Raw genomic sequence first — 144,179 nt, 5'->3', positions numbered from 1 at the left:
TCTCATACTGAATCCTGAGGGTTTGAAGTTTAGCACGCTTTACCTGTTCATCTCCTTCGTAGCTCAAGACAATCTTGTCCCATATTTCCTTTGCGGATTTATATTGCATAACCTTCACGAATTCTATTTGAGATAAGCATCCCAGCAGAGTATTAGCATTTGTTTCATATTTCTTCTTCTCGGCCGGATCTGTAGGAGTAGCTGAAGGAAAAGTGTAGCCTGTATCTATGATATCCCAAACTTCTGTACCAAGAGATTGAAGATAGGCAGTAACTCTTACCTTCCAATAATTGAAGTTTGTCCCATCAAAAATTGGTGGCCTGATTGATGCTTCCCTCTCGTAGTTGCTCATGATGAATGATCTTCCTTCAAGCGATCAAGCTTCTCTGAAGGACCTGCTCTGATACCAATTGTTGGAAATAATACTGAGAGGGGGGGTGAATCAGTATTATCAAGTTCTTTTTAATAAATCTTCCTTATTTATACTTTGAATTATTCTTGTATGTCAGTACCATAAAACAATGAGCATGAACAAGAAAAACAGATAGTCACACCAAAGAACACCAGATATAAGGTGGAAACCCAATGTGGGTGAAAACCACCTGCTGCAATATGTTTCTATCTTCTTTCAATTAGAAACTCCTTTTACAATGATTTTGTACTGGTGCAGTCCTTTACCAGTACGCAGGCTGCAACCTGCAGAGAGCTACAACTCTCTCATTTTCCAGTCTCTCCTGGAAGGGAGCTACAACCCCCTACTTCTTTTCTTTCAAGGACCACTTTTCATAAATTTTCAAACTGGATCCAAGAATATCAAATAAACATCAAGTACATGCAAATTACCCAAACTCCTTATACAATCAACCAAGAATTACCCAACTTCTCAGAATGTTGTAAACAGAAAGATAGTACCAGAAATATAAACCTAGAACTCTGCAGCAATAAATAGAGGATGATCAACAAATGTTTTAGGACATGTTAGAGTCGGTCTAGTAGCCCTCCATCAGCGATCAAAACTCTTTGCATTTGCATAAGTAGGTGTCTCATCAGTGTCAATTTTTGCATCCCATTAGGCATGCCATAACCCTGATGGAGGAGCTGGTGTCTTTGTCCCCCTCTTGGCATTGCTGGATCAAAGTCATTTCAGTCCTTAATCTCTTTCAGGCTTGTCTTGTCTTGTCTTGAGGTCAAATTCCTAGGTCTAGGGTTTTGGTCAAGTTTGTTTACAAGGTCATGTCTCTGAAGGTCAATAAGTGCTCAGCAAGCCAGAGGGATGATTTTCAAAATGTTTCTTCGCAAATTTCTATCTTGTACAGTTAATTTTCACCTTGGATTTAAAAACCCTGTTTTTAAAGCCAAGGTCATTTTTCAATTTTTTGTAAAAAGTGATGAAATTTCAAAAAGCTTCCAAGGACAGCATGTAACCCTGGCTCCCTTGCCAAGATCCCTCAGATGATATCCCTGCAAAAAGTATCGAGCAAAAGCATTAAATGAGTCAATTTCAGGACAAAGGAAACCAAAATGGTCAATTTTATAAAGTGTCAAAGAAAAACATTATAAAGTGGGTTTGGGCATGAAATTATTTCAAATCAAAGTTATAAAAGCCCAATCTCCCTCCATTTACCCTCATTGTGCATCTAACTCACTTGCAAGAGAGATTGGGCGAGGGTTGGAGCGAAATTGTGAGCAGACCAGGCGCGCGACCCGTCAGACCAGGCGCGCGACCCGTCAGACCAGGCGCGCGACCCGTCAGAGGCGCGCGACCCGTCAGAGGCGCGCGACCCGTCAAGCGCCTTCCAGCAGTGTTATTTTCTAACGGGCGTGACCCGTCAGTGGCGCGCGACCCGTTGGGTGAGGCGCGCCACCCGTCAGCGCCCTCCTTATCAAACTGCCTGCAAATTCATCCAAGGAGCCAACAAAATTGCTAAATTGCCTAAGGTAGGCCCTCCAACTTACAAATTGCTGCTTGTTATGGTTAAAGACATCATGAATACATGTTTTAAAGATCTCATTTTGCAAGAGAAAAAGCTCTATATGGTTGTTGTTTAAAATTGTAAAATATGCCTAGGGTTTTATGCTGTTTTAAGGTTTTTCCCTTGTAAATCATTTTTCCCATTTCCCATGTCATTTTCCTTGTCTTTCTATATAAATTTCCCTTTTAAATTTGTAAATAAAACCTAAACCCTACCCCTCTTCCCTAAAAAATAAAAAAAAGAATCAAGCCCTAACCCTACCTCTCATTATACCCATGTAAACAATGTATATAATGATGCATATGCAATGATTTTTGCAATGTTTTTTCCCTTAAATCCCTGTTTTATATATTTATTCCCATTTTCCCTTTAAAGGTGTCCCTCCCCTAACATTCCCCTCGTGCTCCTTGTCCCCTTGAAACAGCATATAAATCAGCATTTTACAAGGTAGAAACAGCAGTACATTTTGGCCACTCTGCTCCTTAAACAATGTCAGAAACCGAAACCTATGAGCAGAGTGATGACCAGGCATCAGCTTCAGAGATTGAGGTACAGAGGAGGCCTCATAAGGGTGGAAAGGGCGGTCATCATAGGTGAGAGGAGCCCACCTCTTTGACAGATTTACAAGCTTGTCCTATGGCAGTCTCATGTTTCCAGTACATGTCTTGCTATGAGTTTTGCGAGAGGATCTCTCGGATTCAGCACCACAGAGAGTTGGCTCGCCTATTTGTTTTACACTTGCATGATGGACATGTCAACCTTGCTGGGGTGGACTTTACATTGACACCCGAGATGATTGCACAGGCCACAGGGATACCTAATGTCGGAGAGGTATGGAATAAGCGCAAGGTGTTGGACAGTGTTCATTTTGAGCCTTTCGTTAGACCAGCACTCATGAGACACTTGACAGGAGTGTTTCCCTTCAGATTTCTCAGGAGTGAGTATGCTCCCATGATGAGGCTCATCATGCTCTATTTTACCTGTGAGGGCAGATTTTCACAGGTATATTCGTACCATATTCGCCTATTGATGCACTTCACACGGGTACGGATGATGAACATCCCTGTTTTCTTCTATCAGAACATTGAGAGGATGGTGTCCATGATGCAGAGGAAGAGCCCGGCACAGCAGTATAGGAGCCTTTACCATTATGGTTTGATTCAGCTTGTGGTGTTACATCAGTTGGCTCAGCAGGGCATCTCATGGGAGGAGTTCATCTCTCGTGAGCTTTTCACAGCACCACCACCGCCACATCCTGAGGTTATTCACGAGGAGGGAGGACCATCATAGCAGCATGACATCCCCGTCACTAGACATGTCAGCTCCTCACCTTTGGTTACTTATCAGAGAGGCCAGAGGGCCTTATTTGCAGCAGCTCAGCGAGTGTTATCTCCACAGCAGGTGGAAGGGGCCTCGCTTTCTTCAGCAGCACAGGCAGCACAGAGGGGCAAGCAGCCCAAGATTGATGAGGGGCCATCAGGTGTTCCAGCTATCGAGCTTATTGATCTTGATGTCAGTTCTCCTAGCCTAGAGTCGAAGGAGATCATTCAGCACCTTAGAGCTGAAAATGATGCATTGCAGAGGAGATTAGAGGGGGCACAATGGACAATCTCATATCTAGAGCAGCGCAACAAACAGTTGGAGGATGAGCAAGCTCTTGATGAGTTGTGGAGGATCCGTAGTGACCGCAACTTGAATCGAAGAAGACCCGGTGATCCATTGCCCGTTGAGCGAGAGTCCATGCTTATCCAGCTCAATGCTCACTTGGAGAGGTTGTTTGCTAAGGCCAACCAAGATAAAAAATTGTTGAGAAACATGAAGAACCATTATTGGGTGTGAATGCACGTGTGCAAGGCAAAGATGAAGATGTTCCAAAGGCGGTTGGCCAAGGCACAAAAAAGGAGAAAGAGGCCCGATCCCCTCCATATCTTGGTTGAGGCCTCACTGAAGGACCAAGGCACTAAATAGCCTAGCCACAGCACAAATCCCAAGAAATTTTGAGCATTTTTGGTAAATTTTGGTTTTTTCAGGCAATTTACAGGTTTTCTCCATTAACGGGTCTCACCCCCCGCGCGACCCTTCATCCTGGCAACTCCATTTTGCAAAAACTCAGCATTTCCAGATTTTTCATGAGAAGTTACATATGCTCATCCATGGCCAAGAGATTTTATGAAGTTTTGGGCCTCCAGAAAGTCAAAAAACAAGCAAAAAATGACTTTCTGCCACATTTTTGAGACACAGAAAGTAGTCTTGGGAGATTGCAATTTTGGAGGGGCAAATGACCACCAAATTCAGAAATTCCAGTTGGGTTGGAAAGTAGACTCACAGACCTTTCCAACAAGCCTACTCTTGCTCAATTTTGACACCTGTAAGTGCCCCAAAAGTGGTCCCAAAGGCGCGCGACCCGTCAGGCAGAGGCGCGCGACCCGTCAGGCAAATTTCTCCAAATTTCAGTGTACAGCTCAGAAAAACGCAGTTTGACCCTGTTTGACTTTTTGGGGTGGATTATTATCCTCTTTGATGTAATTAATGTACTTTTATGACACTTTTACACTTATGTACCTCTTCTAGAAGATTCATTCATGAAATAGGTGAAAATTAAATGAATGAATTGGTTTCCTAGCTTATAGAGGCAAGTTGTTTTGACTGCCTAGCTTTCAGTGCTTAGTTTAGAAGTGGTTGAAACAGCTCCTAGGATAGTGAGCTCGACCCATGGAGGCAGGGAAAGAGGTTAGATGATCTATATTATGTACTTTCTTGCTCATTTTCATGGTTGGACTCTTGAGGGAAAAGCTATCATTGTATTACTCACTGTATCTCTGCAATTTTTGGCTAAGGAAGACCAGGGTTTTGCAGTCTTTTTTGGGATTCTTGTGGTTACATGTATTGATGGTGTGTTTCTCTATGTACCTGTAAGTGTGTTATGTGAATCATTTCCTTTCTTTGCCTTTTGCACATTAAGCAAATGAAGTGTTAAAGTAAGAATTCATGACTGTCATGCTCTGCTTTTAAGTTTGTTTAATTTCAATGTTTTCTACTGTTTAAGGAGAATTCAAAGTTATTGTTTGCTCTCCTTAGCTCCTCACCTGTCATTCCTGACCATCCACCTCAATCAAAGGCATCAATATTGTCTCCTACCTCGCCCCAAAGAACCCCCTGCAGAAACTGTGTCCAATCCCCGCACCCAAAATTGCCATCCCCTCAATTTGCCACCAAAAACCCTAAAAACCCCAAATCAACCTTTTTGATCAGTTTACTAGCCTAAAATTAGTGTTACCCTATTGGTCATCTCATCCATTGAAGATTTCACCGAGATAGACCGGAGAGAGCCCTCTCCAGCCCCGTAGGGCTAGCTACGAGGCTAAGTGGTTTGATGTTGCCTTGAGGTTTACCTTTCTCAGCCTGAGGTGAAATTTCAAGCGCTAACAGGACAAATACGCAATTTTTCTTTATCTGGGCTGCGTGGCTTCGCACTTCACCTTCTGCGTCTCTGAGTATCCCCACAGAGAGCCTTCCACTGCACCGCGTACCCACGCACTGTTTCTTCAATCACGCCGCGTACTACTACTGTGGCCACGCACCCTCAGATGTTATCGCGCCGCGTATCTACGCACTTGCAGCTTCTGTAGCGCCGCGTACTTTCACTGTGCCTCCGCACCTGAACCTCTGCCACGCCGCGTACCTTTACTGTTCTTTCGCACCTGAACCTCTATCGCGCTGCGTACCCACGCACTACGCCTTCTTCTGTTGTGCGTACCCACGCACTGCGCCTTCTTCTGCTGTGCGTACCCCCGCACTTGCACAGTTAATTACCTGCGAACCTCTGATTAGGGCCAAATTGGCAGTCCACCAGTGTACCACAGATAGTCAGATGCCCAGATCTGATCATGCGCCCGAGAGATCACACTTCATAGATTCACTTTCAACTTCACTTTTATATAGATCAAGCTTTTAAACCGATAACCCAATATTTCAGATCTTAAGATATTCAATTTGCAAAAGATACATTAGCCAAGTGATCTCCTTCCCTATTTATAGTCAAGCCCTTATTCACACCATGGGACAAAACCATCAATAACCAATACAAGGGATCCAAACCGGGGCTAAATTAGATCCTATACCACGGGCCAAAACCATAGAATTAAGAACGGTGGGCTAAATACCACGGGCCAAACATAAGAAACCCCACGTGAGCGCGCTTCTCTGCCTTGAAGTGAGTGAACTGGGGATCCGCACCTCATGAACGGGTAACCTGCGGGTATGCACGCACTTTATCTATGATATTCCTGCGGGTCCGCAGCTTTTGTACGGTGTACCTGCGTACCTCTTATTTTCCAACATTTTGAGAGCCTGAACAGAGCATTTCCACTTAAGAGAGTTGCCATCAAGTACAACACCTGTAACATAGAGCCATACCATAATCATCATGCCAACAACCAATTCACCTTCCATATTTCAAGGTTTGATGAATTCCACATTCAAACCATTTCTTAGAAAAATTGTGTTAGTATTTTTTGATGATATACTAATGTACAACAAGTCTCGGAAAGATCATGTTCAACATGTTGAGAGGATGCTTAAACTATTGGAGGAGAAATAGTTGTATGAAAAACCCTCCAAATGTTTCTTTGGGGTATAGGAGGTGGAATATTTGGGTTATATTGTATCTCATGAGGGTGTTAAGGTAGACCGAAACAAAATTAAAGCTATCAAGGAATGGAAAATCCCCAAAACCGCATGTAGACCTTTGGTTGGATAGATATTTTGTTGGGATGCCTTGCTAGGCCTTGGTATTTTTAGTTAAGGTTTGTTATTGATGGTGGATGCCTAATCAGGGTTCAAAGGCAATGGAGAGATCTAGCTTTTTTATCAGCTTGAAGGACTATCTGATCTAGCTTTTTGATAATCTTGAAGGACTATCTTGTACCAACTTTTAATAAGTTGTTAATATGTAATTATAACTTCATTTATCATATATAAGAAGAGTAATTTGTTATCCAAACTTTGTGTATTTATGCTTTTCAAATTTTAATATTGTGATGAATGAGTAGCTTCCAAAGCTATTTGTGATCCCAACTTGTCATAAATGATTAGATGATTTTTTCAAGTGATCTAAAAAACCATCAATGCAATATAAATAGGCCTCCATCAAAACATCAATAGTCCTCCACACCTTTGTCCTTTCCAAAATGATTAGAAGTGTTTGGGAATGTAAGAGCAAGGTGGATGGCCTCTAGGTGTCTCCTACAACGTATAATTTCCACCAAAGTTATGTTATGCTAGTGAGATAAGGCTGGCCCATGAAAATGCAAAACGAACCATGCATTTTCAGGGCGTAATAATAGATTACATATGATGACTACACTCCATGGTGGGCTGAAAGAGAACTCTAAAATCATTGTCATACTTGTAATTTGAATTAAAGGATTGGTTATCCTTGATATGATGGATCCAAAAATTCACCTCTACCATACAATACAAATGTATTCAACCTCAACTTATTTTAAAAGACTTGAAATCTTTCATCTAAATTCCCATTCTCAAGTGGCACTACAAAAAAAAAAAGCATTAGCCCAAAGTGCTAAAGAGAAATCAAATATCCAATAAGAAGATGCAATACTTATTCTTCCTACCCTACTCTAAAATAATAAGTTAAATCAAATAGCCAATACAACAAATGTATCATGTCATCAACAACATTATATCTCCCCTTATTTTGGTAACAAACCAAAATGAGGGTACATCAAGCATCATCCAAGCATAGGCTAGATCCTTTATCACTGTATGATTGAAGATTAAGGCGAGCTACTAAAGGTGGAAGAAAACCCAAGTTCAGATCAAGGTTGGTATGTGGCAGTACATGCTTGACCTATATAATGTTGGATCCCTAATATAGTCATCACATACAAGATGTGCATTGGGCACCCCACACTAAGCTACAATCGTCTCCATGCTCTACAATATTCATCTCCAAAATTGATGTACATACTTCAACAATCATCATTTTGTTTTACCATGTAAATCACATGTCATATCCTCTAGCAACAACAATTTGGAAATAAAATCCAACATAAACCCACTAAAAATATGATTTTCTTCTCTACTACATTATATTCAAGTCCTCCCCCTAAATCATGTCACAACATTTCATATTTGGAAAAACAAATCATCTCACTATTTAGGGCTTGATGTCCTTGTCTAGAAGGATAAAAAATGCCACCATATGTCAGCGATTGTGTATGATGTTCTCCAAACATATTGCGGCCATAGAAATGCTTCACCTTGATTTTTCATGCATATAAAAAGTTACAAGGTAAAGATATATATCCCCGGAAAATTTATGCATATGTAATGCCATGACAATGCAACTCATTATGATGAAATAAATCTCCCTTGTTGAAAAGGAAACATGGGTTTTGATCGAAAGTAGAATACGCATCACATATCTCAACATCCTTTGGTTGTCCAAAATTGAAAAAAAATAATATCTAAATGTCCTCTTCACAATCCATGAAGTGGCTCCTAGTGTTGACTGTGAATGGAAAGTGAATTTCATAGTTTCCTCCATCAAACTCTCACGATATGTGCCATAGAATGGATTATATAAGAATAAACCAACAATCCACATCCCATCTATATCTCTTAAGAACAAAAATAATGTTGATGTCATCTTATTGGCGACCATCTTAGTGGAAGTATTTGATAATAATTGTTCCCCTAAGGATTTTCTAAAAGCTATATATTCTTCAAATCATCAAAGGATTCATCATCAAAATCAAAATTTTGAAAAGAAGCATAATTCACTAAATCCTTATCCTCCTCAGAATGTGTAATGATGGTCATTGGAATGTCCTCATAATAGATGTTTATTACAAAACAATATGGAATTCTTAATGTTCAATGGATTGTTCTTTTTCTCCATAACCAGCATTCTAATGCTTTTAAAATTCTCATATCAAACCCACAAGAGAAGATATTTCCTTTGGACTACACTCATAGAACCACTCCAAACAATTTCACCATGCCATTCTTCTATAAAGGCGATGCTCATTTTTTTCAAATCTTCAACATGACACATTGATATTAAATTTGAAAATACTATGACCATTACTATACAATTCCATATCAATGGAACTGCCAAGTGAGTTTTAAAATGCTTATAAATCAGCTAGTTGTCTTCACCTCTACAAACAAGTCACTTCAAATTATTTGGGAACACCACTTCTTTCCTTCAGGGAGTCACCACATGACAAGAACATCTTCAAAGATATTCTCTCATGAAATCACCATAGCCAGTCTACCAAGTATCAGGAATTGGAATTGGTCCACAAGTATGACTCCAATTTGTGACCTCCAAGACTTGCACTCAAATATATTCAATTCCTTAAACAAAGTACAATCCTAATGGCACTTAGGAATGTTGTCCATTATCACCATAATGACTCTTCCTCTCACTTTTAGGCCAATTATTTTCTAGCACAAGGAGGAAAACCCTAGAGAAAAGGATTAAGATGTTCATTATAATTTAAAGGATGGTAGATTGCTAGGACTAGTGCCTACCCATTAGGGAATTGAATCAAGGTCAACAATCAACATGGTTAAAATAGTATGGAAGGATACATAGTTATTCTATAATAAACATGCTCTAGTCAACCACATGGATTGCTTCAGTGTGTAAAAAAAAAAATTAAAGAAGGGCTCTCACAACAAGTATATAATAAAACAACTAATAGCATGTAACCATGAATAATTAAAGAATAACCACATGAAAAATCATAAATAAAGTAGAGAAAAGTATAAAGCCTTCTTTATTGAACAAATAACCAATAATGCGACATTCTTAAGATGTGATTTCACCAAAAGATCAATACAGCCTAAACATGCCACATTTAATCTTCAAGCCTAACTAAGGTGGCCCTCAAAATAAGAGCGATCAACCCTAATAGGAGATTACAATGACAAATATCCTTCAATAAATATATGATTACAACAAGAAAAAGTGAGGGTTTCACCTCAAGCCTAATGTCTTATTATTGGAGCAAACTTGTATTTCTTTAAAGATTATACCAACAAATTTGTACTAGTAATTTCCAACTATAAATCAACCCGAGAATAATAAAGAAATATGAAGAACCTCACATTGAAATTCTCCTCCTTCTTCCTCCAAAAAGACCTTCAAGTAATCATGGCGGTGAACTTCCACAATTCCAAATATGCCTTTTGAAAATGATTCTCTCATCCATTTATATCCTTCATATCAAGTAGTAATAAATAAAATAATAATAAATAAGAGCTAAATGATAGAAAAATCTCATATGAATTTATCATTAAGGGAATTCTGAGGTCTAAAGTGGCCTTCCTGAGGAAAATGAAAAAAAATAATAGTTAATAGTTGTGAAATTTTAAAGGAAAAGAGAAAAAAAATTACTTTTTATTCTATTTTCAACTTTCCTCCTTATAGGTTTACTCATTTTTCAAGTGTGGGAACTTAATGAATGAAAAATTAGATTCTACATATAATGAGTACCCACCTTTCATACTTTTGAGTAGACCTACACTAATAAAAATTGAAAATACATTAAATAAATTTTTAAAGGAAAAGAAAGAAATGCTCTTTTTTTTGTATTTTCCATTTATCTCCTTATATGTTTACTTAATTTTTAAGTGTAGGCACTCAATGGATGATGATTGCCCACACTTGGAAATTAAGTAAATCTATAAGGATATAAGTCGAAAATACAATTAAAACTTGAGTTTCCTTCTTTTTCCTCAAAAAATATTTACCCCTGAGGATGACAAAATCATCTTGAATTTTATTGGTTCTTTGAAACAAGTTGATTTGTTAGTACATTTTTCAATTTGAGGCAAATTGTTTACCTCAAAATTTGCCTAATGGAAATTTGATTTAATCACAAGATGACATCTGTCCACTTCCTCCTTGAATTAATTCCTCTAAGTATGTGGATCAAACCTCAGTCCATGTGAAATTCCCCATAATGATTGTTTATGTGAACCACACCTCAATCCATGTAAAATGACCAATAATGATTCTTTAACATATTTTAAATGCCCCTCTGTGGGAGATGTTCCTCTTCATAGCTTAGATTTATGATGAAATAGTCAAAAATATAATTATTATTATTTCTTTAACATGTTTTAAATGCCCCTTTCAGAAGGATGTCCCTCTTTGTAGCTTAGATTTATGATCAAACAATCCAAACATAATTATTTTACCTTAAAATTGGAACCCTCCTCATCAAGACTTAATATTTGATCACACAATCACTTTCACAACCACATGTCGTCATTTTAAGCTAGGGTGTTTCCTTTTTAACCTCTTTCTTGCCACATGTCATGCATTGGGCTCCTCCATGTGGGAAATTTTTGCTTATTTTGCCTTTAAATGCATAAAATGGGTCCATAATGTTGCTACTTATCACCTTCATAAGAAAAAATTATTTCCCTTTGGTGTTTGATCATGTCATCAATGCCACACAACATCTCCTCATGTAAAGAATTTTCCTCCAAACTTGCAAAAATTACCTCAAATAATGTGCTTTTATCCCAAATAAGGTGAAATACACCTCAAAATTTGTGGAATCTCCTCCATAAGGGTTCAAGCAACTTAAAAGTGTTAAAAAGTCAATGGATACAATCCACTTCAAGGAGAAACTGCATTTTACAATGAATTTGATACAAAAGACAAGAAGATGTGATCCTAAGACTCTATATCATTGGCATTACAATAGAAATATAATAACTCAATATGTAAGGCTTAATAAGGTGTTTTATGTGCTTAACAGCACTTATGTACAGCATGCTTTAAACACTTCCTTGAAGATAGTGTTCAATGTTGATGCTCATCAATGCCTTCACTTAGACCATGTCATGCTCTAAGTCCAAATAAGGTAGGGTATCCATCTCCCTATGTTGTGGTTTACCCTAATATTTCCATAAACCATGCCCTAAACATGCCCTGAAGTAGGGAATTCATCTTTTGTGGCTCATCAACTGTCATATCATCCATCAATGCAATCCCAAACAATTCCTCCATCTATCCATCAAAGATATTCCACTCCTTTCTCCTTGCACGAATGATGGGTAGTTCTTGATAAAGCTAGAAGGTACATGACCTACAAATGTCTCTTAAAACCTATAATTTCCACCAAGGGTTTATTGTTTCAGTGAGAGAATAAAGGCCCATGTAAAAGTGAAATGAAACACACTTTTTCAAGTGGCAATAGATTGTATGTATGTTCCTCATTTATCAATATTTTCAACATGAGAAACAATGGAGAGCATCACATGAGAGTATCAATGTGTTTTTTCAAGACAAAGAAAGTTTTTCTTTGAATTTATAGGTGCTTGCTTGCTCACAAAAATGTTGTTTAATCAATGAGAAATCAACCAGGTTCACTGAAGACTACTCTTGGACCTAAAAATTGGTTTAAGAACAAGGTTCCTATAAAAGTAAGCCCTGTTATGAAACAAGGAATATTGTTTCTCATTTCACCAAGAGAGGATGCCCTTGAAAATACAACGCAAATCTACATGGTGGGATGAAGCAAAGGATGAACATCAATTGATTAGTAAGAAATACAAATAGAATCTATTGCCAAATTAAGTGGTGCCAACCCCATCTCTACTAAGTTGGCTAGTTCCCCGTGAAAATCCCCTTCAGTAATGAGGAATTCCCCTTAAAATGGAAGGATAGTATATTGTCATTAACCAATAGACATTGATCCCTAGTCTAATTATCGACCTCGTCTGAACTAGAATGATCAAGGAGATGAGACAAAAGCAAAATTAAAGACCAAGGAACCCTATCTTGCACCATTAGATCAGGATAGAGAAAAATTGATGTTTACAATCATGCTTATTTAGTATTCAGAGGAATGGATGAAAATCATCTAGAAGAAAAATGCTCCAATGACATAACCATTGATGACAAGAAATCTACGCTATCATTTATTTTAGATATGTATTTTGTTAGATTACATAGCTTACTTATGTAGTAAAATCAACTTGTTAGGAATTAAGTTATTTTTGGTTGATGGTTCAGATAATCACTCAACCTCCTCCTCTCGATTAAAAAGTAGTTAGACCTTATAACCATTTGCAACCTCTATAAAATATACATATGCTATTGTAACAATTAACTAGAACTAATATTGAATATCTTATTGAGTTCCTATTGTTGGTCATTCTTCATTGCATTATCAATATGCCTCCTATTCGATTGAACTTATTCCTATATGGCATCTGTTGTAGCGCTACAACCACCCTCCAATATTTTGCCTTAGCTTCATTTTGGAGCCTCCAAAATAACTTTTCACAACAACTTGTCTTGCTTCGTCAAGTTCACAAGCTTCAGTGTTTTGCTTGCACAAAGGAAGCATGTCGATCACAGCTCGATGCAATCCCCTCACAGGTTGATCACCCGGACTTGGTCCAGCTGCAGGCTGAGCAGCTCCCCAGATAAATTGTGCAATTTTGGAGGGAAACCAGCCTTCCCTCTAGAAATTGCGCAATCCTGGTTGGCAGCCTGCTAGGCTCCAGAATTGCGCAATTCTGGCAATCAACACTCAGTGAAAATTGCAAAGTTTTCCCTAGCAGGGCTGCTCAGCCTAGAATTGGCGTAAATCTAGGTAGCAGTCAGCTGCTCTACTTAGAAATTGCGCAAATCTCTTGGGCAACTAGCCCAGCTCCCAGTCAGAAATGCACATTTTCTCCCAGCAGTTGAACAACCTCTTGCATGTGCAGCTGAGTTGACCGATTCCCTCCGGGACCGAGCAAAACAGACTTACATGCATGGGTTGCTTCTCCCAAGGTAGTATGCAAATGCATCCCTTGTTTCAGGGATCTATTTTTAGCATTTGGAGGTTACATGCAAGGATAATTTCAGAAACCTCCCACCAAGTGTCATTTTCCCTAGATTTTTGGCATGCGCGTCACAACCTCGATGTTATCAAAACTCATCAACCAGACGCCACAGAGCTCATTCCTCAACTTGTAGCTTTGACATCCCACATCACATCTAGGAGCTGTCAGCACACTCATCTCAGCTATTTTGGGGTAAGCCCACTTTCCATGACTTGTGTTGCATTTCTAGCGCTTTTTGTGATTCGTTTTGTATGAACGTTGTTTGCTTGGTTTCAGTAAGCGCTTGCTATCATTTTGATATATACTAGCTTGTACTGGCACCGTTTCATTTTATGTTGCTATCTCACTGATGTCGCATGCATGAAGTTGTTTTTCACGAACGTTCACTGATTCAGCGACTCGCCTCACCCACATGCATGTTGTTCCATTTTTTGAATCTGTCATTCACCGTTTTCATGCATGATCATTTACTTATGCTTACACCCAGTATCACCATGCATTCGCACTGACATTCACGTTTAGTTTCTTGTCAATGAGTCTGGGCAACCTTGGCCTAGACTCTGCCTTCACTGGGACAGCATTGCACAATTCGGGGAAGGAAGGCTATGTCTTCCTCTCCAGAAATGCGCATTTCTTCCTAGGCACTTTCCTCCAGGACTATTTTACGCATTTCTGAGGCACAGTGACTGCTGGCCCATAAAATTGCGCAATGCAGTCACTAAGCCTATAGCCATTGCTAGCTGAGATTGCGAATTGCACAATTCAAGTACTCAGTAGCAAGATTGGAATGTGCATTGTGCAGTTCCAGCAGTCAGTCACTCTCCCAGCAGCCCAGACTATGCCTTGCGCAGTCTTGGTAGTCAATCTCCCGACCTCCCAACCAAAATTGTGCAACCTTCATGATCAGTCACACAAGTATGTTGTAAGTTAGTTCTCAAGTTCATTTTGGTTTTCGGCTGACAAATTGCTTGTCATGACTGTTGCCATGTCTCCAGGTATTATAGGTGTTCATCTTCCTCTCAGCAGTGCAGGTACAATGGTTTCCAAGAGAGCAAAGTCGAAGACACCGTTCAGAGCACACCTGGAGATGCAGTCGATCAAATGTCTATGAGCTTGCCTACTCACGAAGATATCAAGTTGTTCGTAGACAAGGACATCAATATATGACAACAGCAACATCACAATGAGCAGCATCATGAACAGTAGTTGAAGGCATCATATCGAATGCACCGAATGCAACGAATACGAGAGGAAGGTTGTTGACAACATAGAGGCGGAACATAGTTGCAAGCTCAAGCAAATCCACTGATGATGAAAGAAACTTTGGAGACTCATGCTATGAGGTGGCGGCGTGACATGAAGATCGCGCGAAGACATAGAATGGAACAAAGAATGAGTTGCATGTGTTGAAGCAGCAATTCAAGAAGAACATGAAGTTGAACAGACAAACGAATGAGTTGCAGCAGGAATAGGAATAGCACTGAGTGCAACATGCACTCACAGATGAAACTGCACCCGTACAAATTATAGATCTATCCCATCAGCTAGCACGGAGCAAACTTGGTGAGCAGTGATGTTGATCACATGCAAGGGATTCAGCAGCATGCATGTCACTATGCGCACGCATGTGATCCAACTCATTCAGCACACTCACCAAGGCGAAGACAAGAAGCAAGTCCAACTAGAGTTGAACTTGTGCGTTGGCAAGTTGATGTGCACGACCACCAGAACACACTTGAAGATCAGCACGAACACTATGCATCAATGTGTTGCTGGTTCAGCTGCACCCAAGAATACCATGCACATGTTAGCAGACGACTTGGATGAAGGGGCCGAACCAATGCACCAGTTGCAATGGAGGCAAGAGTTTGCTTCAACAAGATGTCACCATGGGGTGCATGCACACCATCACAGATGACCAAGCTTGGCATCAGCTCACCACCTTCACCATCACAAGCATGTCAAAGAGTTGGTCTCATCACAACAGACCAAGTGTAAGTGATGTCTTGCATGGCTTGCTAAAGCCATGTTGTCTCACATGAGTACATGTGCATTGTAATGTAATGTCATGTCAAGTGTAAGTCAAGTGTCAATAGTTGGATGTAACAGTCATAGAGTAGATGAAGAGTCATGAGGGTAGATGAATTGTCACAAAGGGGAATGTCAAGGGTCACCCCACTCTTTGTTATAAATAGAACCTCATAACTCATTGTATAGGCTTTTGGTCAACCAAGCTTCCGATAAGACTATCTTGGAGAGAGCTTGGACAGTATTGTCACGCACCTTAGCTTCTCCACTACACAGAGCTTGTACATCTCTTTGGAGGAGCAAGCAGATGTTGCTGTAATGTTCCAATGTTGGGGCTAGCGGGTTTACATGGATGTATTGTATGACTAGAACTTACACTTCTTTTTATAATAATAGACGACACGTTTCATGCATATGTTGTATTGTATTCCAATTGTCTTGTTTATTATAAATAGCATATGTATTTGCTTTCTTACGCACGCATGTATGGACTGCTCCATTTGAGCATGTACGAATATTTTCTGAAATGTGTTGATTGCTTTAACCATCACTTTGGATTGTTAGCTGACTTGCTTTCCAGCTTGTGATGCATCTTCACTCGTGTGTTCCATTCCCATCCAAGTATTGTTACAGGTTGCTAAGGGGCGCACTCATCTCAACCCACTGTTGTTAGAACTTCTCTTGCACCTTCCTTGACTCACTGCAGTGGTCACACCCTTGCTACTGACAGAGTTATCTTACTTCCCTCTGTGCAAAATTGCGGTCAAGGCATTGCTATACGACCCACTGTTGGGACTCCTACACCAAACAGTTTGAGGTCTAATTGGGAATTCTTACCGAGGAGATCCCCTTGACATGTTGGCAAGTCTAACACCGTCAAAATTTCTAGCGCTACAAGGAGGGCCTGATGACAAGTTCTGTCCTCTCATCCATTTTTGAACCTTTGCATACCTTTCATGGATTCTTGCACTCTTCTTCCTCCGTAGTGTTTTTCGAATCGTGAAGATGTCTCCATCACGGGGGAGTTTTTGATCTCTTGTCCACTTACACGTATGATGGTGAAGGCGAAGTGGCCTGGCCTGACTACTTACATGACTTTATTTCCATGCTTCATGAGGAAGATGGATGTTCTGACGGACAGGCCAGCTTGCTGCTTACACACACACTTCGTGAATCTCCACGTCGATGGCTTCTCGACCTACTGGATGACAACGTGCACTCACTTGAGCACTTTTGTGATCTCATTGAAGATACTTTTTAACATTTTGATCCAAACTATCTTGACCGAAAACTGTTACAGCAACGAAAGGCTCCGCATGAATCGGTTATGGAATATTGGCAGCGCTTCTGTGACTTGCAGTTTCAAGCTCCGAGGAGCCAGATGAAATTTTCTTATATTTGGGACCGGTTCGAGTATTACCTTAAGAAATCTTCCAGTCCCAAGAAGAAGCTTTAGATCAAGCCTCGCTCAACATTCTTCAGTGAGGGAGCTTCACAATCTCATGTTGGTGCGGTCACTGTCTCGATTGACTATCCACCTTCCCTCATTCAACAGCTCCACCACTGCCGAGTGATGTTGAGGATCATGATCACACACTTGTTCAGCCTTCACATCCTCCGAACACCACTTCACTCAATGTTCGCCCAGATTTGGTTGTGAGCCCTTCGAGTTCTCATATGCACTATTTTCTACGACCTCCGTCTTCACACTCGAGTGTTCCTCCAGATGATACTCTCTTGTATTCATCCATTCCGGACTCTTCACTTGTTGTGAGCGAGGAACAACCCATTGACGGAGTTAGTGTTGCTCAACCAACAAGCGTTGTAATTCACGAAGAGTATGAGTGGGAGCTTGAGCATCAACACTCGGCGAAGGATGACTCCCTTCAATCCAAACCCCCTCCGTTCTTTCCTGATATCTTTGGTGAACCTTCCATTCATGATTTCGCATGTGTGTCTTCATCCACGGATGCAACCATTGTTGATCACTCGCTGGACTCGCCGAAGTTTGGTCCATCATTCGATAACGGAGAGGATAAGTTATTCATTGAAAATCCACTTGATCTTTCATCTGTATTTTCCAGAAACAGAGGATGAGTTTGTTCGCTTTTCATCTACCTGTTTATTTGATTCATCTGATCATGAGGACGTCGATGAAATCATTGATTTTTCTAATCATGGTGGTCGTGATCCATTTGTTTCCATATTTGATCACGATCATGACTCTATCGCAGTTGATTTTTCGAAGCCACCAGTTTATGATGATCTATCTGATGAAGAAGTTGAAACACCCAAGACTGTTGAGGCACTTCAGCCCAAGCTGATGGTTATGTCAGGCCCTCGCTCTCTTGGGGTTAGTCTCACTTCCGATCATGAAACTATTCAATCACCCAAGGCTCCTCATCACTCATCTGTATGCATTGAAGATACATCTCACACACAGACCACACTTCCTCCACTCAAACTGCACGATCCCATCACTCATGCATTGGAGGAATCTTACATTACAAGCACTCATTCGCGACGCAAGTTATCTTTGTTTCTTTCGTTTGCTTGCATGTCACAGTCAAGAGTGTGCTTATGCTTCAAAGTTGCACACAGTGTCACACAGCACTATGATAAGTTCGTGGACTACTCGTCATGCACTTGCACTCACTTATGTCCTATGGGCACTGTCAAACACAAAGTGTGGTTGCCTTCATTGTTATGTCTTTCTTGCTTGCTGGTTCGCACAACTGGGTTGCTCGCGGACCAAGTCTTCACCAACATGGGTCAACCGATGCATCGGTGCCTGCATTGGAAATATCACTTCACGTGATCAGGCCCATGCACTGTTAGTGTAGGAATAGGAGTAGTGTTTTCTTTCAGTCAGTTTACTTGCATGCTTGTTTTCTTACTCATTTTGTTTGTTTTTCTTCTTGCTTGTTTTCTTACTTGCTTTTCTTTCACTTCTTCTTCTTCTCTTGCTTTTCTTTTTTGTTTGTTAGTTCACTTGTTTCATTCATATAGTTCGCTTGTTTCACATGAAACCATGTATGACTCTTGAAATGAGCTGGGTGAAGTACAAGAGGGCTTGTACAGCTATGACTACTTGGTTATCTGTCATCTTGCCTCCATATGAAGAACTTGTTACTTTTATTCCATGATACGTCGAAGGAAAATATGTATTGTTCGAAGTGAAACTTGGTGAAAACACAACGCTTGCGCGCTAACTAGTGTCACCTTCTCTAGTCGGTTGTTTTTGTGTTAACCCTTGTCAGCTCAGTCAAGTAGAGTAAGATGAGGGGGGAAACCTTAATAGGCACGTTAGAGATACAATAAACTACTTCACTGATGGAAAAATCTCTTCTTCTCTCAATAAGTCGAGATACCTCTTCCGCCTCTAAAATGAATAAGTGCTATGCACAGGTGAAAAAATGAAAATGAAAAAAATGAAATAGTCAAAAAAATTCAAAATGAAAATGAATAAGGCAAAAGAAGAGAAAGGTTTCCTGCGCAGGGAGGTGATGCAAGTAAATCTGTTACGGTACTGACCAAGCTCACTGGCAGCGGAGCCATGCTTGTGTTCCTATGTGACTCCACCGGGGTACTATCCAGGCCTGTTGGCAGCAGAGCAACACCAGAGATGAAACTAAGACTCTGACGACTATATTGCTTGTGCACCAATATACCCCTCAACCCCAATTGAAACAATTGTGTTTCCTTGACTTGGAATGTGTGTAAATCGACCAAGAGCTTGACAGATGCTACATCTTAAAATCAAGCTAGTGTGAAGCCAAGATGAGTTGAGAACTGAACAATAATTTCGGAGGTGTTATACTTTCTTTTCACGAACAAGGTCCATTCAAAGAGCTGGAGTTCTACCAGTGTGTCACCAAGTGTTGTAGTAGCTAAAACCACCCTCCAAAATTTTTCCTTAGCTTCGTTTTGGAGCCTCCCAACCAACTTTTCACAGCAGCTTATCTTGCTTCATCAAGTTCACAAGCTTCATTGTTTTGCTTGCACAAATGCAGCCTATCAATAACAGCTTGATGCATTCCACTCACAGGCTGATCACCCGGACTTGGTCCAGCTACAGGCTGAGAAGTTCCCGCAAGAAATTGCGCAATTATGGAGGGAAACTAGTCTTCCCTCCAAAAATTGCGCAATCCTGACTAGCAGCCTGTTGTGCTCCATAACTGCGCAATTCTGGCAGTCAACACTCACAGTGAAAATTGCATAGTTTTCCCCAGCAGGGTTGCTCAACCCAGAATTTGTGCAAATCTGGGCAACAGTCAATTGCTCTACCGATAAATTATGCAAATCTCCTAGGAATCCAGCCCAGCTCCCAACCAGAAATGTGAATTTTCTCCCTGTAGTCGAACAACCTCTCGCATGTGCAGCTGAGTTAATTGGTTCCCTCTGGGACTGAGAAAAACAAACTTGCATGCATGGGTTGCTTCTCCCAAGGCAGCATGCAAAGACATCCCTTGTTTCAGGGATCTATTTTTAGCATTTGGAGGTTACATGCAAGGATCATTTCAGAAACCTCCCACCAAGTGTCGATTTCCCTAGATTTTTGGCATGCGCGTCACAACCTCGATGTTATCAAAACTCATCAATCGTACATTGCAGAGCTCATTCCTCACATCAAATTTACAGCTCTAACATCCCACATCACATCTAGGATCTGTTGGCACACTCATATCAGCTGTTTTGGGGTAAGCCCGCTTTCCATGACTTATGTTGCATTTCTCTCACTTTTTGTGTTTCGCTTCGTATGAATGATGTCTACTTGATTTCAGTGATCCCTTGCTGTCTTTTTGATACATACTAGCTTGTACTAGCACCGTTTCAATTTTCATTGCTATCTCACTACTGTCACATGCATGAAGTTGTTTTTCACGAACGGTCGTCGATTCGGCGACTCGCCTCACCCACATGCATTTTGTTTCATTTTCTGAATTTGTCATTCATCTTTTTCATGCATGATCATTCACTTATTCTTACACCCAATATCACCATGCATTCACACTCACATTCGCGTTCAGTTGCCTGTCGGCGAGTCTGGGCAACCTTGGCCCGGACTCTGCCTTTACTGAGACAGCATTGCGTCGGAGAAGGAAGGCTCTATCTTCCTCTCCATAAATGCTCATTTCTACCCAGGCACTATCCTCCAGGACTATTCTGCGCATTTTTGAGGGACAGTGAATGTTGGTCCAGAAAATTGCACAATGTAGTCACTAAAACTGCAACCATTGCCAGCTGAGATTGTGCATTGTGCAATTCCAACAGTCAGCAACCAGAATGGGCTGTGTATTGCACAGTTCCAGCAGTCAGTCACTCTCCCAGTAGCCCAGAGTATGCCTTGCGTAGTCTTGGTAGTCAGTCTCCCGACCTCCAGGCTGAAATTGCACAACCTTCATGATCAGTCACACAGGTATGTTGCAAGTCATTTCTCAAGTTCATTTTGGTCTTCGACTGACAAATTGCTTGCCATGTCTCCAAGTATTGCAGGTGTTCATCTACCTCTCAGCAGTGCAGGTACAATGGTTTCCAAGAGAGCAAAGTCGAAGGCACCATTCAGAGAACACTTGGAGATGAAGTCGATCAAATTTCTATGAGCTTGCCTACTCACGAAGATATCAAGTTGTTCGTAGACAAGGACATCAAGATATGACAGTAGCAACATCACAATGAGCAGAATCATGAACAGCAGTTGAAGGTAGCATACTGAATGTACCGAATGCAATGAATGTAAGAGGAAGGTTGTTGACAACACAGAGGTGGAGCAAAGTTGCAAGCTCAAGCAGATCCACTGATGATGAAAGCAACTTTGGAGACTCGGGCTATGAGGTGACGGCGCGACATGAAGATCGCACGAAGATAGAGAGTGGAACAAAGAAGGAGTTGCATGTGTTGAAGCAGCAATTCAAGAAGAACATGAAGCTGCACTGATAGACGAATGAGTTGCAGAAGGATCAAGAACAGTAGTGGGTGCAACATGCACTCACGGATGAAACTGCGCCCGTACAAGTTATAGATTTATCCCAACAGCTGGCACGGAGCAAACATAGTGAGTAGTGTTGTTGATCGCATGCAAGGGATTCAGCAGCATGCATGTCACTATGCGCATGCATGCGATCTAACTCATTCAGCACATTCACTTAGGCGAAGACAAGAAGCAAGTCCAACTGGAGTTGAACATGTACTTCAACAAATTGATGCGGATGACCACTAGCACACACTTGAAGATCAGCACAGACACTATGCATCAGTGTGTTTTTGGTTTAGCCGCACCCAAGAATACCATGCACATGTTAGCAGACAAGTTGGATGAAGGGGTTGAACCAATGCACCAGTTGCAACGGAGGCAAGAGTTCGCTTCAGCAATATGTTACCATGGGGTGCATGCACACCATCACAGAAAACCAAGCTTGGCATCAGCTCACCACCTTCACCATCACAAGCATGTCAAAGATTTGGTCTCATCACAACAAACCGAGTGTCAGTGATTTCTTGCATGGCTTGCTCAAGCCATGTTGTCTCACATGAGTACATGTGCATTGTAATGTAACATCATGTCAAGTGTAAGTCAAGTGTCAATAGTTGGATGTAACAGTCATAGAGTAGATGAAGAGTCATGAGGGTAGATGAACTGTCACAAAGGGGAATGTCAAGGGTCACCCCACCCTTTGCTATAAATAGAACCTCATAACTCATTGTATAGGCTTTTGGTCAGCCAAGCTTCCGATAAGACTATCTTGGAGAGAGCTTGAACAGTATTGTAACGCGCCTTGGCTTCTCCACTGCACGGAGCTAGTACATCTCTTTGGAGGAGGAGGCGGATGTGGCTGTAATGTTCCATTGTTGGGGCTAGCAGGTTTACATGGATGTACTGTATGAATGGAACTTACACTTCTTTATATAATAAGAGTCGTCACATTTCATGCATATGTTCTATTGTATTCCAGTTGTCTTGTTTACTCTAAATAGCATATGTATTTTCTTTCTTACGCACGCATGTATGGACTGCTCCGGATGACCATGTATGAATCTTTCTGAAATGTGTTGATTGTTTTAACCATCACTTTGGATTGCCAGCTGACTTGCTTTCCATCTTGTGATTCATCTTCGCTCGTGTGTTCCCTTCCCATCCAAGTACTGTTACAGGTTTCCAAGGGGTGCACTCATCTCAACCCACCGGTGTTAGAACCTCTCATGCACCTTCCTTGACTCACTACAATGGTCACACCCTTGCTACTGACGGAGTTATCTTACTTGCCTCTGTGAAAAATTACGGTCAAGGCATTGCTATACGACCCACTGTTGGGACTCCTACACCAAACAGTCTGAGGTCTAATTGGGACTTCTTACCAGGGAGATCCCCTTGACATGTTGGCAGGTCCATCACCATCAACAGCATCAAATTCATACTCCAATTTAAGAAACATGATATATTTGCATGTTGTCCTCCAAATGAAGGAATCTATTGCTAAGGAAATGGCACGCTATTGAGACTCAAGGTATTAAATTGTGTGGTGGGTAGATTGTCTCTATTACCAACTTAGATCCATCTTAACCTTGATGTCTGAAGCATTAAGAAACATGAAATTTCTCAAAATACAAACTTCTTTTAAAATACAAAACTATATATATATATATATATATATATATATATATATATAACTCCAAAATTTAAAATTATATTAAAATAAATCACAGAAGATTTACAATGCTAATGAATCTTTATAACACAAAAACCAAAAAAAAACAAAAAAGTTGAGAAAATTTCTTGACAATATTTTCAATCCTATATTTGATGTATATTCTTATAAGAAATTAATAAATTATTACACTTTTTAATATAATAAGATGGACTTCCTCTTAACACAAGAATTGGGACAACAAAAAATGAGGAAAAACACATAACTATATCGACGACTGATTCGTAGAATAGCAATTCATAAGAGTGACAATGTTCACTCCAATATTACATAATGCTACTTCATGACTTGAGTTAAACTAATTTCTAACCCTAATTTTACAATGTCTATTGCACATTTTCCCTCCACCATCTAAGTTCTTTAATCCTATCTAGTGAAATCTAATCCAGAACTGATGATGAATGCAGATCATACAAGTGCCTTTAATTAGAAGCACATTTTGAGATCATATTAAATATTCATAAGCCAATTGGAAAAGTCCATGATAAGTTGATCTTCATTCCTACACTTTTGCAAGGCAACCAATTGAATGAACACCTCAACAATGATATCTCCTTCATACTGGGGTAGAGTGCCTCTCAACACAATCAACCGAAGGATGGTCAACCTTCCATTGAAGTTGGTATTTTGAATTGAAGGCACATTGATTTCTTGAGCGTTGTATACGTTGAATGTGACAGCTAGAAGACATATGCTCTGAAAAGCATGCTCGACAATGAACATATCAACAAAGCTAGAGATGTAACCAGTCAAAGGTAGACTATTGAATAAGAAATTCATCATGTTAATCACTTGACTTAATGACCTTCGAATCATCAGTAAAAGAGGCAAGCACTGCATCATTTAATAGTTTTTTTGTGTTTTTTGTTGATCTAGATTGTCATATGAAGCCAAGGAGAAGTAAAGCATATCTGTGAAGTAACAAGAGCAAGAAGCCAAGGAGGAAAGCCATTGGAAGTCATATCGAAGCAAGAGAAACAAATCGAGAATTAAAGAGTAGCTATCGGAAGTCATAGAAGTGAAAAGATAAGAAAAAGCATATGCCCAAGAATAAGATCCATATCAGAGGAAATAAGGAGAAATATCAAAGGAAGGAATAAATTGTGGAAACCCTTTAAAAGTTCACAGCACATGGAATAAATCAAACTGGAGGAGTTAACATATCGGCATTTATAATATCGACGGGTTTTATTATTTGTCACCACTCGAAATCCCCAATTGCGATAAGGCTTGTGGACTTGATGGACTATCGATTGCGATAAACGTGTGGACTCGAACATTTATTAGAAACGGCTTATTGAATATTGCATCCGCTCCATCGGCAGTAGGGGTATCGAAAATTTCACATCGTAAAGCCAAAGGGTTGTGATTGCAGGATTTTCATGAAGTTGCGATTGCAGGATTTTCATGAAGTTGCGATTGCATGAGTCTTATGAAGTTGTGATTGCGGGATTTTCATGAAGTTGCGATTGAAGGAGTCTTATAAAGTTGCGATTGCGGGATTTTCATGAAGTTGCGATTGCAGGAGTCTTATAAAGTTGTGATTGTGATAGAGTGGTGGACCTCGGACCGCCGATTGCGATAGTGTGGTGGACCCAACGAAGTTATCAAAACAGTTTAATATAATATCACATCCAGTAGGAGCAATCATCAATCGGCTATGTTATTGAAAGTTGTGATTGCGATTGAGGTAATTACGTGGATGTGGGACCGCATGTGGGCACAGCCTCTCATATGAAATTTTCTATAAATAAACAAGTCTATGAATAATTGATGAATATTCATAAGTCAGCCTCTCCCTACAATGAATGCGTCTCTTGGTTATTGGTGAGACTCATATAAATACGGGTTAAAACATCTCACCTCAAGCATCAATCTTGGCATTGTGCACAAAGTAGAATTGACAGTTCACAACTCGTGAACTCAAAGAAACAGAGAGAGCTGAAGGTCAAAGACAGAAGACAAAGGTCCAGCATTGAAGAAAAAAGCTGAAGGTCTAGCAAAAGGAAGGAAGTCGAAGGTCGAGCAAGTCTGTTGGTTGGGTTAATCTCTAAAAGGGCTCGTGAGAAGCAGTCACTCCGGAAGCAGTTATGTAGTGCAGACATCAATTTGCTACAAAGATCACAAGGACGAGGAGCAATGTAATACAATCAAAACATTCCTTGACAAACCAAAACTATAGGGTCGGAGCCCTTGGGGTTGGTGCCTCAGAATTGGAAGGATTGGTGTCCTTGGAGTTGGTGCTCCTAAACCCAAGGTTGGTGCCTTGACTAGATAGGGTCGGAGCCCTAGAGGTTGGAGTCTCATCAAAGTCCAAGTTGATTCTTGGAAAAATTCATCAGATATTGTATTCCACCTTTTTCTATATTTTAATAAAATCATTTCTTTGATTAAAATTGTAAAGAATCTAAATTGGTAATAATAACAATTGAAAAGAAATATTGATTCAACCCCCTCTCAGTATTTCCAACATTCTTGACCAACCACAGTGAAAGGGAAGGTTTATTGTATAAGAAAGAGTTGTTGCTTTAATTGCCATATCGTTTTGCATTATAAAGAGACATATGTCTGGTGGGCTTGTTTGTGAAAAGATAAAATACCTAGGTTTCTAAGAGAGCAAATGAATACAAAGTTGTCCCATGGTCCAATTCAATTTCGAGCTCCATCAAGAATTCTTTGAAGGACAATTAGAGAAAAGAGTTTATCTTGGGAAACACATTTGAATAGAGAAATGAAATCTTTTTTTCTGAGTTAAACAGCGCATATTCTATAGAGACATGAAATTTAACAAACATTATTTTCGATGAGAATTTGAGGGCTAAAGTGGTATATTTTGGGCTTTCTAGGTTTGTGCCTACTAAATCCACACATAGTTCCACAACTCTCCAAAGAATGCATAGTTACCTCGATCCAGATTACCACCAACAATGTTGTTGGCTTGGTCACAAGAGCAATGTGGTTACCAACAATGTTTTCCGCTCGTGATTTACACAAATCCCCAGAGAATGCATTATAGTTACCTTGATCCAGATTACCAACAATGATGTCAGCTTGGTCACAAGAGCAATGTGATTACCAACTGTGACAGCCCAACCCTGGTTTACTCATGAAAATGCAATGTAATATTTCAAAAAATATGTTAAAAGGGTTGAGTCAAAAAGAGACATGGATTCCAAAGTTGAGGAGGTGGCTTGCTTCGAATAGGTGAGGTTTCCTTATGCGGGAAATCTGGACTGTTTGCACAATGATTAAAGGTTGTTTGGGGTGCCTTTAATAAGTTGTTTTTCTAAATTAAATTAGGTTGCAAGAGAATTATTCAATCCCATGTTACTTGAGGACCTCAAGAAGGAAAAAAGGACAAGGAATTTACGAGGACGAGACATTGCAAGGCAGAAAGGATGAGGAAGTCAATCCCTGCACAGAAAGGTAGGCAGCAGAGGAAAAGGAGGGTTTTGGCCTCATCTAGACCGTCATCATTCCCGCATTCACTCATTCAAAAGAGCATCCATTCAGAAAACATTTAGCAAGTAATTGTTGAAGAGAAGATAAGACATCAATTCGGTTGGCATCACTGGCATGAAGATGGTCTCTCTTTGATGAGGAGAAATGCCTCTCGAGTCCCTATAAAGCCCAAGGGTGGAGATAGTTTTCTCTGGATTCCCTTCATGGTGTGGGTGGAGGATTATGTTATTGGATTCCTAGAGGGAGGACTTCTGAATCCTTTCGTGTTGTGATTTTGTCGTGGACTTTGAATTCCCCAAAGTGATTTTGCAGTGGTTTTGCAATGGGTTTTGGCAAGGTTAGGAGACTCTGGGCATGAGACCTCGAAGAAGGTTGGTGACCTTCGTTAAATAATCCAAACCTTGGAGGGACAAAAGATAAAAGGACAAAAACTCTTGGACTGGATGGGCTCTATGATGAGCAAGTAATGATTTTCATAAATAAACTAAACAAGTTGTGTAGGTATTAAAATTCATTCTAATAAACTAATTACAGTCCTAATTGGTATATTCACTTTGTGATCTATTAAAATGGAAGAAAACTAAATAGTTGGCATGATTAAACAATTAACAGTTGTAATAATTTGTGAATTTCAGAGGCCTATATATTACAGTTAGTGATCTGTTGTTTTGTTATAATCATGTACTAATTTGGATTGTTCATTGCAGATGGTCCATTATAGTAGCTCTGTACAGATCTAGAACATGGCATAATTCTACTATTTATCTATCAATTATTCCCTAAGTCATATCGGAGCAAGAGAAACAAATCGAGAATTAAAGAGTAGCTATCGGAAGTCATAGAAGTGGCAAGCTAAGAAAAAGCATATGCCCAAGAATATGATCCATATCAGAGGAACTAAGGAGAAATATCAAAGGAAGGAATAAACTGTGGAAACCCTTTAAAATTTTGCAGCACATGGAATAAAACAAACCGGAGGAGTTAACATATCGACATTTATAATATCGACGGATTTTATTATGTGTCACCGCTCGAAATCCCCAATTGCGATAAGGCTTTTGGACCTGACGGACTGCCGATTGCGATAAACATGTGGACTTGAAGATTTATTAAAAATGTCTTATTGAATATCGCATCCACTCCATCGACAATAGGGGTATCGAAAATTTTACATCGTAAAACCAAAGGGTTGCGATTGCGTGATTTTAATGAAGTTACGGTTGCAGGAGTCTTATAAATTTGCGATTGCAGGATTTTCATGAAGTTTCGATTGCAAGATTCTTATAAAGTTGTGATTGTGATAGAGTGATGGACCTCGGACCGCCAAATTTTGATAGTGTGGTGGAACCAACGAAGTTATCAAAACAGCTTAATATAATATCGCATCCAGTAGGGGCAATCGGCTATGTTATGAGCACGAATTGTAAAAGACCTCTGAAAGTTATGATTGCAATTGAGGTGATGACGAGGATGTGGGACCGCATGTGGGTACAACCTCTCATATGAAATTTTTTGTAAATAAACAAGTCTGTGAATAATTGGATGAATATTCATAAGTCGGCCTCTCCCTCCAATGAACGCGTCTCTTGGTTATTGGTGAGACTCATATAAATATGGGTTAAAACGCCTCACCTCAAGCATCGATCTTGGCATCATGCACAGAGTAGAATTGACAGTTCACAACTCGTGAACTCAAAGAAACAGAGGGAGCCGAAGGTCGAAGACAGAAGCTGAAGGTCCAACGTTGAAGAGAAAAGTTGAAGGTCCAGCAAAAGGAAGGAAGCCGAAGGTTGAGCAAGTCTGTTGGTTGGGTTAATCTCTAAAAGAGTTTGTGAGAAGTAGTCACTCCTGAAGCAGTTATGTAGTGCAGACATCAATTTGTTACAAAGATTACAAGGATGGGGAGCAGCGTAATACAATCAAAACATTTCTTGACAAAGAAAAACTATAGGGTTGGAGCCCTTGGGGTTGGTGCCTCATAATTGGAAGGATTGGTGTCCTTGGAGTTGGTGCTCCTAAATCCAAGGTTGGTGCCTTGACTAGATAGGGTCGGAGCCCTAGAGGTTGGAGTCTCATCAAAGTTCATGTTGATGCTTGGAAAAATTCATCAGATATTGTATTCAATCTTTTTCTATATTTTAATAAAATCATTTATTTGATTAAAATTGTAAAGAATCTAAATTGGTAATAATAACAATTGAAAAGAAATATTGATTCACCCCCCTCTCAGTATTTCCAACATTCTTGACCAACCACAGTGAAAGGGGAGGTTTATTGTATAACAAAGAGTTGTTGCTTTAATTTCCATATCGTTTTGCATTGTGAAGAGACATATGTTTGGTGGAATTGTTTGTGAAAAGATAAAATACCTAGGTTTATAAGAGAGCAAATGAATACAAAGTTATCCCATGGTCCAATTCAATTTCGAGCTCCATCAAGAATTCTTTGAAGGACAATTAGAGAAAAGAGTTTATCTTGGGAAACACATTTGAATAGAGAAATGATATCTTCATTTCTGAGTTAAACAGCCCATATTCTATAGAGATGTGAAATTTAACAAACATTCTTTTCGATGAGAATTTTAGGGCTAAAGTAATAGATTTTGGGCTTTCTAGGTTTGTGCCTACTAAAGGCACACATAGTTCCACAACTCTCCAAAGAATGCATAGTTACCTCGATCCAGATTACCACCAACAATGTTGTTGGCTTGGTCATAAGAGCAATGTGGTTACCAACAATGTTGTCGGCTCATGATTTCCACAACTCGCTAGAGAATGCATAGTTACCTTGATCTAGATTACCAACAATGATGTCGGCTTGGTCATAAGAGCAATGTGATTACCAATTGTGATAGCCCCAACCCCAGTTTACTCATGAAAATGCAATGTAATATTTCACAAAATATGTTAAAAGGGCTGAGTCAAAAAGAGACACGAATTCCAGATTTGAGGAGGTGGCTTGCTTGGGATAGGTGAGGTTTGCTTATGCAGGAAATCTGGACTGTTTGTACAGTGATTAAAGGTTGTTTGGGGTGCCTTTAATAAGTTGGTTTTCTAAATTAAATTAGGTTGCAAGAGAAGTATTCAAGCCCATTTTACTTGAGGACCACAAGAAGGAAAAAAGTACAAGGAATTTACGAGGATGAGACATTTCAAGGCAGCAAGGACAAGGAAGTCAAAAGAGCATCTATTCAGGAAACATTTAGCAAGTAATTGTTGAAGAGAAGACAAGACATCAATTCGGTTGGCATCATTGGCATGAAGATGCTCTCTCTTTGGTGAGGAGAAATGCCTCTCGAGTCCCTATAAAGCCCAAGGGTGGAGATAGTTTTCTCAGGATTCCCTTCATGGTGTGGGTGGAGGATTGTGTCATTGGATTCCTGGAGGGAGGACTTCTAAAGCCTTTCATGTTGTGATTTTGTCGTGGGTTTTGAATTCCCCAAAGTGATTTTGCAGTGGTTTTGCAATGGGTTTTGGCGAGGTTAGGAGACTTTGGGCATGAGACCTGGAAGAAGGTTGGTGACCTTCATTAAATAATCCAAACCTTGGAGGGACAAAACAAAAAGGACAAAAACTCTTGGACTGGATGGGCTCTATGATGAGCAAGTAATGATTTTCATAAATTAAGTAAACAAGGTGTTTAGGTATTAAAAGTCATTCTAATAAACTAATTGCAATCCTAATTGGCATATTCACTTTGTGATCTATTAAAATGGTAGAAAAATAAATAGTTTGCATGATTAAACAATTAACAGTTGTAATAATTTGTGAATTTCGGAGGCCTATGTATTACAGTTAGTGATTTATTGTTTTGTTATAATCATGTACTAATTTGGACTGTTCATTGCAAATGGTCCATCATAGTAGCTCTGTACAAATCTGGAACATGGCATAATTTTGTTATTTATTTATTAATTACTCCCTAACAGAGGAATTGCATGTTGTATGATTGGTACATATGATTTATTAAATACAATTGGAATACTAACATGGTTGTTTTTCCACATCGGGGATGACCATGGCAGCGCCATGAATGCAAAGTCCATGGTCATGAATTGTGTTCATTTATTTATCACATGAAGTATCTAACATTGTGTGATTGACAAGACATCACAAGCACTATAAGGCAGAGACAAAACACAACAATGAGGACTGGTATGGTGTAGTAAAAATCTGACCAGTCACAGCATGGAAGTGAAAGGGTTAGGGAAAACAAAGAAGAAAGATCAATTGACCAAGGGGGAGGGGATCACTCTCCAGATTGGTTGGATACTCTAAGAAGCCTAAGGGTTGAAGTTAGGAGCTTCAAGGCAGATAATGATAGGTTGATACAAGCTCAGGAGAGACAATTTGAGATTAATGCAGCCATTCTAAAAAGTCTCTTACATTTGTAGAGGCAAAGGTAGTTTGAGATGAGGGCCAGTCATAGAGACTAGAGGGGCCCTCGAGAAACATAAGATAATACAAATGGGGCATATGGTAGAATATCTAGGAAGAGGCATAGGCCTAAAAGTGAGGACATTGTGCGATGGAATGCATCATTGAGTACCCCAAGAGAAAGAGTCAGCACGTAGGTGCATCATTCTAGTAGACCATCTAATTCTGCTACTAGAAGGCATCACCATCACTCTCATCATCACCCTCATCATCACTAGAAAAGGAAGGAAAGGGATTGCATGCATGAGGAATTCAAGAATACAAGCCACCCACATTTTATGGGGATATGAAGAAACCAGAAGAGGCAAAAGCTTGGTTGCTGGGAATGAGGAAATTTTTTAGAGTTCGTGATTATTTTGAAAATATGGAGGTCAGGATTGCAACCTATAGCTTGGAAGGAAAAGCATATATGGTGGAAATATTTGAAGAATGTTAGAGACATTGTTGAAAAGGAGTTGACTTGGGATGAATTTGAAAATCTCTTCAGAGATCAATATTTGTCTGAGCGCTATTATGATGGCAAAGCAAAAGAGTTTTATGAACTCAAGATGGGACAAATGACAGATGTTGAGTATGTTACCAAGTTCTAGGAATTATTAACGTATGTGCCATATATCACGGAAGAAAAAGCCAAGATTTAGAGGTTCATTAGTGGGTTGCCTATGACATTCAAAGACATAATTAAGTTTTTGGAACCATGGACTATGAAGGATGCCATTAAAATGTTAAAAAACTACTATGAGTAGGAAAAATGCAAATTAGAAATCAAAAATGATTGTAAGACAAGGAACAACATTGGATTTAAGAAGAATTGGCCTAAGAAAAGTTCAAAAAATGGGGAAGGTAAGCATCCAACCCCTGTAAGAAGAATTGGCCTAAGAAAAGTTCAAAAAAGGGGGAAGGTAAGCATCCATCCCTTGCAAATCAATTTCAGCAAAAGGCTAATGTTCTTGTTAAGGGAAATGTGCAGTAGACAACACCAGAGAAGCATAAGTTTGAAGGAAGGGAGCAATTAAAATGTTGGACATGTACAGGAAAAAGGACTACCCACACTAGAAAACTATTGGACCAAATATTTACAATGCCCAAGAAGCTCACACAGTGGGAGAGGTAGCTCAAAGTCTGCCCATAATTTGTACATCCATAGACAACCGTCAGGCAGACAACCAAGCATCCATCATTGAGATGGAAGGTAAGTTGCACAATCAAATTGTTTTTATTCTAATTGATGCAGGTTCTAATTACAACTATATCAACCCAGAACTTGTAGAGAAATGCAATTTGGTCAAGGAATTGCATGGAGAACCATGGATGGTTCAATTGGAAACCGAAACAAAAAGAAATATTCACCATTGGGTGAGATCATGTGCATTCAAGCTCGATGGTATGCCCACCATAGGTCATTTGAATTTATTTCCATTTTGTGCATACAACATATTATTGGGCATGAATTGGTTGTAAATGCACGGGACCAAAGTGGATTGTTTTGGAAAAGAAATTGAATGCTCAAATGAGCAAGGAAAAAGAAGGGTTTTCTAAGGTAGTAGAAAGCCTACATCAGTGAGGATGATCACGGTTATGCAAGCCAAGCGTAACGGCAGAAAAGGGTGCATCTCGTTTGCAGTGCAAATATTAAGTGATGAGAAGGTTGGCAATGACACTAGGAGTGAGGAAAGTGAAATGTTGAACAAGTACCCAGTTCTACAGCAGTACATAAATGTGTTTTTAGTGGAAGTACTTAGATTACCTCCTCATAGAGAGACATATTTCTCTATTGAGTTGGTATTTGAAGCAACACGGACATCCAAGGCACCTTATAAGATCAGTGCCCCTGAGTTGGTGGAGCTAAAATTACAGCTAAAGGAGATGCTAGACAAGGGCTACATAAAGCCAAGCGTGTCTCCATGGAGAGCACCTATCTTGCTTGTAAGGAAAAAGGATGGAACCCTTAGATTGTGAATTGACTACAGGAAATTAAACAAGGTGACCATAAAGAACAGGTACCTATTGCTAAATATTGGTGATCTCTCTGATCAGTTGAGAGGAGTAGCAGCCTTTTCAAAGGTTGACTTGAGGTTAGGATATCATCAAGTGAGGATCAAAGAGGAGGACGTTCACAACGCTGCTTTGAGAAGAAGATATGTGCACTATGAGTTTGTAGTAGTACCCTTTGGACTTATTAATTCCCTTGCCACTTTTATGTGATTAATGAACAATGTGTTGTGTCCTTATTTGGACAAGTTTGTCATTGTGTTCCTTGATGACATATTAATGTACTCAAGGATAGAGGAAGAGCAAGAAAAACATTTCGATGTAGTGCTACAATTGATGAGGGAGCACAAGATCTAGGCAAAGCTCAGCAAGTGTGACTTTTTCCAATCACAGACACACTATTTGGGGAATATTGTCTCCAATGAAGGGATATCAGTGGACCCCGAGAAGATCAAGGCCATTATGGAGTGGCCAACACCAAAGAATGTGAATGAGATCAGATCATTCATGGGGTTGGCAAGCTATTACAGGAGATTTATCATAAATTTATCCAAGATAAGCCATCACATCACATCCTTGCAAACGAAGGGAAAGAAATTTGAATGGACAGCTCAGTGCGCAACAAGTTTTGAGCAACTAAAGTGATTTCTCACAAATGCACCAGCATTGAGAATCGCATATCCTGGCAACGATTTTGTAGTGTGCACAGATGCTTGCAAAGAAAGACTCAGTGGAGTCTTGATGCAAGAAAGACAGGTAGTATTCTATGGGTCAAGGAAATTAAATGAGCATGAGGTAAAGTATGTGACTCATGATATAGAATTGAAAAGGTGGAGACATTACCTCCTTGGTAGAAAATTCACTTATAATAGACCATAGTGGGCTCAAATATTTGTTTGAGCAACCTAAGTTGAATACAAGACAGGCTAGATGGATGGACACACTTAGTGAGTTTGATTTTGAAATTAAGTGTGTAAAAGGCGGAGAACAAGGTTGTTGACACACTTAGCAGAAGAATTCAAGCAACCATAAGCTCTTACAAATCGAACCTGGTGGAAAGGGTAAAAAAGGCAAGACAACATGATGAAAGATATTAGCAGATGAAAGAAAAGTTGTCACAAGGCAATGAGGATGAAGAATATCACCCCAATGATGACAACTTAATTAGATTCAAAAACAAAATGTATGTTTTGAATAATGAAGAATTAAGGAGGTTCATAATGAAAGAGTCTCATGTAAGGCCTTATTCAGACCATCCAGGGTATCAAAAGACCCTTACAACCATTAAAAAGTTCTATTATTGGCCAATTTTGAAAAAAGAAGTGGTTGATTTTGTGGCTAAATGTATAAAATTCCAGTAAGTGAAGGTTGAATGAAAGCATCCTGCAAGACTATTGCAACTGTTATAGCCCATTTCCATTTTACAATGGAAATGGGAGGTAATATCCATGGACTTTATCACGGGATTGCCAAAAACTTTTAGGCATCATGACGTGATCATAGTCGTTATTAATAGATTGAGAAAGGTTGCTCAATTTGTGGCTATCAAATCTACTAATTCAGCCAGTGAGGTGGCTCAAATTTTGATATAAGAAATCATGAGGCTACATGGTATCCCAAAGAAAATTATTCCAGACCGAGATGCTAAGTTCACTTCAATATTTTAGAAGGAATTGTTTGCAGGTTCAGGGACCGAGTTGGTATTTAGTACAACATATCATCCACAAAAGGATGGGAAAATGTAGAGGACAAATAAGATCCTCAAGGACATGTTGAGGATGTATGTAATGCATCAACCAAAAAAGTGGGAATAGTGCCTTCCACTTGTGGAGTTTGCATGCAACAATGGATACCAAGAATCCATCAAAATGAATCCATTTGAGGCATGTATGGGAAGAGTTGTAATATTTCTATAAGTTGGAATGATCCAGTGAATAGAGTCCAGTGAATTCGCAAGTGGCACGGGATAGGATATGCTTAATGTATATGCTGATTTTTGGATGGACGCTACTTATTTTTGTGTTGTATGGATGCAGATTCTGGATTCTCACATTCCTGCAAGCAGCAACGTGTCCCCAAGTAGAGCCATATGTTGACCTCTATCGGTCAACTACCCATGCAGTACACCCCCTTTTTCTTTGCAAGAAAGGGGCAGCACCTGATCAGCGTGTCCGTGCCATCCAGCAGTCATCAGCAGCTTGATCAATCTAATTGTAAACCCAGTCTGCATGTATTAATTGTAAATAATCTTAGCAGATATGAGTCGTGTATGTGAATTGCCTAGGTGGACCTAACTTTCTAGTGGTAATCTACGTCCCGGAAGGTTTTTTGTCTCACCGATCCATGGATCGGCAGAGTTTTCCTTCAAACCTGACCCCAAAGCCGGGATGGATTTTGTCATTGGAATTTTAGGAGAATCCTAGTGTGTTGATCTGCTAGATTATAGTTGTGTCGCAGAACTGGGTGATTTGTGAGGGTCTATGTTAAAGGGGTTTTCTCCCTTAAGATGTAAATTGTAAAAGTCATGATGTAATGTGTCCTGAGGGTCGAAAAATGTTTTAAATCCCCTCATGAGTCCTAAGTCCTAGGTCCTAGGTGATGTTTCCGAAGGCTTAGTTCGATGATCCATTTTAAAATGAATTAAGAAATTAAAAAATGAATAAAAATAATAAAATAAATAAAAATTAAAAACTGAAATAAATAATAAAAAATTAAAAAAAAATAAAGCAAAAACCCTAACTAATAAAATAATAATATTTTAAGTGAATAAATCGACGGATGAGATCAAGAGATGTCTTGATCCTCATCAACGGTCGAGATCATTTCTACATGGATCACTCGAACTAGCCGTTGGGATCATTTCCTTTAAATAGGGTGCTAGGGGTCATTTTCAGATCATAGAAGATCTGTGAGTCTAAGACTGAAGAAGCTCTCTTGTAAATCTGTTTCTGGTTAATAAAAGAAGACTTTGGAATCCATATCTTGTTGGTGTTACTCTCTTAAAATGTTGTGAGATTGTTTTAGTTTCTGCATATTTTATTTTCAGTCATTGATAATAGCTTTTTTAAGAGTATTGTGAGCACAGGTATCTTGTTCACTTGCTAGGGTTTGGGTGTTGTTAGGGTTTCTGAAGTAATGGCAGGTATCTCCATTACTCTCTGAGATCTAGCAGCATTTTTGCCCTCTTTACTGATGGTTGTTTTGAGCTGTGCAGAAAGCATTTTCTGAAGGAATTTTGTGGGCGTTCGGGGAAGTTCTCGGCTGAACCAGCCAACTCCCGCAAGCATTTTTTGCTGAGCCCAGTTGGATTTGATCCTGGGTCTATCATTCAGTTTTATTTTTCTGATTTGCATGAGAGATTTTCTGAAGTTTTTCACAGTGACAATCTGAAATTTCTGTTCTTTAAATATTTTCTGTGCTTATTGATGAATCTGGCTGCTAAGGGGCCAAATTTGTAAATTAATCAGCTGTCTTAGGGTTTCAGAATTTTCTGATCTAGGGTTTTAATTTTTGCCTTATGCAGTTTTCATTAGGGTTTTCAGTTTTGGTTTGAGGCATATATCATTTCTTGGGTGATTTTGTCCATTGCAGGTACAGGGTTATCTTTTCGGTAGCAAGGGTTTTGTAGCTTTCAAGTGCCTGCAATCTTTCTTCTGTTCTGTCCACCGTCGGAAGCTGGAAAACACAGTCAACACTCAGGATTAACACCACAAAAAACGTTGTTGGTTCTGCGTTGAATGATTGTTACTCCAGGTTGGCGTCCAAAGAAAAAAAAACGATTTCAAACAGTGTAGCTCAGTCTCAGCGTGAATAAGTCTCTGTGGTTTGAAACCTTTCCGCGCGGGCGTCAGGATTTTGGATCAAGTTTCAATCTTGTGTATGGTGGCAACGAAAATTTGCTGAGAGCTTTCCAACGTTAGTCTGCTATGCTCACCACCGGCTCAGCGTTTTTTGGGTTTTACGATACCTGTACCCGCAAATAAGAAAAAAAAAAAAATCTCATCAACGCCGCAGCAGCACGTTATTTCATCCAGCGTAAGAAGGTAACTGTGCGTATCTGCGTGTGGTCATCAGGGTGATCCGTCGATTTATGAACTGTATCTGAAATTTACATCCGTAGCAGGGTCACGAAATTTGCAGGTAAACTCTAAGCGTTTCCAAATTTTCAATCACCGCTAAAAATTCGTGTGTTTCTGAGCTCGAAAATCTGTCAACGGGCCATTAATCGTGAAGTTTTTCTCCGCCTGTATTTTTCTTGTTTATGGCTAGGGTTTCCCTGTAAAAATTTCAGGCCGGGTCGCCTTCCTCCCGTGGCTCAGTATCTCTGTTCAAACGTTTGGGTTTTACGATTACGTATATGTGTGCATAGTTTTGATTACGTTTAGTTCAGGTTTTGTTAGAGTTAAAGTTTTTCTATAGTTTTATTTCATATTTAAAATAGATTTCAATTAGTTTTTTTAGCTTAACTTTGGTTAGATTTTAATTTTAGATTTTAATTTAAATTAACGTAGATTTTATTTTGATTTTAATTTACATTTAGTTTAGGTTTTGTTTTATTTAGATTTTAACTTAGTCTTTTAAATTTTGTTTTTAAATATAAAATATAAAAAGGTTAATTTTTTTTTAGTTAGTTTTTTAATGTGTTAGCCTTAGTTTTATTTTTTTTTATAGTTAGATTTTAGATTTAGGTTTTAGGAGATTTAATTTTTAATTTAGGAATTAACTTTTGATTAAATAGTTTAATTTTAGTTTTAATTAAAAAAAAAAAAAAAAAATTGAAAAGGTATAAAAATTTCGTGGAAAATTATTTTTGCCAGATTCAGTTGTTTTCAATTATTATCTTTCATGCTGAGATCTAAAATTTTCAAGTCGAGACACGAAATTGATATCTGGTTAATAATTTACGATTCTCGTGGTGGTTTTAAGCATTTATCTTTTCGAAGTTTTCAGTTGCTGGATATCGTTTTGGTCATGTGATTTAGCTGATGACAAATGATTGCTGGTCACGGTTTATTTTTCTATATCATTTAACAAGTAATCATTTTAATAACAATCTCTTAAGGCACTGGTCTGCTAACTAATCAAATCATTTTAGTGCTTATCTTAATCGTGTCTCGTGTCTCCCAACCAACTGGTCGACAGTTGGTCTCATCATCTCACAGGGACTACCCCCCTTAGCCGCGGGAGACAGGCTTAAACGGAGGGATCGGGGATAAGAGTGACAGCCCCCAGTCTGAGCGTTGTCGTGTCAATCTGCGCGACAACAGGCATAAAAGCTATGCAAACCAGCATAGGGTGCATAAAGAGTTCCAAGTTGGGGAACATGTTTTTTTTAGAATAAAACCCAAGAAGAGTTTCTTAAAAATTGGGTCATGTGGCAAGTTGGCACAATAGTATTGTGGGCCTTTTGAGATCCTTGAGAAAATTGGACCAAGGGCCTATAGGGTGATTTTACCTCCATCAGTCAAAGTTCATGATATTTTCCATGTTTCTTTCCTTAAAAGATATGTGCAAGATTTTAATCATGTGATTGATTGATCTATGCTACAAGTGTAACCAGAGGGAGAGTTCCAGCCAGAGCCATTCTGCATTCTAGACCAAAGGAGTCATGCTTTGGAATCGAGCCATACAGCAAGTCAAAGTGTAGTGGAGGCACATTGGGCCAGGGGAAGCCACATGGTAAATCGCTAACTCCATGAGAGCAGCATATCCATTTTTGTTTATTGGATGGAGCAAATGTGTGTATGTTTGGACATACTATATAGAGTTGCACATATAAAGCTCCATAAGGTAGTATGTGTTTTTTTATCTTGTTTCCATGTGTTTCATATGAGTAGAAGAACATTGAGGGTAGTGTTCCCTCAAAGGGGAGGGGTTTGTGACAACCCGAACCCGAGTTTCCTCATGAAAATGCAATGTAATATTTCACAAAATATGTTAAAAGGGTTGAGTAAAAAAGGGACATGGATTCCAGAGCTGAGGAGGTGGCTTGCTTGGGATAGGTGAGGTTTCCTTATGTAGGAAATATGGATTGTTTGGACAACCATTAAAGGTTGGTTGGTGCCTTTAATAAGTTGGTTTTCTAAATTAAATTGGGTTACAAGAGAAGTACGTAGGCCCATGTTGCTTGAGGACCACAACAAGGAAAAAAGGACAAAGAATTTATGAGGACAAGACATTGCAAGGTAGCAAGGACGAGGAAGTCAATCTTGCGCAGAAATGAAGGAAGCAGAGTAAAAGGAAGTCAATCCTCTAACTAAAAACTAAATTTATCTAATTTTAAATACAATAAAATGGGAAATAACTTATTTCTATCTAAACATTTATTTGATGATAATATACCATTAAAATTTATTTACCACAAATTAAATAAGTAAGAATCTCATTGCAACCATTTACATAAGTAATCAATAAATAGAAGAATACATATTCCAATAGCTTAGTTGATATGCTCTTAAGCTCCTGGCTCTATTGGGATGCTCCTCTTGACTACCTGACTGGATTTTCCTCCCATCCAATTAGGAAGTATTTCCTATCCCAGGAACCTCCACAGGTTCCCTAGCCCTCCGAGCCCAAGTCCAACCAGATATAGTATGTCCAAGTTAAACAAACACTCTCCTTCTCTCCCTTCTCTTTTCTCCACCTTCCTCCCAAAACAAAATCCTCCAAAACTACAACCAAAACCAAGACCAAGGATCCCCCTCTCCTCTCATCATCCTTCCCCTTTTATGCCTCTTCCTCCCATCCACCTCAACCACCTATCATTAATGTCATAACTACCCCCTCATCCTTTCTTTTGACTTTTCTTACCATATCTTCTCCCAAGTAAATTTGAGAGGACATTTTGGGGAGAAGATATGGATATTTAATTTGGTAATTAATTAAGGAGGATCATATCTTCTTCCAAGTAAATTTGAGAGGACATTTTGGGGAAAAGATATGGATATTTAATTTGGTAATTAATTGGGGAGGACCATATCTTCTCCCAAGGAGATTTTGAGAAGACATTTTGGGGATAAGATATGGATATATAATTTGGTAATTAATTGGAGAGGACCATATCTTCTCCCAAGGATATTTTGAGAAGACATTTTGGGGATATGGATATTTAAATTGGAATAAATGGAAGGAGACCATACCCTATCAAAATTTAAATTTGAGAAGACAAGTTTGGAATTGAATAATAACAATAATAAAATTTATATCAGTAATAAATTTACAGTTTCACCAATGTAGGTATGTACCAATATTTCTTGATAATTATAAGTCAATATTTTCAGGTAATTTAAACACTAATACAATTTGCATGATAAGATTAAGTAGGGCATTACATACACCCCTCCTTCAGAAAACTTCGTCCCGAAGTTCGAGTGAAAAAGTTACAAGGAGTTCGAAGCACTTTGACAATAAGGCATAACAAAATAGAGAGAGAGAGTTATAATAGTAAAATTTGATAAGTCATACAATGACACCACGTCCCATCAAGAGTCTCCAACTATTCTATATCCTCCTATCCTTCCTAACCTACTTCCATTCCCACCTTATCAATCCTTTGTTGCTATATACTGTGGCAACGGATATACCAATCTAACCACTGATAAAACCAATATGGCGGACGCATCGACTATATCGACCTAACTTCCCTAGCAGGCAACTGGAAATCATCATCACGTGTCTAGGGGGAGTGTTTCCATCACTGCCCTCCCATGATTCCAGGTTTGGAGGTTACACAGTGGGAAATGCCTCCACCCCTCCTTACAACTAGGGTCAACACCCTAATATGGACCACACTACAGCGCTGGTTGGGTACTTGTCATCGAATAATCCAATCAGGTAGTCTTGTCACCTGCCATTTACATTTTACCCATGTCATAAGAGTGCATATCAAGTAGATACAGAATGTAACAAAACAATTTACATCATATCTTTCCTCATTAGATGCCTCGACCTTCCCCAATGGAAGAGTAGATCTTGGCTATCATATAGTTTTTCCCAATCTGCAGGTTAGTTCTCATTCATGCATACATATAACAACAAAATATATATAGATAAGTGACCTTAAACATCATGTTATTAAGTCTAGTATCCACGTGTCAATTTTGTAATTTATACTAGAAATAAATCTTACATTAGATAAATCATAATTTCACTAAGCCATTCATTAGATAATTCATATCCACTTAAGCCATACATGAAACAACAATAACTATAATAAGTCATGCACTAGATAAATCATCACCAAGTAAGTAATACATTAGGTCATACATCAAACATTTCCATCATCAATACCTAATCCATCTAATGATTTATATAAGTAGTTTCACATGTCCAACTAAATGCATCAATATTACATAGCGTTCATAAATAAATAACATAGAACTGTGAAATAGAGCCTTAGCATAGGTACCTATCTAAGTCAAAATGGGCATCACAGATGTTCGAAAAGTGAGGGGTAGTCACGATGCATAGTCTCTGCATCCTCCCAGGTAGCAGATCCTGGGCTATACTTGTCCCACTAAACCTTAACATGGTCCAACATGCGACGTCTGAGCTGTTGAACCCTACGATCCAATATGCATAATGGTTCGACCACTATGGTTCCCATGTTCGAGACCTGCAATTCCATCCAATCTATTTTGTGAGATTCATCAAAAACATAATGTCGTAAAATAGATACATGAAAAACATCATAAGTTTTATGCAAATGGGGTGGCAGTACAAGATTTAGGCAACTGGTCCAATCTTCTCCTTAATCCTAAAAGTTCCTACGAATAGAGGTAACAACTTCGTCCCTTTCCCAAACCAAATGGTGCTTTTGTTGGGTCGGATACGAATAAAAACTTGGTCCCCTACTTCATAATTGTGATCAATCCTATGTGAATGGGCATAACTCTTTTGTCTATCTTGTGCTACCTTTAACCTTTGTCGAATCTGTCTTACCTGTTCCTCCATTTATTGAACTAATTCTGGCCCAACTATTACTCGGTCCTCTAAATTTTCCCAACTCAATGGCGCCCTACATGGCCTTCCATATAGAGCTTGATAAGGAGGCATCCCAATTGAATTGTGGTAATTGTTATTATAAGAAAACTCTACCAATGGTAAGTACCTTTCCCATTGAGTCTGATTATCCATGACGTACATTCGAAGCATGTCTTCCAAAACCTGGTTTACTCTTTCAATCTACCCATTTGTTTATGGATGATATGCAATGCTTAGGTTCAACTGAGTCCTTAGTGCTAACTGCAAACTTGTCCAAAACCTAGATGTAAATCGAGAGTCTCTATCAGAAATGATCTTTGTGGGTAACCCATGTAGTCGAATAACTTCACTTATAAAAACTCGTGCCACATCAGTAACATCGTAAGTGTCTCTTATTGGAATGAAATGGGCACTTTTGGTCAATTTATCAACTATAACCAATATAGCATTGTGCCTCTATGACGTGAGTGGCAAACCCACAACAAAATCCATAGAAATTACCTCCCATTTAGACATAGGGATGTCATGTGGTTGTAGGAATCCTATTGGATGGCGATGATCAGCCTTTACTCGTTGACATTCAAGACATTTGGCGACAAACTAGACTATATCATGCTTCATGCCTGCCCAAAAGAAGAGTTTCTTCGTGTCCGCGTACATCTTCTTCACTCCAGGTTGTGCACAATAGAGTGCTATATGTGACTCTTCAAGGATTGTCCTTCTTATACATCCTTCCTTAGGTATGTAGATTCTCCCTTGAAATCTCAATAGTCCATCTAGTTCAAGGACATATCCCTCAAACTTTGGTTCTATCTGCTTCCCACTCTAGAGTGTTGAGATAACCTTTAGATACCAACTATCTTCAAAGAGTTTCTCCAACACACGCTCCCTCAAATTTACCTTTAGGGCTACTAGGGAGAAGGCTCGTGGCCTCCTGCTTAGTGCATCAGCCACCACATTCTCCTTTCCCTTGATGTATGAGATCTCAAAATCATACTCACTCATGAATTCGCTCCACCACCTTTGTCTAGCATTCAAATCCCTTTGAGTGAAGAGGTGCTTCAGGCTTTGATGATCTGTTCTTAACTCAAATCTTCTCCCAACGAGGTAGTGTCTCCACAGTTTCAAAGCTAACATCATTGTTGCTAACTCTAAGTCATGGGTAGCATACAACTCTTCATGTTTCTTCAATTTTCTAGATGTGTAAGCTATTAATCCACCTTCTTGCATCAATACTGCTCCCAATCCTTGCTTTGAAGCATCGATGCAAACAGTGAAGTCTTTTTCCATGTCTGGTACTCGAAGGATCGATGCACTAGTTAGTAACCTCTTTAGTTTTGTGAATGCAGTGTCACATTCATATGTCCATTCATACCTGACCCCCTTTCGTTGTAATGTGGTGATGGGTTTTGCAATCCTTGAAAACCCTTCCACAAACCTGCGATAATACCCTGCTAGCCCCATAAAACTACACACCTCATGAGCATTTTTCGGTATGGGCCAATCCATTATGGCCTTTACCTTTTCCGGGTCAACTGAAATCCCTTCTCCTGAAATGATGTGCCCAAGGTAATGAAATTTCTTCTAAAAGAAGGAACATTTTGACAATTTTCCATACAATTGATTTTCCCTTAAGCAAGTCAATACAACCCTTAGGTGCTTTTCATTCTCCTTTTCATTCTTGGAATACACAAGAATGTCGTCCAGAAAGACTTGCACAAATTGGTCCAAATACTTCCTAAACACACCATTCATGAGGCTCATGAATACTGTTGGTGCATTGGTCAAACCAAATGGAACAACTACGAACTCGTAGTGCCCAAACCGAGTTCGAAATGCAGTTTTTGAGATGTCACCTTCCTTAATCCTCAATTGGTGGTATCCAAATCATAGATCGATCTTTGAGAAAATCGTTGCTCCCTTCATTTGATCAAATAGGTCATCTATTCTAGGTATCAGGTACCTATTCTTTATTGTGGCTCTATTCAAGTCCCTATAATCTATGCATAGCCTTAAGGAACCATCCTTCTTCTTGACAAAAATCATTGGTGCACCCCAAGGTGAAATACTAGGTTTGATAAATCCCAAGTCTAAGAGATCTTTTAATTGCATCTGCAACTCACAAAGTTCGGGAGTTGTCATCCTATAGGGTGTCTTAGATATTGGTTCTGCACTAAGTGTTAAGTCAATTGTGAAATCTGTCTCCCTTACAAGAGGTAATCTAGGCAATTCCTTAGGAAAAACATCCTTGAATTCTGACAAAATTGGGTGTTGATCTCGGGAGGGTCCTTTCTAGTCACTTACAACCTTGACTACATATAGCTTGCAACCTTGTCAGAGACAACGTTTTACCTTCATCATGGATATGAATCGTAGTGACACTCCTCTCTTGATTCCACAAATCTCAATTGGCCTACCTTCATCATCTAAACAAATCACCTTCTTGAAACAGTCTACCAAAGCTCGATGAGCTTCTATCCAGTCCATTCCAATAATTACATCATACGTCCCCAATGTTGTGACATATGCCTTCAACTTAGTTATACACACCCCGAGGTTTACTTGACATTGGTCAACACTAGGCCCTACTGCTTGTTTTATCCCAGAAGCCATTTCAACTTGATTACAGTCATCGTGCTCATAGACTACCAACCCACATTTTTCTAATGCAACGAGTGAAATGAAACTATCTGTAGCACCTGAATCAAACAAAATTTTAAAGTTTACTTTGTTTATCATACCTGAGGTTTCTACCACGGCAGACTGGTGTTTTACTCGTTGGTTATCAACTACTACATAGATTCGAAGGTGGCTACTTTCTCCCCCCGTTGGTGCTTTTCTTTCTCTACGGTTGTTACTAGTTTGTAACTTAGGACAGTCACGCTGGTAATGAGGTCCCCCGCATCCCCAACAAGTGATGTGTGGTAGACCTTGAAGCGAATGTTGTGGAGTTCTTTGGAAAGAGTTCCTTCCCTTGGGACCCCTGCCCCTACTTGTTTCTCCTCGCGTATGACCTTGATTTGCACATTCCCTTGAACCCGCGGGTGAAGCTACATTAGTAGCCATTGAAATCCCCACTTTTGGTGCTCTAGTTACAACCCTGTTTCCATATGGTGATGGCCTCAAACTTCCTCCGCTGGGGAAGGTACGAGGGGCCTTCCCCATAAACCTTGGTTGTTGTGGAAAAATGGTTTTGTTTCCACCCTTTAAGTCTAAGTGTTCTTCAACATAACGAGCATGTTCCACAGCTTTTGCCACTGAGGATGGTTTCCACATCCACACGATTGCCCTAATCTTAGGGTTTAATCCATAAATGAAATGATCCGCTTGGTGCTGGTCAGTATCCATGTAGGAGACATACTTGACCAATTCCATGAATCTAATCTCATATTCTTCTACCGTACAATTTCCCTGTACCAAGGCATGGAAGGCTCCTATCTGTTGTTCTTTATAATATGCTGGTAGGTACTTTTTCCTAAATCTCTCCTCAAATAACTCCCAAGTAACTGTGTCAGGAGTGAGGTGTAGTTGACGCTCTAAGTTACCCCACCAAGCCAGAGCACTATCTCTGAGTTGGAAAATTTCTTTTTTAGCTTTTGAATTGGAATTATAATCCCTTAGTGTGAAGCACCTTTTCATTCCTTCTAACTAGGCTTCTGCTCGTTCGTTGGCACGACCTCCAGCAAACTTTAGGAGCTTAATATTTTGGAGCTCCCTAGTAATGTCCTCGATTGGAGGTCCTCTATCAGAGTCTCTTGATCCCTCGAGATTTCCTAACCTTGATGGAGGGTGTTCTTCTTCCACTTCAATTGTTTGGTGCCCTTTTAAAGTCTCATTAATTGCTTCTAGGGAATGCAAGATGAGAGTTGGCTCCGGTGAAGGTAATGGGTTATTTGTAGGTCATTGTGATGACCCTCCTTAACCTTGATTTCTTCGTGTCCTCACCATTTTGAATTGTTCAAATATCCATATGATATGTAAGACTTATTAGCACAACTTAGGGCCTTGTCAATTCTTACTCAGCTCACACATGTTTTGCATAATGATAGGTGCAAGTTTTCCTTTTGTTATGCTTGTAAACGACTATTTCTAATATTGAGAAGATAATCATGGGTCTACTAAATCCTCTCCCATTGCTATCTAAGCAAGTGCTACCATGCACTGCTAGTCACCCTCAAATATCTTTAGATATCCCTAAACAATCATCCTAAATCCATCTTATATATTTTGAGAATTCACATAAACATTAACTTACCATTTTTAATCACATTATTAACTAGTTGTCCTCTTTAAATTCCATCAACAATGTTAGATTAGTTTTCAAAGTGGATGGCTAGTTGTCTCAATCAACTCAATATTGACATTATTGTTAGATGTATACTATCCAATTGATGTATGTAGAATCGCTAGTGCTACATGTTTTAAGATAATAATATTGTATATTGTAAGAGATTCTAACATACCAATCAATTGTTGTTCACATTTGACAACTTGGCTAGTTGTCTCAATCAACTCAATATTGACATTATTGTTAGATGTATACTATCCAATTGATGTATATAGAATGGCTAGTGCTACATGTTTTAAGATAATAATATTGTATATTGTAAGTGATTCTAACATACCAATCAATTGTTGTTCATATTTGACAACTTTAATGTATTAAAATCTACTAAAAGAAAAGAGAAATATGTGTGGTGCAATGCAATGGAGTTGGGTGTTAAAGTTTTAGAAAATAAGTTTTTTTTTGTTAACTACTCAAAACCCCTACATTCCCATATATATATATATATATATATATAATCTATTTTAAATTCAATAACATTATCTTCTACCTTATTTACTATAATATTTAAAAATTCTAAGTTCTCAATTAACAATTATATAAATTATTTATTATTTGGTTTATGACAAGTTTGATATATATAAAGTTTGATAGGGTTCTTATCCACTGATCACTTTTCATTTCACAAATTTGGACCAAGCATAATTGTTATCAATACTTTATATATGTTATCAAGGAACACCTCTTCTGTTCTTAAATGAAATGGAGCATATTTACATTTAAATAAGGTAACAATTAAAGATAAAGGTTCCCATCCTCCATTCTTTTTATAATATGAAGTAAAAAAAATCCGTTTTACTCATGTATAATTTTTTATTAATTCTATTTTATTAATCTTATTGGGTATTTAAACTATCTTATTCATATCCCATATTGTCTAATAAATAAACTTTTGAATATGCATAGTTAAGAAAAGATTTTAAAAAGATAATTAAAAGGTACAAAATCATGGGAGATATAACTATAATATAAAACAATGAGATTTATTAACACTTATGAAGCAGATTGAAGCAGAAGTTTAGGATCGAGAGATATTTTCTTTTGTTTCAAGAAGAAGTCAGTGATTTTTATACGATCGACCAAGGGCTTCAATGATTTAAAACCCGAAGAAACAGGTTATATATTTATCAGACCTAGGACCACGTTTTGGATTTTGACACTTCCAGCAGGATTTTTTTATTTTTTTTAAGGGCTTCTGCGATATGCTTCTTCGTGATGCACCCATTGGGATCGTGTCTCAGACTCCCAACATTATGGACCTTGTCAAATGTGATGGGGTTGCTTTATTATATGGGAAACGCCTTTGGCTTTTGGGGACCACTCCTACTGAGGCTCAGATATTGGATATTTCAGATTGGCTCCTCGAGCATCACAGAGATTCCACTGGTTTGAGTACTGACAGTCTTGCAGAAGCAGGCTATCCAGGAGTTGCGTCACTAGGTGATGCAGTTTGTGGAATAGCCGCAGTCAGAATTACCTCCAAAGACTTCTTATTTTGGTTCAGGTCTCACACAATGAAAGAAATAAAATGGGGAGGTGCTAAACATGATCCCAATGATAAAGATGATGGCAGGAGAATGCACCCTCGGTCATCATTCAAATCATTCCTGGAAGTTTAAAAGGCGAAGTCTTCCTTGGGAGGATGTCGAGATGGATGCCATCCATTCATTGCAACTGATTCTGAGGGATTCCTTTCAAGATATTGATGACAGTGACAACAAAACCATGATACATTCACAGCTAAATGACTTGAGGCTTCAAGGAATAGATGAACTAAGTGCAATGACAAATGAGATGGTACGGTTAATTGAAACTGCAACTGTGCCAATTTTGGCAATCGATTCTAATGGACTCATAAATGGATGGAATACTAAAGCAGTTGAACTCACAGGATTGTTGGCCGATGAAGTTATAGGGAGGCCTTTAATTGATCTTGTTCAACATGACTCGGTTGAAACCGTGAAACAATGCTCTACTTGGATTTGCAAGGAGGAGAAGGAGCCTGCAAACTGCCTGCAACTACTTGGAAATGCTTGAAAGCATTTGGCATGCATCCAGCGCAAGACTACATAACTCATCCAATATAGATCAGCAAAATTTTGAGCAACAAAAAAGAACAAATTCCTTTTTAAAGTAGAGAATGGGCCCTATCATAAAGATGTAACCTATGGGGAGGCAGCACATAAAAAGAATGATGCGGTCAAAATGAGACATTCCAAATGTGCTTTCTTACAACAGGAGAAAGAAGGTGCACCCTACAACCCTACAAACTTAACAAATATTGGGCCTCCCCGTATGGAACCCCAAGCTTCCCAACCGTGAGATGCATTTCACACCCAGGTTTATAGACGGATATTTGTAGTTAACACAGATAGGGTTTTGTTATGAAACCAGCTCAAGAAAAAGATAGAAAAGATAGATCAACGCTCTAAAATTCAGCCTCTTCGAGGGGGCAACCTCCTTTACATTACATAAATGAACAATTCTTGGATGATACAAATGACAAAACCTCTTTTCTATATATAGGAGTCTAAGGAATCACAATATAATCCAACCGACCTAACAATAATAATATAAAGCCACAAAAATAACAATAGAGGGATTCTATGGGGCACAGTAATAACAATATGGGGGCAATAGGGGCACAACAATATTAATAAGGGGTATAACTACAATAGTAATGGGGTAATCACTAGTATTATAGGGACCCAACATGCCCCTCTCCTTCAAAAAAGTGTTGTCCTCAACGCTTGAGTAGTTCTGGATACTTCTGCATAAAATTCTCATCCTCCCATGTGGAATCTTCAGCGGATAAGTTCTTCCACTTGATAAGATACTCTGAAATTGATCGATTTCGTAGCTGTCGAGTTCTTGTTTCTGTGACTGCTTCCGGTTCCAATATAATTTTTCCTTCCTCGTCAAGTTCTGGCAATATTGTTTGAACTGGGAGCTTGTCACCTATAACCTTCTTTAAACATGAAACATGGAAAACTGGGTGCAATCGAGAAGCTGCAGGAAGCTCCAATTTGTATGCCATAGTACCAATCTTTTGCAACACCTTGTACGGACCATAATACTTTGGTGATAATTTATTATCCTTCTTAGCTTGCTTGAGGGACATTTGCTTATATGGTTGTAGCCGTAGGAATACCCAATCACCTACATCAAAACTTCTTTCACTGCGATGTTGATCTGCCTGTTGTTTCATTCTATTCTGTGCCAACACGAGGTTATCCTTTAAGAGTTGGAGGACTTGTTGTTGATGTTCGATGTGATGTTCCACTGCTTGAACCTTAGAATTTTCTCTTAAATATGATGTGATGGATGGTGGTTGATACCCATAAAGTGCCATAAATGGGGTCATTTTTGTTGCTGTATGGAAGGAAGTGTTATACCACCATTCAGCCAGAGGCAACCATTTGACCCATTGTGTCTGTTTATCAGATACAAAGCAACGAAGATATCCTTCCAAACATTTGTTTACTATCTCAGTTTGCCCATCAGATTGAGGATGATAAGATGAGCTATGAGCTAACTGAGTACCAAGACAAGAAAATAATTCTGTCCAAAAATTTCCAGTGAAAATGGGATCTCTGTCACTTACAATAATCTTTGGGTTTCCATGTAGCTTTTGAATTGTTTCCATAAATGCAGTAGAAACTGTACTGGCTTTAAATGGATGTGATAATGCACAAAAGTGTGCATACTTGGTAAGTCTGTCAACTACCACCATGATGACACTCTTTCCCTCAGACTTGGGTAAACCTGTGATAAAATCCATTGAAACCTCCTCCCAACGTTGGCTTGGAATGGATAAAGGTTGTAATAGACCCGGTGTCTTAATTGTTTCAACTTTATTTTGTTGGCAAACCAAACATTCCGCCACAAACTTTTGAATATCTGATTTAAGGCCATCCCAAAAAAATTCCTTCTTAACCCTGTGGTAAGTTTTTAAAAATCCTGAGTGCCCTCCTAAGGGAGAAGTGTGCAATTCCATAAGAATCTTTTGTTTTAGCTGGGAATTCTTACAGAGGTATAAGCGATCTTTGTACCATAACGAATCATTTTGCCAGCTAAATGTATCAGACGTACTGGAATCTTGTTGTAACTTTCGAATAAGTGCCCACACTTCTTCGTCATTCTTCCATTCCTCCCTTGCTTCGTTTATCCAATCTGGTTGGATAATAGAAATGGCGCACAACAATGCTTCCACATCCTCATCCTTTCTTGAGAGTGCATCTGCCACCACATTTTGCTTCCCTTTTTTGTAGATGATTTCAAAGTCATAACCCAACATCTTTGTGACCCACTTTTGTTGCTCTTCAGAGGATAATCTTTGTTCTAAAAAGTATTTAAGGCTATCATGATCCGTTTTTACCTTGAAGTGTCTTCCCATTAGGTAGGGTCGCCATTTCTTAAGTGCATGGAGTATTGCCAACATTTCCTTCTCATAAATAGCTTTGCTTAAAAACTTTCCCTTGATTGGACGACTTTCAAAAGCAATGGGTCTTTCATCTTGCATTAGAACAGCACCAATTCCATTTCCTGAAGCATCACATTCCACAATAAAGGTTTTTGTGAAGTCCGGTGTAGCTAAGACCGGTGCTTGGCACATTGCCTCTTTAAGATGTTCAAAGGCCTTTGTTGCTTCCGAAGTCCATGAAAATGCATCTTTCTTCAATAATGTTGTTAGAGGTGCTGCTATTCTCCCATAATTCTTAACAAACTTGCGATAATACCCTGTCAACCCAAGAAATCCTCGCAGATGCTTTATGGATGTGGGGATTTTCCATTCCTTAATGGCTTTAATTTTGCTAGGGTCTACCTTAACTCCTTCATGAGATACAATATGACCCAAATATTCCACCTCCTGGACTCCAAAGAAACATTTGGATCTTTTTGCATATAATTGTTTCTCCTCCAATAGTTGTAGCACCCTGTCAACATGTTCAACATGATCCTTCCAAGACTTGTTGTAGATTAGTATATCATCAAAAAATACTAACACAAATTTTCTAAGGAATGGTTTGAAAATTGAATTCATCAAACCTTGAAATGTTGAAGGTGCATTGGTAAGGCCAAAAGGCATGACCAAAAATTCATAATGACCCTCATGAGTTCTAAATGTTGTTTTCGGAATGTCTTCAATCTTCATTCTGATTTGATGATATCCTGAACGAAGATCCAACTTGGTGAAGTAAATTGATCCATGCAATTCATCCAGTAATTCATCAATGACAGGAATGGGGAACTTATCTTTAATAGTGAGCTTGTTGAGCTCCCTATAATCCGGACACATGCGCCATGATCCATCCTTCTTGTGCACCAATACTACTGGAGCAGAGAAAGAACTTTGACTCGGTTGAATTATACCAGCCTCTAGCATTTCTGCAACCATACGTTCAATTTCACTCTTTTGGACATAGGGATATCTGTACGGCCTGATGTTTGGAGGAACACTTCCTGGAATCAGATGAATAGCATGATCATGATCACGCATAGGTGGGAGACCTTTGGGAGTCTCAAATACCTTGGAATGATTGTCCAAGACTTTTTGGAGATCTGGAGAAATAGATGATTCCAATGTGGAAACATCTAGCGAACATAATTGTGCAATTACACCTCTTTGCTCCTTTTTTAGAAGCTTTGTCATACCATTAGAGCTGATTATCTTTCCTGGTTTCCCTGCAATACCCCTTAATTCAACTTCCTTTCCTTCCGTAGAAAATTTGATGAAAAGTTCTTGAAAATTAAAAGCTATTGTACCCAAGGATTGTAGCCATTGGACTCCTAGTACAACATCAGCACCTCCCATTGGAATGGAAAGCATTGGGCTAGTCAATACATATTCTCCCATGGATAGCTTGATATTATGGCACTTTCCAGAGCAATTTATTGTTCCTCCATTTGCAATCATCACTTGACACTCTGGTGCTGGATATAGGAAGCAATTCAATTCTTTTGCTACCTTACAATGAATAAAATTGTGGGTGCTTCCTGAATCAATCAACACTATTACCTTTTTCTTCTTGATTTGTCCTTCTATCTTGATGGTTTGAGGAGTGGTAATTCCCGCCAATGCATTACAAGATATGGTCGGATTTATTTGTTCTTCATCTAGGCTTTGTTCCTGGAGTATATCCTCTTCTTTTGACCTTTCTTGCTCCTTTTCTTCTTCCTCTTCACAATCTATGTAGAATAATTTCTTCTCAGCACACTTATGACCTTTAGTGTATTTGCTATCACAACTGTAACAAAGCCCTTTTGCTCTTTTTTCTTCCAATTGTTGTGGTGTCAACCTTATAGGTTGTGGAAGACTAGGGGCAACAACACTTCCATCTTTATAGTTGTGAGTGGTATGCTTCCTGGTTGCCATAATTTTGCTTTCCATTTTTCTTGCTAACCTGAATGCCTTCTCTAATGAATCAGTTCCCAAAGGCGAACATCATGTTGGATATTATCCTTTAAAGACCCTATGAACACATCAATCCTATGCTCCTCTGGAATATCTTTTACCCTTATGTTCAATTTTTGGAACTCCTCAATGTGCTCCATTATTGAACCCTTTTGTTTGAGACTTATCAATTGGCTAAAAAAAGTGTTGCTTTTTGTATCCTCATAATGTGCTATCAATTCTTCCGTAAAAATTGCCCAAGTGATAAATTGTTTACGAGAGCAAAGCCATTGATACCATACAAACTGATTTGGTTCCAAATATAAAGTTGCCATACGTACCTTTTGTGTGTTTTGCACATTATTGAGATCGAAGAATTGCTCCATCTGTAATATCCATGTGGCGGGATCCTTGCCATCAAACTTCCTCATATCGATTTTTGGAACATGGTGAGTCTTCGATCCAACATTAGAGTCTATGGAATCATGATTAACATTTCTTTTGTTCTCATCATGAGTTTCCTTTAGTACCCTTTCACCCTTAGTGACCATTTCTTGTAGCAACTTATTCATATTTATCTTCAATTCTTCCATCTTATCATCCATGCCATCAATTTTAGCGTCCATGCCATTCACCTTAGCTTCCATGCCATCCATCTTAGCTTCTACGCCTTTCTTTAAACAGTCCATCTTAGCTTCTACACCTTTCTTTAAACCATCCATCTTAGCTTCTACATCTTTCTTTAAACCATCCATCTTAGATTCTGTTCCTTTTTGTGCAAGGGACAGTTGTTGCACTTGGTCTTGTAATTTTGATATATCATGTTGCATTTCTTCCTCTTCTTCATGAGTCATGCTAGAGCTTTCAGGTTCCTTACTAGGTGTTTGCATTTTCTTTCCTCGGGGCATCAGTTACTGATAATAATTCTCTACTATGCCCTTTGAAATCCTTCAAAATAAATTTTCAAACCAAGCTTAAGCAAAAATTTAAGAAAATCTACACACCTTTTTTCACTTTGTAGGAGCTCGATATTGCCTCTGATGTATCTCTGTACTTTCCAATCATCTAGTTCTGAATTTCTGAGCTGTAGTAGCCCTCTGTGTCCTCTTTCCAATGCCACAAGTCTGACCCAAATTGGATTCTCCAAGGAAGAGTTATGTGAAATCTCCCACAGTGACTTGCTTATAAGCTAGTTCAGTAGAGCGAACTTGTACGACGTCACTGTTTTGACCTTTGGATCTAAAACATGCATACAAGAAACTACAGTCCGTCCTCTTTCTGTACCTTCTTACGAAATTTCAATCCGATCCCCAGAGAGAAAGTTATGACGATTTTCCCTAGGTCACCTGTTTTTAATGTAATTCAGGAGTCTGCAAAAAGACCAACTTCTTCAGAGCATATCTCCGCAAATATCGCGCGAAACAATCTAAAATTCGGACCCAAGGTTTAGCGCGATTTCTTCTCACCTGGGTTTTTTTTGCGACTTCTGAAACATCACAGAAAAAAAGTTATAGCGAAAATGCCACGATGACATGTTTGGAGCAGCGAAACCCTAGAATCCAAAGCTCTGATACCAAATGTTATGAAACCAGCTCAAGAAAAAGATAGAAAAGATAGATCAACACCTTAAAATGCAGCCTCTTCGAGGGGGCAACCTCCTTTACATTACATAAATGAACAATTCTTGGATGATACAAATGAGAAAACCTCCTTTCTATATATAGGAGTCTAAGGAGTCACAATATAATCCAACCGACCTAACAATAATAATATAAAGCCACAAAAATAACAATAAAGGGATTCTATGGGGCACAGTAATAACAATATGGGGGCAATAGGGACACAACAATATTAATAAGGGGTATAACTACAATAGTAATGGGGTAATCACTAGTATTATAGGGACCCAACAGGTTTACAGACTCATATATTGTATTCACAGAAATAATGGACACATCAAACATTCAAACTCTCGATACCAACCAACAGTTTAATACCTTGGAGGTGTACACCAGACCCATTTTAGATAGGTTTGGGCTATTTCATACAACGATACAATGCAAACCATGAGAAAGCACTAACACCTTATCCAATAATGCCAAAAACCCTTTGTTCAAGTCAATACCGTATCCATACACTTCAAGAGCCTTTGTTCATGTGACAGTCAGATTTGATACACAAAGAAAGCAAAACCCTGAAAGTGCAGAAACCATTTACAACAAAAATAGGTATGACTATATGCCTAAACTATTCCTCATCCATCACATTGACATCTAGAGAAGAAAAACATATTCGAGGAAGGTATGGGACAAATGAACATGTTCAGGGAAATCCAGGCGTCAAAAGAACTCAAAGTGTTGGGCAGCTACAGGACAGATTACTTAGGGGAACTTCATCAGAGTGCTTGCTTGGCATGCTAGAGAGAGATGCAATGGACAAAGAGACAAAATGGTGTGATGAGAGAAGGCTTTGTGATGCCTTAACAAGGTTGTCCTTGCGTCGTCAAGTCGAAATACCAGCAATTGTTGGGCAAAACTAGTTTCTCTTCTCCTCTAGATCAATGAATGGCAATGGAGTGCAGAGGGATGGGAGACATCAAATGAATGAAGATCTACCTATTAATAGGGGCATCTTTGTGGAACAGAGTAGTATATGTCTTGAGGAAAGGAAAAGGTTGGCTAGATCTTAGGTTCGGGGATTGCAACGCTTGAGAGATGGTTTTGAAAATTTTGTTGGGCATGATAGATCATGTATTTTGGTTGGTAACTATTATATAGGGCACTACACCTGCCACAATATTGGAAGGCCCAATCAGTGAAATACTAGGGCAAGTATCTCAAGGCTTATAATGCTAGCAGAGGCTCTATTTGAGGTTCTAGATGAAATCCATAATCAGTGAATAACTTTTCCCTCTCAATCATCGGTCGTTGCTCTTAGATCATTCCTTGCACCAGATCATGTTGTGGAGTCCATGCCAGTGCTGATATATAAAGAACATGAAATCGTTCAAAGCGAGGAAGTTGCGCAATGCTACATATGTCTTATGGAGTATGGAGAAGGAGACCGTATTAGGGTGCTTCCTTGTCATCATGAATTTCACAGAATTTGTATTGATAAATGGTTGAAAGAGATACACAAGGTATGACAAAAGAAGTTCTGAATTGCTGGTAAAATGGAGAAAAAAAATCATTAAATTAGTCTTTAATGAAATCAGTTCCACATAATTTTTATAATAAAAATTATTACAAGCAATGATGAGGGTCATAACTCTTTTAGCGGAGATTTGGGTCTAGTGGGTCTTGGGTCCAAATTTTGAACCTGGCTTTGATACCACGTGTGAAGCTCCCTCCTAGGGTCCTCTAACTAAAAACTAAATTTCTCTAATTTTAAATACAATAAAATGGGAAATAACTTATTTCTATTTAAACATTTATTTGATGATAATATACCATTAAAATTTATTTACCACAAAATAAATAAGTAAGAATATCATTGCAGTTATTTACATAAGTAATCAATAAACAGATAAATGCATGTATGTTTCAATAGTTTAGTTGAGATGCTCCTGAGCTCCTGACTCTGTTGGGATGCTCCTCTTGACTACCCGACTGGATTTGCCTCCCAACCAACTAGGCAGTATTTCCTAGCCCGTAGGTTCCCTAACCCTCCAAGCCCAAGTCCAACCAAATGTAGTGTATCCAAGTTAAACAAACACTCTCCTTCTCTCCCTTTTCTTTTCTCCACCTTCCTCCCACAACCAAAACCCTCCAAAACCACAACCAAAACCAAAACCAAGACCAAGACCAAGGATCCCCCTCTCCTCTTATCATCCTTCTCTTTTTATGCCTCTTCCTCCCATCCATATCAACCACCTATCATTAATGTCATAACTACCCCCTTATTCTTTTTTTTCACTTTTCTTGTCGTATCTTCTCTCAAGTAAATTTGAGAGGACATTTTGGGGAGGAGATATGGATATTTAATTTGGTAATTAATTGGGGAGGACCATATCTTCTTCCAAGTAAATTTGAGAGGACATTTTGGAGATAAGATATAAATATTTAATTTGGTAATTAATTGGAGAGGACCATATCTTCTCCCAAAGAGATTTTGAAAAGACATTTTGGGGATAATATATGGATATATAATTTGGTAATTAATTGTAGAGGTCCATATCTTCTCCCAAAGAGATTTTGAGAAGACATTTTGGAGATATGGATATTTAAATTGAAATAAATGGAAGAAGACCATACCCTATCAAAATTTAAATTTGAGAAGACAAGTTAGGAATTGAATAAGAACAATAATAAAATTTATATCAATAATAAATTTACAGTTTCACCAATGTAGGTATGTACCAATATTTCTTGATAATTATAAGTCAACATTTTCAGGTAATTTAAACACTAATACAATTTGCGTGATAAGATTAAGTAGGGCAATACAATAAAGAACATCATCATTCTCGCATTCACTCATTCAGAGAGAATCCATTTAGGCATCATTCAACAAGGAATTGTTGAAGAGAAGATAAGAAAATATATCAATTTGGTTGGCATGACTGACATGAAGATGGTCTCTCCTTGGTGAGGAGAAATGCATCTCAAGTCCCTGTAAAGTCAGAGGGCGGAGATGGTTTTCTATGGATTCCCTTGATGGTGTGGGTGGAGGATTGTGTCCTTGGATTCCTAGAGGGAGGACCTTTGAAGCCTTTCTTGTTGTGATTTTGTAGTGGGTTTTGGATTCCCAAAGTGGGTGGAACCACTGTGTTTAGGGTGGAGACTTGCTTCTCTAGATTCCCTATGTGCACTTGGGTGGAGAAGAAGCATCTTGACTCCATGTGCAACATTTACCTGTCAAGTAGCTAGTGGGTGCAGGAGGAAGGTCCCCTGGAGTCTTTGTTTTCGCTGGCAGTTGGTGTTTTAATCCTTTGAGCAAGCCCCTCAAACTCTAGCTAACTCGGGGTGATAGCCCCAAAGTGAGATTGAACTGCAACTATCTATGGTTGGGTGGAGAGTCCTTGTCCCAAACTCAGATGCCCATAAGAGATAAGATAAGTGTTCATTTATACCTGCAATTTCAATGAATGAATGTCTCTTTTCTGTTGAATGATGGAAACAATAGCTGAGTAATGACTGTAATCATTCTATTTATATTTCATTGTAATCTGGATTGAAATAGAGAACCCTGGTTAAAGACAATGATATATGTTGACTGTTAAATTTAAGTTGCACTGAATGGCTTGAAATGTGCATAAATTACAATGATCATTTAAAAAGAAAGAGCCTCAGATAAATAATTCTGAAAGTTGTGATTTTTATCTAAATGCTTGAATCCAAGGAGAAATATCTATATAGGATGTACATATATGTATCAAAACCCAAGTCGTAGGCACTGTGTGTGTAAACCAATGCATGGGTTGCAGTGTTAACTGAAAAGGGCCTTGAGTTAGTGCAAAATGTAGTCAATAGCGGAGAAGCACTAGTAGGGCATCAAAACCCTCATTGGTTTCCTAGAAACACTTAAACTCCCTTGTCGAGTTGATACAGCTGAGGCACTAAGCATCATGGGTCGAAGGGGAAGGAACCCAAGCGAGCAAGGTAAAACCAATCCTTCAATAATCAGGCTCTGCTCCAAAGAGTCCCCATCCCAGAGACAAAAAAGGGGGAGCATTGCAATTCATCGAGATAAAGGACTAGGTTAACGTGGAGGACTACTAGAATGCAGCGGTGATTTGTGGTTATATATATATATATATATATGGCAAGGTTAGGAGACTCTGGGCATGACCCCTGGAAGAAGGTTGGTGACCTTCGTTAAATAATCCAAACCTTGGAAGGAGACAAGATAAAATGACAAAAAAAATAATATTATTATCGCTTTCTTCTAACTGTACCAGAGGAGTCCGATTAGCAGTGACACCACCCCATGGGGCAAGTTGGATGTGGTTGTTACACCAACAATGTTGTCAACTTGGTCACAAGAGCAATGTTTATAGCTTCAATGTAGTTTTGCTAAAGCTAATATTTGGCTAAGAAAGTAGTTGACACGAGTGAAAATAGATATTGTTCTTGCAAAATTTAGTCGTGTCCAAGAGATGTTGGATTTAGCATGAACTCGTGCATCCAAACTTGGAGATTGATTATAACTATCATGTCAAGGCCATGGTTATTGATGTCGTTGAATTGACTTTCAAATGTCTTGCTTGTGAAAAGGATGATTGACCTAATATGATGGAAATCATTGCTCAGCTTTTAAAACAAGTTGAAGTGATTGCCCATATATAATTACAATTAGGACATGAAAGGCCCACACTTCAAAGACAGGATGAACGCAGTAGAAGACAAATAGTTTTTCAATACTCTGACGCTTGTGGATTAGAGATACTATAACTCATTGGGATTATAAGATATGCATGTGAAGATGATTGTCCTATAATTCACTAAAATTTGAGCATCATACCTTCATGAAGGTTACAACATTTCAAGTGCTAATGATGTCCAATAATGATGCATTTCAAGAGCTAATGATTTCCAATAATGCTGGTAAACTTGAATCGCAGCTAGGAAACTATACCTTTTGGTGAAATGTGAAGCAGATTGAAGGAGTCTTATTGGTCCAAGCATTGTTTTAAAGACAAAGTCTTTGAAAAATGGCTGGCTCTATTTTAAGTGGTGTTAATGTGTGTTTTCTTTCATTGATTTTTTTTCATTGGGGTAAGTCTTAAAAGGGGGTGTTATATTATATAGGACTTATGTAATAATGCCAAGTTGTTACACATTAAGTTATTATCGAATAATGATTAAGATGACCACTCAACCCCTTCCTCTCGAATAAGAGGTTACATCTTATAGTTATAACCGTTTGTCATCTCTATCAAAGAGACATGAGCCATTGTAATGATGCAGACTAGACCTAATATTGAACATCTTAGAATTTGTCTCGTTATTCATTCTTCATTGCATTATAATTGTACCTCCCATTCAGCTATATCTTATTCTTATATATTGTTTCTGCGTTAGCTCATGTTTGCAGTTTGTCTGCATTTATTCCTGTATTCCAAGGTTTGTAAAAAGTTTTGGGCAAGTAGAAATTTCGGAGTTTGTGGAAAGTCCACCTTTCTAGAGTGGGCATATCTTCCACGTTTGGCCTTGGCCATCTCTTTTTGTATTACACAGTTGTCTGGTCCAGCCACAGCAATTTTATAAAAAAAATCATCACCGACACTACCAAAAAACATGGAAAAGAGAGAGAATTCAGAATATTTGGTCCAAAAAGGAGGTTCCTCTTTCTTAGAAGAAAGGAAGTGGAGATGAGCATGGTGTCAAAATGTTACTAAAGAGATGCGATAATGCAATACTTGATAATCATCAAGGTAATTACTTCTTTATCAAATTCCCATTTTATAGTATGAGTTTGTGCACGCATCAATATGTGAATGTAAGAAAATTAATATACTTTGCCAAATTCCTATTTTATATAGTATGAGTGTGTCCATCAATATGTGAATGTAAGAAATTTATCGTACTTTGCCAAATTCCCATTTTATTGTATGAGTGCGTGCACGCGCATCAACATGTGAATGTAAGAAAGTTATTGTACTTTGCCAAAGATGCGCTACAGGCATAATGAATATGCCCAGTCACCATAGATAATAGAATGCAAATGTTGATGTCGTAATGATGCTATAGCAACAACGGGACGCGAACATCTTGCCCCAAACTAGAGTATAATAATGGCTTCATAGTGGAAAAAATAAAATAACTTGGAGCAGTATGCTTAAATAAAAAGAAATAAGTGATATATGAAGGAATCAAGGTTGATGATATTCTTAATTGTCCTCCGAAGTAACATATGAAGCATTTTTCAAAACAAAAAAGTGGTTTAAGATGATGTAAGTTTGGGCATAATGTCGCAACACTTGCAAGATTTAAAGCATATCTTGCTGTTCAAGAGCATGTAGTCTATTTTTCCTATATTTCTATGTCAATGAAGTACATTGCAGATGTCAAAAATTTCAGATACCCAGTTCTATTTTATGTCAATGATGCTCTTGAAGAAAAAAAGAAATTAATTAAACCTCTACTTCCAAGACAAATATTCAAATGTGTTCTATTTAGCTACTTGAAGAAGTTTTTCAATACGTTCAATAAGTTGATTTGCAGGTATAGCCCCTTCCTGCAAGCACAAGAGCAATAAAGTTACGACCTTGTGAAAGAGAAAACTATTCAAAAATATAGAAGACCTTAGTTGACATTAACAGAATGTTGACAAAATTTATAATAGTAATTAAGGAATGGCTTGGGCACACACAAGTCGATCAAACGGCTGCCCATTTCTGAATAAAATGAAAGTGGGTAATGCCTGTACACCATACCGACTAGCAACGTTTGGATACTTTTCTGTATCAATTTTTACCTGCAAAGAAAGCAAAGACGTCAGTAAAGCTCCAAGATATGTGCAGGAAAGAACATTGTGTGTTTTAACCGATTGAACTCACCACACGAATCTTATCTTTCATTCTGCGACCAACATCTTCCAAAATGGGGACCATATATTGACAGGGGCCACACCTTCAAAAATCACACATTGTGTTTAGTGTCTTAGTCGGATATCTATCCCAGAGACGATGCAAGCATGCATGAAAACTTTAATGTCATGATGGTGGGCCGAAACTTCACAGATTGCATAATACATCAATTTTAAGTTTTAATTGCTACACTCATTGTTTAAACAGGAAAGTTCACTGACAGTGCAAACAAATTATTTTAATTCACATCCTTCACCTCTCGATTTGAATATACAGGCAAACAATTGACAATTAAATCTCAAAATCCAAAGTCTTCGTGCCAAGAGCTTATATGCAGGTTTATGCCACACAAAATACCTGTCCATATGCATCTCCTTTATATTGGGCTATTGAACTTTCTGAATTTTCCTCGTGGAATTGTGTGGAACATTTATTCAAGATATTTATTCTCATTTGTTTTTGAGATTGTCTACTGAAAGATTTAAGTCTCGTAGATTTTTGCCTTCGACAATTTTTATGGCTGGGCGTTGAAGAATGCTAGTAAATTTTGAGTTTGCATCTTTAATAAACTAAAGGTCCATGCACTGGACTGTAATGCTCACTTGCAGAAGCACATACACTGCAAAACTTCCAGACAATATAAAAGGAAATCAAACACCCTAAAGCCATGGCAAGATTTTGTGTTGCAGACTTAATCTTGGGTAACTTCTCATCAATTACCTTATTCACCGAACTAATTTTAAGAAAGACAATCCAATCTGAATATTAATTCAGGATCTTTGCATTAGTTTCAATTTGAAGTATCGAGTGTAATCCTGTTTTCCTATTAATTGGAATGATCCCACGGTTTTTCTTGTCCATTCTTACGCGTTCCTCCTCCCTGTTGGGTTTGAGATTTAAAAGCAAATACACTCAAAACATATATCAAGAAAGGGACATCGGGAGTTTACACTCAAGAAACCCCCGAGTGGGATATTCTATTCAATCATTCATTACCCATGTGTGTTTCAATTGTACAATAGGTCCCTTCATATAGGATAGGTGATCATAACAATATGTCATAATAAGATACTCAATTCAACCATCTCTATAACTATCTCGAATAATTTCTCCCTAAATCTCTCAACTGATTTTATGAAATCCTCGTTCCTAACTTCTCTCATTGTCATCATCTTTCATTCATACATGTAAACGTTATTTGTGGTCTACTTCATATAATTTAGACATATTGATCAAAGTAGGAGTTGATCCTTCATGGTTCCCCCATATAATTTAGACATATTGATCAAAAGTAGGAGTTGATCCTTCATAGTTCCCCCTTAATGAATACTTGTGATTTCAATAATCAATGATCATCCTCCATCTCATCCACTAGTGATTTCAAGTTTCAACGTTCTATTTGTTGAGAGCCAAATCAAAAGGATTGCTGGACTGCTACAAAGAACTCTGTAATCTGCAAACTGGAGTCTACTTTTCAGTTAGTCCAGAAACATCTAAACCCGGGTCTGACATGCACCTTAGGGCAGTAAGGCTTGAGGTTAACTACGTCAAGTTCCAGTATTTAAGTCGACCATTTATGAGAAATTGACATACACATCCTCTAGCATTGCAACCTTAAAGATGCATCATGCTAGAACCTGGTTCAGATGGGTCTGGGCCAGTAGCCATTTCAATCTACATGCATCCAATGCATCATCTAGATTCAATGCACCATTACACAGGCACATGTATGCATATGAAGAGTCGTCCCCACCCCAACCTGGGCTGTAAGAATGCACCTCAATTCTCTTGGTACAGTAAAAGACTGTAAGCACAAATTCGATGTTACAATCCCACCTAAATGAGGACCACCCTCTTGTTTAATTGAATCTTCATATGAATTTTGTCAAACTTGACCAACTTAGGCAGTAAGTCAATAAATTTAATTGTGGAATGGTTGTTATCTTCCCCACCCAGGTTCAAATCCCCGGTAGTGACATGATGAGCTATAATTCCTTGATTAATATTGTTGTAATGGCTTGATGCATATGAATATTGTTATATTGGCTTCGAGCCTTCTGAACTCTTAAGTTAGTATACTTGTGGGCTGGCCTAGTACCAGCAATCTCACTCTAACCCTCAGGCTGAGAGGGAGGCAGATTTCTTTCCTCGAAAAAAAAATATATATATATTGCACTCTAGCCATCCTGTGAATGCATCCCCCATCCCAAATCTAGTGCATCCCCGGCCCTGTAAATATATATATATATATATATATATATGTTGTGCATATCACATTAAAGGATTAAATTAAAACAAACTATAAAGCATGTCAAAGAAAAATTCTATGTTCATATGTATTTATATATGTATGTAGCTATATATATTATGAGAGTTTTAATAGAATTAAAAATAAAAATATTTTTATAGAGAGAGATTCAAATTTATATGTAATATAAATAATATTATAAATAACCAGTATAGATTCATCTTAACTCCTTATCTACCAAGTGTCAAGAGGGGTATCAAATCTCTTGAGATGCAAACCATTCTCAAATTTTGCGCTCAAAAAGAAGTTTGCATCTTGAAAGGTTTGATCCCTCTCTGCACTTCATAGATTAGTAGTTAAGATGGATCTATTCTGGTTTCATACTTGAAAATTACAATATGATTGAATGGATATAACAGAAATAAAGATATTCTTGAAGCATATTCCACTATTCTTCACATCTTTTGACATGTCCCATCTAACTAGTCCAGGGAGGCATTACTTCCAGTCAGAGTTCTTACAGACAATGGTAGTCTCCAAGATGTAGCATTACTTAGAAGGTCTACCCACCTGAATAATATGTACAAGGACTCACAGATAAAGAGGATACCTGAGGCTATATTCAACAAAGTGCAACCCAATTCAGCATAGGAGATAGGAGAACCTCATAGCTTTCTGAGTCATTCTCCAATCTTGTGGTTTCCTTATTCTGCTGTAAAATTATGATGCACATTCCTTTCCAAAAATATATGTTCCTCTTGGGTATGAACTCCTCTTGGGTATTTACTCTTGTGCATAGTAAATGTGAAGAACATGGGCACAACATTTGGGTGAAAACCTGGAAGGCTTACTTAATGTGTGCAGGGATTCTGAGAGGTAATTGATAAGGGAAGCATGGACTAGATGTGGAATATGTGAATCAAACAGATCAGAGGGGTCTTTGCGGGGCAATGATATGTTAAGTGATATTTGAGCAACCAAAAACAATTTGAGACAATGATTTAAGAGATTATCCATTAAACCAGAATTGCCATGGCCATATAGCTTTATTAAATGTTTATTATGGGCGAACCATTGAAAATAGGCTTCTCAAGTTGATGTTACAAACAAAAATTGAGTGCTCTGAGCCCCCATAGTGTATGGTTTGATTGAACCATAGTTATAGCTAATATGAATTGACTATATATATATATATATATATATATATATATTTGGCACGAGGAGACACATCCCTAGGATGAGTAGAGCGCACCTCCAAAAAAATTTGGGGACAATGGGTTGGGGAGAGCAATAATATTTATATATATATATATATATGAAAAGAATATTAAAAATTTAGAATACACCATTGTAGTTGCTTCAATCTTGTAAACATAGCAAGCTATACTATATAGTATTATGCACCACCCTTACACTTTCCAGTTATAAAAAGCTTGACCAATTCAAAAAAGGGCCGAGTGACATTCTATTATTGGTTGTTGGAAATGAGCAAAATGCAATTTAGATTTAGGAAACTTAAGTGTAACTATTTGCAATTTGCAATAAGGTCCATGAAGGGTCTATGAGACAGAGAATTGTCTCTATAGCAGTTATTCTTCCTCATTTCTTGTTATTGATGATTATGTTAAAACATAAAAAGAATTTCCTTCTCAATAGGTTTTGCAGACTTTTACAACTGTGTTGAAAACCACTATAAAACACTTTGGTTCTGTAAAGAGATTAAATTCATATATCAGATTAAGAAGGCGATTGAATAGGAATTTATTCAAACATTTAGTACCCAATCCAAGTCACTACTATCTGATTGTTTTCACGATGCTTGAGGTTGGGATGGTGGAAGCATTTAGACTTTGAATAACTCCTAGAAACCCATGTACAACATGTAAATGCTGACATGAGCCAAAAAATGTGAAGAAGAAAAGCACTAATGTCATCTCCCTTCTCAAACACATTTGTAACAGGGTGTTGCTACACAATTTTTGCACAATTTTGGCTAAGGAAGAGAACCCATCATTTTCGACTTACGGATTTTGGAGGCAATTCGACTTAATTTGGTTGCTAATGGAAGGGGCCACCCACATGGGAATTTGAAATGGCCCATTCAAATAGCTTGGAGGGAAAGTTGAATAGGTGGATAGAGGCCCACGTGAGGCAAGGGAGGCCCAAGGAGTTATAAGGAGGGAGCAGCTCTCATTTTGGGATTCATTCATACATCTTGCAAACAAAATCACTTCACTGTTCACTCTGCTATTTAGCTGAGTCAACCAGCTGTTTAGCCACGAATCTCTCAAGCGGGAGATTCAACCTCTACTTCAAGGGACCATCCGTGCCCGCCCTAGAGAGGCAATTCTACAAGGATTTCAGGAGTTTCGGGGCAGTGACATAGCACCACCAACCAACGCAGAGCAAGGAGTGCGTATTTCTGGGCAGCCAGGAAACACGCAGAGGGAGATTGAGGCAAGCAGAGATCTGATTGCTTGTACGGGAGTTGGGAAGCTGAGGTAGCAGCATTAGACCAGCGTTCTTGCTAGATTTTACAGCGAGCTAAGCCAGTGTTCCAGCAATTCGAACTACTGGGCTGGGGGATAGTGCAGAGGCCACACAGCAGATTTTCGTGGTACTTGGGAGCAGCTGAGTTGTGCTAAGAGATCATTCGAGGAGTCAAGGATTAGATAGCACGGGTGAACTCAGTGTTTTGTTTTGGAGAAGTTTTCAGGTGGATTTACAGGCAGTTTCCAGCAAGTCAAAATTCGCAGCTAGAGCTGAGGTGAGGCTCCAGGGGGTCGAAAATCAAAAGTCTAAACCAGCCAAAATCCTTTCTGGATTTTTGACAAGGATCCCAAATATAAAGTTTCATAATTTTCTGAGCACCGGAGATGGGGTTTTAAGCCGTATCTTTGCAGTATACAGTGCAGAATTGCTGGGGATTGAATAGTGCCTTTGGGGGTCGATTTTGGGGAGTCCAAATCGGGCCAAACCATTTCTTGGTTTTTGTGGGTTTTGGCCAAGGAGTCTCGGGTTAAAAGCATATAAATTTCTAGGCAGTTTCAGTGCACCTTCCAGCCATTCGAACTTCAGCAGAGCAGCTCAATGCAGATTGGTGCAACAGATGGGCAACCTTCAGCTCAGCCATTTTCCTACCCGGGTTTGGTCCTACTTGTCCTTTCAGACAAGCCCAAGTGCACCATTCCATTATCTATTGTATTTGACTTGCAGAAATATAATAAAATGGCTCAGAAGTTCTCCATTTGCAGCTTTTATATGGGTGTTTGTTGAATATTTCGTTTTTGTAATTTGTTGCATGTATTATTTGCTTGTTATCACTTGTATTCCTATTAAGGATCATTACAGTGGTATCAAAGCATGATCTTGGCCCAGCTATGGGAAATTAGCCAGAAGATCATGGAAGCTTTGGGTATGAGTGCACAGTGACGAGTGAAACCGGAGACAAACCCATGGCTCAAGGGAAATCTAGTATGCAGAAATTTTGGGGTAGAATTCATTAGGACGATGAGAGGTTGGCCCAGTTGAGGAGGGTGACAAACCAAACCCATCCCCACCCTTACAACAAAGACGTTAGAGGTGACCAAGCTATGGGGGTGCAGCCATCTACATCGTGTGGGGAAAGTCGACCAGATCAGGGCACTAGATCTCCTGAAAAGGAGCAGACTGGACAAAGACGGTTAGAGGGTGAGACCAAGGGGCGCTTTTGTTGGTAGAGACCTAGCTTTAGATATCAGGAGCTTGAGGAGGAAGTTGAGCATGATGTTGAGAACCCATAGGATGGTGAGGAGCACATCGATATCCCTGGTGTGGCGCAAGAGTCACCTTTATTAGAGACCTCTTTGATAGTCCCAGTTGACACCCTGGTGGAGAGGATAAAACCTACTCGCATAGAGCCATTTCTTGAGGAGGTGCCATCCCTGGATGAGATGCCAACAGTTGCTGAGGTATCTGGAGCTGTCGTAAAGTTTACATGTGATAGATGCCCACGACAGTTCCATCAGTTCCAGGCCGACCTTCTAGCATTAAAAAGGAAGGTTGCGTTAGTGCGAGAAGCGATTCTGCAGCAGAACGAGGAGCTGGAAGGCATGAGAGCAATTTGTGCCGAGTCCACGGCCAAATTAACTCACATTAGGGAGCAGTTGGATTCCCTACTGGTGCAGCTAGAGTGCACGTTGGAGCATGAGAGCAGCCCTCTTCAGGCATACATAGATGTGGTTGGCAGCACGGTTAGGTTACCTTGGCCCATTGGACAGAGGGAGACAGAGCTACCTAGTCAGATTGTATGTATTGACTAGGATAGCGAAATGAGACGACCTGAGTTGCATAGGGTGCAACACTCGCATGTTGGGGTTGTTCTATGTGCAGGAGTTTGTGCATTCGATCCCTCTCTTGGGGTTTGGGTGGCGAGAGATTCTAAGTTGTACCCAGTGGTGTGGACTATGGAGATGGTAGTGGACCCAGGTGGAGCTCAGCAAGAGTTTCCAAACACTGGGGATGCTGGAAGCCCCGACTGGCATTGGGATCCGGGAGGGACCACCTATCATTTCCCATGTATGCCGGTCGACTACAATCAGGACGGTGCAGTTGACCTAGCAATTGAGCATGCACATTCGCTAGGGGAGCCTCGGTCAGCACCAATGGCCGACCATTTTATGGACAGACTCGTTTGGTTTTCTTGGTATGGCATTTGTACACGGGATCATTTTGTGATCAGCATACTCTGGCAGGAGTTTGTCAAAGGAGGTGGCATTGTCAAGCCACCAAATGGTGCCTTGCATGGAGTTGGGGGCTCTTCACTTTTGTAGGAGCGGAGCAGTAGTGGCATCATTGCTGACACACAGGGAGAGTCACTTCTCGGATCCCTCAGGGGGGGCTTTGGAGGGAAGATCCATTCATCGACGGCGATAATGATGCGATGGTAGAGGTGATGATATTGATCGGGTGTGGCCTGGCACGTAGAGACATAGCTCTAGGCCATCATATCCAGGGATGTGTGGTCTACAGGTGGGAATGGAGATGCGTGGTGGTGTGATGTAGTGTGTTGGACTGCGTTGCGGAGTGGGAGTGCCTCACATCACGGTGAGTACATGCTGGGAGTGACAGGTGCAGTGACACAGGTAGGAAGCAGGACGATACAGGATGGCATAGCTACATCCGAGGGTATCCAGCAGTGTAGAGGAGTAGGTCGTGTGTACAGTGGCATGTCCAAGAGTACTGGGATAATCGTGGTATGCAGAGGCGTATGGTGCTGCACAACAAGGTCTTGGAGTGTTGCCTCCAAGGACACCCATGGACAGAGATACCAGGCATACCTTTGGGTGTAGTTCACCCAAGATCGATGGGGACACAGATGAGTGATACTTGATGGTATCGACGAAACTCACATTCCTAACCCTCTTCTACGTCACTTACAGGAACGAACGATCTGGTTGTTGTCCTTTGACACTCTAGGCATGAGCAACAGAGGACGGGGAGCTCACCCAAGATATTTGGATGACACTTGGTGCGATAGAGTGGAGACTTCTCGACGGGGGCATCAAGTCAGTGCGCAAGTTGACAACCACAGATCGAGGGATGAGGTGATCACCGACAAGGATGGCATATCATTCATCACTGATCCTATGCCTGGGGAGCTGGTCACAAGGGAGACATGTTTCACTCTTTCCACATGGCATGTCTGGACCATGCATGAACAAAGGATACAGTGTATGGTTGAGATAGTTGTCTAGTATGTATCTGGGTTCCTGACATTATATCGACACATTCTCCAGGGGGCAGGTAGCCAAACCAATGGCGATGATTGGCAGGAGCAAGATGGAACGACATACACTGAATCGATCGCACGTCTCAAATACTCATCTATTAGTTGCATTTAGGGGGTAGCTATTTGGCACACATGGTTTCCAGTAGTCATCAGTACTAAACAGTGGCAGGCACCAGAAAGTTTAGCATGCCTCAGATTAGTTCATGATGTATGGAGCCTATATATGGGTGGCATGCAAGGACTAGAGATGAGGGCCAAAGGGATTCCATCGGTTGTCAGGGCTATGCTGCAGTAGGTCTGCTTATGGGATGCAGGGATTCAGTTGATTGATAGATCACTCGTGATGAGCAGAGTCATGGCAGAGAGTGATATAGTTTGCTCTTGGGATGACACATGGGGGTTCAAAGAGGGTTTCATCATATGGAGAGGCAGAGATTCTTTATTGTTGCACAGGTTCGTAGTTAGATTTGGATGGGTAGGCCTTGGTGCCATGGAGATGCCCAAGCAGGATGTGTCTCGCCTTTTTCAGTATTCCACCATCAAGTTCCAAGAGAGGAGGATACTGTCTGCGCACGATGGGGAGTATGACATAGTCAGAGTAGCGCAGCGTCAACATGGTGGCACCACTCCGGGACTAGCAAGGAACTGTGGCGTCATAGCTCTTCACAACTCAATAACCTTTAGGGATGCATCGGCTACTGCAAGGGGAGATCATACAGATCTTCCATTGGGCTTTAGCGAGTCACTGATGGAGCAAGGGACTTCTGGTACTTGCACCGGGCAGGATAATGAGTGGAGCGAGGGGAGCTTCATCTTGGACAAGATGGCTTGGGATCCTGGTATTGAAGGATTCTTTTATATTAGGATAGTGCTGAGGTCAAGGATGATTTAGTGGCACATCTGGGACCCTGGCACATGTTGCAGTGACAGTGGGGAGCAACAGTTAGAGAGGATGCTCATTTAGGCATTACTTGAAGACAAGCGATTTTTGGAGCGTTGGAAGAACTTGCCAGATGAGGATGCCACTTGGAAGGTGAGAATATATTGGAGCACACATCTTTGAGGTTGCTTGAGGGCAAGCAACATTTGGGAGGGGAGGATAGTCATGTCCCTTCTCAAACACATTTGTAACAGGGTATTGCTACACATTTTTGCACAATTTTAGCTAAGGAAGAGAACCCATCATTTTCAACTTAGGGACTTAGGAGGCAATTCGTATTAATTTGGTTGCTAGTGGAATGTGGGGGCCACCCACATGGGAATTCAAATTGGCCCATTCAAATAGCTTGGAGGGAAAGTCAAATAGGTGGATGGAGGGGCCCACATGAGGCAAGGGAGGCCCAAGGAGTTATGAGGGAGCAGCTCTCATTTTGGGATTCATTCATACATCTTGCAAACAAAATTACTTGACTGTTCACTCTGTTATTTAGTTGAGTCAACCAGTTGTTTAGCCACGAATCTCTCTCAAGTGGGAGATTCAACCTTTGCTTCAGGGGACCATCTGTGCCCGCCCTAGAGAGGCAATTCTACAAGGATTTCAAGAGTTCCGGGGCAGTGACATAGCACCACCAACCAGTGTAGAGCAAGAAGTGTGTATTTTTGGGTAGCCAAGAAACACACAAAGGGAGATTGAGGCAAGCAGAGATCTGATTGCTTGTCCGAGAGTTGGGGAGTTGAGGTAGCAGCATTAGACCAACGTTCTTGCTGGATTTTACAGCGAGCATTCCAGCAATTCGAACTGCTGGGCTGGGGGACAACACAGAGGCCACACAGCAGATTTTCGTGATACTTGGGAGTAGCTGAGTTGGGCCAAGAGATCATTCGGGGAGTCAGGGATTGGATAGCACAGGTGAACTCAGTATTTTGGAGAACTTTCCAGGTGGATTTACAAGCAGTTTCTAGCAAGTCGAAATTGGCAAGTAGAGCTGAGGTAAGGCTCCAAGGGGGTTGAAAATTAGAAGTCTAAACCAAGCCAAAATCCCTTCTAGGTTTTTATGGGTTTTTGACAAGAATCCTAAATATAAAGTTTCATAATTTTTTGAGAACCGGAGGTGGGGTTTTAAGCCGTATATTTGCAGCATACAGTGTAGAATTGTTGGGGATTGAATAGTGCTTTTGGGGGTCGATTTTGGGGAGTCCAAATCAGGCCAAACCATTTCTGGGTTTTTGGCCAAGGAGTCCAGGGTTAAAAGCATATAAATTTATGGGCAGTTTCAGTGCACCTTCTAACCATTCGAACTTCAGAGCAGTAGTTTCTAGGCAGCGCAGTGCAGATTGGTCCAACAGCTAAGCAGCCTTCAGCTCAGCCATTTTCCTACCTGGGTTTGGTCTTGCTTGTCCTTTCAGACAAGACCAGGTGCACCATTCCATCATCTATTGTATTTGACTTGTAGAAATATAATAAAATGGCTCAGAGGTTCTCCATTTGCAGCGTTTATATGGGTGTTTCTTGAATATTTCGTTTTTGTAATTTGTTGTATGTATTATTTGCTTGTTATCACTTTTATTCCTATTAAGGATCATTACAAATAACGACAAGGATCAGTCCTTTGAAATGTTGCATTTCTTGTTTTCTTAACATGGAGACTTTACTTCTTGTAATGTTGTTGCTGAAAGTACAATATTTAAATCGCCAAAAACTCAAATTGAAACCCATCATACAAAACTCATGTTTTGAGCTGCAACTTGTACAACAAATTTAGATCCACTGCAATACAAAAATAATGGATGGTTAACATGATCACATTGCCCAATTATCAATGTCTATAATTGTCAAAAATGCCCAAAAGTCTCAGAAATCTTCCTGGAAAATCCTTGAAATCTATCTGGAACATTGTCGAAATTTGCCCAAAACATCTTGGGGACAACCAAGAAGTCCCCGAGTTCCCGATGAAGTCCCCAGTTGTTTGGGGATGTTTCCTAAGGGTCCATAAGTCCACAAAACATGGGAACGTTGGATTTTTTTTAGGGGAACGGATCTTTGTGTAACATATATATATATATATATATATATATATATATATATATATATATATATGTAACGAACAAAGTTCGTATACGCAGCTATATACTCAGAAGATCTGATATATGTAAATATCCATGATATGACAAATAATATATTATATAAGAAATGTACTAAAGATGTGGATAATAATGATTACAAATGAGAATCCCATATATATACCTAGGTAGGTACCCTTTCACGAATGGTCACGTCCTTTAGAGACATGCCTCTTCAATACTAATCACTAGTTAATGTTCACTAATTAATCGTTACTATATTTACATTATTTTTATATAAATTATATTCATAACAGTGCTTTCCTCTTCAAAAAAGCTTTGTCCTCAAAGCTTATTGCTAACAAGGCATGTCATTTGTTTCTTTGTCTTGCATCTTCCGAAATTCTTCGAGTTTTCATCTTCGTTGATACAAGATGATAAGATCATTGGAGTGATAAATAAAATTGTTGAACTGAGAAGGGATTTGACCATCCTAAATTAATCTTTTGTGGAACCTTGCAGTTACTAGAAACTTGTGATGAATTGTTATCACAGGACCGGATTGCATAAACTTCAATATTCCTTGGAACATAAGTTTGTTGTTTATGTTTTGAGTGATATAGATATGTCGACTGATTTAGATGTTTGTTCTTGTGATTCAAATGTCGATAAGGAGTGTTTTTGGTTTGACTTTCCTTTATCATAAGTATGGCAGTGTCCTGATTTTCTTCAGGTGTTGATGTTGTTGAGTTGGCTATTGAATCATCACTTAGAATTTCCATCATTTGAATGCAACATCTGAATATGTTTTTCCTTCCACTGGTTTTTCATTTTCTTGAGTTGTGATATTGATTGGATCGGTGTTCATATCTTTTTCTTCAACTTGGACTAAAGACTTTGACACTTCTTTCGTGATAAATTCTTCTAATTTGTTGTTCAATGATTTCTTATCATTTTTAAGTTTCTTAATTTGAGTGAGTAGACTCTGATTATGATTTTTGAGATGTAAGAGTTCCTCATTTTTTGAGTCAACTTTATTTTGGCATTCAAGTTTCTCATCTTTTAAACACCTGATTTGTTCTGATAATTTTTTATGAAGGTTCTTTAAGCTTAAATTTTGCTCTTCTTTCTCTAATAGACTTTCGTATAGCTTTTTATCAGAACTTTCATTTTCTTGTTCTAACTTGTGCTTCTTAGTTTTACACTCTCTGACTTGTGCAAGTAGTTTCTGGATATGATCTTTTAAACGAGATTTTTCTTCCTTTTTATTGGATATGACCTCGTCAAGCTCTTTTTCCTTCTCCGATATTGTGTTTTGATTCTTTTGAGGCATCAATTTCGTAACATCTTTAAAGTCTTCTGATGAGGGCATTATCGATTCTAACTTCATTGTCATGTCTCGGAATGTGATCATCTTTCCCTTATAAGAAAACATCAAATTTTTTTTCTTTATGTTTAACATGAACGTACCCAATTCTTTAAACCAAGGTCAACCAAGAATTATGTCAACCTCTCTATCATACATAGTTACAACACAAAATTGAGATATGTACTCATAATGATCTACTGTCACTTGTAAATCATTAATTTCATATCTTTTTTTTGCCTACATTGGCATCTGAAATTAATAGGTGATTTGTCAGATTAATATTTATGTAATTTTCGTCGTTACTTGTACTGATAACGATATTAACTTTTTTCCCTTGAATATTCCCTTTTAATGTAAGTAACTTGTGATGTGTGATTAAAATACCCTTATAGGAAAATCGTTCTTCCTTTATTTCCGAATTAGACTTTATTCTTTTCTCGTGAGTCATAGATTCCACTTTGCTTGTCAATTTGAACTTCGGTTTTAACAGTAAACCCTTTTTTATAAACCCCTGAAACTTTATTAATTTAATTTTTATTTTATTTTTTTTCTAATATATCTTTTTTTTTTAATATATTTTCTCCTTTGTAATCTCTTTTTTTTTCAATATATACTCTCTACCTTAAACCTTCCTTACATATATATAAAGAGAATTCTCTTTAATTCTTTGTACTTTATATAATAACCTTCCCCTTCACTTATGATTTCACACAATTATATTCAAACTTATTGTTTGACCACTTAATATTATAGTCATATATGTTGTTTAATGAAGACGACTTATAATGGAGAATTGGAGTCCAATATTTAATCGTAATTTTTTACGGTCACCCTTGTCTAGCACTTTCTTCCTCGTAACAGTGAAACATAGGCGCAACAAGGTTTACACTGACGCTAAGCAGATGGAGCACGATCGTACGGACGCGTCTATTTGCAAATATATGTAATTGTACAGACCCATCTAATTGCCAGTCAACTTGCAGAGCGGTCTATTGTTGTACGAACGCGTTAGAAGATTAATTGCAAGGGAAAAAAATGGTTGATGGCGGCACTCGATGGTATACTGGTGGTCATGGCTGCCACTGTGGGTATAGTGGTGGTCGGATTTGAGAACGGGTGGTTGACGGTGTGTGGCAGCAGTGGATGGCTGCCAAATTCGAGAACGGTAGAAGTGGTGGCTTCTACAGGGGTCGTCGCTTAACAGCGATGCAAATGTCGCGTGAATCAAATGCAGCGGCGCTAGAATACTACAGGGCAACGGGAAGACGTCGGGCAGTTGCTGCAATGGCATTCAGCATCGTTGGCAGCAGCTTGGCCCGGTTCTGTGTGCATCGGTTGTGCAATGCGGACGACATGGCTGCGAGCAGCGGTCAACTTGCCAGGTAAAGTCGTCTCTTTTTTTTTCATTTTACTTTATTTATTTATTTATTTCCCCTTTTTATTTATATTTTTTATAATTTTTTTATTGCCTTTCTTTTTATTTAACTTTTTTCTTTATATATTTTTCTCTTTTTTTTAATGATCCTTTTATATCTTTTTTGGTTTAAATCTCTTCTTTTTCTTTTTATAACTTTCTCTTTCTTTTTTTTTCCTTTTCTTTTTTTAAATATTTTTTTCTCTTTTATGGCCAAGGGCTTGAATGACGAAATTGGCGAAATGGAGAAACTCCAAAAACTATGCAACGAATGCTTCAATCGCAACGACACGAAGTTGACGGAGACTTAATGGCCAAAGGCCAAGATTGGAGAACGTGGCTCTAATACCAATGTAACAAACAAGGTTCGTATACGCATCAATATACTCAAAAGATCGGATATATATAAATATCCATGATAAGACAAATAATATATTATATAATAAATGTACTAAAGATATGAGATGATGATGATTACGAATGAGGGTCCTATATATATACCTACGTAGGTACCCTTTCAAGAATGGTCACGTCCTGTAGAGACATGTCTCTTCAATACTAATCACTAATTAATGTTCACTAATTATTCATTACTCTATTTAAATTATATATATATATATGGTCTTTATATGGTTATTAATTAAATTTAAACATGAATGCTAGAAATATCATGGTTATGAATATGAATCATCGTTATCTAAATTCCTTTTAATGTAATATGCATATTATGAATTTTTTACAAAAAATATATATATATATATATAATTTTATTAATAAAAACAAATTGCAATATAACAAATTGAATTCAATTGACTTGTTATTTTTATTATTACTTTCATTACTTTTTTAATTGAGCCATTTTATTATTATTATTTTACGATCTAACGCTTCACTACGACGTCTCCTCCATAATGGAGATGACATTTATTTTATATTTTCTTTTAATTTAATTTTAGATCTAACGCCTCGTTGATCTAACACTACTCTACAACATCTCCCCCGTACTAGCCTGTAGAGTGTTGAAAATAGTAGCAAGTGGAAGGTCTTCTCTGGCTCGTGCCTTAGCTGGAAAGACCACGAGTTGTCCTTCTTTGACCATGGAGTGAATTCATGGATATGGTGAGCTTATTTCCAATTTGCAGGAATAACTTCATGAGTTCATGTGTAGTGTTGGAGGATCAGTGATGTGGTCCCTTCTTTGTTAGAAATATGAAAGAGAGCCAGAGATTATTTTCACAACACAAATCACACCACCTTGTATTTTATTGATCTCAAGGGTTACATATTTACAGTATCTAGATCAATGACAATGACACATCTAGATAGCTATTACAACTCACACATAGGAAACTAGATACTTCTATATTGACACCTTGGGACTCATAATGCCAACCACATATGACATGGAAGCATTACTTCCAACACCCTCCCTTAATGCTTACATGTAGAAAATATAAAAAAACACACATTACAACAATAAATAAATCTTTGTCATATTTGTTTGATATGGTCATCATCAACACCCATATCCACTCTCGAATCTCGCAAACGCCGCTCTTTCACCACCACATCTTCAAGTTGTCACTTGACCTCCATTTAAAACGTAACCGCCTCTGACCATCGTTGATGAACTTTGCAGAATTGACGCTTCTCAACCTCCCGGAGCGCAACGGGTCAGTCTCAATACTGAACCATCCTATGGAATTGCCACCATCTGTGAATCCACGGCCCTTTGCAGCCTTCATCAGTTATCTAGGATAGCATTATGGATACAAAATGTCTTCAGCAGACAATTCTACAACTTGACCTTATAAAATAACCTGTACTGACGCTCCCGGAGCATGACAGGTCACACCAGCTTGACCTTATTAAGAACTACCTGTGACTAATGCTCCTGGAGAATGACAAGTCACATTAGTCTGTTAATTAATTGGCCTGTTCTTTGTGGTTCTGCATCATTTGATTCTTGCACATAAAAATTGTACCATTAAAATTTCTACCAACAACTCTTATTTTTTTAATAAATAATATATCACCACCACTATCTTTAAAGAAAATCTGCTCATGAGTGAAACTGAATATGTAGCTGACCGACAAAACCTCTACAACATTGGATCCTTTTTTTTCACTAGCAACGGCTCGACTTCAATGCGATAGCTTAAATTCACCCACCTCGGATTTTCTTAAATCAAGCCAATGTATCATATTATTGATATGCTTCTTTGTTGTGTCGTACCTGATGAGCTCCTGGATGAAAGCCATAGCTAAGCTTCACAATGAATCCCATAGAAGACTTTTTTCCCATGAAAATCAACTTCGAAAATAAAAAATTAATAAACCTTTTTTTTTCACGTGAAGACTTCCCCAATAAAATATGTCTCAAACCAATAAATAACCTTCACTTATTCAACTTTAAAATAAGGATATAACGTTTTCACCAAAGCATTGTAAAGAAACTTGACCAACTTATTATTTATGTCGCTGCCTTTTGAAGAAAAAAAATATCAAGAGCATTTTATCCTCCACCAATTTGCAATTTGGCCATCGTTGGGCTCAAACTCTGCACAAGCTACCGTCCGAGCTCCTTAACAACAAGCAAAGAGGTAAATCTGATATCAGATCTAAATCTGCATCGCATAACAATCTCCTCATACAACTTGCTCGTAGTGCTCTGAAGCGATCCCCCAATGATTAACTTTTCCCTCACGCAGGCAAGCAAATGGCGGTCTCCCACGCAACTCCAAAGTGATTTCGCCATTTTGAAGAGCAGGACGGAGCAGAGACAGGCGGGATCGATGGAGAATTTGTGGATCGGTGTTGATGTAGCCAGCTGAGACGGGAGTGTGTGTTCTGAGCAACCTTCATGCATAGCGCCAGGGTCAACGCAGATCTTCTTAAGGGATTTTTTTTGTAAGCATTGCAGGGAGCAGATCCAGGCCTATCGACTTCTGATCTAGTGATGCACTGGGTACAAAACTCGTCTGGGTAGGCTCTTTCGCCCACTTAAATACTGTGCTACACTTGGCGAGTTGTCTTCTCCCAATCCGCAGCTCCAATCTGTAATTAATTTCTTTAGACTTCAACAGCGTCTTTTAATAGCAATGAACACACCCAAAAGTATTGCTTTGGATCTAGATCTACACACAAATAAATCTACATACTGAAACACTAAAATCAAACACTCAACACTCAACTAATTTATATACATAGGATTAATAAACTCAAGGCTCTCTCACATCCTCCTGGCCTTCGCATAAGGGAATCAAGCCAACATGTTAGAAATATGAAAGAGAGCCAGAGATTATTTTCACAACACAAATCACACCACCTTGTATTTTATTGATCTCAAGGGTTACATATTTATAGTATCTAGATCAATGACAATGACACATCTAGATAGCTATTACAACTCACACATAGGAAACTAGATACTTCTAGATTGACACCTTGGGACTCATGATGCCAACCACATATGACATGGAAGCATTACTTCCAACATTCTTCAATTTGACTACAGGGTCGAGTGGCAATTCGCGTTTAGAAAGGATGAGTTGGGAACTTTAGTTATTGATTGAAGGAAGGACGAGTTATAACTCCAGTGATGATTGGAGAGAGAACCAGTTTGACTCAGCTAACTAGTCAATCACAACTCAAGTTTTAAATTTGTAACTTGCCTATTATAGAATGGATTGAATCCATAAAAGAAGGACGAAGGCACAAAGATTATTCAGTTGTTGAGTGCATGAGTTTGTATGAAAGCTCTTTGCTTGTGGTGTGCGTAGCCTTGAGGAGCAAAAATGCATGGGTTTATTGAGCAGATTTGCGCAAGGATTTAGGGGTTGCATCCTAAATAATGGGAGAGCAAGTGCACACAAAAATAGGAGCTATTTGTGCTACAAAATAGGAGATTGTGTGCGTAAGGAAATAGGCCCTAATACTCTAGGAAATAGGGCTGCTACTGCGCAAAGGATTAAGAGTAGGAATTGTGAGATTTGCAAGGTGAGTCCCAGCTAATATGACAGATTTCCTTGTAAAATATTCAAATGCTCAAGCTCAATCAATAAAATATTACAACAAAGAAAGTAGGTTTTCCCATTTGGGTTCCCTGTGTAAACAAGTGTGTCAATTTGTGTGATTGTGTTTTTATCTGTGATTATATTACGCTGCTTATCAGTTAAGAAAATTTGTATCTTAGTGAAAGTGAATTTGGTTTCAGTTTTCAGATATTCATCTAATTAGTTGCAGAATTTCTTGGAAAATTAACATAGAGCGCCTCTTGGCACAATAAGAGTGATTCACTAGTTGGTACTTTGTTCTAGGATCATCACCATTACCTATTTTTTTAAATATATTTGCTTCCTTAGGTGGAATTATTACAATAACCAATACTCATGCTCTTAGGCCGTCATCAATAGTTTTGATTTTTTCCAGACTAAGTATTGGTTATGCAAAAACATTTCTCTGTGAAACATATCATAGCCCAACTACTTGCTCTAGGCTCTATGCCATGCCCACAAAACATTGAATTGCATGCTGTTTATCTGCATGTGTAAAAGGAAATGGAGAAAGAGAGAATGAGGAGACCTTAATCCTAGGCATTAGCCCAAATTTGATAATGATGGATTGTAATCAAAACAGTTTCTCACATAAAGAACTGACTATTTTCTACTAATATGCAGTACTGAAAATGTAATTCATACAATGAAAGGGCAAGTTAGTCAATCAGAATAAACTTCAAGAATACACCTATTAAATCCTTCATGCTTACCAAAAGAAGAACAGGAGTTCTTACCAGGTTGCATAAAAATCAACCAAGACTGGCTGATCTGATTTTTGAAGCATGTCATCAAATGATGAGAATGTCTGTTTTGCCGCTTGCACCTACTTAAACATGATGGCAGAAGCAGAACTGAACAACATTAGATCATATTATTCAACTCATCCATAAACTTGAAAAATACAAACTCCAAACCCCACATCTAACTAGATCAAAATAGGGAAAATTGTGTGGCCTCACATCAACCAACATATTAGATTACATTTTGCAACTTACTCTGCATAGTGTTCAGGTTGAAGAAACCAGATTGAATATCTCACAAGGAAGGTTTCAGATTCATTCTTTATGAACAGGAATTTAAATACTAGTACTCTAAGCAGTCATGGGTTTCTGAAGGAAGATGAAACGTGATACTTGAACTAATTCTTGAAAGAAATCAAGTCCTTTGCATGAATACTTCTTTGAGGTCCACTTGAAAGTTTACATTTAAATTTCCATACTGAAACAGGTTTCCTTTTACAAAGAAACAAATATGATTTTGAGACACATTGTGGGACCTTTATTGCTAGTTCCTGCCATTTATGTATACTTTCAAACCCACGGTGCAGGAACTGCACCCCCATGCTCCCTTCCCCACCAGCCCCCTGGTCTGGAGTCCGGAACCTCACTCCAGACAGGACCGCCATAGGACCCTCCTCCAGTCCATGGTTCCAAAATTCGGGACCGTGGTCCCTTGCAAATAAGATGCTCCCTGGTTCTGTATTGCTATGTTTTGGCTATGTAATGATCTGGAACATATCATGATGATAAATGAAGGTGAACAGCCTAAAAGGTGAGCAAAACTTCTTGCATTCTTGGCACCTAAATTCATCTGAAGTTTGATGTCCAGGCTCAAGTTTAATATTTCTGGACTGAGTTCATCACTATGGTATGACATGTCACCTTAACACTGCCCATTACACATGATCACATCATCCAATGAAGCATTGAGTAACTTAACATACTGTTTCATCTGGTTTTCGGGGTCTTAACTAAGAACCCTGTTACTACACCATTTATGATGAGTATGTGAATGCTGTTGTCATTTCTTTGGTCCTAACCTATGTGCAAACATGCATGTTTCCATATATTTTGCAACTAATTTGGTATTTTGGATGTTATTTTTTAATATAAATGCAACATACACATACATACATACATATATATACTAAGTCACAGGACACCTCCTTAGGGGTTCCATGTCCTGTATTTCGCTTGTCAGACACAATACAACCCATAAAATGTGTCCTAAAATCAGGACACATGTTTGGGCTGTGTCGGACACGTGCCCTAACATGTCCTAACTTTAGGACACATGTCCCACTAAAATCCCAACATAAAAAGTGTCGCATCTTGATTTTTCTTCATTTTTTCTGTCAATTTCGTGTATGTTCGTTAGGCATTAGCCAACATAGATCTTAATGACCCAATGCTAGAGCCAGTGACTTTTGATGATGTGTCTCTTGAAGGGTCATCCCACACCAACAAATGCAGTAGGAGATCTTGGATTGGGCATAAAGGAGGAGGATGGAGCAGAGTCAAATGGCAGTGGTAGTGATGGTGATTATGACATGGAGGACTTGGACTATTGATAGAGTCATGACTAGTGAGTCATGACCAGTACCACTGACGAGCTATGATATTCCTACCTATTTTGTATCTACTCTATTTTGTATTTTCCAGTGGCATTCCCTCGGTATCTATGTAATACATTTTGATTTTGATGACTTAATGAAAAATCTGCAATTTATGGTTTTAATATCTAAGTTCTACTTCTAAATTTCTAGTTTTATTTTATCAATCATGATATTTCTAAATTTCTAGTTTCTTATGTGCTTGAACAATTGTTAATAACATGAACAATGAACATTGAACTGTGAACATCATTGATGTAGTAAATTAATAAACTAGTTCTAAAATTGTAAATACTAAATTAGTAAATTACTAAATAGATATCATCATGATTCATATCTGTAGATGTTCTAATTTCTAAAAAATATGGATCAGACACTATATATATATATATATATATATATATATATATATATATAATGTGTCACATGTGTCCTATTTCCTAGGTCATTGTGTCTCGTGTCGAATACTCGTATTTACGTGTCCTTTGTGTCCTCGTGTCATGTGACTTAATATATATACATATATGCTTCTAGGACACTTCACTCCAAAGGATATTTGGAAAATGATGTTGTTGATGCTCCTGTTCTCAAAAATGCTTTTGCTTTGCTCCCACTTTATGCAACCTTGTTTTGAACACTAGCAGCCTTTGGTCATCCTCATGTGCATAACTTTGCACTATTACACCATAGTATTTCATTGTTTCAAGGTTTCCCATCATTATTTTTAGCTAATTTATTTAGAAACCCCTGTAGCATGTGGCAATTCATCTGCAGCCCACACTCCTGATAACTAGGGTTTGAAACAAAATATCACAATGTTAACTTTGGTAAGTAAAAGGAGTTTTTGTTAATGTACAGAGAGTAAAAAAATCACAATTTCACTCGTTTCCTTAGTTTCAGGGTTTGAACGTATACCTTTTCAACAAAATCTAAAATTGTTATGCTAACCAAGATCTTCTAGGTTATGCAAAAGAAGAATATCTTTAACAATCAGAGTCGTCATTCTGAGTGTGATCTCTTACAACAAATCAAAATATATGTATCATGGATCGTTAACGGCATAATCTTAATATAACTTTTAGTCTTCAAGCTACACACACACATATATTAACTTGGGATGAAACCACTGGAAACCCCGGAGTATTCCCCACATTTCGTGGATGGTAAACCAAGTAAATTGTTGGCCTTAATTATGGGGCCTCACCCCAAGGGAATCCAAGAGAGTCAAATCCATGATCAGCAATAACTAGCAACAATATCAAAGAACTTCACATCTGGCTCTAGACCACTTGAACTAACCCTTGTGGCTATATGTGTGTATGTGTGTATGTGTGTGTGTGTAAACATTCATACATACATACATACATATGCATGTTTGTATGTATGTGTGTATGTAATAATGTACGCATACATACATACATAGTTGAAAAATGTATATCGTCAAACCTCATCCAAACCTCATTGGAAAATTCAAACTCAAATTGAATTTAATCATTACCAAGCCCAAACTCAAATTTGAACCATGTGACTTAGTCAGCTATAGCTTTGATCAATCAAAAGTGGAGGAGGTGCAAACCCTAGAAAGTTGAAACCCAAGAGATAAACATTGAGGAAAAAAACATAGAGAATTTGGAGGAAGACCCTAGAAAAGAGCCACATGAACCACAATTGAACCACTCTCCTCCAAAAGGTTGTCCAAAATCAGTGCCTGGAAGGGGAGCATGGTATTACATCTAACAAATAAGGGATCACTCTGCCCGCATCCTACCCCATAATTGAGACCATAAAAACAAAGCACAAGGATCCAAAACCAAACTACACGTGGCCAAATGACAAATGAAAGAAACGTGTGCACTACCAAATTTCAAGAAGGAAATGAAGAAGCAATCCACCAAAGCAGCTTTGTTCCATTTATATATGTGGTTATTGGTGGTTTTGAAAGGGTTGTAATTTGTTACTAACCTACCAATGGATGCATCATATGTGGCCCATAATACTTACTATGGAGAAACATACAGGGATAAATGACAATGTGGGACACCTTGTCAAAGCGGTGTTAGAACTTGGAAGAGAAAAAAATTGTTTGTAGTTTTTGTACCTTATTCAATGGATGGATTTATTTGACATAGGAAGATGCTAGATTTGTATGCTGAAAATATTTCAAAGCTTCATTTGCTTTGAAGGCAAAGCAACTCAAGGAGAGGGAATTGTTATGGCTCCTACAGATAATGTATTGTAGGAATCGACATTTACATTCTTTGTTAATTACATGGTAATCGGTACTCTTTTAGGATGCTTTTTATTTATAATTGCAACAAGCATGTCCTTCCCCATTATGGGAACATTACAATCAACTGTAGTCGACTTACAATAGGAATATAGTTGTAGCCAACTTACAATAGGAATATGCACATTCTCCACACTTGAAAGCACTTTGGGTGAGACGCAATGACTAGGGGGTATCTATTCTGTCAATGTCGACCAGTGATTGCACTTGGCCCTGTTGTCGCCTAAGATGCACACCTAGATTAATGTGGGAAAAGTCTTCAACCCCACAAGGTGTGGTCTTTAAGGTGCAATGCTCAGAGAAGGGGTTGTCACCTATTCCCAACTCTCTTCGTTTAGGTTCTCTCCTAGCTAAACCAAGGGGGGTGGTCCCTAAAGATGATTCTAAGAAGAAAACTTGCTAAGGATAACAAGCTCTAGGAGATTAATGATGTTAATTGAATTAGTTAAGGCTTCACCAATTTAGCAACTTGAATTAGATCTTAAGATTAGATTGATTAGCAAGTATGAACAATTAAGAGCATATAACAATCAACAATTTAGATAAATCAATTATGTTCACTAGATATCTTGCAAGACAAATATGGTTAGACCAGTGCCAAATATACTTGCAAGAAATATATGCTCACAAATGAATCAACAATACTTGCAAATGAGATATATCAAGAAAATCAACAAGTTGCACAATTGGATAAGTTGCAAAGCAAGGGTTAGTGAAATAAAATCACAAGAGATTATGCACAATTTGAGATATGAGCAATAGAAATAAAACAAGACTTGCAAAATAACTAGAACTTATACTTGTATTAAAGAGAGATGCTCCAAAAGATAGAACGATATCAAAAGACAATGAGCATGTAATTGAAATTGACAAGTACAAGAGCAATAAAATGTAATGCTTGCAAGTAGAATGAAATGCTCACAATTCAACTTGTACAATAACCAATTGCAAGATGAGACAAACTTATGTGAGTGTGTGAAATCAAGTGGTCTTGGTAAATTTTAGTTAAAGCCTATTCTACGGTGAGACTTCCCCTCAATTCCTCAAAACTTGGTAAGGACTGAGGTGAATTGCAAGAAGGCTAGGATGAGGAGGCACTTGTCCTTCATTAACGATACCCACCTAGACTTCAAGACAACCCACGTGCCTTTGTTCCTACAAGGGCTCGGCCACAAGAGAACTGCGAGGTCACATGTTTTAACCTTTCCTCCCAACTCAAATTTATAGAAATGAATGATAGTTAGAAAAGATTGTACTATATTTTTATCAACCAAGTTTATGCTTGGAGGTGAATTTTAGAGAATGCAAAGCTAGATCTAAAATGCAAATTAGTTAAATGCTTCAAGTGAGATTTAAGAGAAATGCTTCAAGTGAGATGCAACAATTAGCTTCAAATGAGAAGTATCTTAGGATTATCAATTAACAAATATCACTTCACTTTAAATTGATCAACTTAATGATTTAAGGAGTGTGTGTAGAGTACTTAAGTGACCAATGAAGCAAATGAAGTTACTCAAATGAAACACTTAACAATGATAAAAAATAACTCTATTACAATGAATAAATAACAAGTTAGACCAAGAAAGCAAATTAGATCAAATAGCTAAGTAAACCACAAGAATAATTACATCAACCATATGACATGTGATTTTAAAGCTATTTGCAAGAAATTAAATCTAGATCTAACAATTGGATTTAGTGAACTAGCGATAGCAAAATGATCAATTTAAGAGATTAGATCTAAAACGCAACAAGTAGGAAAATGAAACTAATCTAGTAAATACAAAATAAACTAGTTAGATCTAAGAACTAAGATAGCAAGAAAATGAAAATTAAGCTAAAGAGTTAGTCACCACCAGAAAGATGTCCTCCTTCCAAATGAGGAGGCGAGATACCAAGGGGAAAATCCCAAGCTCCCTCAACAAAAAAGTTCTTTTATTAATATTACAAAGAGAGACCCTCTAAAGACAAGAATGAGGTCTCTAAATCTTCAAGGAGGGTTTACAAAAGTATAGATCTTTGAAAGAGAAACCCCTCCTCAAACTACGAGAATTGAAAGAGGAATTTTACAAGGCTTATAGTAATGATTTACAATGATTTTTCCTAACCAATCCCCTCACAAAATTTTCGCTCAAACCCTAGTCGTCCAAGATGAAGAAAATTTCGCAAAGAAGAGACGAAATGTCCCTCTTATGCTCACAATCAAGGAAGAAAAGGCCTCCAAAAATTTTGATCTTGATTTTAGAAGCCTTTAATGAATGATTTATTCATAAAATATACTTGAAACCCTAGCCATCTAGCCTCTTAGAGGCAGATCTACGCAAGGGTTTGGAGGAAAAATAAATGGCTTAGATCACAAACAAGTATAGGCTCTAAGCTTCAAAAAAAAAAATTGATGATATCTCCTCAAATTCCCAAGCGTTCACCTACAAACAAATTATGATAAATTTCCATGCTAAAATCCTCCTTTCCAACTAGATCTATGCAAGCCAAGAAGGACAGAAACAAGTATATGCAAGGAGATAAGATTGTATACACTGAGGGTTAGAAAATATTTACAAAATTTACAATTGCTAATCCAAAGGGTGTGAGGACACCTCCGCCCTTTAGTAAACAAAAATAAGCTCTTAAAATAGTAAATTTATTCAGTTAAAGCACATTAAAATGAGAGAGAGATTTAAAGATAAATAATTTGCTCAAGCAAATGGCAAGGAAACTCCCTTTGAAATAATTTTTATGATAAAGCACTTTGAGAGAAACCAAAGTGGGTTCTTCCACTTCTATCCTTGAGAGTTGGTTAGTTCAACCAAAAATGTCCCCAAATGCTCAAGATCTGATTTAGAAAAAGATCTCTACACACTCGAAATAATTTTGTTAGATCACAAGGAGATAGATAGCACAATGAAAGAGAGGACTAGGGGTTCAACCAAAAACCCACTAACGCCTCTAATTCTAAAATGTTTTTCTAAACTCAAATACTAATGTAAGATACCTCACAAATAATAGATCCACAATTGGCAAGTGAAATAACAAAAATTTTGATTAGCACCAATAGAGTATTAAGAGCAAGAAAATCAGAAAGTTTTACCATAGAAGCCAGAAGAAAAACACTACAATGCATAAGCCCCCAAAGTCTTTTCTTTATTATTCAAAAAATATTGAGTACATAATCCAGCAGAGCTTCACTTAGCCAACGGCTCGATTTTTATGTCTTACAATGAGAGAGCAAAGGCTCAATTTATAGAAAAAAATGAGAGAAAACCCCTCTCCAAGTGGAAATTTCTAGATCCAATGAGAAAATGGCTTGATCCATGTCAAATGAATATGAACCCTTGATGAGCCTACACAGATCCTGAGGGAAGGTAGTCGTTTTGCTTCAATTTCTTGATATTAATTAATTGCCAAAGTGTTTTGGGCCACCAAAAAATATTTTCGAATTTTTCTCCTCGAAAAAATCTCATTTTATTTAACAAACTTGGACCATCTTCCTTGAGAAAATCGATTTTTTGGACCATTAATCGTTGTGAAGGAACAACGAATTTTCCCTGGGACTATTCCTACTTGATTTGTCGAGATTCCTCAACTTTTTGACTTGACTTCTTTCTTGGGAAAGTCCACTTCACATTTTTTTAATCTGCTTCCACTCGGAGATAATTTTTATTTTCTCTGATTTTATTTTCTTGGTAATTTCTGGCTAAGTAATTGCCAGTTTTGCCAAAAAAATGGAAAAAATAGGAAATGAATAAAGACACATTTTTTGACCCTCAAAGTGTGTCTGGATAGAAATTTGACGTGTTGAGGTCTAATTTTGAGTACTCATACCCCTTACAACTTCTACAGACAACACTTATTACATTTTACATCAAATAATTATTAAAAATCCCGACCAGTGGAATTTTTTTATAATTAAAAACTTACACTTTCGACACAACCAAATTCAAACTTTAGAGATGATATAGTATGGAAATTTACATAGACTTTAGACAGTAGGACTCACCCAAGACTTTACCATCAAGCCACACTCTAGCTTTGGGGGATATTTGGGAGAAAAACTTAACTAATTATTTAGTGTTGACTCTTGAGGAACACAAATAATTAGCCAAGGAAAAAAACTCTCTAGCAAAATCCTAAGCTACCTAGGTGTGTTACATGACTCTATTTTCACCAAACTAGAATCATTTTACAATATCCCCGCAAGGCTGCTAAATTTGGATTACAGAATGTTGACCAAATGTTACATGATGATGATTATGTCTAAAACTCTGGAGTTTCTAATTGTTGGATCGCTTTGAATTGTACTTTGATAATGAAGTAGCTGACCAATCTTCAAATGTACATTTGAGTGGTCAACAGGCCCCATCTGCAAGGAAGAACTTGTTGAAATACGTAACTAGGTTCGGTCTTCATAATGACAGATGTAATCATGATTTTATGTATTTAATGAAAAGAGAAAAATAAATTTATTATTGTGAGTCTTGAGGCATGGGTTTCATGCTCAAGAGAATTTATTTTTATAGGTCAAAGCACCCATTGAGTGCTTCTAGGTTTGTTATAAATTCATTGAGTCATTGTCATGTATGAATGACCCTTTTGGGCATGTTACATATTGTAAAGAAAATTATTTGAGTCAAATTAGAGTCAAAAGACCCTCCAAGACCAAGTCAATCATGCAAGCATCAAGTCAGCCTAATGGAGCAACAAGTCGGCCTAAGGACATGTCAAGTCAGCCTAATAGGAGGCTCAAGGAAGCCTATATATAGGGCACTCGGCCTCATTTGGAGAAGACACACACACTCACACAAGTTCGATCATAAAGAAGAAAAGAAGTGCGAAGAAGAGGAGGTCGAAGGAAGAAGAAGAAGTCAAAGTTTTGGGTTTTGTTTTAGGCTACTTCTCTCCACACGTGCAAAGGAATTAGGGCACATATTGTTGTTGTAAAGTCGAGTTGCAGAAGCAAAGTTAGGTCACCAAAAAGAGTTGTTCTGAAAGTCGAGTTCTCTAAGAGAAAGAATCTACCTAAGCAGAGAGATGAAGTTGCAGTCGAAGCTGCAATAGAAGTTGCAGTAAACGTTTCAGTAGAAGTTGCAGTTTTCGGGCAAGTCGAAGGAGGAGTTGCAAGATAGGACAAAGTTGCTAGAAAGAGGAGCTACTCAAAGGAGCATTGACTTGGTCTTGGAAGGGTTCTTGGTCAAGGGTCTAGGTCTTGGAATTCGTCAATTGAAGATTCTATAAGCAAAGAATTCGTTGGATTTTCCTCTCAAGCTTGTGAGGTTTTGGCCCTGGCTAATCGCCTACATCTTGTGTCCTTTGTCTCATTGTTCTTTATGGTTTGATAGTTGTTTGATGAAGAAAGAACACATAATAATAATCAAGTACAATAAGAACCTAATTAAGAAAAGTAAAAAGTCCTCACAAGCAGTTACCATTATTAGAGAAATCATCTAATATCTTTGCCCTTTCTCAACATGGTATCAGAGCTAAGGTAACAAGTCAAGGAAGGGCGACTCAATAAAGGACACTCAAGGATCAAATTTTGAGAAAAGTATCAAGGATATCAAAGCATCAAAAAGATTCCCTCATCTCTAAGGCATTTCAAGGACAAGGATCACATCGTCATCTTGAAGAAAGTCAAAACCTTCGATCAAAGGAGCATTCTTGGGATCCACACTCAATCATCACCTCAAAGACCCTATCTCTACTCAAGAAAGGAAGGACTTGGATCTGAAGCATCTTGAAGACTACTCATCCAAGGGTAGCAAGATCGAAGGCATTGTCTCATCAAAGATATCAAGGCAATCTCTCTCTCTTTGAAGCAAAGGATGTCATCTCAAAAGAAAATCCTAATCCTTGAAGAAGATCATCCAAGAAGCATCAAGAAATCATCAATCATCATCAACAAAGGGATCAATTTGAAGAGCTCATATTCACTTGACAAGTATCTTTATTTCTATAATTAAATCTAGTAAAATGACTTCATTTTGCAAGGAGAACAACAAGTTGGTTGGGTCATCGAACTTCCTTGCATGGAAAAGGAGGATAGACTTAGTCCACAAGGAAAATGAAGTTATTGATCATATTAATGGCAAAGTCTCCAAACCATCTGAAGGGCAAGAACTATCTAAATATATGAAAAAGGATCTAAGGGCTCAAAGGATTTTTATAGGGTCCATCAAGGATTCCCTCATTCTTTATATAGCAGAGTGGACGACATCAAAAGGGATATATGATAAGCTAGTAGAATTATTCTCTAAAAGCACGACAGGAAAAATCATATCACTAAGATCTGATCTATTCAAATTTAAAGCATCAAAGGATGAAGGGATATCTACGTGTCTCAAAAAAGAATCTCAAATAAGGAATCAACTTCAAGATCTAGGAGAGATGATATCTGATAAAGAAATGATTATCATTGTTCTAAATGCTCTAACTGATGAACAAGGAAACCTTATATCAAAGGTCTATGAAGAAGAGAAAGCTATCCCATTCAATAATTTGTGGTCACTATGCAAGATTGAAGAAAACAAGTTGAATGCAAAAGGTGATACAAGATCAGATGAGCAGGGTCAAACATTTGTTGTCATGTCAAGAAGCAAAGGATATTTGTCAAGTTTGGTCTCCGAAAAAAAAAGAAGATCAATATGTCGCAGATCCAATGCTATGGATGTCGAGGATATGGGCACTACAAGAGAGACTGTCCTAAGCTCAAAAAGGATAGCAACAAACTAAGAAGGGAAGAAGCCCATATCACTGAAGAAGTGGAAGAAGCTGAAAAGAAGAAATTCAAGGAGGAAGTAAAAGATCTCTACTATTATTGAGATAAGTTTTCCTCACCTAGTTCTTCTCAAGTTTATGTTTTCTGTTATAAAGTATAACTATCATATTAGGAATCATTAGAAGCATGATAGGATGCATCATGTTAGGAGATGGCATCATAGAAGCATACGATTGAAAGCAAGAGCTCATGACATCATCATAAAGAAGCATGAAAGATAGCTGAAATAGAAGTCTATGGTTGTCATCTATAGAAAGATGTAGCTCTTGGTAACCTCATTAGAAGCATAAGTAGTACTTATGGGAAAAAGAAAGTCATCTAGCATAAATCTCATCATACATCATTCAAAAGGAGCATTTGCAGGATGAAGATGATCAAGATCCTTCGTTGGAATCTTCATTGGAAGGTTCACCTACTAGAAGAAGCAAGTGTCTCACTGGGAATTCCAACCTGTATGGGATTCATGGAATGATGGTATGATGTCAAAAGAAGTGAAGCGGATCAAGGAATTGAAGTTCTTTCAATCAAGGAAGTTGTTGAAGGAAGTCTAGATGACCTAAAAGGATAATGAGGTATGTATGCTTGTATTTGATACAATAGAGTCATGTCATATAGTTGCAAGTAACATGGATAAATGCTCTATCTCGAGAGCATGATCAAAAGGAAGGATCTCTTCCTTTGAAAGGATGCAGGAAGGCATGGGTCACACATTGCCTAGATGAAATCAACATAATATGTCCTCATATGAAATATGAGGTGGTTGACAATATTTGTAGGAACTCTAATTGAAAGTTCCTGGAAAGGAAATGTGTGAAGAAAGAAAGAGATCATGAAATATGCAACTATGGAGAAAGCAATCAACATCCAAGGACTAAAAGATTTGACTATGATATCTCCATGAAAGATACGAAGACCTTGATGAAGTCTGAAAAAGAAAGAGACCCTTGACAGTATATATCTTTTGGAGATGTGTCAATATGTATGCAGGACAGGGTTGCAGGAATCGCCCCCCCCCCGGAGGATCCAAACCCGGAACCGCGGATCGGAGCGAACCGTCCCGGAATCCAATTTGGAAGCGCGATTCGGAGGAGGAGGTGGCGCGGTTCCGGAATTTAAATGCGATTCCTGCCTTTTGGGTTGCGGCCACCCCGGAACTGCGGATCGGAGGGCGGTTCGGGCACGGGGTGGCGCCACGCTTCCGGCCCGGAACCGCACGCCACCCGCACGCCACCCAGGCGATTCCGGAAGCAACCCCGCGGCCTCCTTTTTTTTAATTTATTTTTTTTAAATTTGTTTTAATATGTGACTTAACTAGCATGAGGGGGTGGGTTAGGTTAGTTTAGGGTGAGTCTAGGGTGACTTTAGAAAAGAATAAAGCCCCCATTCTCTTCTCATTTTCTCACTTTGAGTTTATGAGAGTTGGAGAAGAGAAGAGAGGAGAGGAGAAGAGAAGAGAGGAAAGGAGAGGAGAAGAGAGGAGAGCTTGGAGGAGTGAAGAAGGAGGAGCTAGGAGAAGGAGGAGGAGCTTGGAGCAAGAGCTTGGAGGACTTCATCTACAAGAGCTAAAGAGGTAAGTTCAAACCCCAAACTCCCTTGTTTTTTTGAAAAAAAAATTGTATTTTTCTCCTCCCTCTCCTACTCTTTCCCATTGTTTCTACTTGCTCCTTTATTTACAGGTTGTCCACCACCTATATCCATATTCCAAGATGGTGTTCTTTTGGCTTCTATGTATCATTCCACTCTTGGTTTTAATGATGGCAAGGGTGAGGAATAGAGGGGAAGAGGAAGGGGATGAACTTGGTCCTAATAGTAGTGACCCAATGTATGATGAGGAGGAAGGGTTTGAAGAGGAAGGGGATGAACTTGAAGAGGACACTGAAGCACAAGATGGGAAAGGTACATCAAATCCCTTGTGGAACTATGTGACCAAACTTGAAGGGGGAAAGGGTGGTGGATCTTACAAATGGATGTGCCCTCATGATTGTCATGGAGGAAAACCATATACGGGTTCATATACCCGTCTGAGGAGGCATTTTTGTGGGGTGCTAGAGAGTGATGAAAAAAAGGGTTCTGTGGGGGTAGCCATTTGCCCAAAAATTTCAAGTGAACAAAGACAAAAATACATCAAAATAGAGATGGCTGCACAACAAAAAAACAAGAAACAAAAAACTCATTCAGAATCAAGTGCAACCTCTAAATTTGGTAGTTGCCCATCTCCTTATGGTACTTCTGCAACCTCTGGAGGTAGAAAAACAATAGGGGATTTCCTTAATGTTACTGGGAGGGATGATGTGGATGGAAAGGTAGTCCGTTTTCTTTGTGCTTGCGGTGTACCATTCAATGTGCTTCGCTCTCCCTATTGGCATGACATGGTAAAGGCCATCAATGAAGCCCCAAAAGGATACAAGGCCCCCAACTATGAGAAAGCTAGAACAGTGTTATTAGAAAGAGAAAAAGCTAAGGTTCAAAAAGCTGTGACACGTTTTACACATGAGTGGGTGGATTATGGGGTATCCATTGTATCAGATGGGTGGACAAATATTAGAAACCAACATTTGATAAATGTTCTTGGTGTTTCTTCTAAGGGTGCAGTATTTATTGCATGTCATGACTCCTCCTCCATCAGTGCAACTGCACAAAACATTGCAGATCTCCTATTGAAATCAATCAAAGATGTTGGTCCGAATAATGTGGTTCAAGTGATCACAGATAATGCAGCAAATTGTAAGGCAGCAGGAAAAATTATTGAGCGTACTCATCCACACATCTTTTGGTCTGGGTGCCTGGTTCACACATTGAACCTTTTGATGCATGATATTGTGAAACACAAAGAATGTGGGTGGATTGCTGAGGTTTACAGGAAAGGGAAGCAGCTCATTAAATTCATCACAGGGCATACAAGGGTAAACTACTTCTATGGCACTTACTCCAAGTTGCAATTGCTTAAAATTGCAAAGACAAGATTTGCTAGTTATTACCTCACCTTTAGGCGGCTAGTGAAGGTGAGACAAGCTTTAACTAATCTGGTGTGTGCTGAAACATGGGATGAAATTAACCAGTGTACAGATGGTGCTACTGCTAATGTAGTCAAGGACACTGTTCTTGACACTTACTTTTGGTCACAGGTTAAATATGTTTTGCAATTCACCAAACCAATTTATTACATGATCAAGTTTGCAGATTCAGATCGACCAGTAATTGGGGAGGTGTATGAGCAAATGGATAGCATGTTGGGGCAGATTAAAGACATTGTTGAGCCTAGAGATACCACCTTGTACAATTATATTCGTGAAGAGGTGGAAAAGCGATGGGATATGCTAAATGTTCCATTGCATGCATTAGCATATGTTTTGACACCTAGGTACTATCATCCATCATGGCTTTCAAAACCAGCACCTGGGGGGGGAAGCAGGAAAAAACCACACCAAGATAAAGAGGTTCACGAAAAATATATGGCTGCATTGAGTAGATTAATCCCTGATAATGAGGAGGCTGCATTGGTACGGAGACAGGTGAGCAACTATACGCTCAACACTGGTCCATTTGGGAGCATGCATTCAATTGAAGATCGAGAGCATTTTTCTGCTCTTGAGTGGTGGAACATGCATGGAGGGCCTACTCCACTTCTACAGAGTTTGGCATTGCGGGTGCTATCACAGGTGGTAAACACTTCTTCTGCAGAGAGGTGTTGGAGCTCTTATTCTTTCATCCACAGTGTTAAAAGGAACAGGTTGAGTTTAGATCGGGCAGAGAGCTTGGTTTATGTTCATTACAACTTGCGATTGTTGTCCCATTACTGTGAAGATGCAAAGTCTAATAAAGACTTGTTGACTTGGGACAAGCATCCAGAGGAGCCCAATTTGGAGGATGGAGTGTTGCAACTAGAGCAATTAGAGGATGCTCTTATCCAGGTATGTCCATTGTGGTATGAATTTTCCAATTTTCCCTTATAAAGCATTTCTCTAATTCATGTTTTTAATTTTTTTGTTAACTAGTGTTTTTTTTTTTTTGCATGAATTTTTTGAGCGATTCTAGGATGATGATGACCGTGTTGATATGCCACCACCCCCACCCCCATCTGGTCCTAGGTTCCATGGTTCAACACCAACAGCAGGGGGTTCTTCTTCATCAGTTCCAGTGCCACGACTTACACAGGGACCATCTTCTTCATTGCCACCACGTGGAGGCACGCCATCACGTTCTATTCGTGGTGGAAGGAGGAGAGATTAGTAGATATATTCACAATCTACTTCTTTTTGTCATAGTCTATAGATTACTCATTAGACTTGTAGACTTGTGAATTTGAATTTTGAACCTTTTTGGCTTGGCGGTGACCAAGTGACATATTTTGTAAACATTATTATTTGAATTTTGGACATGACAAATGTTGACAGTTGCTCACTTGCTAGATAAATCATAATATGCTCTATGTTTTATGTTTTATAATATGCTTAAATGTTTTATGTTTTATAATATGCTTAAAAATTTGATGTATGTTTGTAATAGCTAGAATATAGATGATTGTTGTACATACTAGTAACTACAATGGAATCATGGATGCCATATCTATCTTGATTTATGCAAAAATATGCATGTTTTCATGTCTTCTACAATTAATTTGGTATTTGGGATGTTTGTTTTGAGTATAAATGCAAAAAAATATATAAAAATATATATATATATAGCAGACGCTTCCGCGGACGCTTCGCTCCCTAGATTTTTGGAAAATGACGCTTCCGCGCTTCGCGCTTCCGCTTCGCTCCCGCTTCGTGCAACATTGATGCAGGATGTTGATGCTCACAGGAAGATGTCATGATGAAAGACCATCACAAAGGTAATTTTGATTTAATGTTCATTTCTTATTTTTGAATAATATCTAGATGGGCTTATGCAGGGCTGCCAAGGGAAGAGTTGTGGATGTCTTCCACAACTGATGCCCATGTAGTAGGATGAAAGATCCTTAAGGAAACATGGCATGAAGAAGGCAACATGGCATGAAGGAAGACCAAATATGGACTAATGGATCACTTTCCAATGAAAGGAATGATGACATGACTAACTCATGGATGAAAGTGATGGATGGTCTATGCCCTACGAAGAAGTCCTGAAAGATGTAGACTCTATGACAAAAGAAAAAAATTCATGACATCAAAGGAAGGAGTTCTACAAGAAGCTGGTTGTCCCATGATCTCCACCTAAAGAGTTGCTGGAAGCAAGTCCCTAGTCAAGAGGGAGCTTGGACAAATCCCTGATTAAGAGGGAGCTTGGGTACATTCCTTTTATGAAATGGGTTGGTCATCCCTAGTTAAGAGGGAGTGACAAATATGGTTCTCTACTTCATGTGTCATGCACTAGACCAGGACTAACAGTCATAAGTCTTAGTGAAGGCCATGAGGAGAGATAGACACATCATTCTTGTCTTCACCTGGGAAGATAGAATGGAGGATTGGGTAAGCATCTAGCATCTGATACTCTTTGAGGATGTGGTAGGGCATCCAAGATAAGAGTAGTCGTAGAGGATCAATATTCTTTGAGGACTAGGAATCCAAGATAAGAATAGTCCTAGTGGAACATACTCTGAGAGAACCCGGGTGGGGTATGTTCCGAGAGAGACAATGATGAGGGTGTCTATAAATCATTGGTCTCACTAGCATTGTGCTCTGATCTTGTGGAGAGATAGAGTTGTTAGTCAAGGCCTTGCTATGTGACAATGCTAGAGGATATGATGTTATACAGATGGGTTACCAATCTGACTCTTCTTATGAGAATTCTTCAGATTGAGAATGTCCAAGTACCTTGTATGGATTATGAATACCTCCCTAGTTAAGAGGGAGTGTTGAAATATGTAACTAGGTTCGGTCTTCATAATGACAGATGTAATCATGATTTTATGTATTTAATGAAAAGAGAAAAATAAATTTATTATTGTGAGTCTTGAGGCATGGGTTTCATGCTCAAGAGAATTTATTTTTATAGGTCAAAGCACCCATTGAGTGCTTCTAGGTTTGTTATAAAGTCATTGAGTCATTGTCATGTATGAATGACCCTTTTGGGCATGTTACATATTGTAAAGAAAATTATTTGAGTCAAATTAGAGTCAAAAGACCCTCCAAGACCAAGTCAATCATGCAAGTATCAATTCGACCTAATGGAGCAACAACTCAGCCTAAGGACATGTCAAGTCGGCCTAATAGGAGGCTCAAGGAAGCCTATATATAGGGCCTCATTTGGAGAAGACACACACCCACACGAGTTCGATCATAAAGAAAAAAAGAAGTGCGAAGAAGAGGAGGTCGAAGGAAGAAGAAGTTGAAGTTTAGGGTTTTGTTTTGGGCTACTTCTATGCACATGTGCGAAGGAATTAGGGCACATATTGTTGTTGTAAAGCCGATTCGCAGAAGCGAAGTTAGGTCACCAAAAAGAGTTGTTCTGAAAGTCGAATTCTCTAAGAGAAAGAATCTACCTAAGCGAAGCGAAGTTGCAGTCGAAGTTGTAGTTTCTGGGCAAGTCGAAGTTGCAGTTTTTGGGCAAGTTGAAGGTGTAGTTGCAAGATAGGTCAAAGTTGCTGGAAAGAGGAGCTACTCAAAGAAGGAGCATTGACTTGGTCTTGGAAGGGTTCTTGGTCAAGGGTCTAGGTCTTGGAATTCGTCAATTGAAGATTCTATAAGAAGAAGAATTCGTTGGGTTTTCCTCTCAAGCTTGGAGAGGTTTTGGCCTTGGCTGATCGCCTACATCTTGTGTCCTTTGTCTCATTGTTCTTTATGGTTTGGTAGTTGTTTGATGAAGAAAGAACACATAATAATAATCAAGTACAAGAAGAACCTAATTAAGAAAAGTAAAAAGTCCTCACAAGCAGTTATCATTATAAGAGAAATCATCTAATATCTTTGCCCTAGATTTCTCAACACAACTTGCTTACTTAGGTGAGACCACTATTGTGACAATAAACAAAGACTCGCAAGTCTTGTCAAAGTTCCAAAAAAATGCAAGTTCAACTTCTACCCAAAAAAATGGACCCACACACTGTCAACATGGAAAAAGACATCAATTTAGGGTAATGACAAGAAAAATTGGGATGTACTCCATGGCAACCCTAAATGAGTGAATTTCCTTCTCATTCTTGTATCATATTGTATTCTGAGTGATTTGGGTTCTTGAGCTAGTGACTGGACTGAAATAAACAACAAGGTTTGAGGGTTGGTTTTCGTTGTGAGAGAACAAATATCATCTATAGTTGGTGAACATATATTGGAGACAAAACACAAATCTATATATTTTTGGAGAACATTTGTTGTTCAACTATATAGTTTGGAGACATACATTGTTCCATTTACTTCAAACATTTGTTATTTGATTATGAGTTTGGAGACATCTACTCAACCAAATCAAACTCACAACTGATACTTGAAGGTATACCTTCTGTTGTTCTCCTTTTGCTTTTGATATGAAAGTACTAAGCAATGTTTTACCAAGTTTCCAAGAGGTGGGGACACAACAGTGGGGAATCGTGTCCAAGGGACATGTGGAGACACCCCCAAATTTTTAGAAGTCTCATGGGGGATGTTGAGATTCCCTAAATTCATAAAAAAAACTAAAGTTATAAAAACATAAATGATACATTTAATTGTATTTGTTTAATAAAGCAAGGAAACTTAGGTTAGCATTTTAGGATTTAGGGTTTTCTTTTTTTTCAGCTTTTATAAATTTTCAAATCAGATTTCTAGGGGAATATCCCTCATCTGATGTGAAACATTTTGCACCATATTTCACCAAGATTTAGTTTTTCCAGGGATGTAGTGAATGTAAATTCTCCATCCTAGGTGACTGTTGTCCTAATGTTCTCCTATTAAATAACTCAAAACAGATTTAGTTAACAGCAGAAAATTAATTTTCAAAACATTGCATCAATCACACAACCACTGGAAAAATGAACAGCAGAATAAATAAAAGAAATACACAGGGAATCAGGGATTTATCCTTCAAATCAGCTTTTCATCCTTTGACAAAAGCTTAACAAGGTAAGCTCCATAGTCTGCTAAAAACCAGCAGTTGCAAAATTATTAAAATCACCCTAAACAAGGTGTGCAACCTGCTTAAGAGAGGTACAGCCTTCTGGGAAAAATAAAGAAAAATAGCAGCAAACTTCTGTACGGACTGTATGACTACTGCTGTATGGAGCTGCTATGCAGCTGTGCTATATGGTCTCTTCCTCTTTCCTGAATCACCCTTCTCTCTCCGTCTCTCTTTCAGTCGCTCCTTATTCAATATGTAATGTTCTCTCTATCTTGTCTTACCTATACTTTTTTGAAAACCTGATCTACAAATACCCTAATCTCCAAAACCTAATCTGACCTTGAGATGTACAGTTGAGATTAAATCTAGTGCAAGTCACAAATGCATCTAATGCACTTTATTAGACTCAACTGAAAACATAAGATATTTCACTTTATCCTAAGTGAATTACAAAATATAATTAATGACCATTTTTCCTATGTGGTCACCCTTGAAATGTCTCGAACCACTTCCTGCACATTCACACTAAACGAAGTCCCTGCTCGAGCTACATTTCTCAACACTCCCTCTTAGCAGGGACGGAATTCTCCACCAATCCAAATCTGTCTCTGAATGCTTCAAACTCCCCTTTTTCCAAGGGCTTTTGGTCAGAATATTAGCTACCTGCTGATCTCTGTGGGAATACATTGGAGCTTACTTACTTCCTTCTAAATCTTGTCTTGTATTAAGTGATATATGATCTCTGTATGCTCAAACCTCTCATGAAAGATTAGATTCTTAGATATTTTAATACAACTATGATTATCATAGTAAATGAATGTGTGGTCCAACTCCTAATCAAACAATCCTACAAGTAATTTTCAAAGCAAGATGGCTTCACAATTAGCAATATTAGCTGCCATATATTCTGCCTCCGCTGAGCTACACGCCACAGAACTCTATTTCCTTCTAAACCAGGATATCGTTGCTAATCCCAAGATAAAGCAACACCATAAGGTGCTCTTCCTGTCTGTTACATTGCTGGCCTAATTTGAGTACTAATAGCCTTGCAACATTACTTCACTGTCTCCAGGACATCTAAACCATACTCCACTATGCCCCTCAAATATTTGAGCACATTTTCTGTAAATACCACATGCTCCTACCTTGGCTCCACCGTGAACTAACTCAAGGTGTTCACTGCAAAACATATATATGATGACATGTTGACCAAATGCCTCAAAGAACCTATCAATTTTCCGTACATTGTGGGATCCACCAACTCTAAATCCAAAACTGTCATCTTCTTCATATTAGTGATCATGGGTGAGTCTATAAGTTTGCAACCCTTCATCTGAAACCTCTTCAGAACCTTAACTGCATACTTACACTGCCCAAGGAAAATCTCCGTTGGTCTCTACCAAAACTCCAAACCCAAGAAGTAATGCATCAAGTTGATATCCTTCATCTTGAACTTAGTCACCATGTCTACTTTGAACCCTATAATGAGCTTCTCTACATAGCACCAAAATGAGTAGATCAGTCCCAACAAATATACAATATAAGTTAGAATCTGTTTTACTTTTGTTGAAGCCCATGCTTTGCAGGTATCCATCTATCTTGTGATACCATGCTTTCAATGCCTACTTGAGTCCTATTTGGGTCCATACAAGGCTTTGTTAAGCTCACAAACATGGGACTCCTTCCTATTTATCTCAAAGCTCTGAAACTGCTCTATTTACACGTCTTCTTCAATGATCCCATTAGGAAAGTTGTCTTCACATCCATCTAAGACTCTAATGTATCCTTCCCCCCATAAACATAACTAAGGATATAACTGCTTTAATGAAGTGTACCTCACAACTAGAGCATGTGTGTCAAGTTATGGTATGTTCAATGCTTATAACAGTTTACTTCTTTTTCTAATTATATTCCACAAATTAGCAATCACATGTTCATAAAGTAAAGTGCAGATAGAACATTAAACGATCAACAGAAAACAAGCCAAGACAAGAGACACAAGATGTGGCGGCTAGCCAGGTACAAACCCCGCAATGTGTGGGGAAACCCTTTGATCAAATCTTCTTTTATCTTCAATAATTCAGCAGAGAGAAATAGTACAATAAATCCAATTCATATCAGCAGTAGCAAACCCTAGATCAGCAACATTAGCATTAGCGGCTTCATCATCAAACTAGGGCAGACGATATCTCACAAACCTACCATCGGATCGGCTTGATTCCACCACCAAAAGTTGTGGCTTCCAGAGGAGGTTCAGATGAACTTACAGCATAGTTCAGATGAGGAGATCTTCTAGTCCACGCAGGTCAAACTTTACTTCTGCAGTTGCAGCTTCAGTTTCGGCAGCTTCCAACTTCAAACTAGGGCAGTCGATATCTTGCAAACCGTCTGTTGGATTGACTTGATTCCACCACCAAAAGTTGCGGCTTTCAAAGGAGGTTCAGATGAACCTACAATGCAGTTCAGATGAGGAGATCTTCTAGTCCACGCAGGTTAATCTTTACTTTTGCAGTTGCAGCTTCAGTTTCAGTAGATTCCAGCTTCACATGTGTGAGGGAGTGACCCTTTTCTACGCAGTAGAGAAGAGACTCTTTTCTATGCAGTAGAGAGAGAGATGTGATGAGATGAGTGAGTCCAAATGAGGAAAAGTCCTCTTGTATTTATACACAATGTTGGTGTTTGAATAGATGCGACTGTTGGGCTTCTGAGCCTACATGAGTTGTAGGTCGGCTTGATAATAATTCCATAATCAAAATAAATTCATATCTCCATGAATACTTATCGGAATCGGATGATCTTTATATCAATCCTACACCTCTTGACGAGAGGAATCTAATAAAAATATTATCAGCCATGAATAAGATGACCCACATGAAGTTTTGCCCTAGTTGCCAATTTTAACACTCCCTCTCAACTAGGGAGAACTTCATCTACAATCTGTCTATCGGTCGTTACTATTCATCCATCAAATGCACTGCCCTGTACAGCCTGTCCCTTGCCCTGCTCTACTCTATTATGCCTATTCTGCTTTGTCTTGTTCTGCCCTGTATTGATCTGTATTGTTCTGCTCTGTTCTGCTCTGCTCTTGCATTGTTCTGTTCTGCTCTGCTTTTGTCCGAATTATGAAGAAGAAGAAATGATCGAGGATGTATCATACTGACTCAAAGTCAGTCTCAGAGTATGTACCACTGGTCCTAGACCAGTCTCAACCAACCCAAAGTCAACGTCATAATGAGTACAACTCCACTGGTCCCAGACCAGTATCATCCTCCACTGACTCAAAGCCAGTCTCAGAGTGTGTACCACTAGTCCCAGACCAGTCTCAACCGACCCGAAGTCAGCGTCATAATATGTACCACTCTAACTGGTCCCAGACCAGTACTGCACTGACACAAAGTCAGTATCAGAGTATGTACCACTGGTCCCAGACCAATCTCAAAGGACCCGAAGTCAGTGTCATAGTATGGTACAACTCCTACCACTGGTCCCAAACCAGTATCATTGATCCCAGACCAATGGAGGTCATCCTAGCGTAGGGAGTACGGTAGATACAATGATGCGTCCATCGGTACTACTATGGTCCCTAACTTCATTTCCCTGCTCATTGATCAGATGAGAGGTACTTCCCATGAGTCCCAGACTACATGGGTAAGATGCCTCGACAAGAGAACTAATCAATCCTGTCCTCACAGGAGAACACATCAATCTTGCTACAATCGCCATGGAGAACACATCAATCCAGGCCTCACAGGAGAACACATCAATCCTGCTACAATCACCATGGAGAACACATCAATCCAGGCCTCACAGGAGAACTAATCATCCTGCTACACAGGGGAGCAAATCATCCTGTTCCACAAAAGAGCAAATCATCTTGTCCCACAAGAGAGCGAATCATCTTGTTCCAATGCGCACCACCAGGGGAGGGTGAGTCACCCTGTGCTCGTATGTTGCTCCAATAAGAACCACAAGCCCTCAGAGCTCCCAAAGCTCAATGTATGCAACATGCAGGACCCTTGTACAAGGGTTTCTTGACGACTCCAAGTCGTTTGGGAAAATCACAGATTAGATCTTTCCTCGGGGCTTTGACAAGGTGTATCTTTCATCTTAATGCGATGGAGCCTCCTTGCTCATCAACTTACCATATCCCAGATGATGTCTATCTGCTGGAGCAATCGACGAATACGGGATTCCTCAATAATCGAATCCCACCTCTGGTTGTTACAGAGAATCACAGTGGTATGTGTTCAAACAGCTCACTGAAGAGCTTCCCCAACCAGGCAGCTTCATACGAGATCATACTCGTAGATATGTATCTAGTCTCGGCGGTGCTTATGGCAACCGACTTCTGCTTCCTGCTCATCCATTATATCGAAGCAGAATCCAAAGAGAAACAGCACTAAAAAGTGCTCCAGTGATCCTCCACACTACCTGCCTAATCAGCATTCGAATAATCATGCAGTTTCATATTTCCGGCAATGTATCTCAATCCATGAGAGATTGTGTCCTGAAGACATCTCAAAAGATTCTTGGCACCAATCTAGTGAGGCTCAACCAAATATGAGCTCACAATGCTAACTGCAAAACATATGTTCGAACGGAGGTTCACCAAGAACATCAACGTGAATGAGTTTTTGAAACTCATAGGCATTTCCCAAATCTGGTCCGACATCACTACCATATAACTTCTGAAAGTTAAGATCCTTGAGGTAGTCATAGGCTTGCAGTCCATCATACCAAATATTTTCAGAATCTTCACCACATATTTTCCTTGAGATAGGAAAATTTCCCTTGGCTTCTGCCACACTTCAAGTCCTAGGAAATAGTGCATCGGTCCTAGGTCCTTCATTTCAAATTCAGAAGCCAACTCCCTCTTACATTTGTGAATGAGAGGGTCTGCACCTGTTAGAAAGAGGTCATCCACATACAACACCAATATGAGAGGCTTATCATCTTCAACCTTAAGGTAAAGGTTAGGATCGACTTCACTCCTAGTGAATCCCAGCTTCATCAAGTAGCTATCGATCCTCTCATACCATGCTTGGGGTGCTTGCTTCAACCCATAGAGAGCCTTCTTCAACCTACATACATGAGATTTTCAATCCTAAATCTCAAATCCTTTAGGTTGCTCCACATAGACCTCTTCTTTGATCGAATCCTGCAAGAACACGGTCTTGACATCCATCTGATGTAGGTTCCATCCTTGTGAAGCCACAAGGGCTATGATCAAGCGGATGGTCATATATCTGGCAACAGGTGCAAATATCACATCATAGTCTATACCTTCCTTCTGGGAGAAACCACGAGCAACAAAACGAGCCTTATACTATTCCGTACTTCCATCTGCTGCAGCTTTATCTTGTAAAGCCATTTTGAAGTAAAAATTGTCTTGTCCTAGGGTCTGGGAACTACTTCCCAAACATCATTCTCCATAATGGTCATAGCATCCTTCCATACTTGATGCTTGACGGCATCTGAGAATGATGAAGGCTCATTTTGTATGATTGTGCTCACACTGGTCAGGTATCCCTGATACCTGTTGGGTTTCTTACTTTCACGGAAGGTTCCTTGGGGTGCAGCATTTCCTTCAGCATCATCAAGTAGCCCCCTAAGCCATGAAGGCCTCTTCCTGGAAGAGGAAGGCTCAGGTGGATAAATAGGATCCATCGGTTCTTCCACATCAGGCATTGTTACATCATCTACCCATAGAGACAGCTTCCACAATCGTACGGTGCCACACCATTCTGCTATGGAGTATGTGGTGTAGTAGTCTCCCTCTTAATGCCAACCTCAGGTATACCTGAGTGAACCAACTATAATATATCGGAGGTCTTGCTTAGGCTTGAGGTGAATGGTCCCCTTTTGGGCTTTCCTTCGGCACATCCTAGACATACACCTTCTTTCTCTACTCGGAATTCGGGCATCCCTGTCACCATTTGTCTTACACCGAGTAGAGCTTTATAATGAAGGAGGGAAAACCTCCGCTACCAAAGTTTAGACTGAAGAGATGTGTCATAAGACATGACACATAGCGGACTTCCATCGACCTGATACAATGAATCAACACGAAACCCAAGAGTAAAGGCATCTTTAACATTATTTTTCCATATACATACCTTATCATCGCTGAAGGTTACCTTGTAGCCTTTGTCTTCCATTACCGAGATGGACACCAGGTTCTTTTTGAGGTCAGGTGCATTTAATACATCCTGGAATTTCTAGCCTTCTTGAATGGTTGTCCTCTTCCTTGATTCCCAACTCTCCTCTTACCTTTGCTATTGAATTTGTCATTCCTTTGATTGCCATTCCTTTGATTGCCATCAGAGGGATTTTGATCATAGTCCCAGTGTGAGTCCTTTCTATCAGGGCACTCCCTTGCATAGTGACCTGCTTTATCACAGATGTAACATCGTCCTTTTCTTCCACCCTTAGGTCCAGCCTTTCCTTTTGATTTAGTCCCGAAATTGTTTCTTTTCTTAGCATGAGAAGAAAAGGCAACAGGAGGACCTTTAGGCATGGGCATTTCTTGCTCTTCTACCCTTGTTTCTTCTTGAATGCATCTAGCCATTAATTCCTCTGAACACGTACCATTCAAATGGTAATCCTCCAAGAGTTGTGAGTGCCATTTCTCTGTCAGTAATAGTCTCCCCAATAGATAGGAGATCGTTCTTGATCTCGGTGATTCTTAAGAAGTATGCTTGCATACTCTCATCTTTACCCTTATGAATTTCCTTCAGCTTATTTCTAAGAAACAAAACTTGATTTGCATCATTAACTTTAAATAAACTCACCAGTCTATCGTAGATTTCCTTGGAGGTGTCTAGTTCAGAGATGTAGGCCACCAAGCGCTTGTCGATAGAGTCCCGGATGATCTTCTTCGCTTTAATTTCTCCGTTCTTCCATTTGTTCCTGGTAGCAGGAGGTGCATTTGATGGAGGCTCAACAATATTGCCTCTCACATGATCCAACACTCCTTGATCCTCAAGGGTTAGATCGATAGACATCTTCCATCCGTGATAGTCAGCTTTCTCACGGAGCTTGTCTTCGGTAGGAAAGAGTGTTGAGGACCCCATCGTTCTTTTAGGATAGCCTTGCCAATCTTCTCTTCGGTGATTGCTCTTGCTCTTGCTCGGGCTTTGTCTTCACCTCAGCTCTGATACCATGTTAAGTTATGGTATGTTCTATGCTTATAACAGTTTACTTCTTTTTCTAATTATATTCCACAAATTAGCAATCACATGTTCATAAAGTAAAGTGCAGATAGAACATTAAACGATCGACAGAAAAGAAGCCAAGACAAGAGACACAAGATGTGGCGGCTAGCCAAGGACAAACCCCACAATGTGTGGGGAAACCCTTTGATCAAAACTTCTTTTATATTCAATAATTCAGCAGAGAGAAATAGTACAATAAATCTAATTCATATCAGCAGTAGCAAACCCTAGATCAGCAACATCAGCATTAGCGGCTTCATCATCAAACTAGGGCAGATGATATCTCACAAACCGACCGTCGGATCGACTTGATTCCACCACCAAAAGTTGTGGCTTCCAGAGGAGGTTCAGATGAACCTACAGCGCAGTTCAGATGAGGAGATCTTCTAGTCGACGCAGGTCAAACTTTACTTCTGCAGTTGCAGCTTTAGTTCCGGCAGCTTTCGGCTTCAAACTAGGGCAGTGGATATCTTGCAAACTATCCGTCGGATTGACTTGATTCCACCACCAAAAGTTGCGGCTTTTAGAGGAGGTTCAGATGAACCTACAGCGCAATTCAGATGAGGAGATATTCTAGTCCACGCAGGTCAATCTTTACTTCTGCAGTTGCAGCTTCAGTTTCAGCAGATTCCGACTTCACATGTGTGAGGGAGAGACCCTTTTCTGCGCAGTAGAGAAGAGACTCTTTTCTACGCAGTAGAGAGAGAGAGAGATGTGATGAGATGAGTGAGTCCAAATGAGGAAAAGTCATCCTGTATTTATACACAATGTTGGTGTTTGAATAAATGTGACTATTGGGCTTCTAAGCCTACATGAGTTGTAGGTCAGCTTGATAATAATTCCATAATCAGAATAAATTCATATCTCCATGAATACTTATCGGAATCGGATGATCTTTATATCAATCCTACACCTCTCGACGAGAGGAATCTAATAAAAATATTATCAGCCATGAATAAGATGACCCACATGAAGTTTTGCCCTAGTTGCCACTTTTGACAATGTGTCTCCTCACAATCCACTCCCTCTTCCTAAGAGAACCCTCTTGCCACAAACCTCACTTTGAACTTCTCAATGCTACCATCTAATGCATGCTTGATCTTGTAGAGCCACCGAGAACTCACCACTGGCTTCCCCTCCAATCTTGGCACTATGTTCCAAACATCACTCTTCATGATGAAGGTGCAACCCTCCACCATGTCATCCCACCCTACCCAATGATCTACTGCCTCCTAAAAGTTGGAAGGTTCAACATTTATGATGATGCTCATCAAAGCCATGTAGTATGAAAACTTCTTTGAAGGTATGCTCTCATAAATGTTCTCCTAAGAGCCACGACATACTCATGAGCATCCCTTAATGTCTAAGTGTACCTTTGAGATCTCTTGACAAAACTGGAAGGGGTTATTGTCTCTTCTTCTTCACCCAAAAGCTATTATACTACTCTTAAAATCACTAGTGACTTGGGCTCAACCTTCAAAGCTTCATGCTCCTTATCCTCTAACATTGAAATATGTTCATGAGATTTCCTACATGAAAAATCTTCCTCAATCTTTACATCCCTGCTCATTATTATCTTTCTTTTTACTGGAATATAGACCCTATAGGCTTTTGAAGTCTCACTGTAACCTACAAATAAACCCTCCCCACTAGAGGGTCCTAACTTAGTCCTCTTTTCTACCAGTACAAGTTTATAAACAGATAGCCAAAGATGCAAAAATGACTCCTCTAGTGTCTTCTCCTCCAGGATCTTGTCAAGACACCAGTTTTGAATGTAGATCGTTCCATTGCATGCCTCTACCAAAAGAGACATCGACAAATCTTAGTCATGAATCATGGCCTTAACACCCCCTATGATAGATCGATTCTTCCATTCTACAAACCCATTCTATTATAGGTTGTATGGAATAATCAGTTCCCTCTTGATCCCTGCCTCCTTGTAGAAATCCATGAAATCTTTAGAGGTATACTCGCCCCCATTGTTCGATCTCAAGACTTTGATCTTCTTCCCTGTCTAGTTTTCAACTAGAGCTTTGAACCCTAGTAACCTACTAAGACCTCATCCTTAGTTTCTAGGAAGTAGATCCAAGTTTTACGAGAGAAGTCATTAACAAAGGAAACTTGGTACATGTTTCTTGTAATTTAGGATAATGACATCGATCCACAGACATTTGAATGTACGAGGTCTAGAATTTCCTTAGACCTATGCTCACTACTAGAGAAAGCAACCTTGGCACAGTGGCCAAGCACGCACCCTTTGCATACTCCTTGTTACTCAATATTGAAATCTAGGAGTACTGTGACAATCTCCCTCACAAAAAGCAATGCCTTGTGATGCAGGTGCCCCATTTTTTTGTGCCACAACTTGTGCAAGATGTCACTATCATGAACTAGGGCTCAAATAGGCTCACCTTACAACCTATAAAGATTACCTTCTCTAACTCCTATTACTTGAGCTATATCTAGGCTAGATCCCTGCAGTCTAATAAGGACTTCATAGTTCTTTGTTAATTTTAGGTATGTTTTATGCTTAGAGCAATTTATTTCAATTTTCACAGTTAGCTTAATACATTTTCTAGATTAGCAATCACATCAACATTAAAGTAAATTGCAGATAGAACATAAACATAGATTGCAGAAGACAAGCCAAGACAAGAGGACACAAGATGTGGCACTAGCCAGGGACAAACCCCAATGTGGGAAACCCTTGATCAATTCTTCTTATATGTTCTTCAATAGTTTAGCAGAGAGAGAGAGATAGTACATATACAACAGAAGTCAACACGTTGACTTATCTAAATAAGAGCATAGATCATCTCTAAGTAGATGATACATGAGGTAGTTGAACTCAGTTGAAGACATGTTGCTTCAATTGATTCTCCAAGGTGACTCCATCACCTATCATTGTGTTGCACCTCATCATCATGCTCCACCTCACTGTGTTGCACCATGCTGCACCCATCATCACTATGTTGGACCTCATTACCATGCTGCACACATCATACTGCTGCACCTTCCTGTACTGCAACATCTTGTTGTACCTTATCATCTTGCTGCACTCATCAGTGTTGCCTCACACTGTACCTCACTATACTGCATCATGTACCATTGTTGTCCTATGTGCCATTGTTGCACCATGTTGCCACACTGTTGTCCCATGTGCTTGCAGCATCATGCTTGCCACCATGTGCTTTCTGCACCTTGCCCAATGTGCTTGCAACACCATGCTTGCCACCATGTGCTTGCTGCACCTTGCCCAATGTGCTTGCCACCATGTGCTTGTTGCACCTTGCCCAATGTGCTTGCAGTACCATGCTTGCCACACTGCGCTTGTTGTATCTTGCTTACCGTACTTTTGTCCCAATTGGCTATTGTTGCACCATGTCATGTTGTTGTCCCATTTGTTAGCATGCCATTGTTGTTGTCCCAATTGTTACTGTCCCATTATTGTTGTTGTCCCAATTGTTATTGTTGTCCCAATTGTTAGCATACCATTGCTGCTATCCCATCATTACTGTTGTCCCATTATTGTTGATGTCCCAATTTTTGTTGTCCCAATTGTTGGCATTGATGTGATTGCACTTCTAGTTAGGGTATGTGCCACTGCCCTTAACCCAACACACAACAAGACTAGCCCTCTAGTGATGCGGCCAGCCTTGAAGAGGCTCCTCCCATGCCACGTTATCCTCTCAACGTAGCCATGAAATAACTCCAACAGCTTGCTATGGCCTGCGGCCTAGCTTGTTGTAGCTTTCAGCCTCCTCAACGTGCCCAAACAACCACTCAAATTCCTGCGTTTAGCTTCCCTCTACTCGGCCTAGCAGTCTGCCTTCTCGACCCTAGATCCTTGGCTCTCCATCCATCAATTCGGTCACTTGAAGTGGCCTGCGGCTAGGGCATCATGGACCTGCGGTTAGGGCATCATAGTAACCCTCATTGACTGTGGCTAGGGCTTGTAGAGACCAGCGTGTAGGCTTCCTTCTTGACTGTGTCTAGGGCTTGTAGAGACCAGCGTATAGGGCAGCATGTAGGCTTCCTTCTTGACTGCGTCTAGGGCTTGTAGAGACCAGCATATAGGGCAATGTGTAGCCCTCATTCTTGACTCTGTCTAGGTCTCATACTAGGGCTCCTTACCTTTTGCGTTTAGGGCTTCCTCTCTTAGATTTCTCTTCCACTAAAACCCAGAACAAGTGGAGAGAAATCAAGAGTGAAGTGTGTGTAAAATGACTCTCAAGTCATCTCCTTTTATACTAAAACGTTGAGCACATGTGGGGGTAATTTGGTTGTTGGCCGACCTTGATGAATTGTCTTATAACACAAATAAATTCATAACTCCATGAATACTTGTCGGAATCAGATGATCTTTAGATCAATCCTACACCTCTCGATGAGAGGAATCCAAGAAAAATAACAGTTGCCATAAATAAGATAACCCACATGGAGTTTGGCCCTAGATGCCAATTTTAACATTCTTGAACTCAAATACAAAGTCATTATCCTCCATAACCAAAACTAAAAGCAAGTTCATTCTAAGACCTAGAACAAACAAGACATCGTCAAAATATAAAGAGTTACCTAATTGAAGTTGGAAGGGAATAGTACTAGTACCACTCCTTATACCAGGTACTTGGCACCATCACCAAGCTCATCCTATACCCCTGATTCCTGCCTTACACTAGAAAGCAATTGTCAAGCTTATGTCAAATGACGAGATGCCCTACTATCCACATACCAAACATTCCTCGGAACCACACTTGTAGAAAGCCAAGATAACTTCGAGAAATCCTTCTCCAACTTGGAAAAAAACTCATTCACCTAAGTTTCTATAGAGGTTGTTACCTACTTCTATTGTTCCTTCCCTTCACCCTTGTTTTTATCTAGATATTGTGATGCATAATGACCATGCTTATGACAAATGAAGCACTTGATTTTATTCAAGTCCTTTCTTGGTTGTGAGGCTTACTCCCTCACTTCTTCCCTTACCATCGTTAGGTCATTTACCTCTGCCCTTATTTGTTTGACCAAGTAGGGGTAGGTTCTCATCACCACCCTTCTCAATAGCATTTGACTCCATCTAAGTCTCCTCCTAGACATTGTCATCCCACAACCTTCCAAAGTTAGGAAGGTTCTCACAAGCACAAATACTTTTGACAAATAGTTTTCATGATGTTGGGAAACAAATCAGTGTCATGGCCCATGTCACTAGCTCTGCATCTATAACTTTCTCCCCAATTACTGCAAGTTGATCACAAATTTGTATGACCTTCATAAGGTAACTGGTCACTAAATCTAACCTGGCCATCTCTATGGATTTGAATTTGTTCCACAATATCATCTTCATGTCTATGTTCTCGCTATGGTAGGGGCTTACTACAGCATCAAACATTTCCTTTGTTCTCTTCTTCTTGGATATATGAGGGATCAAGTGATCCTTTATGGCATCCATGATAATCCACTTGACCCTCACTTCCTTCGTGTGAGCTTCCAATAGTTACAGATCTTTAGGCAAAGGCACAATCGCATTTGACAATATCCCAAAGATCATTCTCTTCCAATAAGAGTGTAACCCTCACTTTCAATGACAAGAAATTTAAGGCACCATCCAGTTTGTCTTCAAAACTAGGGCTAGGCCATCCCTGAGAGCTAATGCACAAACTCCTATATCTGAAAATTAGTCTTTAACAAAAATATCGAACCCTCTAACTGTTGGTCCTTCTTTCCGAAAGTTGATTTACCACTGTAAATCCTTGAGAATCTCAATATGAGAAATTACTCTAATAACATGTAAATTTCCCAGCCTAGGTGATTGTCATCCTAATGTTCTCTTATTAAATAACTCAAAACAGATTTAGTTAACAACATAATATTAATTTTCATAACATTGCATCAATCACACAACAACTGGAAAATTGAACAGTGGAAAAAATAAAACACATGCATCGGGAATTCAACTTTAAATCATCTATTATTTCCTTTGATCAAAGCTTTAGAAGGTAACCTCCACAATCTGCTAAAAACCAGCAACTGCACAATTATCAAAATCATCCTAACAAGATGTACGGCCTGTCTGAGACAAATACGACATGCTGCAAAAAATAAGCAAAAAAACACCAGAAAATAGCAACAAACCATTGTATGGACTATACGACTTGTGTTGTACAGCCTCTATTGTACGAGTCTGCTATAGAGCTGTGCCATACAACCTTTTCCTCTTTCCTGAATTGCCCTGCTCTCTCTCTTCCCTGGTCGCTTTCTGTTCAATTGTGTAATGTTATCTCTATCTTGTCTTCTTTATGCTTTTCAAAATCCCAAAAGCACCAAAATGCTAATCTCCAAATCCTAATCTGATCTTCAGATGTACGATGTTAAATTTAGTCTAGGTCATGAATGCATTAAATGCAATTTATTAGACTCAACTAAAAAACATAAGATATTTCCCTTTATCCTAAGTGAATTACAAAATAGAATCAATGACCATTTTTCTTAGGGGCCACCCTGGAAATGTCTCAAACCACTCCATGCACATTACACCAAACCTGTGCAAGAAGTTCCTGCTTGAGTTACATTTTTCAGCAGTGAAATGTTCCACGTGGAGTTTTGTTGCCCCAAGAGCATGGAATGTGCAGGGAACTTGCACCTGTGTAACATTACTACAAAGTTGTTCAAAACTTCAAAGTTCAAACTTCAGAAAATTAGATGAATAAACAATAAACTCCTTTCATCCTAGTTCTCTCTCGAGAAACCCGATATGTGTCATTTCAGTGCTACCTATATCTTCTGCATAATTATCCAGCAAAGGAATCATTCTTTTCCATGGCTCCTAAACACAAACGGCCTCTTGATCAAAGAATGGGAGCATGCTATCCAAATGGATCCGAATGATGACAAGAATGTCAAGTGCAAATATTGTCCAACAGTTTTGTTTGGGGGCACAAATAGGATAAAGCACCATCTAGAACGAAACCTGTGCAAAGATGCCATTGTTTGTCACCATTGCCCTGAAGTAGTCACAGCCCAAATGCAAGTTGCTTTGGAAAACATCAACTAACAAAGCAAGGAAATCTAGGATGACATTGTAAATTGTATGAGTTGGTAGATCTGAAATGCCACTTCTTGGCAGTTGTTAATCGAATATTGCGAATCCAACCATCAACTCTCCTTCCTTCCATCCTCACACAACCCCAAGAGCTCAATCGTCCTTGGAGAGTTTTAATGAAAAGAAAAAGGAAGACGACAAACCATGCAATGAGGAGATTTTGGTAAAATGACAGCATCCTATTTAACCTTGCACACTCATTTTTTTGAGCCCATGGTCGATGATATTGCAATAGCTAACCCGAATACAAAGCCCTGTCTTATAATGCACAGAGGGGAAAGGACAAAATAAGGAGTTGGAGTCTGTCAAGGAATAGTTGCAAGGCATTATAAATTCATGGTAGAGTACCAACTGCACCATTATGTCAGAGAGGTGGACAGATCAAAGGAATAGAACAATCATAAATTTCCTGAGCAGCTGTACAGCCTCGTGACAGGGAACCCAGACGACTATATAAATCCAACAGCCAATGGAGAGTTAAGCTGGTGTTGTGGGTGTTCATACAGCACATGCCCTTAAGGGACTACATTCCTAAACTCCATCACTGCATCATCACAGGTAAAGGATGTAAATCTGTCATATACATCATTGGCAGAGACTGAAGAAGTTACTGTCCATGCAATCACAGCCAACACTGCAAAATATGTGGGAGTGGGAAAATTGCTATGTAAGAAACATGGCACCATTTTTTGGATCTTGTGTGCTACCCAATGGATAGATCTGATTTTGGAGGACATAGGTAAGCTGGTTGGGTGAAAGATATTGTGAAATTGTGAATAAATGCAAAAGAATGACCAAGTACATATGTAACCATGCTTAGATGTTGCACCTTATGATAGAATTCACAACAGGTGAACTCATTCCCCAGTTGTCACACGGTTAAACAAACTTTATTTCACTTTAAAGTATTTTAGAGGAGTACCAAGCATTGAGATGGATGTTTTTTAGTCGAGAATGGTTTCAATGGAAATACCGCAGAAAATTGGAGGCAATGGTTGTTTCAAGCTCCAATTTTAGAGGTGATTTATTGGACTCTAACCAGGGAACAATCACTGAGCTTCTTGTGAAAGTGTTAAGGGTAACAGTTGGAGATAAATTGCCAATGGTATGCATTTACGAGTATACCGATAGAGCCAAGGACACCATCAAGAGTTTTAATGGGGGTGATGAAGTTAAATATGATCCCTTGCGCCAAGTTGTTGGTGCCAATTGGAACAGGCAGCTACAATCACTGTATGCAGTAGGAGCATATTTCAATCCCAGAATACCCTATAAACATAAAATTATCATTCAGACAGATCCCAAGGTGATGAAATGTGTGATGATTTGCCTTGACAGGATGCCCTTGGATGCAACAATTCAAGACAATATCCATATACAGCAGAATTTATACAAGGATTCAACTGGAATTTTTTTATTTACTTCAACTAAATTACTGGAGGACAAGAAAATACCACACAAGATTTTGTAACTTCTTATCAAGTTTCACAATGGAAAAAATGTAATTTTGTTTTGTAACAGCTCATTGGTGGATAGATTATGGCATCGACACACCAGAACTACAAGAATTCACCATTAGATTTCTGTGTCAGCCTTGCAACGCCTCCAGTTGTGAATGCAATTGGTCAGTCTTTTAGCACATCCACGCCATGAAGCGCAGCAGGCTAGAACATGAGTAGCTAAACAAGCTGGTCCTCATTTACTACAACCTTTACCTGCTCAGAAAACAATTGAAACCAAAGGATATGGATCAAATTGCATTGGTTAATATTGATCCTGATTGGGATATGGAGGATGACTCTTTCAATGATTTGAGCTGGCTTGCCACTTGACACATAGGCTACTGATGGCACAATGTTAAGTTTAGGTATGTTCTATGCTTAGAGCAATTTAATTCAATTTTCACAGTTAGCTCAATATCTTTTCCAGATTAGCAATCACATCAGCATTAAAGTAAATTGCAGATAGAACATAAACATAAATCGAAGAAGACAAGCCAAGACAAGAGGACACAAGATGTGGCCCTAGCCAGGGACAAACCCCAATGTGGGGAAACCCTTGATCAATTCTTCTTATATGTTCTTCAATAGTTCAGCAGAAAGAGAGAGATAGTACATTTACAACAGAAGTCAACACTTTAACTTATCTAGATAAGAGCATAGATCATCTCTAAGAAGATGATACATGAGATCAGTTGAAGACATGCTACTTCAACTAATTCTCCAAGGTGACTCCTTCACCTATCATTGTGTTGCATCTCGTCATCATGTTGCACCTCACCGTGTTGCACCATGCTGCACTACTGTCCCAGTGTTTGGCACTGTTGTACCTTGTGCCACTGCTGCACCATGTTGTCACCCATGTGCTTGCTGCACCATTGCTGCTTTGTGTACTTGCTGCACCAAGTACTATACTGTTGTCCCAATGTACTTGCAGCACTATGCTTGTTGTTGTCCATGCTTCACCATGCTTGCAGCTGTCCCATGTGTCATCATGCTTGCAGCTGTCCTATTTGCTTGCTCCACCAAGCTTCATTGTTGTCCCATTGTCATCATGCTTGTAGCTGTCCTATTTAGACATGTTGTACCTTGCTGTCCATGTATTGATCATGTACAGCTATACTGTTGTCCCACTGTAACACCTACAGCACACATTTCCATGTTGTCACCTACAGCACACTTAGATTTCTGCTGCAGATCTTGGCTATGCTTGACGGCAGATTAGGACTTCCCTTTGATAACGTATAGGAGCTCCTCTTGACTGTAGATTAGGCCTCCTCTCCTAGTTGCGTATAGGTCTCCTCATTTGCTGTGGATCTGGCCTCTCTTTGCTACGGATTTAGGCCTCCTTTAACTGCGGCCAGATCTCTCCCTTAACGGCTGCTAGAGCTCTCCTTCATCTGCTCTAAGTCTCCACTTAGATCTGCGGCTAGGGCACATTTAACTCAGTTGTAACCCTACCTTAGATCTGCGGCTAGGGCATACTTAAGGCCTCCTTTAACTGCGGATTAGGGTAGCGTATAAGGTCTCCTTTGGACAGCGTATGAGGTCAGGTTAGGGCAGGGAATGGGAGCCTCGTTATTGTTGTTAGGGTATCCCTTTTGCTGCATCTAAGGGCTGTCTCAAACCCTTCCAGAACAACGTATGGATTAGGGCATGATAGGATTGTGTTAGGGTCTGCTGTTAGGCCTCCTTCACTGTGCTAGATCTCCCTTTCCTCCTGCATCTAGGGCTTCTTCATTAGGGCAGCGTAGAGCCTACGGCACTCCCTCTAGATAGTGTAGAACCTTTCTCCATTAGGGCAGCGTTATCCCTTAGGATCTCCCCTCTCACCAAAACCCAAAGACAAGTAGAGAGAAAGAGATCCCAAGTGAGTGTGTGTGTCCAAATGACTTTCAAGGCACCTCTATTTATACTAAAACGTTGAGCACATGTGGGGTTTATTTGGTTGTTGACCGACCTTGACGAATTGTCCCATAACACAAATAAATTCATATCTCCATGAATACTTATAGGAATCGGATGATCTTTAGATCAATCCTACACCTCTCGATGAGAGGGATCCAAGAAAAATACCAGTTGCCATTAATAAGATGACCCATATGGAGTTTGGCCCTAGTTGCCAATTTTAGCACACAATGACAACTCAACCGCTGCATGAGACTATTATTGCAAGCCCTGGTTCTTTGAGGGCATATGCTAGGCATCCTCTATGCTCATTGATGAGACTCAAGATTGGAGAAATTTCCTATTTTGATTTTATGATTATCTCATGATTTATGTAATATAGTAGTTGAACTGTTCAAACTTGAAATTCTTGTTATTTGATAATTATAGATTGCAGACCATTTGAAATTTTGATTTATGTTTAAGCTTCGAATTTTTTTTAAATTTGAAGTGGCAAATGTCATATTATTATCTGATGAGAATAATTGATGGATAAACCATTGTTTTATATATTTTACGGATGGAAATGTCATTATCATTTTTCTTGCATAAATGTTCCTTTTTTTCTTCTTTCATCTAGTTTTGACGAGTCTTGAGCTGAGTTTTATCACATCACTAAGTTTTGTCGAGTCCCAAGCTAGTTGAGCTTTTTTCGAGTCCAAATCTCACAACATTGGACAAGATGATCTACTTGCACACATGAGACCTTCCACAAGAGGTGAACACATCTCTGGGGGGATTTGAACCTCGATGGCAGACATGAAACACCTCCACTTAATCATGAAGCCCTGTAGACACTCATTGGTACTTTGTGTTACTTATTAGAGCTTATGTCTATCATTACATTTTGTGCTAATCGTAGGGATGTGGGAATATTTATTGTCATAACTCATGTTAGCATAAGTTTCAAGGGGAATTTATTTGCAAGCGGCAATAAGAATCTTGTTTGTGGGGATTACTAAAATAATAATAAATCCATAACTAGCAATGGAAATATTGTTAGGTGGGAATTATCAAAATAAACCCAAAAGTGGCAATAGGAACCTTGCTGGGTAGCAAAGTTGCTAAAGACCGTGAATGTATAACATATTACAGATACCTATATACAAAGAATAAAGTAATGAGAACTTGCAGTTAGTTCTTTTCTTTTTTGCTTTCTGACTTTTTAGCTTTTACATTTTCCTCTTTTTATTTTTATTTTCCTCATCCACGTTTTCCTTCTATGGATGAGCTTTAATTGGAATAAGTTATAAAAGATTTGCACGTCACTAGGGCATGTGCACAACAATTCTGGTTCGTCGTACTTTATATATACATCCACATCATAATAAGTGTACAAACGGCAAATACTTGTCTCTCTTATGCTTGTATGATCCCGAATTATTGCTTATGTGTATGCTTGACTCCATTGCTTTCCCTTTTTCCAATTGTGAGCATGCATCCAAAGTTAGTTGAGGACACATCAAAATGGGTAACTAGGAGAGGAAATTGCAAATAGGCCCAAAAGCATCAAGACAATGTGTTGTTAGAAATTCTTTTGCTCTAGACAGTGTTACCGGAATCGGCTGTGTGAAAACAAGGATCCGCGGATCCTCGGATCCATCTAGAACCACTAATGATTCGACTCTATGGCAGTTCTACTATTACAAAGTCGTTTCCTTCAAAAGGGACATGGATGTGTTTTGGAGGCACATCCAAAGACCGAATGTCCTACTGGACGTGAATACCAAAAATGATGTTTTGGTGTGTTTTTGTTTTGTGTGTGTTTTGGCGCGTTCTTTTACCCTACCCTTGCCTCAACCCCACTATAATACGACCCCTATCCCACTTGTTTAACGCACACCCAAGTCACCTGACATGGGGATTCGGGATTCGACGGATACAGGGATTCGAGTGTCAGATACGGACATGTTTACCCCCCGGAACAGGACACGTTTAGATACGTTATATATTATTTTATTAAAAAAAAAATATATATATATATATATATTTATATATATATATATTTATATATATATATATATATATATTTCTTACACAAAATTCAAATTCTCATTCATGATAAAAATTCATTAACTCAAACATAGATCTTCATCTAGATGTAAGTTTTACAAAGTAACATTATGCATACAAAATTACAAATACAATTGTGACATAAATGATAAATGATGAATTATAAATTTATAATACATATTCAATTCATCAATGATCCGATAGGAGAAAGACAAGATAGTAAGATAAATATATTGTAGTTTTCTCATTAAGTCATCGAAATCAAAATATGTTACTGTTTACATAGGTAGTGCAATGCCAGTGGCAAATAGAAATAGCAAATACAAAACAACTACAACTACAAGTCTACAAGCCTCAAGGCAATAGGTAGCTCATGACTCATGAGTCATCAATCCTCATAGTCATCATCAAAATTAGCATCAATGTCCTCATCATCATGGTCACCACTGCTCTCCTCTACTGCATCCTCTCCCTCTGTATCCAAAGTCATCCCTGCATCTGTTGATGTGGAGGATGACCCCTCTATAGTATCACCATCATCAAACCTGACAGGCTCTAACACTTACTTGTTGCTTGAATCTCCTTGAAAATGCTCCCACACCGTTTGCTCCTTGCTCCCAAACACCCACAGCCAACTAAACAAGTGAATGTGCAAATAGAATGGGGAAATACGCCTTTATAATGCCGCGCGGGTTCTTGATTTATGGATTCGTGTTCAAAAATCAAGACATGTTCCGGATTCGAAGTGTCCTGATCAGGACACATTCCAGATTCGAAGTGTCCTAATTGGGACTCGTTCCGGATTCGAAGTGTCCCGATCGGACACGCGTCCCGATCTTCGGACACAAATCTGCCCGAATCGTGTCTGATTCTTCAAATTCAAGACATGTAGGGCCTGGGGGACGAATCTCGTTTCATAGACACACACTTATTGCAGTCGGTAGATTCGGGAGTTCCAATTATTTGCATGCCAATTTCGATAGATTCAAGAGTTACAACGATTTACATGCCAATTTCAAGCCAGTGGAACACCTTGCCCACTTGTTTAGCACATAGCCAGTCGCGAGTTACACTGTTACAACGACAAACCACTTGTTTTCAACGCACAACCATTCGAGATTTAAATTGTTACAACGACAACCCACTTGTTTAGCGCACAATTGATCAGGAGTTACATTGTTACAGTGACAGCCCACTTGTTTAGCGCACAGCTAGTCGGTAGTTATAGTTACAAGACCCGAACTAGATCGAATGACAGGGCGACCAATGCAAGAGCATATATGTAGGCAACAATTCTACATTGGCGAGTTTTGCTTCCAACTAGATGACCGTCGACAAGTTTTACGGTAAGTTCCAATGGATTCCTACCTTCATAATGTGTGACCACCTTACATGAGAACCTAAAGACCGCAGCTCTGAGACCCGTCTTTCTTGGCCCCCCAATCGGTCAACACCTAATATGGGTCCTCAACCCCTTTGTCTCCCTGCTCCTCTCGATGAGGCCTCATCCAACAATCCCACTCCAACATGTGCCTTTCACTATTGGACCTTGTTCACTATGTTGACGTCCCCACATAGTCCCTCATTCTTACTTCTTTGACCTTCACCTCATTGTAGATGTCAACCTATCAGTCAACACCTAATATGGGTCCCCAACCCCTTTGTCTCCCTGCTCCTCTCGATGAGGCCTCATCCAACAATCCCACTCCAACATGTGCCTTTCACTATTGGACCTTGTTCACTATGTTGACGTCCCTACATAGTCCCTCATTCTTACTTCTTTGACCTTCACCTCATTGTAGATGTCAACCTTTACAATGGCTCTAATGCCATATAGATAATGCACATACACAATAGCAGAGTACATGCAGAGTCAAAGAGTCTATATTATTTCTAGTCTTTTATAATTGCTACTTTATCTTACTTTTACAATTTTAGTATTTATTGCGTTACTTGTCCCTACCATGATGTATTCTAAATTATAACTTATAATTTAATAAAATTTATACCTAATTGATGATTATATTGCAATGTGACAAACATGCAACCATCACAGTGTGAGCATAGTGAGGAGCCAAATATGCCACATGTATCGAATGTCCATAAAGACCCAAAATCTCCTTTATGGCAATATGTGGAGAGTCTTGGCAAAAATCCAAGGGGTGGTTCATATAGATGGAAATGCAGCAAATGCAATAGTGTTTGAAATGGCTCACACACACTAGGGTAAAGGGCCATCTCACTGGGCAGACTAAAACAGGGGTGTTGGTAGCACTAGTCCAAATGGCTACAAGAAGTTGCTAATAGGAGACTCACAAAGGAAAAACTTCATGTGCAATGCTCTACAACTAAGCCTCCATTACCATCTAGATCAATTGTCACAACTAATAAAAGACCTACTTTGGGACCTCTTGAAGCAGCATTCAATAACCAGGGCAGAAAAGTAATTGATGAGTATGTAGCTCGTTGCATACATGCAAATGGGCTAGCATTCTATTTGGTGTGTTCCCCTTATTGGCAACAAATGATTAAGGTAGTTCATGAAGCACCAAAAGGGTAGCCTTGTTTATGGAAAGGTCTACACCATCTTGTTAACATCAAAAAGACAATCTGTGGAAAGACAACTGCAGTCAATCCATGACACATGGGCAAAAACAGGGGTGTCCATCGTTTCTAAATGATGGAGAGATCAAAGAAATCACCCTTTAATTAATGTTATTGCAATCTGCCCCCAAGGGGTGATATGTTTTTGAAGGTTGTTGATTGTAATGGAGTGGAGAAAGATGCAACATTCATCTCCACAATTCTTATTGATGCAATAGAAAGTGTGGGGTCACAAAACATTGTCTAGATCATCGCGAACAATGCACAAGTGTAAATTTGCGGGCTTTTGATCGTGGAGAGTCAATATGATCACATATTTTGACTTCATGTACAATGGATTTGTTGAATCTTATGCTTGCCAAGATTGGCAAGATTGAATGGCTCAATAAAATATACGTAATGTCAAAGGAAATCCAAATGTTTATCACCAATCATTCGATGTCCCAAGGCATATATAGGGGTTTTGCAAAGTTGGAGCTATTGAAGGTACTTTGTTGTTAATAAATGTTATTTGCATTATGAATTTTTAATTTTAATTTTATATGATTTCTAATTTGAAATTTGACTTCTCAAAACTTATGTAGGTTGCTTAAATCTGTTTTGCCTCCCACACTCTACTCATAAAGAGGCTTGTGGCGGTCAAATAAGCGTTACAAGTGATGGTCATCAACCCTCTTTGGGAAATGTGGAGGACTTTTGTTTCTGATAGAGGACAAAGAATCAAGTTTATCATTCTTGATAATGAATGGTGGGGCAAGGTCCAATAACTTCTCCAATTTATGGAACCAATCCTAACCATGATTAGGGCATTTGACACCTATGAAAACATAGACAGTATGCTGGGAAAGATAAGGGAAATTATCAAATCAAGTGAAAATGACCCTGTGAAATATTTTACAATGAAGTGAAGGACGTAGTTACCAGAAGGTGGAACAAGATGACCATGCCATTACATCTTTTGGCCTATGCCCTACACCCCAAATATTATCATTCCAAAAGTTTGTCTTTACCTGGTAGAACAACTCCAAACAAGGATTATGAAGTGGTACAGCGATACAAAACAACTTTGAGGAAAATCTACAAGGATGTAGGAATTGCAAAGGAAGTACGTGAGGAATTTCGTTCATTTGTACAATCCATTGGTAGTTATTTCGATCCATTAGCCATGGATGATTAGAGGCATATGGATCCTATTACTTCATGGGGCTTCCATGGCAGGGTTAGCATACATCTCTCAACTCTGGGCCACAAAGTTATTATCACAGGTTGCTAGTTCCTTACCAGCAAAGAGGAATTGGAGTACATATGCTTTCATCCATTTGGTGAAGTGAAACAAACTGGGAGCAATGAAGGCTAAGGATCTTATATATGTCCATTCCAACCTCCACCTTCTATCACATTTTAGTCCAAAGTATAAGAAAGGTTAGAGCAAGATGTGGGATGTAGAGCCTGAGATATCTGATTTAAACATCACAATGAATGTCATGGCTCACCTCAACCTACTCAAGGAAGTTACACCACTAGTTCATCCTTCTGTTGTAACTTCCAAAATTTTCGATCCCCCATCATCTGTTCATGATGTAGAGTTGCAATATGCAGATGATGAGAATGTAGATCCATTTCAAGATATGTAGTTAGCCCTACTCTACATTATCATATTAGTAGAGTGATCATTGATGATGTGAAAAATCTTTGAAATGCAGCAACTGGAAATAATTCTTCTAACTAAACAAATAAATAATAAAAATAATAATTAATTATGCAAATTATTTTGTTTACGGCAAAATAATGAATTATTCACACTGCGATTTCTTCACCAAAAAAAATGTGGAAGCAAAAGTAGGAATTGAGTAATGTTAGCGCACACATAAAAATTGACACTTTATTTTGAACAAATGTCCCCGGAAAAACCCAATGTGGGAAAACCAGTGCAGCAGCTGAGGGTTTTATTATTATGCAGCAATGAATTCTAAGTACAATAAATTTGGATGCCCAATTGGCTATCCAATCTGAGAGAACTACTGACAAAATCACCTGAGGGAATTTACCCTGGTCTCTAAGCAATCTCTCAAAACTGACAAGCCCAAGCAAGCTATCCAAACCCTCTACACAAGCTCTGTGTCACCTCTGCGCAGCTTGTCACACGCTCATCCCGGAACTGATGCTACTCAAGTCATCCTGCCTGTTGCTAACTAGGGAAGTGTCTCTCCTACCTACTAGAAAATCCTCCCAACCTCTGGAAACTAAAACGACCTCTTCTCTAGCTAAATCGAATTGCGTCTTTGAGGCTCTATGCTGCCTCCTGGAGAAAATAATTTAGCCTCCTCTCTTGCCTCTCCAGAACTAGAAAATCTTCTTCCAGACCACTGTCTCTGCCCCTCTCTAACCCTGCATCCCCTCTTTGGCTCGAACTCTGTTACTGGCTTGCTCGGCCTGCCCAAGGAACTCGCACTGCTGGCTCTCACTCACTATGATGTGTATCTTTCCATCTACTCATCGACCTCTTCTTATAATCTCAAGTTGGGACTCCAATGGCAAAGATTAAAACTTAATCGATCGCTGAAATCATCTCCAAGTCGATCTGTGTGAATTTCTAGAGAATTCTCACCTTTCTCAATTAATTACTATTAATGCCTCCTTCCTTCTCCTATTGTGTCATATTTGTACATCCTTCAATCCTATCCCAAGTTGTTCTTAAGGGGGGATGTTAGGATATTCTGACACATAGGAAATAGTTAAGTATAACTTGGTCTAGTGTAGAGTTAGGTAAAGTGTGTTTCTTTACTATGTACTTTTGTAACTTACAATCCGACGGTCACGATATGTTCTAGACATGAAGTGATCTGACGGTTCATTCTCTCATCGGTATTACCGACACTTGATCCGTGGCTTAACACCCGATTGGTCCATGATCTCTATTTAAAGAGCATGGAGGGTCATTTGTAGGGTGACCATTCATGAGAGAAGCTTATGTAAATTTTCTTTCTTTTATTAATAAATTCCCTGAAGTGGCCGCGTTGGCTCAGGCCGTGGATTGTTTCCTTCTTTGAGGGTTTTAACCACATCAAAAATACTCGTGTATTGATCTATGATCTGTTTGTGAGCGATGTCCTTTGGTGTTCTATCTGAGGAACTTACCCTGTAAATTCCTACAATTTCCTTAAGTTACTTAGGCATTTTTAATTATTGATCAATTAATTTAATTGAGTCATCTCTAGGTGGAATTTCCAGAAACAATTTATGGGTTTTGGAGAATTCATGTGTTTTAGCCTCTCCACAACTAGCAGATGAAACACTCATTTTTGTATCTACTATTATCCTTTACGTATGAGGCAAGATGCATGATTTTGGTGTTCAGATTTATAAATTATCCAATGATTCAAGTTCTAATATTGTGATACTTCACATATCCTTGCCATATCTAGAACCTGGCTTTTCAAAAATCTGGCGGATCCATATCCGGATCCATGTCCTAGTAACATAGGTTCTAGGCAGTCATGAGAAAGAAACTAACTCTTTGGTCAAATACAAAGTCAATATTGTAGCTTAAAGACTTTGGGCGTAGCTTGGCATCAATAGTGTTGTTTGAAGATTTTGTGTTTAGGTTGGCATCCATACCTTCTCAAGAAGGTTCTAATTTTTCTTACCTAGCGTCTAAGTCACCTAGTTTGAGCTCATGTTCAAATTCAGTGACAACGAAATTAAAAATAAAAGGGAAATAATCAATGGTGAAAAAAGAGTAGGATAAAATTTGCCATTTAGTTTGCAAAGAGAATTAATCAAATTTTGTTATAACATCATATCCATAAATATGGAAGCCATATTCTTCTCAGGTGTGAATTAGCCAACCAAGGCTACGGAATATCTTTATAAGAAGAATTTAGTGGACATCCTGCTCCAAACACATCTTCTATAGAGAATCTGTTGAAGAAATGGCATAAATATCCTTGAAACCAGAACCCCTACAAATGGTCTGGAATGTTTTTCATGCATAATTTCCTGTAGAGAGGAGAAAAGTTGAGAGAAAATGGCATTTACTATCATGGATAAACGTCACTCAGCCAAAATGGGAAGGGGGGGTGGAAAGAAGGACTAGAGTTGGTATACAAAGCCCGAAATGCTAAATTATTTTGGAGGCTTGAAAGAAGCCTAGGGAGTGAAATCTCGAGATCAAACATTTAGGAAACAAAGAACCCAAAAGGATCCAGTATCCAGAATGGCATCCTTCAATGTAATTCGGTTGTTTATAGGGAGGCTTGCCATGGGGACACTTCCATCACTCAAAAAGAATTAACAGCCAGAAAAACTCAAGCAAAAGAAGGAAATGACATCTTGCGCTAGAACCCCAATGGAAAGGGAATATTATACCCAGTTAAAGAGGGGTACCTATCATGTTTAAAAGAAGACGAAGAAGACTTGTAGAAAAACAGGATCTGGCAAAAAATATGTCCCCAGCAATATGGTCAAAGGTAGTGGTTTTCTCATGGTTAGAAGCAAAAGAAAATACTGTCAAAAGAATTCATATAAAGGGGGTAAAACACCCCTCCAGATGCAGTGGACACCGTCATGAGGAGAAGGATGAAAACCATATTCTTCTCGAGGGTGAGTTTGCCAAGCAAGTTTGAGGACAATGGGAAGAATTTAGTACACATCCTGCTCCAGATGAATCCTCTATAGAGGAGCTGTTGAAGAAATGGAATAAATCTCCTTCGAAATTGGAATCCCTATATAAATGTTTTGGAATGGTTCTCGTGGGTTCATAATTTGGTTCCTACGCAAAGAAAAGAAAAATAAAATCTTCAAAGGAAAATTCACAGAACAGATTTGGAATAATATGAAGAGGGCTATCACCGAAACAGACAAATTTAAATCTGGGAAATCTATTGAGGAAAACATACCAGAATCAAAATCAAAGTTTCTTGAAACCCTGAGCTGGAGATCAGTTCCTCTTCTGAAAAACTACAAAAGTTAAAATCCCTAATTGATCAATAGGAAAACCCTCTCGGGAACGATGGATCAAACTGAACTTCGATGGTGCTTCTAATGGCAACCCTGGCCTCACTAGATCAGTAGGGTGATCATAGATCACTCTGGACAGATCCTAACAATTTATCATCAGTTTTGGCCATATGAGGAAGAGGACAAATATGAAGGAGAAATTAGAAGTTCTCCTCGTTAGTATTTTGGAAGCCCTTAATACAAGCTTCAGTAAGGTTATCTTTAAAGACAACTCTAAACTGGTGATAAACATCTTAAAGAAAAAAGCGAAACACTCATCATGGGAAGTGGCTAAAATCTGACACTCAACTAGCGTACGTGAGCAATTCAATCCTTTGAGGAGTGCAGGTGGTACATGTCCAAAGAGTAGCTAACTTAGTGGCAACTGGCTGGATAGCCAGGCTATCTTTGCAAAATAGTCAAGTCTTGGCCTTGACAGACCACTCCTTGAGTCCTCCCTTGGTTGAAAATGAGGGTTGGGAAGAGGAATTACCTAGGCACCAGGTAAACCCCCTTCCCTGATTCTTACTGTTGATGGGTTAGCCCATACATAGTATGGAAAACATTACCGCTAGTACAACCTTCACATAAGTATGATGGTGAGTCATCCCACCACCTTCATCTGCCATCATTCGAAATTTATGAGGGCTTGGATTCTTAAGGTGGTGAGTGAGCGTACATTCAGGATAACTTTTGTTTCTTCTCCCCATTTTGTTCATCTGGCTCCAGTTTAAGCATGCCAGCCTCCAGTAAAAGAGTACAGTCCAGAATCAGGACAGTGTCCATGGCAGAGGCCTGACAAGAGGATCCCTTCGACTCTAGACAGTAGTTTCAGGCTTGCGTGGCTCAACAGAACCAACCTGCAAGTTCATCGAACCAAGGTGCGCAGACCCCAAACAATTCTTCGGTTGCAGTTAAGAAGTTGAGATTGGCACTCTGTGAATTTGGGCCGAGGCTCGAAGACGGAGATGAGTGTAATTCTATCAAACAAGCAAAGATTAAAGACAAAGCGGTGGCCCTTTTGGAAAAATTGATGGATCTCTACAAGGCTTGACACCAAGAAACAGGAAGATGAGACTTTAAGACGTAAAATTTTCAACTATTTGGACAATCTGGTTGACTTCATGGCTAAGCATCAGGCCCCTATGTTCGTGGAGAATGAACCAGGCCCAGCAAACACGAAGACGCAAACGCCGCCTCCGCGCACCCATCCCCCCACCCCAAAAGAAACCCAACGGGTGCATGATCTTCCACAAGCTCTCCCAGCAGCAAAACTGAAACCGTTTTTTTGGTTTATACTTATCATTTCCTACCTGTCTATATTCTGTATGTGGCCTTAGTATGTAAATTCGGGTCTTCTGGTTTAGCTTTTAGGTTCGTTTCGCTAAGATGTATAAAATAGCAGTATGAAAAGGCAAGTTATAACATATAGAGCCTGTCTTTGCTAGGACACGCCATGATGTGAAGGCATTTCGTGATGTACCTGATAGGCGCGGCAGTGGGAGTTTTTGTATAGAATAAAATGTTCTTTTGATCTCTCATACACCTAAAAAAATTATAACTTTTCATTAACAACTCCATATGAGTGTTGAATCAGCCATCTTCACCTTAAGGTATATTTAGAAGATTATAAACAAAACATCGACCGAGTGTTACATACATAAACAATTTTCAGCAGATCCTCCCCACCGGGGATCTAGAATGGGCCTATTCCAGCAATTATATTGACTGTAGTAAAAACATTATCTGCTTTATTTGTAACTTCGCATGCTTGGCTTTCTCGCAGTGCCTAAGCCCTAAGTTAATCTCAAAATGAATGTTTCTTTAATGTAATCTAGGCTCGTCAGAGGGTGATGCGTATAGAAGGTCGGGGAAGCTGAAATAAGTGTATTTAATATTTCACTTGTCTATTTGCTTCGGTCTAAATCATGTAAGTCGATGCATTGCGGTTCGGCTTATGTTTCCTAGGTCATTAGTTTGAATTTTGTCCAATGAAACCGTCAATATACAACCCTATTGGAATCCTGAGACCATGGCCTCTGCCAATTCCTTCAGAATTAGCTTAAAAATTGATGGAATTTAACTTGCTGATATTTAAATTAAGAATTTGCGAAACAAATGAGAGAGATGGCAAAGTTAATTACCCGGAGATGAGGATGGCGTCGAAGAACTCTGGGCCTGCAACTAACGACGGCATGTCGTAAGGTCATTGGGCAGCATTGACGGGATCCACGCCTAGAACTCCACAAGACAGAGGGAGAAGAAATCTGGGTATTATTGTCAATAGCAGAATGCAAGAGCTTAGATGAACAAACAACTGAATTAACGGCGTTGCTTAACGCCATTGGCATTGCCATTGCCTGTATTATGCTCGACCCCAACTAAAATCAAGGAGTGTTCGCTCGCCAGAAATCCAACAAAGCGGTGCAGTGATGGAGGAGTGTAATAATGTGGGACGAATGTTGAGACACGAATGCTTTATTGCTGACAGCATATGGTAGGCGTGGTTTTGCGGCATCAACATACTTTTGTTCGGGTGTTTAAGCGTTGTGTCCTAATTGTATTGATTAGAGTTACTGATTTTTTAATTATTTTAAAACTAATAACGTTTTTAAAAAACCAGATGGTGTGGTGAATCGGTGATTATGTATTAGCTTATTATTTATTTAAACATTAATTAATTCAGTATTAGTATTATTGAGAAAAGAGGTTCATTTTATACCTGAGTTTTATACCTGAGTATGATGTGTAATGTTGTTGTTTATTTGTTATTAAAATTAAAATTTTGTTTATGTTGGCAAAAAAAATAAAAAAAACTAAAAAAACTATAAAAACATTTAAATAATGTTAGGTCATAAAAAATTTAAGATTTGTAAGAAGCAAAATTTCAATAGTAATAAATCTCATTAAATTTATAAAAATATTTAAAGGGAGTTGTCTTTAGTGTGATTTTTTGGACTTTCCAGTACTGAATCTGGCAGGAAAAAAATAAAGGTGAAATCTTGATTTGTGTTATTTAAACTGGTTTTTTTTTACTATATATGTGTTATTTAAACTGGTTTTTTCACTGTATATATGGATGGATTCAGCGTTTAGCACTCTGAAAGTGTTACCCATCAAACTTGTGACTTCAATAAATTCCTGCCAATTTTAGAAAAATTAGACCAGAAAAAGCTTACAAAAAGTCACACTAAAGACAAAATATAAATATAATAGAAAACTATAAATATAAAATAAAAATAATTTAAATTAATATATATATATATATATATATATATATATATAAAATTTTAGATCTAAGACTTTTGTGATCCATAATGTAGATATAAGTCTTTCAGATTAATCACATTCGAGGTTTCGAACCAACTAATGTGATCCCTCCTTAAGACAAGGTGAAGAAGGCTTGGTCGAACCAACTAATGTGGTACATCCTCACAAGGTGAAGATTCATTCTTCACCTTGTGAGGATGGACCACATTAGTTGGTTCGAAACGTCGACCAAATCTTATCAATGTGATTAATCCGAAAGACTTTTATATATATATATATATATATATATATATAATTTATAAAATATTAATTGTAGTTATGAATATGTAATTATTATAAATTATAATAATAATGATGATTTAATTTCAAAGTCTTGTGTTAAGTTGAGTGAATGAAATATATGTATTTAATAATGATTTGGTTCTTTTTAATTATTAAGATGTATATATGATATATATTAAGATGGTATAGATGTTACTCATCAAACTTGTGATTTTAATAAATTCTTGCTAAATTTTAGAGAAATCAGACTTAAAAAACTCACCCAAAAACCACACCAAAAACAACTCATATCTAATTTAAATTTAAATTTATGATTTTTTTTAAATATACATTCTTAATTAATTATTAACTCTATTTAAATTATAATATTGAAAAAAAAAACATTAATATTTATATCATAAAAACCAGTGTATAGTCTTGAAAACCAGAAAACCAATACATGGTCAAATGGTCTTTCATAGGTTCTTAATTAACAGATAGATCTACTACATGCGAAAAACATGTAAATACCTTAACCAACAATATGATTACTTAAATGAATATTATAATATTATAAACAAACTTTATTGAATATATATATATATATATATATATATATATCCCTTGGAAAAAAGTCGTAATTTCCATTAATGTTTAAAAATTACATTTTGTAAATGACGTAGCATATTCATATGGGAGGCAATAGCCTTCAATATGTAGATGTACAGAAATCAAAAAACATGTGTTCCACGCAAGGAGCATTGATATATCAACATAAAAAAACTATCTCTACACAGAGAGAGCAATCATAGTATTGTTTGTGTGAAAAACTATAATAACTTAGATATATAATCAAAAATTTCTACCAAACTCGTGAGCCCAAAACTTCATTGAATACTATAATAAAATAAAATAGGTTCCTAATTAACAAATATACTACATGCGAAAACATGTAAATACCTTTTTTTTTCAGAAGAAAAAAGCGATATATGATATATTGAGAAAATATAATGGTCAGAAATACATGAAGGCATGAACCATAGCCGCATGTCCAGAACAGGGACTGCAATAAGGCATAAAGTGGCAAGCAGAGCCACAAACCAAAGAGCCTAAAAAAAGCCGTAGATGGAGGTAGATGGAGGAGAGGCCAGAAGGAGGCCGCGGTGATGACTGTATTACATGTACAGGAATTACAATGAGACAAAAAGAGTCTTGTTCTGAATAGTTAGAGGCAAAGAAGCCGCAAACAGAAAACCATATAGCCGCGTATCAGTAAGGATTAAATGAAGGAAAGTTGCCAGGTGTGTCCAGAAGGGACAGCAGAAGAATCTGTAGCCGCTGGAAACGTCGAACCAGGAAGAAACATTCTTTGAGAATGAGATGGAAAGCCCATCAAGAAGAGCACAGAAAGAAAAGTGTTGCGGGAGCAACGAACTAGTCCTGTGTAGGCATGAGCGCTGCTATTTGAGACAAAACAGAGTTGAGAGGCAGAGTACAGCCCTGAAAGATGTTCCGGTTTCGCCATTTCCATAGATTCCAACATGTAAGAATGAGAAGAGCATGTCGGACGGGGCATTGAGCGCTCCACCATTCAAAAGCCTCCTGAACTGTGGCAAAGGAACGAAGAGGAAAACCATATGTAAGAGAGAGATCATACCAGATAGAGGAGGAGGCGGGGCAGTCAAAAAACATATGATGATTTGTTTCTGCCGCAACTGTGCAAAAACGACAAACACTTGGACCCTGCCATCCTTTTTTTTGGAGGACTTCCCAGGAGAGGTTCTTATTCGAAAAAAGAAGCCAAGAGAAGAGAATGGATTTAAGAGGGCAGTGAGCTTTCCAGAAACAGGCAGGGAAAGGAGGGGAGGGGAGCGGGGCAGGAAGGGAGATAGCAGAGTAGAGGCTTTTAACCAGAATAGGGCGGATGGCATTGTCTAAAGACCAAGTCAAGGCATCTGTAGTCCCGATTTTAGAGAAAGCAGAGAGAGAGAAACGGTTGGTGAATGAGAGCCAAAGGGGGCAAAGGAGCGGAGGTAAAGCTAATTGAATATCAGATTTCCAAATGGGCTCCTGTGAGGACCATGCGTGTATGAGTTTGTCCCAGGTGATAAGACCTCTAGCATGGAAAAAGGAGAGCAGAGGTAAAGGAATCATAGATTCAAGGTTATGGAGGGTGCGGTCGATGCCGATGTAAACATTAGAACCAGATGAGATTGTCCATTTCAGATGCATCAGGAAGAAAGGCTGGAGCTTTCTAAAGCAGATCCAAATAGGGGAGCCCGATCGAATGCCAAGAGATGATCTCCTGTACCAGTAAGATAGGGGTTTGCCTTTGAGATATCTCTGTAAAATGAGGGCGCTCCAAGGGCTGGAACCGAAAATGGCTCGATGCAGTGACTTGCAGATAAGCGCCTGACCAAAGAATTTCATGTTAAGAAGGCCCCAACCCCCAGCTTTCTTAGGCCGAGAGATAGAGTCCATAGAGGCTAGGTGATATTTTGACTGCTGAGAATGGCCGCCCCACAGAAAATTAGCAGCTATGGATTTCAATTTCTTTGAGATGGAGGCCGGAAGGATAAAGAGATGACCCCAGTAAACCGCAAGCTGTGAGAGGACAGATTGCACCAGTATAAATCTGCCTGCAAGAGAAAGAAGACGAAATTCCCAGCCTGCGATTTTTCGGAAGAAACGGTCTAGAAGCCATAGCCAATCTTGACTACGGTATCCCCTTGCTTTCAGTCGGAAACCTAGATAGGTAAAACCATCCTTAATCAGAGCAAGGTGAATACCAAACCGGTTTGCAATCCACTGTGCCAGAGCAGGATTGGAAGCGTTGTGGTATAGCACAGATTTACCCTTGTTGATACAGAGACCCGTAGCCATATGAAACTTATGGAGAATCACAGAGAGGAAGATCCAAGACGACTTGCACAACATTGCAAAAATAAGAACATCGTCCACGAAAAGGTTGTGAGATAGAGAGATGTTTCTGCAAATCTTTACCGGCTTGCATCGACCATCACTGACAGCAAGATTGATGTGGCTGCTGAGAGAATTCATAACCAAAATAAAGAGAATGGGGGATAGCGGGCAGCCCTGTCGGAGCCCCCTCTCAGCTCGAAAGAAGGAAGACGGGATACCATTGATGATGACAGAGAAGGAAACGCTTTCAACACACGCCATAATCCAGCTGACGGCCCGGGACCTTAAACCGATTTTGGCAAGGAGGATTCTGAGGAAGCCCCAATCCACACAGTCGAAAGCCTTTTTGAGGTCGATCTTGAGAGCAGCTGCATCAATGTTTTTTGAGGAGATGGAGAAAAGGCATTCCTGGGCCGTGGCAACTGCGTCCAGGATGAGCCTATCCTTGAGGAAAGCGTGTTGATCCTTTGTGATAAAGGAGCAGAGGACTTTCTTCAATCGCTCAGCTATAATTTTAGATATGATCTTGTAGAGAGAGTTGCATAAAGCAATCGGCCGGTAATCCCCCAGAGATAAAGACTTTTCCTTTTTTGGAATGAGCGCGATGAAGGTGGCCGATAAGGCACTGTTGATGTTCCCGGAGATACGGGAGGAATCCGCCATGTCCAGCAAACCGTTTTTGAAGAGATCATGAAAAAAGGAGAAAAATTCAACCGGCCAGCCATCAGGCCCCGGGCTTCTGTCCCTCTTGAAGCTCTTTAAAGTGTCTGTTATCTCCGCCTCCGAAACCGGCCTGAAAAAGTCATCGTTTGCAGCCTCGTCAAACATGATAGGGAGCTGATCCACAGCCCATGACATGTCATCCAGGTCACAGAATTGTCTTTTGTATTGCTCCTTGAAGAAGCGGGTGGCTTCGGCACAGATGTCCTCGTGGGAGGAGAGAATGACGCCCTCCCCATTTTCGATTTGCCAAATGGAGTTGAAGGTTCTGCGGGCATTTGCAAAGCTGTGAAAGAAGCGAGTATTGCGGTCCCCCTCCCGGAGCCAGGTAGCACGGCTTTTTAGCCGCCAGGACGATTCCTCTTTTTGCAGGAGGTCGTTTTTTTTCTTTTCCAAGGATCTGAGAAGAGATTTATCATCCAGCGATAAACCACTGTTGGGAAAAGAGGAGGAGAGGCGGCAGATTTCACGATCAATCTCGGAGAGGTCCTGTTTGTCCCTTTTTTTTTGTTTTATCTGCCACGCCTTTACAAGAGCCTTTAACCGGTGTATTTTATCCCTGAAGGTAAGAATGAAGGCGTCCTCAGAATTAAGAATGTTAGACCAGCTTGAATGAATGAAGTCGATGAAGGATTGATCTTGGAGGAGGACCGAGTTGAATTTGAAAGAGTAACCCATAGTGGAGGCAGAAGGCGGCCAAGACAAAAATATAGGCATATGATCGGAGGATAGAGCAGCGCCAGTTATAACAGTCGGTTTGCCCCATGAATCGATGATGCTGGATTTTAGGAGAAAGCGGTCGATCCTCTTAGCGATATAAGCAGAGCCAGATCTGCCATTTGACCATGTAGGAACCATAATATCGGGGGCGATATCCACCATATCCCTTCTGAGCATTTCCCGTCTCATTTTGTGGGCCATGCCGTCCACAGCATTTCCTTGTCCCCAGCATTCTTCAGAGTTGAGAGTCATGTTGAAATCACCTGCAATTAACAGTGATTTCAAATCTAGAAGATCAGAGCAGAAAAGAGAGTTCCAGAAAGGGATTTTGTTTCGATAGGGAGCGTAGACATTTATGAGATTGAGGGTCTGAGAACGGCCCCTGATCGAAGCATGGATTAGGATCCCTGCACAACACCGAAAAGCCTTTGCTTTGATTTTTTGAGGGTCCCATAAGACCGCCAGTCCCCCTGACAGGCCGTCTGCATTGGTGGCGGCCATATACCAAGAAGGGAACATTTTTCTGAAGTAGAGCAAGGAGACCGAACTGGAATGCATAGTCTCCTGGATGAAAATGATGTGTGGGCGGGCAGAGGCTAGAGTATCCTTTAGTGCCAAGAATTTTGGGGAGGCACCCAGTCCCCTGATGTTATAGGAAGCCAGGAAGGTCATTTGGAGGATTGACCAGCCAGACTTGCTCTAAGGGGCTGTGGATCTGCGGCTTCCAGAATAGGAACATCGATGAGAGGGAGGTTTAGAACGCCCAGGTCGGAAGCTATGGTTCGGCCACGAAAATGTCGACTTCCACCCCTTTGTTTTTTTCCTAACAGTGATGTTTTTCGCTGAATCAGGACTGATGGAAGGGAAGGAGGGCCGATGAGTGGTGAGCGGCTCAAGAGCCGGAGGGTAGCAGTGTAGAAGGCGGTCAATGTCACTGTCGAAAGTGTTCGGGGAGCCTGTAGGAGAGTTGCAGGGGGTTGGAGTCGGCTGTGGCTCGATTTCTTTCTGCAGGGAGGGTGAACGGGCTGGAGAGGGCGTGGAAGACGTTATGAGAATGGGGTACGAACCCACAACAAAATCAGCCCTGTCCATCATTGGCGGGGAGGGGACGACAGGTTCTTCAAACTGAGAAGGAACAGGCGGACTGTTGAAGGCAGCAGCATCTTTGTGGCCTTTGAAATCCAGCGGCCTGTTCTGAGGAGCCTCCTGTATGCTTGGAAGATCTGAAGATTTAAAAGAGAGCTGAGTGCCGGCTAAGCTGACGTCCCCAGAATGAGAACCAGAGCCAGGGGGTTTCGGCCTTTGCGTCGGGAAAGAGAAAGGCTTTAGACGACGGTATTTACAGTCTTTGTTGATATGACCCGTTCGGTGGCAGTTGGAGCATCGAAATGGAATCCCCCAGAAATCTAGCCGCTGATAAATCGATGATCCCTCCCAGGAGATTTCAATCTGTTCAGGGTAAGCCCCCTTGTAGGGCTTTTCAATGAGGATCCAAGCGATTCTTTTGTCCCGTTCTCCCCTGACCCAGGGATCCACATAGATGAATTTCCCGATCGCGTTGCCAATTATGGCCATGATCTCCGGCGTCCAGAGCTCCAGCGGGAGATTAGGCAGCTTTACCCAAATCATACAGTGGGAGGGAGTGTTTTTGAGAGGATCGAAGCCAAGGTACCACCGTGACAGAGACAAGAAACTTCTGCCTGAGACCCATGGTTTGCTGAGGACCAGGTCAAGGTCAGATTCCTTTTGGAAATGGAAAGAGAACCAATCCTTCATGAGACGGGAGACTATGGGGGAATAGCCTATAATTGGGGACCAGGATGTTGAGATCCACTGCCGCATATGCTCCTCATTCATTTCAGGAAAGAACCACTTCCCCACCAGAGCATATTTCTGCAAACTGTTGATACGCTCAGAGAGGAAAGTGCCAGAGACCGACACCGCCTTTGGGGGAGGGGCGGACTTCACCGGAGCTTTTTGCTGATGACGAGAGTGACCCTTTTTGTGGAGGAGAGATGAAGGATTACCAAGGAGAGGCGAATCCCGGAGCCCAGCAGGGAGCATGTCTGACAGGGTGGCATGCCAGCTGGGATGCTGAGTGGCAGAGGCACGGGCTGATTCGGATTCGATGGCAGCAGCAAACAATGCTTTGGTGGCAGGGGAGTCACTATCAGCTGCCATCGTTGACAGAGGAAATCCCAAAAAGGAGATCCCCCGTACCACACGGACAGAGAGAGGATTCCAAAAGAGATACCCACAGAGAATGAACCTGGATAGAAAGACTTCTGCTGTGTCAAATTAGATCATTCTTCAGCGAAGGAAACTGACATGAAGGACGTTCACAACATGCCAAATTAAGGGGGGGAAGACTCTAGAATGTACTGCTTAGAAAAGATGACGCTGGCCAGCCTCCAAAGGACCAAAAAGCAAGAAAAATTGAAGGGAGGGCATTAAAAAGGCTGGCAGAGATGACTGTTTTATCAGCAGAGGCATTTATAGTCACCGGAAAAAGGATTTTGAAGCAGGAGAGCGGGAAAACATTGCCGGAAAAATCTGTGAGCGTCAGTAGAATTCGATGGTTGGGCAGACGGGATGGACACTGCAGATGCAGTTCGGCTCCTAGTTACAGTCACAGCAGCAACAGAAAGCCTGAAAAACGCACCACCATTTTCCTACACGAAAGCGTATGTCTTGGCAGGGACTATAGACGAAGAAGGATGATTTTAACCTGTTAAAGAATGTTTTCAACATCCCTATATCATGCGGACAGGCAACCCTCTAGATTAGGAAAGGAGAAAGTCACTATCTTAATCCTGATTTGGAAGCTGTGAAGACGAAAACTAAAAACAAGCCTATCCCGATGAGCTGTGAGCAAAAATAGTCAGTAAAAACAAGTCAGAGAAAATATGTGCAGAAAAAGAAAAGACAATGAAAAACTGACCTGGAGCCGCGCGAAACGCCGGGAGCAAGAGCCGAACCATGCAAGAGATAATCTAGAAGCAGCTTAACGAGCAGGGGAAGGGGGAAAGATGGGCCTCCAGCCCGCTAAACTAGAGGAAGAAACCCGAGGCAAAAGTAGAAACCCGATTTATAGGTGTGAGCAAGGAATGAAAGTGCATGCAGAGAGGACTGAAGAAATGCCACGATCATGCAGAAAGAGCTAAGAGAGCTTCATGCATGGGGAATAAACTTCCAAGGGGCGCTTGAAGAGCCCTCAGGCCGCCACCTCGTTCATGCACATAGAGCTAAGAGGAGCTCCATGCAGGAGAAAAAAACTCCCGAAAGAACGCTTGTGGAGCCGGCAAGGCCGCCAATGAGCAAGCGCGGGGTGGGCGTGAAAGGAGGATCATAGACAGAAGACTGGTGACATTACCTGTGCAGAAGCTATTGGGCAGTGGCGCTGTCGACAGTCATGGTTCGGCAAGTAGCATCCCTCCCCGGCGCGCGCTCCAGTTCCACCCGCACCTAGAATGAAATCAATTTATATTTATTTAAAATGACAACATCAAAAACATGTAAATACCTTAATCAACCATATTATTACTTAAATGAATATTATAATATTATAAACAAACTTACCTTAATCAACAATATGATTACTTAAATGAATATTATTATAATATTATAAGCAAACTTTATTAATATTATAATAAAATTAGTTTTATTTTAAAGCGCCCTAATCAACCATATGATTACTTGAATGAATATTATAATATTATCAACGAACTTTAATAAATATTATAATAAATTAGTTTTATTTTAAAGTTTTATGTTAAGCCAAATCTACAATAAATAAATGAAATATGTGTATTTAACCATGATTTGGTTATTAAAAGTTATTAAGATGTATATATTGTATTCAATTCAGATTTTGAATTTATGATTTTTTAACAAAAATATATTTTTTTTTAATTAATAATTTTTTTTTTTAATTTTTTTTCTCAATAAGTCTAAAATTTATCACTGCAACAAAATGATACAAGGAAGCACGAGCCTTTGCAATTCAGAGCCAAGGTTCATGGCATAATGCAGTAAAAACCAAAATTAAGACTGTCCAGAAGTGGGAAACCAGTCTAATCCAAAATAGTTTTGCTGCCCGTGCAGGGGAAACCAGCATATGAACATGGAGCAATGTTCAATTGAATTCGTCTTCAAGACTAACTATTTTGCTCAAAAATTCAAAAGTAAACCCATAGACTTGGTTGTCGGGAACCTGAAATCTGAAGACGCGTGGTGAGTTAGGTGTCATTCGGTGCTGACAGGTGTTCTTCGATAATGAAACACCTGTAGGCGTCGCAGTTGTCCTTGTCATTCGGCAGTGCACCCATGTCATTCTTCGCCAGAGGTTCTCGATTTTGCTCCGTTGCAGAAGGCTTGCCTTGATCATTATCCCTCTTCTCCATTGCGCAGGTGGGGCAGCCTTCGTCACTGGAAGGCTACTCTTGGAAGGTGACTGTGATGATAGCCTTGATGAGTGGTCGATTCAGAGAGCAGTGGTACATGAATTGGGTTGAATGGACGGATTGCTGAGAGCTGGAAGGGATATCAGTAATTGGAATGGCGGTTTCCAAAGGCGGGGAGTGGACAGCGCAAGTGCGGCCTCTACCACTGCGAGTTTTAGGGTAATGAGCTGAGACATAATTTGACAAGGGCGATGAGGAGTCTGAGGCTGTTGAGGGCGAAGAATGGGCCAGTCTGCCTCTACTGCTACGCATTCTTTGGCGCAGTCGAGGCATGATGGCATGGGGGTGAAGAGGCTGCCTGTGAGAGGTCGGCACAGAGCGGAGCTCTGAGGGAGAAGGTTCAGAAGGCTCAGAATCGAAAGTCAGGTTGCAGATCAAGTTCTGAGAGTAATGGTTGCCCTGTTCAAACTCTATGCAGCAGAGAATGTTGCAACCTGCCTGTTGCAGTGTGTGTACTTGGCTCCACTGCAGCCAGGGGGCACTTGCAACTCAGAGGCAGAGGAATAGAAACAAAGGAAGTGGGTCAAATATTATCTGAGGGTTCCATGATGCAGAGCCGAGGCAGGATGGCGCTGGTGAGTTGAATCGAGTGCCGCATTGAATGGCACTTACTGTTGTTGTGAGGCTGGTTTATTGCTTTGCGTGCGAGCTTACATGTGGCCATGTGGCCATGTGGCCATGTGGCCATGCCATTTGCCATCCCATTCCACTGCCATCAAATCAATCTTTATGTACACCCGCATCTGAGAGTTTTGCTTCTTTGTGCACTAGGTCAGTACATTCCTGTAATTGAGTGCTATCATTTAGGATGGTGAGGGATCCTGATTAGAGTACCTAATCATGGTCTACCCCTGTATTTGCCAGAAGATCAGCAACCTTGTTGCCCTCTCTCTTGACATGATTGAAGGTGATAGCTCTCCTGTTTTTTAGCCATTGCTCAATGAGTTCTAAACGAGCCACCAGTCTCCAACTAGTTGCCACTTTCGAAGCCGAGGTCCCCAGTTGTATTTGGGTAGCCATGTTGATGAGGATTTGGGAATCCCCTTCTATTATAACAGGGTGAAAATTGTGTTGATGAGCCAAACACAGTCCTTGCCATAATCCTTCCAGTTCTGCTGAGTTATTCATATCCCAACCAATTGATCCAAAGTACAGTAATAGAGGGGTGCCTTCATGATTCCTAAATATGCCTCCATATCTTGCTTTGCTCGGGTTTCCTTTTGAGGCCCCATCGAAGTTTAGTTTGATCACATCTGTTGGAGGGGGATTCCATTGAGTGGAAGGCCTAGAAGTGGTAGTAGAGATGTTGTGATCATCCTGAACCTGCGGAATCTGTATATTCCAATTCTCCCAAATATTCTGTTCCTGTGCCTGAGTGGGTAGATCCTCTGCCTGCCATTTCTGGAGAGCCAAGGTTTCTTGAATGTTCTGGTAGAAATTGCTCCAAATGATGTCCAGGGGAGTGCATTGGTTTTTAAAGATTCGCTTATTTCTTTCCTTCCAAATTGTCCAAAGAAGTAGACCCGGAAGGATTTTCCATAGAGAATTTAGAAGCTTGCTGTTATAGGGAGCAGAGGCCCAATTACGAATGGTACTTGTAATGTCCTCTGAGATTCTGCAAGCTCTTTGACACCTGAAGCTGAGTTTTTCCCATAATTTGTTGGCCAAGTTGCATGAATCCATGAGGTGCTGAATGGTTTCGCTTTGCTGCTTGCAATTGGGGCAATATGATGGTCCGTGAAACCCTCTTTTAATGAGATTGTCCCATGTAAGAATTCTTTTATGATAAAGCAGCCATATGAAAGTAGATACTTTGGGCCATATTCCAGGGGTCCATATTCGTTCCCAGACTGGGTCCACTGGTGCCTGTGCTTGAATCATCAACCCATATGCCTCCTTTATAGTGAATATCCCCCGCGGGGTGTATCCCCATCTTAAAATGTCTTTCTTGTCTGAATATCTGATTTTCCTATTGTTGAGCTCCGTGTGCATTTCTTTGTAGAAGTCTTCTGTTTCTTGATGAATTATCTATTCAGCCTTTTTCCATTGCCTGTATCCTTGATTGATATGTTGAGTCTAGTGCTGAGAGACTTTTTCATTCTGGTGAATGGCATGTTCCTCAAGATTTTGAGGAGGGATGGCTTCTACTAGTTTGGGTCGTTGTTGCCATGAGTCAACCCAAAATCGGGCAGTGCCACCATCTCTTATCTCCCAGAAACTGTGTTGTTGTATCATTGCCCTGTGTTGTTTTGCTGCATTCCAAATTAGAGAGCCTACATCAGTATTTGTGAGTCTGATAAGCTCTTCCGGTGGTCTATTATTTGCATATTTTGCAGTCCAAAGTTTGGCCCATGGTGTGTGTGGGGCTGATAACCATTGCCACCATAGTCTTGCCCCCATCATTGCATTACTGTGCTGAGGATCCTGCAATCCAAGGCCTCCCTGCTTTTTGGGTGTGCAAACTGTCGACCATTTCACTAGGGCCCATTTGCGATTTTGCCCTGAGGATCCCCAGAGAAAGTTGCGATGTATGTCTTAATTAATTATTAACTCTATTTAAATTAAAAATAATATTATCAACGAACTTTAATGGATATTATAATAAAATTAGTTATTTTAGAAAGTTTATTTGGTAATCTCATGAATATGAATACAACATCTCATATTCAAATCCTTTAAATCTCAAACTCTTGACCTAGTGCTAAATCCCACATTCTTATTTTATAGGTTATGTGAAAGCTTAAAAAAAAAAACACCTTTACAAAAATTATAAAAAAAAATTAAATTAAATATTTTAATATAAATCAGTTTTTTTTTAACATATATTTTATTTTAGGGGTGGTAAGAGGGGAAGAATTTTTTGTAATTTCGAAGGAATAATAGTTGACAAGTATGCTTGGAGATTAGGAAGAAAGACCAATAATCAAGCATAGGTGTATGGTCTCTACCTAGGGCTCCTCCTAGCCCATAATAGGGGAGTTAGCGACATCACAATCTTGGGCGATTCATTTCTTGTCATAAGGCATTTGCAATCAAACTCCCCCCCGCAGGACAACTAACTAAATCAAATGTTGCAACGAGCTCAAGGTATCCTCCTTGCATTTGCTAACTCTCAGACTTTGCATATTCTAAGGAATCTTAACTCAAAGGCAGATCTTTTGGCAAACAAGGCTTGCCACTTAAAAGAAGGGCAAGCAAAAATCAATGGGGCCGACAAATTTTCACCCATCCCCTAACCAATTTCCATGGTGACACACTCTATCAACCCCCCCGCCCACAAGTCCCACCCATAAAAGGAACCTAATGATTATAATACTACCCCCTAATGTGCATCACTCACTCCCTTCCATTCTGCTAACCCGTAACTCTGTGACATCAACCCACTACTCCTCCCCGCTCAATTGCATGATGATGTTGCCCCTTCTCTCCATGACGTGAGGTGCTCGTTCTAGTCCCCATGTGACATTCCTCGAGTCGGATCTGCAGCTAAGTGTGGGATCGTTCTTATCCTATCCATCATCCAAGGTTTATCTCAGACATCTTCAATGGTTCCTCATGCGAACCCCCTCAACCTACAAGCTGCATTTACTCTCCCTGGATTAGATTAGACAACCCAATTGTTTGAGATACAAGTTGTGTGAAGAGGAAGTACCCTCACTCCACAGAATGATGATGGAGTCGCCTTAGGATCTTAGTGGCTTGGGCTCCTCTCTACATTGTCCTCTCTACATCGTCGCATGAGGCATCTACATGGTAATTTCTTTAAATCACCCTAGCACAGTTAGAATTTTTCTATTTTGTTGGGTCGATTACAGTCTTGTTTGCAGCTATCTAGGATCTGGCTCCACTCTCTCAGTGAGGAGAAGCAAGGTGAGTCGAGGAGTCGAGGAGCTTTTATACCAGTTATGGGTCGTGGATCTCTAATAGGGTGCCTTCGCTCCATCCAAAGATCATCGCCGGTTGAATCTCCCTAAAGTTGCTTCAATTGTTCCACTTTTTTGGTTGCTCATCAGTTCCAGTTCCCAGCTCTGTTGTTCGGTCGCGGTGGTCCCTTTCCCCGCAGGAAAATTAGCTGGCAAAGAGGATCTCAACGGGAAAAGAAAGTGTCAGGGAACCAATCAAGTTCCTCTGCCTCCCCTTTTGTGTTTGTGTTTCATTGCAATGACGCTCTGTTTCCATGGCTTTTGGTTCTTGGGGTAGTCGACGTGCTCGTTCAGGCAGGGTGACGAGAAGTAATTTCAAGAATTTGGCCATGGACAAGACATACCCTCCCTCTACACCCTCGATTTCCTCGGTCTGCGACCAATGTGTTAGTGAGCATGCAGAGATGAGGGTTGAAATCTTTGACCTCCAAGTTTTGTTGCATAGACAAAATGAGGCTGCTAGTGAAAATATGGATATCATGGAAGCTAAAAGCAAATAGATTGTTCGGTTGGAGGATGAGGTTGAGGTACTTCGAAGCATGATAGAAGACCTCTAGTTGCAAGTGGCTAATTTAAGCACCTATTCTGGAGACAAGAGCCCAAACTTTGACTTAAATCACCCAACAAATCTCGATGACTAATATATAAGTATAATGATTGGTTTCTATTGCATCCTCCTTCTGTCACAATTTTATCAAGTCTATACTAGTAGAATAATTAAAGTACTGTTTTTGGATTTAAGAGATCTGTGGTTTGTACCTTTTGAATTATTGACCGGAGAATCCACAGTAAGAATATTTTTACACCAACGTTTCGAATCCCAAATGGGATCCATCATCAGGGTATGAGAATGATGATAAAAGAAGAACAGAATGGAAAGGATAAATACTCATGAGGGTAATACTCATGATTGGTTTCCATTCTGCTCTTCTTTTATCATCATTCTCATACCCTGATGATGGATCCCATTTGGGATTCGAAACGTTGGTGTAAAAATATTCTTACTGTGAATTCTCCGGTCAATAATTCAAAAAAATAAAGTATTGTTATTTTATGTAATTAGTAGTGATAATTAAGCAGGAGTTGGTTGTCTGCAATTATTAAATTTAAAGTCCATTGATATAATTGAATTATAAATCCCTTTTTACCACGTCCAAATAAAAAACAAATCATATAATCATAAAACAAAGTTAAAAGAAGGTTTAAATTGTGGATACATTTAAACAAAGAATTATTCGACGTTAAATTCATGTGGCAACCTAACTTTATAAGATATCCTTATAGTTGTTAGGTGGCATACTCTACTTAATTCTCAATCAAAACGAACTTTAAATTTCAACTTAGTTGGTCATTTTTTTCGTTTATTGTTTTGAATGGTTAACAAGGATGGCTGCGAAGCAGCTAGTCCCTGCAAAGCTTGTAGCAAAGTTAAAGGTCAACTAATAAAAGTCTATATCGCCAAGCCAATCTGGCAG

At 39.4% G+C, this 144,179-nt stretch overlaps 2 protein-coding genes and 1 pseudogene across 2 annotated transcripts; 2 read left to right on the top strand and 1 right to left on the bottom strand.

Moving 5' to 3' along the window:
• Positions 1–33,066: 33,066 nt before the first annotated feature.
• On the top strand, positions 33,067–48,844 carry LOC149180115 (phytochrome pseudogene; annotated as a pseudogene).
• Positions 48,845–60,948: 12,104 nt separating this feature from the next.
• Positions 60,949–128,923, bottom strand: TY2 (thioredoxin Y2). Its single transcript, XM_089418115.1, has 5 exons — positions 128,570–128,923; positions 80,325–80,413; positions 61,702–61,774; positions 61,515–61,619; positions 60,949–61,379 (listed from the first exon to the last, which is right to left on the bottom strand). Exons 1-5 carry the CDS (start codon positions 128,780–128,782, stop codon positions 61,314–61,316), a joined length of 546 nt encoding a protein of 181 aa, XP_089274241.1. The 5' UTR covers positions 128,783–128,923; the 3' UTR covers positions 60,949–61,313.
• On the top strand, positions 93,519–95,379 carry LOC149180114 (uncharacterized). The gene is made up of 2 exons (XM_089418114.1): positions 93,519–94,952; positions 95,077–95,379. Exons 1-2 carry the CDS (start codon positions 93,849–93,851, stop codon positions 95,269–95,271), a joined length of 1,299 nt encoding a protein of 432 aa, XP_089274240.1. The 5' UTR covers positions 93,519–93,848; the 3' UTR covers positions 95,272–95,379.
• Positions 128,924–144,179: the final 15,256 nt, after the last annotated feature.

Source organism: Pinus tabuliformis, chromosome 3_2, assembly GCF_031772625.1.
Source record: "Pinus tabuliformis cultivar Carrire ecotype Pingquan chromosome 3_2, CPIR1, whole genome shotgun sequence".
In the NCBI taxonomy this organism is placed as follows: Eukaryota; Viridiplantae; Streptophyta; class Pinopsida; order Pinales; family Pinaceae; genus Pinus; species Pinus tabuliformis.
Note: the sequence above shows the minus strand (reverse complement) of the source record. Positions and strands in the feature narration are given on the sequence as shown.

What these genes read in the sequence shown, in the direction of transcription:
- LOC149180114 (XM_089418114.1), top strand. Translation starts at nt 93,849, where the DNA reads ATGCATGATATTGTGAAACACAAAGAATGTGGGTGGATTGCTGAGGTT. An exon ending in TAGAGGATGCTCTTATCCAG is followed by an intron (nt 94,953 to 95,076) that starts GTATGTCCATTG and finishes GAGCGATTCTAG; the next exon opens with GATGATGATGACCGTGTTGA.
- TY2 (XM_089418115.1), bottom strand. Translation starts at nt 128,782, where the DNA reads ATGGCAATGCCAATGGCGTTAAGCAACGCCGTTAATTCAGTTGTTTGT. An exon ending in TGAAAGATAAGATTCGTGTG is followed by an intron (nt 61,620 to 61,701) that starts GTGAGTTCAATC and finishes CTTTCTTTGCAG; the next exon opens with GTAAAAATTGATACAGAAAA. An exon ending in GGCAGCCGTTTGATCGACTT is followed by an intron (nt 61,380 to 61,514) that starts GTGTGTGCCCAA and finishes TTGTGCTTGCAG; the next exon opens with GAAGGGGCTATACCTGCAAA.